A 144,179-nucleotide genomic window follows, 5' to 3' on the forward strand; every position below is an offset into this window, starting at 1 on the left:
GGCGGTGTTGGCGGACGGCAGATTAGGGGTTAATAATCTTTAAATAGTGTTTGCGATGAGGGAGGGAGGCGGTTTAGGGGTTAATAGGTTTATTATAGTGGCGACGATGTCGGGAGTGGCGGAAGAGGGATTAATACATTTTAATAGTGGCGGCGATGTCCAGAGCGGCAGATTAGGGGTTAATACATTTATTATAGTGTTTGCGATGCAGGAAGGCCTCGGTTTAGGGGTTAATAGGTAGTTTATGGGTGTTAGTGTACTTTTTAACACTTTAGTTATGAGTTTTATTGTGCAGCTTTGCAACATTAAACTCATAACTACTGACTTGAGATGGCGGTACGGATCTTGTGGTCACTTTTTGGCCTCCCAGGCAAACTCATAATACCGGCGCTATGGGAGTCCCATTGAAAAAAGTGCGGTACTGACATCGCGTGACGGCCAAAAAGGTGTGCGGTACACCTATACCTACAATAATACAATAATACCGGTGTTAGGATAAAGGAGCTTTATGGGCCATAACAATGCTTTTTCAATCATAACGCCAAACTCGTAATCTAGCTGCATGTTTGAATAACTCTCATGTTGTTTATAGATCATAGATTTATAGATCATAAACAACATTCTAGACTAGAGACTGTCTAAGTTCAATGATAAATACCTAACTAAATTCTGCAGGACCATCTCAGTACACTTTGCTTTGAGCTATGAGACTGATAGTGGAGATCCAGCCATGATAAAGTTGCTGGATGACCGGCAGATACAAGCAGTGAGGCTCAGGATGGATTTCATTTAAATCAAATTGATTTAAACCATGATTTAAATCACTAGTCAGTAAGACCGATTTAAATGATGGTTTTGATTTTTTGAATAATACATTTTCATATTATTTTATCCAGTTATTAGTGCAGAGATGGAGCAGTCTCTCAGATGTCTGCCCTATCTGGAGAAGGATAAAGATGCTTCCTTATGGCTGTGGCCTTGTGTGTCTTTACAAATACAGAGCCAGAAGACCTATTCACAGGGAGATCCAGTGAAAATATGTTGACTCTTGCTGATTAAGAGTGTGTAACCTGAAGCATTGCATACCTTGCTTTATTGATGCATGATAAAGACATGAAGATTTGAAATATTTTGAGTGCTACTGCTATCTTTTGGTCTCTGGGATATTACTATTTACTACTGGGTCAGGCTTTAGGACAATCTGGAAGTAAGGGTTTTCCTAGCTTTATATTTACGTGTAAATATAATGTTCTCTTTCTCATTATATATTCTTCTGTTAACTCTTATATCTGCTATGGGGTCCAAGAGCGGCCACCCTTAAAAAACAAGAATGTTTCTTTAGAATATGTGGCATAATCTGTTTTTTTTCTTTACTATCCTCATGTTTCTTGAATACAATTTGAAAGCATAAATATGTTTTTACATTATTTACAGGTATGTTCATTACAGACACGATTCTTTATCTAAGTTTGTTTATGATTCATATTTATCCCTAAACAAATGTATTTCATCCAACGCAACATCCAGGCACAATAAAAGTCTCTGTCATTGGTGGCATACTTCCAGCTCAGAAGGATGGCCAGTAGTCCAAGGGCATATTTACTCACTCATGCTCACCATCCAGGAAACAGATACTCCTTCTTGTTTTCTGGCTTTAGTATGTTTCCTAAGTTGAGTCAAGTTTTGTTAAGGTTTGTGTTCATTCTAATTTTTGTTTTAATTAATTAATTAATTAATTAAAGGTAAATTCCTCTATCACGTAAAAATGTAATTGAGTCTCACATAGAATTTCGTATACTGTATCTTCCTTCCTTTTATAGACAATGTATTTATAAGAAATTGTGACAATGAGGCCCATTTATCAAGCTTCGTATGGAGCTTGTGGGCCCGTGTTTCTGGCGAGTCTTCAGACTCGCCAGAAACAGCAGTTATGAAGCAGCGGTCTAAACACCACTGCTCCATAACCCTGTCCGCCAGCTCTGAGCAGACGGACAGGAATCGCCACAATTCAACCCGATCAAGTATGATCGGGTTGATTGATACCTCCCTGCTGGCGGCCCATTGGCCACGAGTCTGCAGGGGGCGGCGTTGCACCAGCAGCTCTTGTTAGCTGCTGGTGTAATGCTGAATCCGGAGAGCATATTGCTCTCCACATTCAGCAAGGTCTTGCGGAACTGATCCACTCTGTCGGATCAGGTCTGCAAGACCTTTGATACATACTGTAGGCCCCAATCTATGTATAATTGTAACATAGGTTGTTTGTCTTTTGGCCTTTTAGGATTCTGTGCTGGCACGTAAGACTGTAAATGTGTTCTTGAACCTCAATATTCCATATTGTAGAGAGATTCTGCTGACACTGCTTGCTCCTAAAGCTAAGGGTACACAATATTCAGAGGCCTCATGCTAATAATGCTCTATCAGTGTCCTATACTGACACACAACTTCAGGTTGAAACCATCAGTATCAGGCATTGTGTAGCTTTTAAATATTCTCTTTTATTTAATAGTATTACATTTACATGAACTAGTATTATGCAGATATCACCAGATGGCACTTGTAGACAAATATTAACTTTCATTAGTTGGTTATTTTTATACTATTTGGCACAAGAATTAAACTAATAAAATGAAACATCTATATGCTATAGGGATGCACTGAAATTTTGGGCGCCAAAACTTTCAGCCGAAAATGTGCATTGCGCATTTCGGCTGAAAGAGGACCGGTACCGGTACGGCCCCCCCATACAGCTTTATCAGTGGCCCCCCTGGTCACTGCTGTCCTCTCTCAGTGAAGGGAGCCCATTCTGTGAAACATGCCGGCTATTCTGCACAGGGTCTTGCAGTCGAAGCATTGCAGAGAGCTCGGGGCTCACAAGAGAGGGGAAGGACCTATTGCAAGTGAATCTGGAGTCTCCTGGGACAGACCAATGCAGAGGAATAGCCAGCATGTTTCCTACTGAGATGGGTACACTCCTGTACCTCCACGGACCACCAGGGAATGGCTAGTGTGTCCTGGGCCCCCTGCACCTAGACAGGACCAAGCTAAGGGGCAGGGAGGGGGGAATAAAAAGAAATAAAACCCCACAAAACTGCTCACTCCCCACAGCCCCTATCCCACAAATTCTCACACACACTGCATCCACTACATACACACACTGCATCCACTACATACACACATTGCATCCACTACATACACACCCACTACACACACACTGCATCCACTACACACACACACTGCATCCACTACATACACACACACACATTGCATCCACTGCACACACACACACACACATTTCCTCCACTACATACACACACACTACATACACACTGCATCCACTACACACACACACACACACACACACACACTGCATCCACTACATACACACACACTGCATCCACTACATACAAAAACACACTGCATACACTACATACACACACACACACTGCATCCACTACATACAAAAAAGACTGCATCCACTACATACACACACACACACACACACACACACTCATCCACTACACACACACACACTGCATCCCCTACACAGACACACACTCACTATATCCACCACACACTGCATCCACTACACACAAACACACACACACACACTGCATCCACTACATACACACACACTGCATCCACTACATACAAAAACACACTGCATCCACTACATACACACACACACTGCATCCCCTACACAGACACACACACTATATCCACACACACTGCATCCACTACACACACACACTGTAGTTAAAAAAGAAAAAAAGTAATTTTCGGTTTTGTTTCAGATTTTGGCCAAGGGCATCCTGAATTTTCGGTTTCAATCCAGAATTTTAATTTCAGGGCATCCCTAATATGGTAATATGTTTTACGCATGACTAAGGGCAGAATGCTAAAAAACATTGCAGTGATGTTTGGTGCATTGACATTATTGGTGCTGTAGACTTACATATGATTGGAAATGCATAGGATAAGCAGTGTTCCCTATCCTAGACATGTTTTTCTCTTGTTTGTACAATTGTGCTTGTAGTTGCCATTACAATGGTTTCTTATTTTGCAAATCTAACTAAATTTCCCTTGAACTATGATGACCACAGATCCATTTCTCAGTGTTTGTCCCTCAGACAAAAGCTCTCCTTAAATGTATTATTATTTTAATATTATTATTATTATAAGTTATTTTTAGAGCGCCAACAGATTATGCAGCGCTATAAACATTTATAGGGATCAAATGTGTAGAGGGCCCTGTCGGGAGTCACACTGTTGTAATCTGCTCTTATGAAGGTGATCTGCAAACAGTTGGGCTCTTAGGCTTATATGGGGTTCAAGGAGATAGCAATGGAGGAGAGGAACTGGGAATAAGAGAGGTTAGTGTAGGTTGTATGCATCCCTGAACAGTAGAGTCTTTAAGGAGCGCTTAAAACTTTCAAAACTAGGGGTGATTCTTGTAGAGCGAGGCAGATGGGAGCCAGTCTGGAGAAGTCCTGTAAACAGGAATGTGAGGAGGTAACAAGAGAGGAGGAGAGTAGGAAGTCATGAGCAGAGCAAATGGGAAGGTAGGGAGAGTATCTGGAGACAAGGTCTGAGGTATAGGAGAGAGCAGTACAGTTGATGGCCTTGTATGTCAGAGTCAGAATTTTGTGTTTAATCCTGGAGGCAGGAGGAAGCCAGTGAAGACACTCGGCAAGTGCTGCTGTAATAGTTTATTTTATGTGTTTCATTGGTTACCTCTTTTGAAAAAAATGCTCAATATCTTCATAATTCCTTTGCTACCCCTTGCCTCTATAACAAACTACTTTACTCAATTCCTCCTTTCTCTTCACCCCCTGCACTGTTCATTAGCCCATCTATCTTAACCTCACATTACTCTTGTATTAATGAACTTTACTAATTCCTAAACACTCTCTCCCCCCTGCACCTCATCCAGTCTATTTACTACAAATTTGCATCTCATCTCATGTCACTCCCTCTTGCTCATACTAGCTGCTGGTGACATCTCCCCTAATCCTGGTCCCCAACAACTTCATAACCGTGCACATCCATGTGTGCCTTTCCATAGACTCAGAAAAAAAACTCTGGTAACCTTACTCACATTCCGCTTGTATCTAAAGCTACTACCCCCTTCACTTGTGCACTCTGGAACTCTCGCTCTGTTAGCTACAATCTCACTTCTATCCATGGCCTCTTTATCTTCCACTCCCTCAACCTTTTGGCTCTCACAGAAACCTGACTCTCCCCTTTAGACACAGCATCCATTGTTGCACTGTCACATGGGGGTCTCCACTTCAGCCACACTTCTAGGTCTGGTAATAGACAAGGAGGTGGTGTAGGTATTATACTTTCCTCTCGTTGCACCTTTCAACAAATACAGTCCTTCTCTTCGAAACCCACATGATTTGCTTATTCTCTTACCTCTCTATACGTGTTGCAGTTATATACTGCCCCCTGGCTCCTCAACTCAATTTCTAGATCACTTTGCTGCCTGGCTACCTTATTTCCTTTCTTAGGACACTCCTGCCTCATTCTTGGCGACTTTAACATCCCTCTTGACAATCCCACTGCCCCTCTGCAAAACAACTTCTGCAATTTACTTATTTTTTTGTTCTGTCACAATGGACTGGTTCTCCCACTCACAAAGATGGTTACTCCCTTGTTCTGATCTTTAGCTATCAATGCACTTTTTCAAACTTCACAAACTCCCTTTTTCCTCTTTCAAACCATCATCTTCTCACTTGCAACATCACATCCCTACCTACAATTCTCCCTCCTTCTACCTCTCACACCAAGCTTCACAAAAGCATTATGTCATTAGATCAGCAACAGCTCGCTAGTTTTCTCAAACCTCTCCTCTCTTCCATCTCCTGCTTTTCCTGCCCTGGCTAATCTATTTGCCACTATAATTCTACCCTTACATTGGTCCTTGACAATCTGGCTCCTCCTACCATAGCTCAGAAATAACACACTCATCCTCAACCCTGGAATACTCCTCTGACATGATACTTACGCAGATGCTCCCGTACTGCTGAGCGGCATTGGAGAAAATGTCGGAGTTCCGCTGTTTTTCTTCACTACAAGTTCATCTTGAACTCTTACTATTCTGCCCTTAATCTCTCTAAGCAACATTACTTCTCTACTCTTATCTCTACTCTTTCTTCAAACCCAAAAAGTCTGTTCTCCACATTCAATACTCGTCTTCACCCACCCCCACCTCCTTATACAACTTCTCTCTCTGCTCAAGACTTTGCCAGCTACTTCAATACCAAAATCGACTCCATCAGAAACAAAATCAGCTCTCAACATACTACCAGTCTCCCACCCCCTCAAAAGCTTGCAATCATCCAAAACCCACATAGTCATATATTTAGCTCTTTCGCCCCTGTTACTGAGGAAGAAGTTTCTGCACTTATACTGTGCACTCACCTCACTACCTGTCCCCTCGACCCTATCCCCTCAGCCCTATCCCCTCACAGCTACTCCCCTCCCTCTCTTCTACCCTCAATCCTATACTCACACATAATTTCAACCTTTCCCTCAGCACCGGTATATTTACCACAACATACTGGTGAGGGAAAGAACCTCTGGATAGGCTGTACTATTAGCACTCTCAGCCTGGACTATTACACGATTAGCAGTTTAATACTCCATTACCTGTAGGGGTATATCTTACGCTGCTGTGAAAATTGTTGCAGCAACATATAGGAGCATTAGGGGAAGGTGTTCTCTCACGACATTAAGAGAGAGGGACTTAATATAATGATCTCTATATATTTAAAGACTCACACTAGATTTGCTGGCAAACTGACTTGTTAGGGACATCCTACAGCTAGTGAAAACATAAGCGAGAGTTATAATCATTACTCTCATATTGAACTGCTCCATTGAATAGTATTGCTGTGAAATTGGTTCCAGCAACTTAAGAGCCAAAATTTAGTTACAATAATTGTCACTTATACTTGAGCATTATATCGGTAGGCCACAATGATGGCCGGTAGATAGCTAGTTATATACAATATTGTCAACATAATCTACAGGGCAATTTTTAGCTACTTGGTATATAGTGATCAATAACAATTTATTTACTACATATATTTGAAGCTGAATAGATACAATGTTATAACGCGGTAAAAACAACTGACACACTGATAATTTTTGGGATTAGTTACAGTCTCCACTCACATATTAAACTTAAAGGGACATTCCAGCCAAAATTGCAAACTGCATGGATGCATTTCAGTTATGAATAGAAACATTTTTGTAATATACATGTATTAGCAAAAATGTTTCTAACAAAAGCTATAGCCGTCTCAAAAGTGTATTTAAGTATGCACCGTGCACCAGCATTTTAAACTCAGCACTTGCCCAGCCTAAGGTGCTTGTACCATCTGGTAAATGACTCAATTTGTTCATTTCTGAGATTATAAAAGCCCCACTGGTGCTCTGAGCAGCTGCAGTATTTAGAATGCTTTTGCACTGAGAATATCTAGCTATGCTTCACATGCACGTGCAGAGAAAAATGTGAACATTAAATCAGTGATAACTTTTACTAGAATAATTTTTGATAATACATGTATATTGCAAATGTGTTTCTATTCAAAGATATAATTCATCTATATGCAATTCAATTTTGACTGGAATGTCCCTTTAAGGCTCTATTAATTATTATTGCTGTGAAACTGGTTCCAGCAACTGAAGAGCAATAGTTAACATTTATAATAACTGTTATTTAACTTGAGCATTACACACGTTATGCCACAATGATGGCTGGCAGATAGCCAGTCATAAATAATATTGTCCACATTATCTTTTGTACAGTTTTAAACGGCCTGATATATGGTGGTGAATAACAACTTATTTGCTATACATATTTGAAGCTGAATAGATACAATGTTATAACATTGTGGAAATAACTGGATACACAGATTGTGTTTGTGAATACACTCATATATTTATTGTACTATAAGAATTGTTCCAACAATCTAGAAAAAATTATAATAGCTTAAAGGGACACTGAACCCAAATTTTTTCTTTCACGATTCAGATAGAGCATGACATTTTAAGCAACGTTCTAATTTACTCCTATTATCAAATTTTCTTCATTCTCTTGGTATCTTAATTTGAAATGCAAGAATGTAAGTTTAGATGCCGGCCCATTTTTGGTGAACAACCTGGGTTGTTCTTGCTGATTGGTGGATAAATTCATCTACCAATAAAAAAGTGCTGTCCAGAGATGCCTTCTTTTTCAAATAAAGATAGCAAGAGAATGAAGAAAAATTGATAAAGGAATAAATTAGAAAGTTGCTTAAAACTGCATGGTCTATCTGAATCACGAAAGAAAAAATTTGGGTTCAGTGACCCTTTAAATTTCATACAGATGATCACAATAAGGAAAGTATGTCTTATGAATGATAGAATTAAACATTTGATTAGAATGTGTGTTTAATACACCAATCATGTGTCTAAGCATTACATACAACATGAATCCTCATTAATAGTACTTTCCTATACTCCCACTATAAATAAGAGTTGTAATAATATCATACATATATATTTCCTCCCCCACACACACACACTAACCTCAACAATTTATACCTATGCTCGTATCCTCTATATTAAGTCATACAACTGGTGGCTTTATATAAGCAGCTACCGCACTGTGCAAATTCCTGTCAATATATATTATATCACAATGGCAACATTAATTTAATAACAGGAACATTGTCAACTGGTTTTTTGTTGTTTTTAATGTGTTTCTACACTGGGTCCTTATTTTAGTTTAATTCTAATAAAAGTTATATTTTAATTGTTCATTGTTCTCTCTCCACTCAATAGTCCAAGCTGAGAGTGCTAATAGTGCAGCCTATCCAGAGGGTTTTCCCTCACCAGTTTGTTGTGTTTTATGACTGCACAGCACCACTCCCCTTTTCTCTATTATATATATGAGGCCATTAAATTGAATGTCCCAACAATATTGGAATAACAGGGGAGCTAGCCGCGTTGGTGCCACTGTACATTGGTGTACATAACTGTTATATTTTCCTCATCTCTAAAACATGCACTGGTCACACCTATCCTCAAAAAACCTTCTCTCGATCTAACCTCCCCATCCAACAACCGCCCAGTTTCCCTACTCCCTCTTGCCTCAAAGCTTCTTGGAAAGCAATTATATGCACGCCTATCCAGTTCACGTACATTAAACTCCCTCCTTGACCAACTGCAATCACACACCTTCACTCCACAGCAATCATTAAGGTTGCAAATGACCTACTTACAGCGAAATCCAATCTCTCTGCTTATCTTACTTGATCTGTCTGAGGCCTTTGATACTGTTGACCACCCTCTACTGCTCCAAGCCCTCCAATACTTCTGCATTTTTTACACAGTCCTCTCGGTGTCCTCTACCTACCTGTCTAACCGTACTTTTAGTGAAGCCTTCTCTCGGGCTTTCTCTGCCCGTTACCACTTTCTGTTGGGGTACCGCAAGGCTCTGTCCTCGTTCCCCTTCTCTTCTCAATCTACACGTCATCATTAGGTTCCTCAATAAAATCCCATGGGTTTCATTATCATTTGTATGCCGATTACACCCAAATCTACCTCTCTGCATCAGACCTATCTCATTCCTTGCTAACCCATGTCACTAACTGTCTTTCTCACATCTTATCCTGGATGTCCTTTCAATACCTTAAGCTAAATCTCCTTTTTTTCCCCCCTTCTTCCAAATTCTGCACCCCATCTCTCTATAACTGTCGACAACTGCATCATGACCCCTACTCCGCATGCCTGATGTCTTGGGGTCACATTTCATCCTTTCCCACCTCGATTACTGCAACTCCGTCTTCTCTGGTCTCCCTAGCTGCTGCTTAGCTCCTTTAGAATCCTTAATGAATGCGTTTGCCAGGCTCATCTTCCTTACATGTCGCTCTTCATCTGCTGCACCTCTCTGCCAATCCCTTCACTGGCTTCCTCTTGCCTCCAGGATTAAACACAAAATTGTCACTCTGACATACAAAGCCCTTGACTGCACTACTCCACCCTATATCTCAGACCTTGTCTCCAGATACTCTCCCTTCTGTCCCTTCACTCTGCTCATGGCCTCCTACTCTCCTCCTCCTACTCTACATACCCATTTACAGGACTTCTCCAGACTGGCTCCCATCTTGTGGAACTCTCTGCCTAGCTCCACAAGACTTTCCCCTATTTTTGAAAGCTTTAAGCCCTCCCTAAAGACTCCACTGTTCAGGGATGCATACAACCTACACTAACTTTTCCTAATCCCAGTTCCTCTCCTCCATTGCAATCCATTTGAACCCCCTTAGCATGTAAGCCTAAGAGGCCAACTGTTTGCAGGTCACCTTCATAAGAGCTGACTACAACATGCAACTCTCGGCAGGGCCCTCTACCCATTTGATCCCTATAAATGTTACCTTGTATACCACCTATGTTTATAGTGCTGCAGAATCTGTTGAGGCTCTACACATAAATGATAATAATAGAATAATAACACTGTCTAATAAAAAGTATTATATATATATATATCTTTTAAAAAAGCTCAAGCATATGAGTGTTAGGGCAAAGAGGGAGCATATATACACATCTACATATGAGATACATAGAGATACATACATAAACATGTCTAAATATGTATATGTATACATCCTGACCTGTCCAGCTACCACAGTATAAGGTTCAAAAGATCACTAGATGTCATCATCATATTAGATGTAGAGTGTAGGAGGCATCTGTACATAAGGATGCACATAATATAACACACCTCCCAACATGCCGCGTCTCAGCTGCTAAAAGGACACACACAGTATAACACACCTCCCAACATGCCGCGTCTCAGCTGCTAAAAGGACACACACAGTATAACACACCTCCCAACATGCCGCGTCTCAGCTGACAAAAGGGCACACACAGTATAACACACCTCATAACATGCCGCGTCTCAGCTGACAAAAGGACACACACAGTATAACACACCTCACAACATGCTGTGTCTCAGCTGACAAAAGGACACACACAGTATAACACACCTCACAACATGCTGTGTCTCAGCTGACAAAAGGACACACACAGTATAACACACCTCACAACATGCCGCGTCTCAGCTGACAAAAGGACACACACAGTATAACACACCTCACAACATGCTGTGTCTCAGCTGACAAAAGGACACACACAGTATAACACACCTCCCAACATGCCGCATCTCAGCTGACAAAAGGGCACACACAGTATAACACACCTCACAACATGCCGCGTCTCAGCTGACAAAAGGACACACACAGTATAACACACCTCACAACATGCCGCGTCTCAGCTGACAAAAGGACACACACAGTATAACACACCTCACAACATGCCGCGTCTCAGCTGACAAAAGAACACACACAGTATAACACACCTCACAACCTGCCGCATCTCAGCTGCTAAAAGGACACACACAATATAACACACCTCCCAACATGCCGCGTCTCAGCTGACAAAAGGGCACACACAGTATAACACACCTCACAACATGCCGCGTCTCAGCTGACAAAAGGACACACACAGTATAACACACCTCACAACATGCCGCGTCTCAGCTGATAAAAGGACACACACAATATAACACACCTCACAACATGCTGTGTCTCTGCTGACAAAAGGACACACACAGTATAACACACCTCACAACATGCTGTGTCTCTGCTGACAAAAGGACACACACAGTATAACATACCTCACAACATGTTGTGTCTCAGCTGACAAAAGGACACACACAGTATAACACACATCACAACATGCTGCGTCTCAGCTGACAAAAGGAGACACACAATATAACACACCTCACAACATGCTGTGTCTCAGCTGACAAAAGGACACACACAGTATAACACACCTCACAACATGCCGCGTCTCAGCTGACAAAAGGACGCACACAGTATAACACACCTCACAACATGCCGCGTCTCAGCTGACAAAAGGACACACACAATATAACACACCTCACAACATGCTGCGTCTCAGCTGACAAAAGGACACACACAATATAACACACCTCACAACATGCCGCGTCTCAGCTGACAAAAGGGCACACACAATATAACACACCTCACAACATGCCGCGTCTCAGCTGACAAAAGGGCACACACAGTATAACACACCTCACAACATGCCGCGTCTCAGCTGACAAAAGGACACACAGTATAACACACCTCACAACATGCTGCGTCTCAGCTGATAAAAGAACACACACAGGCCTCTAGTTATCAACGTATCTACTTTACCTGCCTTCGCCGGCCCAATACGCCCGCCTAAGCTCACCTACCATCGCCGCCGCGGACCTGAAAAATCTCGCCAAAGTTATCAATAAAGCTGTCAAAAAGCTGCGCACCAAGCAGCGGACTGTGATAGTTATCACTCATCCGATCTCGCTGCTCTTCGGCTTTTTCCCAGCTTTATTGATAAGCTGTCACTAAGCACCCACACTAACTATACTGTTCAACCCCCTATACCAGCGCCCCCAGACCCTGCCGCAACTCTTATAAATGTATTAACCCCTAAACCGCCGCTCCCGGACACCGCCGCCACCTACATTATACCTAGTAACCCCTATCTGCCCCCTATACCGCCGCCACCTATAATAAAGTTATTAACCCCTATCCTGCGGATCCCGGACCCTGCCGCAACTAAATAAATAGTTTAACCCCTAAACCACCGCTCCCGGACCCCGCCGCAACCTATATTAAACTTATTAACTCCTAATCTGCCCCCCTACACCGTCGCCACCTATAATAAATTTATTAACCCCTATCCTGCCCCCCCCCTACACCGCCGCCACTGTAATAAAATTATTAACCCCTAAACCTAAGTCTAACACTAACCCTAACACCCCCCTAACTTAAATATTAATTAAATAAATCTAAATAATATTTCTCTTATTAACTAAATTATTCCTATTTAAAACTAAATACTTACCTTTAAAATAAACCATAATATAGCTACAATATAAATAATAATTATATTGTAGCTATCTTAGGATTTATTTTTATTTTACAGGCAAATTTCAATTTATTTAAACTAGGTACAATAGCTATTAAATAGTTATTAACTATTTAATAGCTACCTAGTTAAAATAAAGAGAAATTTACCTGTAAAATAAAAACTAACCTAAGTTACAATTACACCTAACACAACACTATACTTTAATAAATTAATCCTATTTAAAACTAAATACTTACCTGTAAAATAAACCCTAAGATAGCTACAATGTAATTAATTATTACATTGTAGCTATTTTAGGGTTTATATTTATTTTACAGGTAACTTTGTATTTATTTTAGCTAGCTAGAATAGTTATTAAATAGTTATTAACTATTTAATAACTACCTAGCTAAAAGAAATACAAAATTACCTGTAAAATAAATCCTAACCTAAGTTACAATTAAACCTAACACTACACTATCATTACATTAGTTTTAAATAGGATTCATTTAGTTAATAAGAGAAATATTATTTAGATTTATTTAATTAATATTTAAGTTAGGGGGGGTATTAGGGTTAGTGTTAGACTTAGGTTTAGGGGTTAATAATTTTATTACAGTGGCGGCGGTGTAGGGGGGCAGGATAGGGGTTAATAAATTTATTATAGGTGGCGACGGTGTAGGGGGGGGCAGATTAGGGGTTAATAAGTTTAATATAGGGGTCCAGGGAGCGGCGGTTTAGGGGTTAAAGTATTTATTTAGTTGCGGCGGGGTCCGGGATCGGCAGGAAAGGGGTTAATAACTTTATTATAGGTGGCGGCGGTATAGGGGGGGGCAGGATAGGGGTTAATAGGTATTATGTAGGTGGCGGCGGGGTCCGGGAGCGGCGGTTTAGGGGTTAATACATATATTATAGTTGCGGCGGGGACCGGGAGTGGCGGTTTAGGGGTTAATACATATATTATAGTTGTGGCGGGGAATGGGAGCGGCGGTTTAGGGGTTAACATATTTATTATAGTGGCGGTGGGCTCCGGGAGTGGCGGTGTAGGGGGTAATACATTTATTTAGTTGCGGCGGTGTAGGGGGGACAGATTAGGGGTGTTTAGACTCGGGTACTTGTTAGGGTGTTAGGTGTAGTCAGCTCCCATAGGAATCAATGGGATGTCTGGCAGCAGCGAACATGAACTTTCGCTATGGTCAGACTCCCATTGATTCCTATGGGATCCGCCGCCTCCAGGGCGGCGGTTAGAAAACCAGGTACGCTGGGCCGGAAAAGTGCAGAGCATACCTGCTAGTTTTTTGATAACTAGCAAAAGTAGTCAGATAGTGCCGAACTTGTGTGCGGAACATCTGGAGTGACGTAAGAATCGATCTGTGTCGGACTGAGTCCGGCGGATCGAAGCTTACGTTACTTTATTCTACTTTTGCCGGTGTAAAGGGCTTGATAATTAAGGCAAATCAGCCTTGCCACAAATACACTGCGGACTTCCAGCGGATTTGAGGTTGACGGCTTGATAACTAGGGGCCACAGTATAACACACCTCACAACATGCTGCGTCTCAGCTGACAGAAGGACACACACAGTATAAAACACCTCACAACATTCCGCGTCTCAGCTGACAAAAGGACACCCACAGTATAACACACCTCACAACATGCTGTGTCTCAGCTGACAAAAGGACACACACAGTATAACACACCTCACAACATGCTGTGTCTCAGCTGACAAAAGGGCACACACAGTATAACACACCTCACAACATGCTGCGTCTCAGCTGACAAAAGGACACACACAGTATAACACACCTCACAACATGCCGTGTCTCAGATGCTAAAAGGACACACACAATATAACACACCTTACAACATGCTGTGTCTCAGCTGACAGAAGGACACACACAGTATAAAACAACTCACAACATGCCGTGCCTCAGCTTACAAAAGGACACCCACAGTATAACACACCTCACAACATGCTGCGTCTCAGCTGACAAAAGGACACACACAGTATAACACACCTCACAACATGCCGTGCCTCAGCTTACAAAAGGACACACACAGTATAACACACCTCACAACATGCCGTGCCTTAGCTTACAAAAGGACACACACAGTATAACACACCTCACAACATGCTGCGTCTCAGCTGACAAAAGGACACACACAGTATAACACACCTCACAACATGCCGCGTCTCAGATGCTAAAAGGACACACACAATATAACACACCTTACAACATGCCGCGTCTCAGCTGACAAAAGGACACACGCAATATAACACTCCTCACAACATGCTGATTCTCAGTTGACAAAAGGACACACACAGTATAACACACCTCACAACATGCTGTGTCTCAGCTGACAAAAGGACACACACAGTATAACACCTCACAACATGGTGTTTCTCAGTTGACAAAAGGACACACACAGTATAACACACCTCACAACATGCTGTGTCTCAGCTGACAAAAGGACACACACAGTATAACACCTCACAACATGCTGTATCTCTGCTGACAAAAGGACACACACAGTATAACACACCTCACAACATGCTGTGTCTCAGCTGACAAAAGGACACACACAGTATAACACACCTCACAACATGCTGTGTCTCAGCTGACAAAAGGACACACACAGTATAACACACCTCACAACATGCTGCGTCTCAGCTGACAAAAGGACACACACAGTATAACACACCTCACAACATGCCGCGTCTCAGATGCTAAAAGGACACACACAATATAACACACCTTACAACATGCCGCGTCTCAGCTGACAAAAGGACACACACAGTATAACACACCTTACAACATGCCGCGTCTCAGCTGACAAAATGACACACACAGTATAACACACCTCACAACCTGCCGCGTCTCAGCTGACAAAAGGACACACGCAATATAACACTCCTCACAACATGCTGTTTCTCAGTTGACAAAAGGACACACACAGTATAACACACCTCACAACATGCTGTGTCTCAGCTGACAAAAGGACACACACAGTATAACACACCTCACAACATGTTGTGCCTCAGCTGACAAAAGGACACACACAGTATAACATACCTCACAACATGCTGTGTCTCAGCTGACAAAAGGACACACACAGTATAACACACCTCACAACATGCTGTGTCTCAGCTGACAAAAGGACACACACAGTATAACACACCTCACAACATGCTGTGTCACAGTTGACAAAAGGACAAACACAGTATAACACACCTCACAACATGCCGCGTCTCAGCTGATAAAAGGACACACACAGTATAACACACCTCACAACATGCCGCGTCTCAGCTGACAAAAGGACACACACAGTATAACACACCTTACAACATGCCGCGTCTCAGCTGACAAAAGGACACACACAGTATAACACACCTTACAACATGCTGTGTCTCAGCTGACAAAAGGGCACACACAGTATAACACACCTCACAACATGCCGTGCCTCAGCTGACAAAAGGACACACACAGTATAACACACCTCACAACATGCTGTGTCTCAGCTGACAAAAGGACACACACAGTATAACACACCTTACAACATGCTGTGTCTCAGCTGACAAAAGGACACACACAGTATAACACACCTTACAACATGCTGTGTCTCAGCTGACAAAAGGACACACACAGTATAACACACCTCACAACATGCTGTGTCTCAGCTGACAAAAGGACACACACAGTATAACACACCTCACAACATGCCGCGCCTCAGCTGACAAAAGAACACACACAGTATAACACACCTCACAACCTGCCGCGTCTCAGCTGCTAAAAGGACACACACAATATAACACACCTCACAACATGCTGTTTCTCAGTTGACAAAAGGACACACACAGTATAACACACCTCACAACATGCTGTGTCTCAGCTGACAAAAGGACACACACAGTATAACACACCTCACAACATGCCGCGTCTCAGCTGACAAAAGGACACACACAGTATAACACACCTCACAACATGTCGCGTCTCAGCTGCTAAAAGGACACACACAGTATAACACACCTCACAACATGCTGCGTCTCAGCTGACAAAAGGACACACACAGTATAACACACCTCACAACATGCTGTGTCACAGTTGACAAAAGGACAAACACAGTATAACACACCTCACAACATGCCGCGTCTCAGCTGACAAAAGGACACACACAGTATAACACACCTCACAACATGCTGTGTCTCAGCTGACAAAAGGACAAACACAGTATAACACACCTCACAACATGCTGTGTCTCAGCTGACAAAAGGACACACACAGTATAACACACCTCACAACATGCTGTGTCTCAGCTGACAAAAGGACACACACAGTATAACACACCTCACAACATGCTGTGTCACAGTTGACAAAAGGACAAACACAGTATAACACACCTCACAACATGCTGTGTCACAGTTGACAAAAGGACAAACACAGTATAACACACCTCACAACATGCTGTGTCACAGTTGACAAAAGGACAAACACAGTATAACACACCTCACAACATGCTGTGTCTCAGCTGACAAAAGGACACACACAGTATAACACACCTCACAACATGCTGTGTCTCAGCTGACAAAAGGACACACACAGTATAACACACCTCACAACATGCTGTGTCTCAGCTGACAAAAGGACACACACAGTATAACACACCTCACATCATGCTGTGTCACAGTTGACAAAAGGACACACACAGTATAACACACCTCACAACATGCTGTGTCACAGTTGACAAAAGGACAAACACAGTATAACACACCTCACAACATGCTGTGTCTCAGCTGACAAAAGAACACACACAGTATAACACACCTCACAACATGCTGTGTCTCAGCTGACAAAAGGACACACACAGTATAACACACCTCACAACATGCTGTGTCTCAGCTGACAAAAGGACACACACAGTATAATACACCTCACAACATGCTGCGTCCCAGCTGACAAAAGGACACACACAGTATAACACACCTCACAACATGCCGCGTCTCAGCTGATAAAAGGACACACACAGTATAACACACCTCACAACATGCCGCGTCTCAGCTGATAAAAGGACACACACAGTATAACACACCTGACAACATGCCGCGTCTCAGCTGACAAAAGGGCACACACAGTATAACACACCTCACAACATGCTGTGTCTCAGCTGATAAAAGGACACACACAGTATAACACACCTCACAACATGCCGCGTCTCAGCTGACAAAAGGGCACACACAGTATAACACACCTCACAACATGCTGTGTCTCAGCTGATAAAAGGACAAACACAGTATAACACACCTCACAACATGCTGTGTCTCAGCTGACAAAAGGACACACACAGTATAACATACCTCACAACATGCCACGTCTCAGCTGCTAAAAGGACACACACAGTACAACACACCTCACAACATGCTGTATCTCTGCTGACAAAAGGACACACACAGTATAACATACCTCACAACATGCCACGTCTCAGCTGCTAAAAGGACACACACAGTACAACACACCTCACAACATGCTGTGTCTCAGCTGACAAAAGGACACACACAGTATAACACACCTCACAACATGCCGCGTCTCAGCTGACAAAAGGACACACACAGTATAACACACCTCACAACATGCCGCGTCTCAGCTGCTAAAAGGACACACACAGTATAACACACCTCACAACATGCTGTGTCTCAGCTGACAAAAGGACACACACAGTATAACATACCTCACAACATGCTGTGTCTCAGCTGACAAAAGGACACACACAGTATAACACACCTCACAACATGCTGTGTCTCAGCTGACAAAAGGACAAACACAATATAACACACCTCACAACATGCTGTGTCTCAGCTGACAAAAGGACAAACACAGTATAACACACCTCACAACATGCTGTGTCTCAGCTGACAAAAGGACACACACAGTATAAAACACCTCACAACATGCTGTATCTCAGCTGACAAAAGGACACACACAGTATAACACACCTCACAACATGCTGTATCTCAGCTGACAAAAGGACACACACAGCATAACACACCTCACAACATGCCGCGTCTCAGCTGACAAAAGGACACACACAGTATAACACACCTCACAACATGCTGTGTCTCAGCTGACAAAAGGGCACACACAGTATAACACACCTTACAACATGCTGTGTCTCAGCTGACAAAAGGACACACACAGTATAACACACCTCACAACATGCCGCATCTCAGCTGACAAAAGGACACACACAGTATAACACACCTCACAACATGCCGCGTCTCAGCTGCTAAAAGGACACACACAATATAACACACCTCACAACATGCTGTGTCTCAGCTGACAAAAGGACACACACAGTATAACACACCTCACAACATGCCACGTCTCAGCTGCTAAAAGGACACACACAGTACAACACACCTCACAACATGCTGTATCTCTGCTGACAAAAGGACACACACAGTATAACACACCTCACAACATGCTGTATCTCTGCTGACAAAAGGACACACACAGTATAACACACCTCACAACATGCCGCGTCTCAGCTGATAAAAGGACACACACAGTATAACACACCTCACAACATGCTGTATCTCTGCTGACAAAAGGACACACACAGTATAACACACCTCACAACATGCCGCGTCTCAGCTGACAAAAGGACACACACAATATAACACACCTCACAACATGCCGCGTCTCAGCTAACAAAAGGACACACACAGTATAACACACCTCACAACATGCCGCGTCTCAGCTGACAAAAGGACACACACAGTATAACACACCTCACAACATGCCGCGTCTCAGCTAACAAAAGGACACACACAGTATAACACACCTCACAACATGCTGTGTCTCAGCTGACAAAAGGACACACACAGTATAACACACCTCACAACATGCTGTATCTCTGCTGACAAAAGGACACACACAGTATAACACACCTCACAACATGCTGTGTCTCAGCTGACAAAAGGACACACACAGTATAACACACCTCACAACATGCTGTGTCTAAGCTTACAAAAGGATACACACAGTATAACACACCTTACAACATGCTGTGTCTCAGCTGACAAAAGGACACACACAGTAAAGCACACCTTACAACATGCTGTGTCTCAGCTGACAAAAGGACACACACAGTATAACACACCTCACAACATGCTGTGTCTCAGCTTACAAAAGGATACACACAGTATAACACACCTTACAACATGCTGTGTCTCAGCTGACAAAAGGACACACACAGTATAACACACCTCACAACATGCTGTGTCTCAGCTTACAAAAGGACACACACAGTATAACACACCTCACAACATGCTGTGTCTCCGCTGACAAAAGGACACACACAGTATAACACACTTAACAACATGCTGTGTCTCAGCTGACAAAATGACACACACAGTATAACACACCTCACAACATGCCGCGTCTCAGCTGATAAAAGGACACACACAGTATAACACACCTCACAACATGCTGTGTCTCAGCTGACAAAAGGATACACACAGTATAACACACCTCACAACATGCTGTGTCTCAGCTGACAAAAGGACACACACAGTATAACACACCTCACAACATGCTGTGTCTCAGCTGACAAAAGGACACACACAGTATAACACACCTCACAACATGCTGTGTCTCAGCTGACAACAGGACAAACACAGTATAACACACCTCACAACATGCTGTGTCTCAGCTGACAACAGGACAAACACAGTATAACACACCTCACAACACACACAGAAAAAAACAAAATTTTTTCATTATATATTGATGTAGGGAATTAATGTAAAATAAATTTAGTGCTTCGTATCCTTTTCATTTCTTGTGATATGTTTTAACTTGAGTAGTAAGCATAAGGTTTTGGCAATAAAAGTTGGGATTGATTTTAACTTATTAAGAATGAAAGTTAAATTGTATTACAAAACAATTTTATTGCAATTACTGTAACAATATTGCTGTTTGTGTAATGGGCTTCCTTAAACAAGTTTATTCTTTTTAGTTTTGTATATCTAGGTATTTGTTTTGTTTCCCTATACACACTTCTGGCTTATATCATAAGCCATAGGACATATTTTATTCTTTCTCCCTTTGTAACAAAATACACTTAAATGCAACATGATCCTATTGTAATAAGCTACTCATGACGCAAAATTAATAATTATATTAATAATGAGCCTTGTGCAAACAGATTTATATACATCTTTGTATTTATTGATAAAACCCTCCAAGAACAAATGACAATACTTTCATAAATAATCAGTCACATATTTATTAAAGAAAGATAAATAAGATTAACTTATTGCTTTACAAGGTTAAGAAACAGACACCTAGATTACGAGTTTTGTGCTAAACAGGGTGCGAAACTAATGCCAAAAAAGTTGCGTTATTTCACCCCCCATAGCGCTGCCATTACGAGTTACTAAAAAGCCTCCTTGTGCGTGCGATATCATATGGTGGCGTTAAGCTCCATACCACACAAAAGCCAACGGCTGATTTAACATTCTCGTGCATGCTTTCCCCTATAACACCTGAAGTGCGGAATGAAAAATCTCTGTAACACAACCCCATTGAAATTTATCAGGGGAAAAAATGACTTTTAAACCTAACACCCTAACATAAACCCCAAGTCTAAACACCCCTAATCCGCCGCCCCGACATCGCTGTCACCTAAATAAAGCTATTAACCCCTATTCCGGGGGGCCAGCGGTTTAGGGGTTAATAGGTGTATTTAGTTGCAGAGATGTGGGAGGCCGGAGGTTTAGGGGTTAATAACTTTATTATAGTGGCGGCGATGTTGGGGAGCAGCGGAATAGAGGTTAATAACTTTCTTATATTGGCGGTGATTTTGGCGGTGATTTCGCTAGTGGCAGATAAGGGGTAATACATTTATTTAATAGTCGCAATGTGGGTGGGCGGCAGATTAGGGGTTAATAGCTTTAATATAGTGTTTGCGAATTGCGATGCGGGAGGGTTGTTTTTGGGGTTAATAGGTAGTTTATGGGTGTTAGTTTACTTTGTAACACTTTAGTTATGAGTTTTGTGAAACATTTTTGTGGCCGCAAAACTCATAACTACTGGTCTTAGATGGCGGTATGGCGTGTGTCGGTATAGATTGTAAAGCAAGCTTTTTAGCCTCACCGTACAACCTGTAAAACTGGCTCTATGAAAATCCCACGCAAAAACGTTATTTTGTTGAGTGCGGAATGGATGTTGCGTTACAGGCTAAAATGCTTGCGGTATAGCTATACAGACACAACTCGCAATAGTTGCGTTACTGCTTTTATGTTGAAATTGCCATTTTTTTCAGCGTTAAAACCCGTGACGCAAAACTTGTAATCTAGGTGAGAGAAAACAAAGTAACAAGAGAAATAGTAAATAAAATTATATTATCCCGTTTGTTCATCTGTGGGAGACCTAACGTTATGGCGTATAACCTGATGTTTCTCTTTCTCTGGAGAGGCAGCTCAAATATACCCTATGCTAATACTGAGCTATATACCCTTAAAACTGCTGAACCATCCTGGCAGCATCCCAAACAAGGTATTGTGAATTATTGTAAGCTTCTGTAACTCAGTCACCCCGAAATATCCATATATGTTCCTCACTATAATTATGCTTACTGACCACCTCAGCATTACATTATGCCTAGTGCTAAAATAGTCAGAAGGACAAACTGACCTCTCTTTAAATGTATTCACACAATTTTATTTAAAACTTACACCCTTAATTTTGCTGTTGCTATCATTATCCATGTGTAGGACAAACATTTGATTGATTACAAGAGGAAAGCATATTTGAGGGGAAGATCAAAACAGAGCAAAATGTAATGTAAATGGTTTCAAGGTAAGAGAAAATGGGTGGGCATGGAACTTTATAACAAAATAATTATGAGTAACTGTATTTTGTTAATAAAAAAATAACCATTATAGATAATATATTAACGACCAGATTACAACACTAACAGTTACAAGCAAGCAAAAAAGGGGTTTATCATGGGTGTTTGCATGTGTCGGGTTTAGCGCTCATATAACAAGTTGAAAGTAAACACAAGCGCAATTGTGATTTATGCTAGAATGATTACCGCTTTCTCAGAGCTCTGGTTAACTGTTTCATGAAACAAAAAAGTGTCACAAAATATATTCAGACCGATCAGACTGATATACTTTAGAAAAGTTTTCCTTTGTGAGAAGCAGGCTGCTTCTTCTAAAAGAGGCTGCTCCTAGGTGGTGACTCGCCATAGAACCAACTATTGAGCTGTTGTTCGTTCTTGGTAGAGCGCTTCTCTTTTTGTATAAATTTGAATAAAGACCCTGGGGAGGTCTCCCTAAGGGTGATGGGGAAACCAGACATGGACTCCTTGCCCAGTGTCTGCTTAGAGGACTATGGCTGCACCTCACTGACGAGGCCCATAGAAGGCCGAAACCATCATCTGAGGTTGTCATGTTCTCTGTTTAAAGGTGAATCGCCTGGTATTTCGGGGATGGACTGACCTTACTTGGCAGAATCAAACTGATATGCTTCAGGAAAGTTTTCCTTTGTGAAGAGCAGAACTGGGCTAAAAGAGGCTGCTCCTAGGTGGTGACTCTCCATAAAACAAGCTATTGAGCTGTTGTTCGTTCATGGAAGAGCGCTTCTCCCTTTGTATGCATTTGAATAATGACCCTGGGGAGATCTCCCTAAAGATGATGGGGGAAACCAGATGTGGACTCCTTGCCCAGTGTGTGCATAGAGGAATATTGCTGCACCTCACTTATGAAGTCCATAGGAGGCCAAAACAATCGTCTGGGGTTGTCATGTTCCTTGTTCAAAGAGGAATTGCCTGGTATTTTGGGGCTGGACAGACCTTACTTGACGGGATCAGACTGATATACTTCAGGAAAGTTTTCCTTCGTGAAAAGCAGAACTGGACTAAAAGAGGCTGCTCATAGGTGGTGATTTACCATAGAACAAGCTATTGAGCTGTTGTTCATTCCTGGTAGAGCTCTTCTCTCTTTGTATGCTTTTAACATGTAATAACACACCTTACAACATGCTGTGTCTCAGCTGACAAAAGGACACACACAGTATAACACACCTCACAACATGCCGGAACTCAGCTGACAAAAGGGCACACACAGTATAACACACCTCACAACATGCCGCGTCTCAGCTGACAAAAGGACACACACAGTATAACACACCTCACAACATGCCGCGTCTCAGCTGACAAAAGGACACACACAGTATAACACACCTCACAACATGCCGCGTCTCAGCTGCTAAAAGGACACACACAATATAACACACCTCACAACATGCTGTGTCTCAGCTGACAAAAGGACACACACAGTATAACACACCTCACAACATGCCACGTCTCAGCTGCTAAAAGGACACACACAGTACAACACACCTCACAACATGCTGTATCTCTGCTGACAAAAGGACACACACAGTATAACACACCTCACAACATGCCGCTTCTCAGCTGCTAAAAGGACACACACAGTACAACACACCTCACAACATGCTGTATCTCTGCTGACAAAAGGACACACACAGTATAACACACCTCACAACATGCCACGTCTCAGCTGCTAAAAGGACAAACACAGTACAACACACCTCACAACATGCTGTATCTCTGCTGACAAAAGGACAAACACAGTACAACACACCTCACAACATGCTGTATCTCTGCTGACAAAAGGACACACACAGTATAACACACCTCACAACATGTCGCTTCTCAGCTGATAAAAGGACACACACAGTATAACACACCTCACAACATGCTGTATCTCTGCTGACAAAAGGACACACACAGTATAACACACCTCACAACATGCCGCGTCTCAGCTAACAAAAGGACACACACAGTATAACACACCTCACAACATGCCACGTCTCAGCTTCTAAAAGGACACACACAGTACAACACACCTCACAACATGCTGTATCTCTGCTGACAAAAGGACACACACAGTACAACACACCTCACAACATGCTGTATCTCTGCTGACAAAAAGACACACACAGTATAACACACCTCACAACATGCTGTGTCTCAGCTGACAAAAGGACACACACAGTATAACACACTTAACAACATGCTGTGTCTCAGCTGACAAAAGGACACACATAGTATAACACACCTCACAACATGCCGCGTCTCAGCTGATAAAAGGACACACACAGTATAACACACCTCACAACATGCTGTGTCTCAGCTGACAAAAGGACACACACAGTATAACACACCTCACAACATGCTGTGTCTCAGCTGACAAAAGGACACACACAGTATAACACACCTCACAACATGCTGTATCTCTGCTGACAAAAGGACACACACAGTATAACACACCTCACAACATGCTGTGTCTCAGCTGACAAAAGGACACACACAGTATAACACACCTCACAACATGCTGTGTCTCAGCTGACAAAAGGACACACACAGTATAACACACCTCACAACATGCTGTGTCTCAGCTGACAAAAGGGCACACACATTATAACACACCTCACAACATGCTGTGTCTCAGCTGACAAAAGGACACACACAGTATAACACACCTCACAACATGCTGTATCTCTGCTGACAAAAGGACACACACAGTATAACACACTTTACAACATGCTGTGTCTCAGCTGACAAAAGGACACACACAGTATAACACACCTCACAACATGCTGTGTCTCAGCTGACAACAGGACAAACACAGTATAACACACCTCACAACACACACAGAAAAAACAAAAATTTTTCATTATATATTGATGTAGGGAATTAATGTAAAATAAATTTAGTGCTTCGTATCCTTTTCATTTCTTGTGATATGTTTTAACTTGAGTAGTAAGCATAAGGTTTTGGCAATAAAAGTTGGGATTGATTTTAACTTATTAAGAATGAAAGTTAAATTGTATTACAAAACAATTTTATTGCAATTACTGTAACAATATTGCTGTTTGTGTAATGGGCTTCCTTAAACAAGTTTATTCTTTGTAGTTTAGTATATCTAGGTATTTGTTTTGTTTCCCTATACACACTTCTGGCTTATATCATAAGCCATAGGACATATTTTATTCTTTCTCCCTTTGTAACAAAATACACTTAAATGCAACATGATCCTATTGTAATAAGCTACTCATGACGCAAAATTAATAATTATATTAATAATGAGCCTTGTGCAAACAGATTTATATACATCTTTGTATTTATTGATAAAACCCTCCAAGAACAAATGACAATACTTTCATAAATAATCAGTCACATATTTATTAACCCCTTAATGACCACAGCACTTTTCCATTTTCTGTCCGTTTGGGACCAAGGCTATTTTTACATTTTTGTGGTGTTTGTGTTTAGCTGTAATTTTCCTCTTACTCATTTACTGTACCCACACATATTATATACCGTTTTTCTTGCCATTAAATGGACTTTCAAAATATACCATTATTTTCATCATATCTTATAATTTACTATAAAAAATATTATAAAATATGAGGAAAAAATGGAAAAAAAACACACTTTTTCTAACTTTGACCCCCAAAATCTGTTACACATCTACAACCACCAAAAAACACCCATGCTAAATAGTTTCTAAATTTTGTCCTGAGTTTAGAAATACCCAATGTTTACATGTTCTTTACTTTTTTTGCAAGTTATAGGGCTATAAGTACAAGTAGCACTTTGCCATTTCCAAACCACTTTTTTTCAAAATTAGCGCTAGTTACATTGGGACACTAATATCTTTCAGGAATCTCTGAATATCCATTGACATGTATATATTTTTTTTTAGAAGACATCCCAAAGTATTGATCTAGGCCCATTTTGGTATATTTCATGGCACCATTTCACCGCCGAATGCGATCAAATAAAAAAATTATTTTACTTTTTCACAAATTTTTTCACAAACTTTAGGTTTCTCACTGAAATTATTTACAAACAACTCATGAAATTATGGAATAAATGGTTGTAAATGCTTCTCTGGGATCCCCTTTGTTCATAAATAGCAGACATATATGGCTTTGGCTTTGCTTTTTGGTAATTAGAAGGCTGCTAAATGCCACTGCGCACCAACCGTGTATTATGCCCAGCAGTGAATGGGTTAATTAGGGAGCATGTAGGGAGCTTCTAGGGTTAATTTTAGCTCTAGTGTAGTGTAGTAGACAACCCCAAGTATTGATCTAGGCCCATTTTGGTATATTTCATGCCACCATTTCACCGCCAAAAGCAATCAAATAAAAAAAAATTGTTCACTTTTTCAAACTTTAGGTTTTTCACTAAAATTATTTACAAACAGCTTGTGCAATTATGGCACAAATGGTTTTAAATGCTTCTCTGGGATCCCCTTTGTTCATAAATAGCAGACATATATGGCTTTGGCGTTGCTTTTTGGTAATTATAAGGCCGCTAAATGCTGCTGCGCATCACATGTGTATTATGGCCAGCAGTGAAGGGGTTAATTAGGTAGTTTGTAGGGAGCTTGCAGGGTTAATTTTAGCTTTAGTGTAGAGATCAGACTCCCACCTGACACATCCCACCCCCTGATCCCTCCCAAACAGCACTCTTCCCTCCCCCACCCCACAATTGTCCCCGCCATCTTAAGTACTGGCAGAAAGTCTGCCAGTACTAAAATAAAAGGTATAAAAAAAAAAAAAAAAAAATTTTTTTAAGCATATTTACATATGCTGCTATGTAGGGTCCCCCCTTAGCCCCCAACCTCCCTGATCCCCCCAAAATAGCTCCCTAACCCTCCCCCTCTGCCTTATTGGGGCCATCTTGGGTACTGGCAGCTGTCTGCCAGTACCCAGTTTGCAAATAAAAATGTTTTATTTTTTATGTTTTACTTTTTGTTTCTGTAGTGTAGCTTCCCCCCCACAGTCCAATACCCCACCAGCCAAACCGATCACCAAAAAAACCATATTAACCCCTTTGATCCCCACTTCTAACATAAACATTTTCTGTAGGTAGTGGTTCCCACCCGCTCCCTCCCCGTGCACGCGCCCGCCCGGCCTCCCCGTGCACGCGCGCGCGTCCGTGCGCGTCCCCCCGGTCGTCCCCGCCCCCGATCCCGCCCCCCTCCGCATCACAAAGGCCATCGATGGCCGCCACCCACCTCCCATACCGGCTCCCACCCACCAACGAACGTAGCCGTTAATGTCCGGTGCAGAGAGGGCCACAGAGTGGCTCTCTCTGCACCGGATGGCTACAAATGGTTATTGCAGGATGCCTCGATATCGAGGCATCACTGCAATAACCGGAAAGCAGCTGGAAGCGAGCAGGATCGCTTCCAGCTGCTTTCCAAACCGAGGACGTGCAGGGTACGTCCTCAGGCGTTAACTGCCTTTTTTTTGAGGACGTACCCTGCACGTCCTCGGTCATTAAGGGGTTAAAGAAAGATAAATAAGATTAACTTATTGCTTTACAAGGTTAAGAAACAGACACCTAGATTACGAGTTTTGTGCTAAACAGGGTGCGAAACTAATGCCAAAAAAGTTGCGTTATTTCACCCCCCATAGCGCTGCCATTACGAGTTACTAAAAAGCCTCCTTGTGCGTGCGATATCATATGGTGGCGTTAAGCTCCATACCACACAAAAGCCAACGGCTGATTTAACATTCTCGTGCATGCTTTCCCCTATAGACATCAATGCAGGGGAGAGAGTGTTAGAAAAAAAAATAACACCTGAAGTGCGGAATGAAAAATCTCTGTAACACAACCCCATTGAAATTTATCAGGGGAAAAAATTACTTTTAAACCTAACACCCTAACATAAACCCCAAGTCTAAACACCCCTAATCCGCCGCCCCGACATCGCTGTCACCTAAATAAAGCTATTAACCCCTATTCCGGGGGGCCAGCGGTTTAGGGGTTAATAGGTGTATTTAGTTGCAGAGATGTGGGAGGCCGGAGGTTTAGGGGTTAATAACTTTATTATAGTGGCGGCGATGTTGGGGAGCAGCGGAATAGAGGTTAATAACTTTCTTATATTGGCGGTGATTTCGCTAGTGGCAGATAAGGGGTAATACATTTATTTAATAGTCGCAATGTGGGTGGGCGGCAGATTAGGGGTTAATAGCTTTAATATAGTGTTTGCGAATTGCGATGCGGGAGGGTTGTTTTTGGGGTTAATATGTAGTTTATGGGTGTTAGTTTACTTTGCAACACTTTAGTTATGAGTTTTGTGAAACATTTTTGTGGCCGCAAAACTCATAACTACTGGTCTTAGATGGCGGTATGGCGTGTGTCGGTATAGATTGTAAAGCAAGCTTTTTAGCCTCACCGTACAACCTGTAAAACTGGCTCTATGAAAATCCCACGCAAAAACGTTATTTTGTTGAGTGCGGAATGGATGTTGCGTTACAGGCTAAAATGCTTGCGGTATAGCTATACAGACACAACTCGCAATAGTTGCGTTACTGCTTTTATGTTGAAATTGCCATTTTTTTCAGCTTTAAAACCTGTGACGCAAAACTTGTAATCTAGGTGAGAGAAAACAAAGTAACAAGAGAAATAGTAAATAAAATTATATTATCCCGTTTGTTCATCTGTGGGAGACCTAAAGTTATGGCGTATAACCTGATGTTTCTCTTTCTCTGGAGAGGCAGCTCAAATATACCCTATGCTAATACTGAGCTATATACCCTTAAAACTGCTGAACCATCCTGGCAGCATCCCAAACAAGGTATTGTGAATTATTGTAAGCTTCTGTAACTCAGTCACCCCGAAATATCCATATATGTTCCTCACTATAATTATGCTTACTGACCACCTCAGCATTACATTATGCCTAGTGCTAAAATAGTCAGAAGGACAAACTGACCTCTCTTTAAATGTATTCACACAATTTTATTTAAAACTTACACCCTTAATTTTGCTGTTGCTATCATTATCCATGTGTAGGACAAACATTTGATTGATTACAAGAGGAAAGCATATTTGAGGGGAAGATCAAAACAGAGCAAAATGTAATGTAAATGGTTTCAAGGTAAGAGAAAATGGGTGGGCATGGAACTTTATAACAAAATAATTATGAGTAACTGTATTTTGTTAATAAAAAAATAACCATTATAGATAATATATTAACGACCAGATTACAACACTAACAGTTACAAGCAAGCAAAAAAGGGGTTTATCATGGGTGTTTGCATGTGTCGGGTTTAGCGCTCATATAACAAGTTGAAAGTAAACACAAGCGCAATCGCGATTTATGCTAGAATGATTACCGCTTCCTCAGAGCTCTGGTTAACTGTTTCATGAAACAAAAAAGTGTCACAAAATATATTCAGACCGATCAGACTGATATACTTTAGAAAAGTTTTCCTTTGTGAGAAGCAGGCTGCTTCTTCTAAAAGAGGCTGCTCCTAGGTGGTGACTCGCCATAGAACCAACTATTGAGCTGTTGTTCGTTCTTGGTAGAGCGCTTCTCTTTTTGTATAAATTTGAATAAAGACCCTGGGGAGGTCTCCCTAAGGGTGATGGGGAAACCAGACATGGACTCCTTGCCCAGTGTCTGCTTAGAGGACTATGGCTGCACCTCACTGACGAGGCCCATAGAAGGCCGAAACCATCAACTGAGGTTGTCATGTTCTCTGTTTAAAGGTGAATCGCCTGGTATTTCAGGGCTGGACTGACCTTACTTGGCAGAATCAAACTGATATGCTTCAGGAAAGTTTTCCTTTGTGAAGAGCAGAACTGGGCTAAAAGAGGCTGCTCCTAGGTGGTGACTCTCCATAAAACAAGCTATTGAGCTGTTGTTCGTTCCTGGAAGAGCGCTTCTCCCTTTGTATGCATTTGAATAATGACCCTGGGGAGATCTCCCTAAAGATGATGGGGGAAACCAGATGTGGACTCCTTGCCCAGTGTGTGCATAGAGGAATATTGCTGCACCTCACTTATGAAGCCCATAGGAGGCCAAAACAATCGTCTGGGGTTGTCATGTTCCTTGTTCAAAGAGGAATTGCCTGGTATTTTGGGGCTGGACAGACCTTACTTGACGGGATCAGACTGATATACTTCAGGAAAGTTTTCCTTCGTGAAAAGCAGAACTGGACTAAAAGAGGCTGCTCATAGGTGGTGATTTACCATAGAACAAGCTATTGAGCTGTTGTTCATTCCTGGTAGAGCTCTTCTCTCTTTGTATGCTTTTAACATGTAATACGGGCGCTACCCAACATGCAAAAACCTTACTTCTAGCTGAGTTAGAGCATTAAATACCACTCCATTTGTATTCTGGCCCTAAATTGGGACTGAGATTTGAACCAAAGGGGTAGCCCAATTTGGGCTATAATTGGGCAGTCTCAGTACACCTCCACTGCAATAAACACTATCCATAACCCTCCTACTACAAATAACTGTAATGGCTGACTCACTCTAACTCTGCAAATGACCCTAATAATCTGAATGGAACAGAGGGGGTGGTGAGAAAAAGTGAGGGAGGGAAAGAATAGGAGAGTGATAAAAGGTGACAGAGTGAATGTCACACATAGAAAGGAGGTGACATTTGGATAGAAAACGTAAGTAAGAGGTACAGAGTAAAGTAGATGTAACCAGCTATGCAAATCCTTTTTTTGGACTTTTTATCCTATTTTCTAATGTTTGTTTGTGTATCTATTTTGAATATGGTGTTTTAATCAGCTGATTCAGCTCCTCTCAGGGTGACCTTATATTTTCCTCAGCTACACATTCCAACCTTCTGACTTTTCTGTTTTGATTGATTGGTTTAATAACTCTCTATGTCCCAGGCAGCTTGCTTGTGTTCCTGTCATTTCTGCCAGCTTCTGTCAAACTCTGTTTAACTATGATCAATTAATCATTGTCAGCTTCAGTTAAGTTTTGCTTCTTTCTATCTATTCCTGATATACCAGGTTTTGTGAGACTGCTCATGTGTGTTCCCGGCTGTTATCACTACTAGTTTATGTGAGACTGCTCATGTGTGTTCCCGGCTGTTATCACTACTAGTTTATGTGAGACTGCTCATGTGTGTTCCCGGCTGTTATCACTACTAGTTTATGTGAGACTGCTCATGTGTGTTCCCGTCTGTTATCTCTACTAGTTTATGTGAGACTGCTCATGTGTGTTCCCGGCTGTTATCACTACTAGTTTATGTGAGACTGCTCATGTGTGTTCCCGGCTGTTATCACTACTAGTTTATGTGAGACTGCTCATGTGTGTTCCCAGCTGTTATCACTACTAGTTTATGTGAGACTGCTCATGTGTGTTCCCGGCTGTTATCACTACTAGTTTATGTGAGACTGCTCATGTGTGTTCCCGGCTGTTATCACTACTAGTTTATGTGAGACTGCTCATGTGTGTTCCCGGCTGTTATCACTACTAGTTTATGTGAGACTGCTCATGTGTGTTCCCGGCTGTTATCACTACTAGTTTATGTGAGACTGCTCATGTGTGTTCCCGGCTGTTATCACTACTAGTTTATGTGAGACTGCTCATGTGTGTTCCCGGCTGTTATCACTACTAGTTTATGTGAGACTGCTCATGTGTGTTCCCGGCTGTTATCACTACTAGTTTATGTGAGACTGCTCATGTGTGTTCCCGGCTGTTATCACTACTAGTTTATGTGAGACTGCTTAAATGTGTCATCCAGTCACCATTACTAGATTAGTTTAGTCTGTGTACTGTTATTATAAATATAGAAAAGTACATACAAAAGAAATGGCAGAATTAAAATCATACATCAATCTTAATATACATAAATTAAAATGACGTTAACATTTTCATAACTGAATATTACATAATAATATTATACATATATACAAATCAATCTATCTATCTCTATCTATCTATATCTATCTATCTATCAAACATTTTCATAGCTTAATATTACATAATAATATTATACATACAGTACATTATCTATCTATCTATCTATCTATCTATCTATCTATCTATCGATCTATCAATCAATCTATCTATCTATCTATCTATCTATCTATTTATCTATCTATCTATATATCAAAACTTTTATTGGACTAATCCTACAGAACTCCCTCTTTCTATATATCAATGTTTATCAACTAAGCAAATGATTGTGTATTTAATTTCTAACATAACTTGTAAATGTTTTAAGTGAGATAGTATTCATTTTAAGTAGTAAATAGCCTGCATTCATTAAGTTTTGTAGCAAGGGGAGAGATATATATTACAATGTTGAATGTCTAACTACACTTTTTGTCACCCTCTCTGAATCTAATAGGGTGGGACTGAATGTTACATATACTTGCTTTTGGAATTTATGACATGCATTGAAACTCACTAAAAAAATGTAATGTCAAATGTAAAGTGTGGTTAAACCTGTATAACTTCCCAAACAATAAAAAAAAATATGTGATACATTTAAGGGCATAAGTAAACCTTGTTTATCTATCTATGCAGTATCCTGGATGTGGAGAGACACCTATATACCAATACAATGCTACCCCCCCCCCCCCACAAAAATATTATTGCTTGCTTTCCATGCCAGCAAGCTTCTCATCATTGTCCCTAACTGAGAGTCATCCTTTCCTTATAGTTAGTCTGTACCAGAGGATATGCAGCCTTTTAGTACAAATATGGTGGCAGGCTTTTCTGTATAATAACACTGCAGTAGCCATCTTGTAAACCCTGGCACCATATTACAGAGGCAAATCCATACACTATGCTTAAACTGTTAGCTCTGTTTTCAAGGTGGGCACACAGAGGGGTGTTTCTTTTTTACCCTCATTGGCTGCCAGTATCACATAGTAGTGCATGTACAGTGTTGTTTCTTTCTGGGCCATATTGATAATGCATAGAGGCATAGGAGACTTTTACATTTAACTGCTACTCAGGGACATAGAAGTGTTCAGTAACTTTGAATAGGTTTAGATTTTTGAATATTTGCATACTTGCATCTGTAAAGTGGCACAGCCTTGAGAGGGTATATCTTATGTCATTTAGGAAATATTTACACATCATAATACAGCTTATAAATGCAACCTTAAAGTGATGGTAAACCTTAACTAATCAAATGCCATATATGTATTCTTTGCAATTAAAAAAGTATATGTGTACCTTTTTTGTTTTTAATCCATCTGTGAAAGGGTTAAATTAGTTTATATAGTAATGCTTCTATTGCAATGTTATGCCGGCCCACTTGGATGAACTCTTTTTTTTTTTTATGACAATTCCAGTGAACATCCAATCAACATGTGTGTCATTTGACAATCTTGAAGTCCAGCCCCTTTAAAGCCCTTAGAAAGCCTATGTAGAGGGTAGGTGGGAGTGCTCTATACATCACAGTCCAGCCAAAAGAGGAAATGAAGGGGGGGGGGGGGCGGAGGAAGAGACAATACCAATTAGGATTATAAATCTTTTATTATAAAATATATATACACTTTAAAAAAAGAATAAGTATGTGGTTTTACTTGCAAACTAATATAATTTACATTGCAACATCCTTATACTGTGAAATTTACCATTACTTTTAATGGACATGAAACCCAAATGTATTATTTTATGATTGAGATAGAGCATGCCATTTTAAACAACTTTCTAATTGACTTCTATAGCGAATTTACTTCATTCTCTTGCTCTATACTTTATTAAAAAGAATACCTCAGTAGGCCTAGGAGCAGCAAAGCACTACTGAGAGCTAGGTGCTGATTGGTAGTTTTACATATATGCTGCTTGTCATTGGATTACCTGATGTGTTCAGCTAGCTCTCAGTTGATGCTCCTCTAAATAGGATACCAAGAGAACAAAGAAAATTTGAAAGGAAAATGCAGGGTTTAATATCCTTAAAGGTAGTTTGATATACTTTTTGTATACATAGTACCATCAGAAAGATAGTACAGTATTGAAATCAGAAAAGTTAAAGTTGTTTCAAATAAATATAGCTTAGCATTTGCATTTTGTAACCAAAAAAACAAACCAAGGATGCAGACAGGAAGATTGTGATTTACTGGTGGGGGAAATGGTCATTGTTAGTCATTTTATTTATCAAAAAAATAATTATGTAAAAATGTGCATTTCAAAATAATTTTTTGGGATTCTGGATTTGGGGATTTGTACCTGTATTGACTACTTGCCTGTTAAGAGAGGTCTGGCAGATATAGTCACATTGGTGCCGGAGAACTTTAAGGAATGAGGCCCTAGTCAAGAAACAGACAATAATATTATAGAGGAATGCATAGCTATTCATATCTACAATGGATATCTAATTAACATAATGATTGGCAAGGAGCGAGTTATAAATGGTAAGAACATTTACATTTAGTTTATAGATTTTTAGACCCGGCCACAGACTCCAACTTCACAGTCTTGGTCAAATATTGTAAATGCCACCCAGATTCACTAAATTTCCTGGATGTTGTGAAGATATATAATAACTGGCAGTTATAGTCAATGATTTATCTACTGAACTGTACTTACACAATGGGCTTGGGACAGACTGACTTAAGCTGGAAACACATATGTTTTGCAGTCAACAGAATCAGAACCAGTGACTGATACTTCATAATGTTGCATTTATGGACTGCACCTAGACCTGGTTTATTAAAGGCAATGTGGAGATAGACATTCTGCATAGACCACAGACTTACAGTTCAAATCAAATATTGAAACACACTTTTTAATGAATAGCTTTAATGAAGGGCTGTGTATTTATTTACAATTCTGTGGGCTCATTTGTTAGTCTACAATAAAGGATGTCTGTTCATAGAAAGATCTGGCTCCAGTCAGTCTCCCAGCAGAAGTTAATTATTAATATCTATTTTATTTTATTTATTTTTGTGGGGATTGCTCATTTTTGTTCCATTCCCATGGGGCATTCCCACCAATCACATTGGCAAATAGAAAAACCCAGCCTTAAAATCCAAATAATTGTATTTTCAGCTCCATTTCATTATTCCATATCACATAAAATATTAATATAAAGCATAAAAACGTATAACTTTGCGTAACTTTTTCAAGCAAATGAAACCAACGTACTAAGAGTAATTATGCATAGTAAAAAGGGGATAAGAAAAGTAGCTTTAAAAGAGCATGATCAGGGACTGAAAAACAATCGCCTAGATTATGAGTTTTGAGCGATATAGGGAAATTAACGAACACAACAAAAGTGTCGTTATTTAATCCCCTATAGCGCTGCCATTGCAAGTTTTAAAAAACCTGGCTTGTGCGGGCGATATGGGGTATTTAAGCTCCATACTGCACCAAAAGCAAGTGCTGTTTTGACGTGCTCGTGCACGCTTTCCCCATTGACATCAATGGGGAGAGTGGGTCAGAAAAAGTCTAACACCTGCAATTGCGGAAAGAAAAGCTCCATAACACAGCCCCATTGATGTCTATGGGGAAAAAGAAACTAATGTTTAAACCTAACACCCTAACATAAACCCCAAGTCTTAACACCCTTAATCTGCTGCCCCCAACATCGCCGACACCTGCCTACAGTTATTAACAACTAATCTGTTGCTCCCGATATCACCGCCACCTAAATAAAGGTATTACCCCCTAATCTGCCGCTCCCGATATCGCCGCCACTATACTAAAGTTATTAACCCCTATTCCGCCACACCCCAATAACGCTGCCACTATATTAAAGTTATTAACCCTTATTCCGCTGCTCCCCGACATCACTACAACTAAATAAAGTTATTAACCCCTAAACCTCTGGCCTCCCACATCACTACCACTAAATCAATCTATTAACCCCTAAACCAACAGCCCCCCACATTGCAACAATCGAAATTAAACAACCCCTACACCCACCCCTAAACCTAACCCTAACGTAACCCTTACCCTTACACCCCCTAACTTTAACATAATTAAAATAGAGATAAATTAAATTACAATTATTAACTAAATAATAACTATTTAAAATTAAATACATACTTACCTGTAAAATTAAACCTAAGCTAGCTACAATATAACTAATAGTTATATTGTAGCTAGCTTAGGTTTTATTTTTATTTCACAGGTAAGTTTGTATTTATTTTAACTAGGTAGACTAGTTAGTAAATAATTAACTATTTAATAACTACCTAGTTAAAATAAATACAATTTTATTACCTGTGAAATAAAACCTAAGCTACCTTACACTAAAACCTAAAATTACAAAAAATAAAAAAACCTACCATTACAAAAAAAAAACTAAATTATCCAAAAAAATAAAAATTATTCCTATTCTAATACCCTTTATAAAAAAAAACACCCCAAAATAAAAAAGCCTAATCTAGAATAAACTACCAAGGGCCCTTAAAAGGGTCTTTTGGGAGCCCTTAAAAGGGCCTTTTGTAGGGCATTGCCCTAAGTTAAATAGCTCTTTTGCTACAAAAACAAACAAACACCCCCTAACAGTATACAAACCCCCAACCCCCAAACTACCAAGGGCCCTTAAAAGGGCCTTTTGGGTGGCCCTTAAAATGGCCTTTTGTAGGGCATTGCCCTAAGTTAAACAGCTCTTTTGCTACAAAAACAAACAAACATCCCCTAACTGTATACAAACCCCCACCCCCTAAACTACCAAGGGCCCTTAAAAAGGCCTTTTTGGGGGCCCTTAAAAGGGCCTTTTGTAGTGCATTGCCCTAAGTTAAACAGCTCTTTTGCTACAAAAAAAAACACCCCTAAAAAAATACATTACACAAAATAACAAACAAATTATAAAAAATAATAAAAATGATTCCTATTCTAATACCCATTTAAAAAAAAAAAAACACCCCAAAATAAAAAACCTAATCTAGAATAAACTACCAATGGCCCTTAAAAGGGCCTTTTGTAGGGCATTGACCTAAAGATATCAGCTCTTTTTGTGAAAAAAAATTACAAATACCCACTAACATTACAAACCCCAACCCCCTAAACCCACAAAATAAAAAAAACTATCTAAAAAACCTAAGCTACTCATTGCCCTGAAAAGGGCATTTGGATGGGCATTGCCCTTAATAGGGCATTTAGCTCTTTTGCTGCCCAAAAGATTCATCAGCCAATAGAATGAAAGCTGCTTAAATCCTATTGACTGATTTGAACAGCCAATAGGATTTTAGCAGCTCTCATTCTATTGGTTGATGAATCAGCCAATAGAATGAGAGCTGCTTAAATCCTATTGGCTGATTCAAATTTTCCAGCCAATAGGAATGCAAGGGACGCCATCTTAAATCGCGTACCTTGCATTGAAGATTTAGTGTACGGCGGGACCGTATGAAGAGGATGCTCCGCGCCCGAATGACTTCAGGATGGACCCGCTCCGCGTCGCTGGGATCAAGATAGAAGATGCTGCCTGTATGAAGATTGAAGAGGCCTCCTGGATAAAGACTTCTCGCCGCTTGGATGAGGACTTTGCCGCCGGGATGAAGATTGAAGAGGCTGCCTGGATAAAGACTTCTCGCCGCCTGGATGATTGTTCAAGCGGGACTGTAAGTGGATCTTCAAAGGTTAGTGTTTTGTTTATTTAAGGGTTTTTTGGGTGGATTTTATTTTTAGTTTAGGGTTTGGGCATGTAAAAGAGCTAAATGCCCTTTTAAGGGCAATGCCCATCCAAATGCCCTTTTCAGGGCAATGGGTAGCTTAGGTTTTTTTTAGAGTTAGGTTTTATTATTTTGGGGGGTTGGTTGGGTGGTGGGTTTTACTGTTGGGTTGGGTCTTTGTGATTTTTTTTTCAGGGAAAAGAGCTAATATCTTTGGGGAAATGCCCCACAAAGGGCCCTTTTAAGGGCTATTGGTAGTTTATTGTAGGCTAGGGTTTTATTTATTTTGGGTGGGCTTTTTTATGTTGATAGGGCTATTAGGTTAGGTGTAATTCTTTTTTATTTTTGATCATTTCGTTTGTTATTTTTCGTAATTTAGTATTTGTTATTTTTTGTAATTTAGTCTTTTTTATTTTTTGGATTTAGATCGTTTGTAATTTTTAGAGTAGTGTTAGGATTTTTATAATGTGTAGTTTAGTTTTATTTAATTGGTAGTTAGTTTAATTTTAGTTTAATAATTATATTAGCTTAATTTTTAGTTTAAACTTAGTTTTTTTAATTTTACAAGTAAGTTTTCATTTAATTTAAGATAGGCAAATTGTAATTTTAATATAAAGTTAGGGGGCGTTAGGTTTAGGGGTTACTAGTTTAATTTAGTAAATCTCGTTGTGGGGGGCTTTCGGTTTAGGGGTTAATAGGTTTATTATAGTGGCGGCGGTGTAGGGCTTAATAACTTTAGTATAGTGGGTGCGATTTGGGCGGACAGCAGATTAGGGGTTAATTATATTAAAATAGTAAATTAAAAGAGAGAAGTGCTCAACCTGGGAATGAACAATAGCATAATAGCTTGTTCTATGGCTTGTTACCACCCAAGAAGCAGCCTCTTTTTGCTCAACATGTGCCTTTCACAGAGAAAAACTTTCCTGTAGCCTATCAGTCTGATCCTGACTTAACAGTACAGTCCAGTCCAGCCCCGAAATACCAGGCAATCTCTCTCTGGACAAGGGAAACCACAAAACCCCAGATGTACGTTTCGGCCTAGTGTGGGCCTCGTCAGTGAGGATTAAGTCATATCCCTCTAGGCACACTGGGCAAAGGGTCCACGTCTGGGTTCCTGCATCCCACTTAGGGAGACTTCCCTAAGAGTCATAATTTGCATAAATTAAAAGAGGCTGCTTCTTGGGTGGTAACTAGCCATAGAACAAGCTATTATGCTATTGTTCATTCTCAGGTTGAGCGCTTCTCTCTTTTTATTTATGCAAATTATGACACTTAGGGAAGTCTCCCTAAGTGAGATGCGGGAATCCAGACGTGGACCCGTTGCTCAGTTTTCCTAGAGGGATATGGCTGCACCTCACTGACGAGGCCCACAATAGGCCGAAACGTACATCTGGGGTTTTGCTGTTTCTCTTGTTCAGAGAGGGATTGCCTGGTATTTCGGGGCTGGACTGTACTGTGAAGTCAGGATCAGACTGATGTGCTTCTGGAAAGTTCTCTGTGAAAGGCACATGTTGAGCAAAAAGTGGCTGCTTCTTGGGTGGTAACTAGCCATAGAACAAGCTATTATGCTATTGTTCGTTCTCAGGTTGAGCGCTTCTCTCTTTTTATTTATATTTAAATAGTGTTTGCAATGCGGGAGGGCGGCGGTTTAGGGGTTAATACGTTTATTATAGTGGTGACGATGTCGGGAGCAGCGGAATAGGGGTTAATAAAAAATTTTAGTGGCGGCGATGTCGGGAGCGGCAGATTAGGGGTTAATAATGTTTAATATAGTGTTTGCAATGCGGGAGGGCCTCATTTTAGGTGTTAAGAGGTAGTTTATGGGTGTTTAGCGTACTTTGTAACAGTTTAGTTATGAGTTTTATGTTACAGATTTGTAGAGTAACACTCATAACTACTGATTTTAGATGGCGTTACAGATCTTGTCGTTTTAGGCTGTAACGCCGTTTTTTAAATGTTTATATAACATTCTAACATTCTATTTTTGAATTTTCGTTTTCAAATTTTTCAATAAAAATTTAAAATATTTGTTCGAATAATAGAATGTTTAGCTATGTATTCATTCAATTTCAAAATGTAATATTTGAATGTGACATTCGAATTCGAAATAGCATTTCTAGTCTACAACTGTATAATAAATGTAATATTTGAATTTGAATGCTACATTCGAATTTATATGTCACATTCAAATTCAAAATAGTATTTCTAGCCTAATACTGTGTTTTTTAAATGTAATTTTCGAATTCGAATGTAACTGTCACACCGCGCCACTCTATCCTTTGCTAGGACTGCGGCGTCTCCTTCCCTGCTCGTTGCCAGGGGTTGTGTCGGGTCCAGATGCGTGCGGCGCTGACGTCATCACTGCACGTTCCGGACTTCTGTGGTGCGAATCCTGCGCCTATGTAAGTTTGACTACAATGATCTGTCACTGCCCAAGTATAGGTGTTACTTTGTGTGCTCCTGGGTGTGACAGATCGTTGTATTTATTTGCCTATTTTGTGTATGATCCCTGCCTGTTTGACTACTCTGCTTGCTATACCCCTTAACTACTAGATTGATATACTGCTGCTGAACCATGCCTGTCTGACTACTCTACCTGCTATACCCCTAATTACTGGATTGATATACTGCTGCTGAACCCTGCCTGTCTGACTACTCTGTTTATTAACCCCTGTTGTTCTGGATTGCCTCTTTGTTGCCGAACCCTGCCTGCCTGACCATTCTAGTGGTGTGCCCTTGGACTGCTTTACTGTTACCAAATCCTGCCTGCCTGATCAATCTAGTGGTGTGCCCTTGGACTGATTTGCTGTTGCCAAACGCTGCCTGCCTGACCATTCTAGTGGTTTGTCCTTGGACTGCTCTGCCGTTGCCGCTGGGGACTGTCCTTCCTGTGGTGAGTGCCGCCTTCCTCATCTTACTAACTTTCTCTGCTCTGGGATATTCCCTATCATTCCGGCTCGACGCCGGGATAACAAGACTACTGGCCGAATTCGGTCTGATAGAGGAGTATCCCACGAGCATTACAGTTACATTCAAATTCGAAATAGTATTTCTATTCTACAACTGTGTTTAATAAATGTAATATTTGAATTTGAATGCTACATTCGAATTTGAATGTAACATTAGAATTCAAAATAGTATTTCTAGTCTACAACTGTTTAATAAATGTAACATTCGAATTCGAATGTAACATTCAAATTCAAAATAGTATTTCTAGTCTAATACTGTGTTTTATAAATGTAATATTCGAATTTGAATGTGACATTCGAATTAAAATGTTTAATAAATGTAACATTCAAATTCGAATGCTACATTCGAATTTGAATGTAACATTCAAATTCGAAATAGTATTTCTAGTCTAATACTGTGTTTTATAAATGTAATATTCGAATTTGAATGTGACATTCAAATTCTAGTGTGACATTCAAATTCGAAATAGTATTTCTAGCCTACAACTGTGTTAAACACATTCGCCCATCCCTATTCAGAAGTCATACCATACTTATAATAGCATGTACCTTAATATTACAAGTTGATTATTATAATCCCAGTTTATAATAATAAACATTTTATGGCACTATCTAAAAACTGGTGAATACTGTTAGTGTTAACAGATCCACCAACACTACAGTCTTTCTTGCTCTGACATAATAAACCCTAAACACTGGACCCCCTAATGCATTTAACCCTTAAATGAGAATGTGTCTGTAGTAAGTTAGATGGCAATTGAAGCAGGGTAGCGGTCAGTTTAGGTGGGGGAGTCTTGTGTTGCATTGCAGGGATTAAATGGATATCAGTTATATACAGGCAATAGTGCTGTAAAATGCTCTACAAATACCTGATGATGATAATTACAATAACCCTCCAACTGCTAAAACCCATTAACTGCTATTAACCTCTAAGCCACCATAACCCCAGTGCAATAGCCCCTAACAAGCATAACTTCCATTGCAATTAAGCCCCCATCACTAAAACCCCTAACTGCTATTAACTCTTAATTGCCAGACTCCCCAACTCAGTTAACTCCCCATCGCCCAACAACCCTAACCAGTAATCCCCCTAAACCAAATAAGTCCTCTAACCACTAAACCTCCAACAGTAAAAAAAGAATAAAAAGTCTCAATGATAAACTCCCTCTGCTATCACCACCCAAGGCACCATAACCTTCAAAGCAAAAACAAAAACTCCACTATTAACCCTCCCTGTTTACTGCCATATGCCATCACTAAACATCCTCCAATTAATTACTGCTAACTACCCCCACAGTGAACCCTCAACATAAACTGACACCTAACCTAAGACAACCTCACCTGAATGTACTCTAATCAACCAAAAGGATGCTTGCTATTTCTATTGGCTGATTTGAAGGTTCAAATCTACCAATAGTATGATTGACCATTCCCATTGGATGACTTCAAATAAATCAGCCAGTAGTAAAAAAAAATGAATTGAACATCTGTATACAAGCTGCAAAATCATGGAGAAGTTGAAGCAGCAAGGATCAGTAAGAAGAGGATGCTGTTCTCTGTTGGATTAAGATTTTGGACTCTTGACAAAAATCTTTGAACAGTATGTAGATGCAGGAGTTTTTTCTTGGTGGCTTTTTAATATATAACTTTAGAAGGGTCTTAGGCTAGTGGTGAGTTTAGAAGAAGGTCCACATTGAAGAGTGTTAGGAATGGTTCAGCTCAGGTAGTGGCCAGTTTAGGTTTGGGGTCATTTTTAGGTGAGTGGTCTTATAGTAGCAGTCATTTTGGGTTTGTAGATCTTGGGGTAGGATTTAGCTTAGGTTTTGGGGTACTAAGGTAGGGATTAGTGTAGTTTAAGAGGCCTTAGGATAGCGGTCAGTTTAGGTGGGGGAGTCTTGTGTTGCATTGCAGGGATTAAATGGATATCAGTTATATACAGGCAATAGTGCTGTAAAATGCTCTAACAAATTAGAACATTTCCTAATTGCACTTTGTTGTTCCTTTAATAAAGAACAGTCACGGTGTATTCAAGAAGGATTTTTTTGTTAAACTGTATAAAAACTAATTGTAAAAATAAGGAAAACAAGTTATTTTATTTTAAATACTGTAAGTATGCGATGAGGAAAGGAAGACACTGGGTCTCATGGTGAATCCATAAAAGTTTATTGAGGCTTTATTGAGGCTTCAAAAAAAGGACACAGGGTAAGCTCCCTACTGACGCGTTTCGCGCATGAGTACATGCGCTTCATCAGAGATCGTAAGTATTGGCTAGATTATGAGTGGAGCGCTATTTATCATTCTCGCGCGATTACTGTGCTAGAGTAAGCTTTTTGCTTGCGTCGGGTAGGGCTCATATTACAAGTTGAAACTAAAAAGTGTTTGTGCAAGCAATAACCCAATGCAAGCAAAAAGCCTAAGTTAGAATATCGTGACCGCATTAATGTATTCCCTTATAGAAGTCAATTGAAGAAAAGTGGAATAAAATACTAACACCCTACTCGCACGGAACCCCGATCACATATTCTTAAGTGCCCTAACCCAATATGAAAATATGAATATTTTACATTACAATGTTCTTGACATAGCAATATGTTCTATTTATTCATAAATATATATTTCAAAGATATCTGATGGTATTATAGATGATTATTTATTGGTATATATATATATATTTATATATATATATATATATTTATATATTTATATATTTATATATATATATATATATACATATATAAATATATATGAATATGTATTTATAAATACTTAGAACATATTCTGCTGTGTGCAGAACATTGGGATGTGAAATATTTACAGTAAATACAAAGTATGACACTTTATTAAATATGAATATTGCATAAATATGCTTTAATATGTTTTCATCTACTTGACTGCAAAGGGCTCCAATGCACTTATGACGTACAGGAGGGCCACCGACTTGCCGTGCCTGCCTTACGACATTGAGCCAACTTACCGGGGAGCGCTGTGGCTGATGCGGGTTACAGGGAGGTGGGTGCGCTTTGGCTGATGCAGGTTACAGGGAGGGGGGCCGACTTACCGGGGTATGCTGTGGCTGATGCGGGTTACAGGGAGGGGGGGCGACTTACCAGGGAGCGCTGTGGCTGATGCGGGTTATAGGGAGGGAGTGCGATGTGGCTGATGCGGGTTACAGGGAGGGGGGTGCGCTGGGACTTATATGGGTTGGGGCTGATGGTGGTTACAGGCGGTGCTTATGATGTTAAAGGGGTGCTTATTGGGGGGTTACAGTGGAAGCTGATGGGACTTATGTAGGTTACAGAGGGGGCTCATGGGGGTTACAAGGGGTGCGGGGTTACAGTAGGAGCTGATGGGGCTTATGTAGGTTACAGTGGGGGGATTATGGGGGATACAGGGGGTGCTTGTCAGGGAACATCACTTATTTGTGTTGCACACTTTACCTATGTACTTATTTTACATTATCTATAATGTTATGCACTGATGTATTTTTTCTGCACTCCATTCGTAATATCATTTCTTCTAAGACACTTGTAATATCAGTTACATTTGCAAATTTCAGTTGCTGATCTGTCTGTGTCTGAACAGGAAATAATGTACTTTTTTCAAAGCCAAACAAACCCAGGTGCTTCTTGTAAGCTAAAACCGCAAATGTCACAGAGCAGCACCCACCTACATTATTTCCTGTAGCTGCAAAATATACATGTTTCTGTCTGTACTTTTTTCATATATTATTTTCTATTATAATATGTTATGCTGTATGCCAAATAAGGCCATTAGGAAATATATTACTGTATTTTGCTTAGCCAATAAGATGATGTTACGCACCAGAGATGCCTACATGTATCCATGTCTATATATTGTGCTTTTGGTCCCAGAATAAACGGAACATTTGCTAATGATAACCTGCCTGTGTGTGTTATTTTGGTAATTGTTTCCCGGACGTCCGAGAAGGTCACTGCTTTCCTCCAAGACTCATCTTCCAATATTGCCCCGGGATAATTCCTAACAGTCTGGTGATCAGAAGTGGGATCGATCAATCGGGAGCCTTCAACAGGGTGAGTAATTTTGTCTATATATTGTGACTTGATTTCTGTGCCCTGTAGAAGGCCCATTAAGATCGATATCCAGTTATTTGGGGAATTTTTTTTGTCTTTGGTAGAACCCGGGTGGGTAAAAAGTGTCTAGGGAGACCTCCGCGGAATTTAAGGTTTAGGTTTAAGGTTTAATTTGGCCCTCTGTAGTCTTGGTTGAGACCAGTACCTTATTGCTGCTATTTATGTTTTGTCTTGTCATTGCAACTCTATTATAAGTACATATACGCAGGTGTAAGACGCACCGTTTACCGTGTCGAAAGTCATCGCCTAATGATACACGGATAAACGATAGCACGGTGACACCTGTATAGAATGTGCACTTTTGCTTCATATTGTAATTGTTCTGTTATTTGAGTCATATGTATCATGAAATTATTTGTCTTATATGTTGTGTACTACTCATATTGTATACTGTTTGTATTTTAATATTGCGATTCTATTATGAGGACATAGACACAACTCGTGTCCTGTGTTTACTATCGCTCACCATTTCTTATTGTATTTTCATTGTATATTTCATTGCTGCTATTTTATTATAAGGACATAAGGTTCATCTTGTGTCTACTATTGCATGAGTTAGTGGAGACAACAACTGACTTTAAGTACTAAGATACTCCGTCCTGGCTAGCAGTTTTGAAGACTACATGTAACAGTGTATGAAACAGCTGTTGTTGGTGACGGACTAGTCGGAACTTGCCTCCATTAGACGCTAAATCCTTTTGATTGTGTGTGTGTGTGTGTAAAGTTATTACTGGTCAGGGGTCATGGGGACCGGTCAAAGTAAACAAAGCCAAACTGAGGGAGAAACACTTAAACAATTTGTGGCTAGACAGGAGGATGTAGGGTGGGCAATGGTCATCCCATTTTTAGATGACGTCACTGGATGGACAGAGTATATAGACCCAAGAAATGCATTTCCTAGGGGCGGTTGTAATTGTAAATTTCATAAAGACATGTTAAGAGGTTTATGCTTGGGAAATGAAAAAGCATTTGATTTGTATACAGGAGATCCCGATTGGGACATGCAATACATGAGACAAGCTGCTGAGTATTGGTTAAAATATTGTGACGGATATAAATCCAGTGGTAATAATAGACACAGTAAAATAGATAAATCTAAACTTTCTAGAATTATTTTACGTCCTCCTCCAATAGTCTATTCGAAAAATGTCCCAGATACAATAGCCACTGCCCCTATGGCTGCGCCACCGCCATATGCGGGAATATATCCAAGTGTTACTAATTATAATAATGATGATATAATCGTGGCTTACAATACAACCAGAACACTTCCATGGCCGTTGAGATGTGCGAACCTATCACACTGGGACATTCACTTGTTTTACATACCTCCCATCAGGTTTTGCACCTCCTTAACAATCTGCAAACACAACACATGACTGCCCAGAGACTTAGTGGTTATGAAAAACTGCTTACCAGTACTTCTGAGTTAACCATTAAGTACTGTGCAACTAACTCAGGCCCTTCGTCTATTCTCAAGGCCTTGTTATCCTCTGACGTACCACAATCTGACCTCCCCCTTCACGACTGCATTGCACTCATTCACTCCAGCACAACACCACGCCCTGACCTCCGGGACACCCCTATTCCGGGGGTCCCTGACGTCTTTGTGGATGGCTCATGTCGCCGCCCAGATGACCACACGTACCTTGCAGGATATGCAGTGGTCCAGCTTCCCGACATTGTTATTGAATCTTCCTGTGTCATGCATAATTCGGCTCAGGCAGCTGAATTAATAGCTCTCACTCGAGCCTGTGAACTTTTTGCTGATGCCTCCGTAAATATCTATACCGACTCCAGATATGCCTTTGGAGTGGTACATGATTTCGGCATGATTTGGAAACAAAGAGGTTTCAAGTCTGCCGACGGTAAAAGCATCAGTCACACCACACTTATCACAGAACTCTTACAAGCCATCCTGCTCCCAAAAGAAATAGCTGTCATACACTGCCGAGCACATACTAACCTTAACAATCCTATTGCTAGGGGTAATGCATTAGCTGACACAGTAGCCAAACAAGCAGCTAAGATCTCTCCATTGCAAGACAGTGTTTATCCCATGCTTGTGGCACCCTCTCTGGTCGATGATGTACTCACATCGTCACTACAGCAGTTTGCCACTGTCACTGATATCAAATACTGGGTCTCTCAGAAGCTCGAATTAAACCCTCAAGGGTTTTATTCGAAAGAGGGGAAAGGTGGGACAATCATTGGTATCCCTGAAACTAGTGCACCCATTTTTATTTCACAAGCCCATGGTGTCAGTCACCTGAGTATCCATAACACTCTACAGTTAATCAAACCTTACTTCTGCATACAAAATCTACAGTTACATGTACAATCTTACATTAACCGTTGCATCACTTGTCTGCAAACCAAACACAACAATAAACCTGCAAAACATGACCACCTAACACCACCATCCGCACCTTTCACTCACCTGCAGATAGATTTCACACACATACCTAAAACAGGAACCAAACAGTTTTACCTGCTCGTCATAGTTGACCAATTTTCTCGCTGGCCTGAGGCCTTTCCTACCACTAGGGAAGACGCAAAAACAGTGGTGAAACACCTTTGCACTGATGTCATTCCCAGATTTGGTTGCCCCCTGCAGATTAACTCAGACAATAGCCCAGCTTTTGTTAGTAAAGTATTGCAGGAATTGGTAGCTCACTTACAGATAAAATGGAAGTTTCACATACCATATCACCCCCAGAGCTCAGGGGTGGTAGAAAGGATGAACCGGACCATTAAGGAAAAACTCCTTAAGGCCACGGGAGGGAATTGGGTGAAATGGCAGGATCATTTACCTGCAGTCTTAGCTGAGGTACGGATGTCCCCCAGCAAATCCACTCAGCTGTCTCCTTTTGAGATTTTGATGGGTAGACCGTTCCCCAGCCCTTGGGTCAGGAACCCACACATAGTCACTGGTGATTTAGATTTAATCAGGGAACGATATGTACATGAATTAATCTCTGTTTTGAATGGCAACTATGGTGATGTGGCCTCTCGTTTTCCTCTTCCCTCACAGGAACCAACCCACAGCTTCAAGGTCGGAGACACAGTGTGCATCAGACAGCTGAATAAAGCAAAGAAGGGAGGCTTCCCATACGGTCCACCTACCGAAGTTGTGGCCATCACTCGTACTGCCATCCTGACAGCCCAGGAGCCCATCTGGATCCACGCATCTAGGGTAAAGCTCTGTCCAAAGAGGGGTGAAGCTGGCTGTCTAGTCCCTTCTGAAACATCTGTACCACCAGTCCAGGACATCTCAGAAAACAGTTGTACCTAAAGAGGGGTGAAGTGTTCATAAAGTCCCTTCTGTAACACCTGTAGCATTCTCGACTGCCAATCCAAAGAGGGGCCTTATCCGAAGATAAGGGTAGTTTCCAGCTTCAAGATATGGTTAATTCCTCTGAATGGAACAAAATTGTCACTAAAATTTATCAAAACCTTGGTCAAAACCTAATTAATACCCAGTCCCCATCTCAGGGCATGATTGCTATGGCTGATCCCTCACCAAGAGACATTATGGACGCAGAAACAGGTTACTCAGATAAGAACCTTTGGTTAGAATGGATGGCCTTTTCAGCCAAACAATATAATAGATCAAATTGTTATGTTTGTGGTAATGCCCGTCCCCATTTAGGTACTGTCCCCCTTAACATCCCTAGTAACGCTGAGTCCTGCTTTCTCAGCCTGTATACTAATACCATTGTTAATCAGTCAACCTGTATTGCATGGAAGGAAAAATACCCCATTATTACTAAAACCCCACACCTCAGTGAGGGAATTACTATATATCCTGGTAACTACACTTGTTATAGGGGCACAGGAAAAGGTAGATTCTTAGGTAACTTTACATCTGGGTACTGTTATAAGTATAGTAACCTCAACACCTATAACCACATTCAGTCGTTAGGTGACATATATTGGATTTGCGGGGATATGAAAATCCGCATTAGGCTAGAGGGACAATGGTCTGGGGAATGTGCTCTAGCAAAAGTTATCATGCCTCTCCACATTTTAGGTGTAGATGACATACACATACACACTCACCGCACCTCCTCTCATCGTACACGGAGACAGACTAAGGCTATCCCAGGTAGTTTTGACCCCCATGTATACATAGACGCTATAGGGGTCCCAAGGGGGGTCCCAGATGAATTTAAGGCCCGTGACCAGGTTAAATCTGGATTTGAATCCATCTTCCCCATCATAACTGCCAATAAAAATGTAGACTGGATAAACTATATATTTTATAATCAACAACGTTTTGTTAATTATACCAGAGATACCCTTAAAGGCATTGCTGAGCAACTCGGCCCAACCTCTTCCATGACATTCCAAAACCGCATGGCCTTAGACATGCTTTTAGCAGAGAAAGGAGGGGTGTGTACAGTCATTGATGATCAAACTGGTGGGTTTTGCTGTACATTCATACCAGATAATACAGGTCCCACTGGAAAAGTAACGCTTGCTATTAAGAAATTGGAAGAATTATCCATTGAATTAAAGAAAAACTCAGGCATTGATAACCCCTGGGATAAATTCTTCACTGGCTTAGGCTTTCTAGAGTGGCTAAAAAATATTGGTACCTTTATTGTTTTCATTGCTTTGTTTATACTATTCTGTTATTGTTGTTTTAAGATAGTTGTTTTCTGCATTGCTAAACATACACGCCTGCCACCCCCAACCCCTATCTCCCAGTGTGCAGAATACCTACAGGTTCTACCACACCAACCTAATCGAAATCGACAACATCGTCGATACCATCCTGCTAATACCACATACAAAAATGTCCCATTCCACTCCAGACGTTAGTCCAGTAGTAGTCATTGTTATGACTAAAGAGGGGAATTGTCAGGGAACATCACTTATTTGTGTTGCACACTTTACCTATGTACTTATTTTACATTATCTATAATGTTATGCACTGATGCATTTTTTCTGCACTCCATTCGTAATATCATTTCTTCTAAGACACTTGTAATATCAGTTATATTTGCAAATTTCAGTTGCTGATCTGTCTGTGTCTGAACAGGAAATAAGGTACTTTTTTCAAAGCCAAACAAACCCAGGTGCTTCTTGTAAGCTAAAACCGCAAATGTCACAGAGCAGCACCCACCTACATTATTTCCTGTAGCTGCAAAATATACATGTTTCTGTCTGTACTTTTTTCATATATTATTTTCTATTATAATATGTTATGCTGTATGCCAAATAAGGCCATTAGGAAATATATTAATGTATTTTGCTTAGCCAATAAGATGATGTTACGCACCAGAGATGCCTACGTGTATCCATGTCTATATATTGTGCTTTTGGTCCCAGAATAAACGGAACATTTGCTAATGATAACCTGCCTGTGTGTGTTATTTTGGTAATTGTTTCCCGGACGTCCGAGAAGGTCACTGCTTTCCTCCAAGACTCATCTTCCAATATTGCCCCGGGATAATTCCTAACAGTGCTGACGTGAAAATCGTGATAAAAAAACCCTGCGATCCCCCCCCCCATATCGCCCAGCCCTAATACATATACATATTTAGACATGTATATGTATGAATCTCTATGTTAAAGCCCTTTGCCTGCCTTTATTTTCACCTGAGACCTCATATCTTTGAGCCCTTATAACTTTTTTGTGCAATAATTTTTTATTATATAGTGTTATTATGAGTATAACTTTGTAATGTATTTTGATGTGTTTTGTGACTTTTTTGTCTCACAGAACAGTTAACCAGAGCTCTGAGGTCACGGTAATCATTCTAGCGTAAATCGAGATTGTGGTCATGCTTTCCCATTTCCCATTTACTTTCAACCTGTACTGCGAGCGCTTTTTCCGACGCGTGTAAACAGCCCTGATAAATCTGATATCGCTTGTGCGAAGCAGAGCACTGGTCATAATCTGGCCCTATGTTGGAATATATTGAAGTAAATGATATTACACTGGGTCACAGTTTCAAAACAAGCCTAGAAAATGTAGTGACATTTACTTCCTCTTGTCTATTACCACCCCCAGAAAATAACAGAAACAACATGGAATAGTTTGAGAGAAAATTAATTAAAGATTCTAATATTTATCTTTACAAACTGCTTATTTAGACACAGGTCATGCTGAAGCAAGCTCCTTGCATTATGCAACTAAATTAGCGCATAAAAGTATAAGAAACTGAATCTATGACCACAAGAAGGAAATAATATTTCAGGAACCACAGGAAATACAAGTATTGCTATAACTGCTATAATTGGACTTAAAGGGATAGTCTATTGAAAATTGTTATTGTTAGATAGATAATCCCTTTGTTACCCATTCCCCAGTTTTGCATAACCAAAACTAAGATATTAATACACTTATTATCTCTGTTATTATCTTGTATCTAAGCCTCTGCAGACTGCCCCCCTTATCTCAGTGCTTTTGACAGAAATGCATTTTAGCCAATCAGTGCCGACACCTAAATAACTAAACGAGCACAATGTTATCTATATGGAACACATAAACTAGCACTGTCTTACTGTCAAAATGCATAGGAGGTGGCTTTCAACAGTTTAGAAATCAGTTTGAGCCTACCTACGTTTAGCTTTCAAAAAAACATATATCAAGAGAAAAAAAGCTAAATTGATAAAAGTAAATTAGAAAGTTGTTTAAAATTGCATGCCCAATCTGAATCATGCAAGTTTAATTTTGACTAGACTGTCCCTTTAAGAGTACAAACTTCATTAGAGATTGAAGACACACTCATTATTCATAGGATGCAACAGTGATCTCTCCTTGCACATTAAGGCACCCTCACCATCATAGTACAGTAGATTCTGCTATAACACAATAAAGGGACAGTAAACGTTGGGTTACATGATACATATTTCTGCACTATGTGCAGAATTATGTAACATAAGGATAGCTTTTTGTTTGAAAACCTTTTAATACATAAGTAATTTGGCCACTGATACTGTACTTACCTTGAGTGCATCACAGGCTTACTGTCTAATCTCAACAAAACCCAATTGCGCCATTCAACTTTATGAGTGGGCTTCCGCAATAGGTAAAGCTGGCGGCTCGCTATTAAATGGCGTGATTGGGCTTGCTGTGATTACAGACAGTGAGTCCGTGGTGAGCTAGTTGAAAAAAATGCCATGCAGAAGAGGACGGCTGCGCACAAGAGGCATGTATAGTATTAGTGGCAAAATTATTTATTTATTAAAAAGTTTTCAAACCAAAGGCTATCCTTAGTGCAGAATTATGTAACGTTACCCAACATTTACTATCCCTTTAAGGAGACAATCAAGCAATAAGAATAATAGCACCTATTGGATTAGAGGTCCACAATATATATTAAAAATCAAAACAAATTTAAAAGTAAGTTTACCTCAGTTTAAAATATAACATTTTAGTTTTAAAAATGTAAGTTGGTAAAGTCAAGATGAAATGTTCTTGATTTAAATAGAGCATGCAGTTTTAAACAATTTACTACAATTATCAACTTTGCTTCATTCTCTTGGTATCCTTTCTTAAAGAGTAAACCTAGCAAGACTGACAGGAACTTAGGTGCATGCATTGTTATATTGTTATAAACATTTCTGCAAAAAATGCTGCCAGGTGGCTAAAGACATATGCACGCTTATAAGATCACCTAGTATTACTCTTTAACATAGGATATCAAGTGAACTAAGCAAAATTGATAATAGAAGTTAAATGGAAGAGTGTGCCAATCATGTACATTTGCAGGAGTCAGTCAAAATTTCAGGTCTACTGTTACAGGATCATGCCATCAGCAGTATATTGGTCGCACTACACAATTTTTTAAAAATATGATTAAAACATTTGAGGGACATTGAGGATCCATTTATAAAAATTTCTGTGGGTAAACATTCTTAAAACGGTTGCATTTCTAACTTTGAATTTCAAGCAATTGAACATGTTTTAAAACATCCAAGAGGGGGAGACAGAGAGCAGAAAATAAATCAGAGAGAAGTGTTTTGGGTTTCTCTCTATAAACACGTCACCTACACTAAATGAATAAAAAATATGATGTGAGCTTATATTTTTACATTTGGATTGAGAAAATGTAACAATGCCTTTATGGATAAATTAATTTTGTACTAAAAGAATATACTAACATGTATTATTATTATCAGTTATTTGTAGAGTGCCAACAGCACTATAAACATAGGCAGTATACAAGGTAGCAATTGTAGGGATCAAATGGGTAGAGGTCCCTGCCTAGAGTAGCACGGTTTTAGTCAGCACTTGTGAAGGTGATCTACAAGCAGATGGGCTCTTAGGCTTACATTCTAAGGGGGTTCATGACGGATAGCAATGGAGGAGAGGAACTGGTATTAGGAAAGGTTAGTGTAGGTTGTATGCATCCCTGAACAGAAGAGTCTTTAGGGAGTGCTTGCAGCTTTAAAAACTGAAGGAAAGTCTTGTGGAGAAAGGCAGAGAGTTCCACAAGATGGGAGCCAGTCTGGAGAAGTCCTGGAAATGGGAATGAGGAGGTAACAAGAGAGGAGGAGAGTAGGAGGCCATAAGCAAAGTGAAGGGGACAGGAGGGAGAGTAACTGGAGACAAGGGGGCCAAATTATCAAGATTTGAATGGAGCTTGATTCCCCTGTTTCCGGGCGAGCCTTCAGGCTCCCTGGAAACAGCAGTTATGAAGCAGCAGTCTAAAGACCGCTGCTCCATAACTTGTCCGCTGCCTCTGAGGCTGCAGACATCAATCCACCTGATCCTATATGATTGGGCTGATTGACACCCCTGTTAGCGGCCGATTGGCCGCAAATCTGCAGGGGGCGGCATTACAAAAGCAGTTCACAAGAACTGCTTGTGCAATTATAAATGCTGACAGCGTATGCTGTCACCATTTATCGATGTCGCATCACATCATGTCCGCTCGCGCATTAATAATTAGGCCCCAACGTCTGAGATATAGAGAGGAGCAGTGCAGTTGAGGGCTTTGTGTGTCAGAGTCAGAAGTTTTTGTTTAATCCTAGAGGCAAGAGGAAGCCAGTGAAGGGATTGGCAGAGAGGTGCAGCAGATGAAGAGAGATGTGTAGAGGCATTCATTATGAATTGTAAGGGAGCTAGACGGCAGCTAGGGAGACAAGAGAGGATGGAGTTGCAATAGTCAAGGCGGAAAAGGATGAGAGAGTGGATTCAAATCTTAGTTGTTTCTTGTGTAAGGAAATGTCTAACTTTAGAGATGTTTTTAAGATGGAAGCGATAGGATTTAGCCAAGGACTTAATGTGAGGAGTGGAAAAAATATCTGAGTCAAGTGTGACCCCAAGACATTGGGCATGTGGGGTAGGAGTAATGATGGAGATTTTAGAAGAAGGGGGAAAATAAGGAGCTCAGTTTTGGAGAGATTTAGCTTAAGGTAGTAAGAAAGACAGTTAGTGACATGAGTTAGCAAGGAAGGAGATAGGTCTGGAGCAGTGATGTGGATTTGAGTGTTGTCTTGACTTTTTAAATTATTATTATTATTATCGGTTATTTGTAGAGCGCCAACAGATTCTGCAGAACTATAAACAAAGGGGGAGTATAACAAAACAATTATAGGGATCAAATGGGTAGAGGGCCCTGCCAAGAGAGTTGCACTGTTGTAGTCAGCTCTTAAGAAGGTGATCTACAAACAGCTGGACTCTTAGGCATACATGCTAATGGGGTTCAGGGGATAGCAATGGAGGAGTGGAACTGGTATAAAGTAAGGTTAACATAGGTTGTATGCATGCTTTCAAAACTAGGGGAGAGTCTTGTGGAGCGAGGCAGAGAGTTCCACAAGATGGGAGCCAGTCTGGAGAAGTTGTGTAAATGGGAGTGCGATGAGGTAACTAGAGAGGAGGAGAGGAGGAGGTCATGAGCAGAGCGAAGGGGACGGGAGGGAGAGTATCTGGAGACAAGGTCTGAGATATAGTGGGGAGCAGTGCAGTTGAGGGCTTTGTTTGTCAGAGCCTTTTGATTTTGCTGTAAGTAGGTCAATAGCTGTCTCTGTGGAGTGATGGGGACAAAATCCAGATTGCAGTGGGTCAAGAAGGGAGTTTAACGTACGGAAATGGTATAGGTGTGCATATACTAGTTTTTTGAGAAGCTTTGAGGCAAGAGGGAGGAGGAAAATAGGGCGGTAGTTGGATGGGGAAATTGGATCAAGGGAAGGATTTTTGAGGATAGGTGTGACCAGTGCATGTTTCAGTGATGAGGGAAATATACTGGTGCTGAGGGAGAGGTTGAATGTCGTGAGACTTTATTAGGGAACCTAATGATGACGTGTAGATTGAGAAGAGAAGGGGACTGAGTACAGAGTCTTGCTGTTCCCCAACAGAAAGTCGTAACAGGGCAGAGTAAGCCCCAGAGAAGGCTACACAAAAGTTATGGTTAGACAGGTAGGAAGAGAACCATGAAAGGCTGTTTCACAAATGCCAAAGGATTGGAAGGTTTGTAGCAAAAGAGGGTGGTCAACAGTATCAAAGGCTGCAGACAGATCAAGGAGGATAAGCAGAGAGAAGTGGCCTTTGGATTTTGCTGTAAGTAGGTTGTTGGTAACCTTAACGATTGCTGTCTCGATGGAGTGATGGGGGCGAAATCCAGATTGCAGTGGGTCAAGGAGGAAGTGTAATGTAAGGAAATGGGATAGGCGTGCATGTACTAGCTTTTCAAGAAGCGTTGAGACAAGAGGGAGTAGGGAAATAGGGTGGTAGTTGGATCAGGAGGTTGGATCAATATATGGTTTCATGTACCATGTTTAATAAGTTTATTATGAAACTATATGATAAATTACACAGTAGTAGTATGTTGACTAATTGTACAAAATGAGTACATATGACTGGTTAATCAAATAATTACAATGAGGATGTTTTACTATAAATATGTTACATTTTTTAGGTAGGATACTTCATTCATGTCATTGAGAAAAGCAGAGAGCCGAAACGCGTTTGTGTAAGCTTTACCAGAACCGTGTCATTAATGTTGATAATGTGTCTATTTGGATTCATTGCTTTCATGATGGATTAATAAAGATTGGATTTTTATTACACTTTTGATAGACATTTACTGGGGAGTTTATTGTGGATATTAAATATTATATTATGAAGAACTGTGGACGAGCAAACACTTCTGCCACATAGTGCTTAAGACATGTGCATGTTCCTAAACCTACCTCAGTATCCTTTACTTTCTTGGAAAGGAGCTACGTTTCCACAAATAAGAAAATTAATTAAATTTGATAATAGAAGTTAATGAAGTTTTTTTATTGCACACTATCTCTGTTCTGTATAATCATTCAATACTAGTTTAGCATTTTACGCCAGGTACCTATATTCTTGCTTTAAAACAAACTATTAATCTGTAAATGAATCACACAAATAGCAGCTTACATCATTTTTATATGAAGTTCTGAAGTTGTCTTTCTATGTGTTAACATGTATTGCTTAATGTGAATATCTCTTTAATTGCATGAGTGGCTCCAGACCTTTTTGTGTTTTTAACCAATTAGATGTTTGCTTCCCTTTTACATAGGGCACACATGTGTTGCTATGTATGTCTATGATTGCGGTCAACAGACCGAAACCGGTCAGACAAGTAACTAGGTCTGAATATATCTTCTGTTTTCCTGTTTACTTTTAAACTTTTGGAATAAAGTTTTGCTTTTTTATCTTAGCTCAAGTTTTGGGACTTTCTTTCTTTTTCGTTCTGCAGTTTGTAATATTTTTGTAGGACATAAATTGTTATTTTAAATTCCAGTTGTGAGAGTGATGTTTGGTTTATTTGGTGCACTTTAAAAAACTGGGTCAATATAGAGGCTTGCAGACAAGCCTCCAAAGATGTACAATATCACCATGAGAAATGTATTTACTACAAAGTATTTAGGATGAAAATACATTATTGTTATATTATTATGCTATTGACATGTAACAATAAAGAACACAGAACAGAATAAAAAGTCAAATTAGCATTAATGGTTGGCCCCTTCCATTGCCATCAACCTCAACCTTGCCTCATCACAACCCCCACTTAGTTCTAACCCCATTGCATTCCTCCTCTTTACAAAACCCTAATTGAAAGCACCTCACTAAAGCTAACCCCCCACCCATTGAAAACCCCTTCCTATTCAATCCCCCAATTAACCCCTTAAATTACCAAAAATGAAACCATAATTAAAAATAAAAAGATCCTTAATCTTACCATCATTTACTTCATTAGCCATTTAGAAGAGTCAGTTGCAATTGGGTTAGTGGGTAATTGACTGGGACATTTGGATCAGTGTCATGGTTGGTAAGGTCAGTATAGTAAGGTTTATTTATGGTGTTGCATTTAAGGTTAAAGAACAGATGGGTCATGGTTAAAGGGACAAAAAACACTGAGATTGAAGTATAAAATGCTTATTTATGTTTAGCTAAAAATTAATTGCAATAAATGTTCATTATTTATTCAGTCCCCTTTTCATGTAATGTAAATTGTGGGTTTTCCAAATCTGAGAATTGGAAGTGAACAATAAGACTTCCCAGCCTAAGCCTTCCACACATCTGTCCCTTACTGATCTCAGCAGGGAAACTTATATGAGATATTACAGTACAATGCAAATTACAGCAAAATGACAGTAACACGTCTTGTAAGGCAATTAGTGGTTGAAGTTTGACCACTGCAAAAATCAAATAAATAAATAAAAATCAGCAAATAAGGTGTTAACATATTCAGAAAGGTTTCACACTCTGCTTCTTATTGCAACATTATAATTATTATTATTAATAATGTATTTTAATATTACACAAATGTCTGGTAATTACAAGTTATTTTATGTATAATCACATTCAATGTATAAAACACTATGGGCTCTATTTAAGTAGCTGCAAATGCAGCTTTAGAGTGCATCTGGCTCAGTGAGTTCAGCCATGTGAACTCTGCACTTAATTAATTAAATTCCCTATCCTCCTGGCTTGCTGGAAAAAACTTTAATAACAAGAGCCATAAAACTGACCATAACTATGTACAAAACTGTAATAAACTTAAATAACTTTACATATAACTGTAATAACTTGAAATAAATACACAGACACAGGTGTATGGGAAAATACCCGTGGGTCACATTTATTGCAGAACCTGAGAACCGGCTGGACTCAACGGGGCCAGCTAAAACATGTGGCAGCAATCTAGTTAGGAATAAGGAACCCCCTACTAGGAAGAAGGACCGCGCCCGTGAATGCCCACACAAGCGGAGCTCAGCTGCACGCAGAAGCTTAGGGAGTTCTCGGCATCTTAGAATGGGAGGGACCCCAGGCGCGCGCCTGCAGAGATCACCCTCCCCTGGGCAGCTGTCACTCTACCTCTGATGGCAAACCGGGGCACGGACCAACCGCCTAACCAGGGTGTAAATTAAAGATCTCCAGACCAGTAGGACCAGGTGTGACTAGACGCGTATCCATGCCACTACCTGGGGAGTCAAAAAACTACCTTCCTTGGACTTAAGGAAACAAGCCGCGTAGCCCTCATCCAGCCTCGGACACCTAGTGAAACACCCTGGTGATGTAACAGCCTAAAGATTGCCGCATGAACCAAAGGCAGGGAGGGAGGGAAGCTGTGTAGACGAGCTGGAAAAGAGGGTTTGGGGCCTGGGAGCTAACTACTTAAAGGGTAAGCTAAACCCCACCCTCACTACTGCAACATTGTTGCCACTTCACAGCAGCACACTCCTAAGGGCCTTAATTATTATGTTCGTTCTGGGCTATGCTGCCCTCCACTGTCTTAATTAATTAAATGCCCTATCCTCCTGGCTTGCTGGAAAAAACTTTAATAACAAGAGCCATAAAACTGACTCAACCATAACTATGTACAAAACTGTAATAAACTTAAATAACTTTACATATAACTGTAATAACTTGAAATAAATACACAGACACAGGTGTATGGGAAAAGACCCGTGGGTCACATTTATTGCAGAACCTGAGAACCGGCTGGACTCAATGGGGCCAGATAAAACATGTGGCGGCAATCTAGTTAGGAGTAAGGAACCCCCTGCTAGGAAGAAGGACCGCGCCCGTGAATGCCCACACAAGCGGAGCTCAGCTGCACGCAGAAGCTTAGGGAGTTCTCGGCATTTTAGAATGGGAGGGACCCCAGGCGCGCGCCTGCAGAGATCACCCTCCCCTGGGCAGCCGCCACAAGAGATAGCCCAACAGGCATACCTCTTGTCGCCACACCTATAGATGTAATAATATAGCACGCCTCAAATTACAGAGGAACAGGTCAATGCCTCTCTCAGAGAGGTGCACCCCGTCCCTTCTGTAGAGGCACCTCTCAGCCATTGAAATGTTCCCATGCTCTACAACAAACCCTCCTGACTGACCTAAGAAAATCCTGAGCTCCCTGTTGATTTTCTTACAGACCTGGAAAGCTGCACGATGGGATTGCATGTGACGCCACTCTATCCTAGGAATGATATTGGACCATCCTATCCTAACCTGGGGAATCCAAGCCTGAAATGTGCGCAGGTCCGATTGAATCACTGCACTGAGCTGCTTGCACGGCAGGAGCCCCATATCATTCCCCCCGGCGTGGATGATTAGTACATGGGGTTTCTCCCACCTGCGCAAGGCCCCTTGCAGTAAATCAGGCAGAGCTTGCCACGTAAGCCCCCTGCGCCCTAACCACCTAACAGTGACCCGGGAGGAGGGAAACCCTAGCTGACGCCCATCAGGTCTTGCAATCGTCCGCAGCTCCACCCAGTGGATGTATGAATGCCCCGTAATCCATACCCTCAGTGGACCGCTCCTTGGTCCTAAGAAAAGAAACAAAGGTTAACCGTGGAACACTGAAAACATAACATCATTTAAACAGTCAAAGGCCTAACATATAACAGATACCTTTTTGACCTTCATCTCCCCAGAGCTCTAATATGGTCAGCCGACCAACCTAAACTAGCGGCAGTGGTAGCAGCACCCACTCTGAATGAATGGGGAGCAATGACCCTTGGGTCAAGACCGGCTCTGGATGCTGCCCAGGCCAATACCTTCCGAAACTGGAACCTCGTCAACGGGGATCCGTCCTCGTGAACTAGGAACTGTGAGGAGCCCTCAGGACGCACGTCCATATAGGCTTTGATCAGTCTGACCGGGCAACACACAGACCCTTCGTGGGCCGGCAAAGATAACCAAGCTCCTCTCCCCTCTTGGTCGGTTTTAGATCTGGGGATGAAAACCAGAATTGATGACTCATCGTCCCTGACATGGGGATGTAGAAGGCCTCCCATCTTATTTATAGAGGGCGGGACAATTTCCCCCACCCTGAGTGCCCCGTGAAAAGCCAGCCCAAAGGCGGCTGAAAACAGGGTAGCTTCGTAGGCGGATGAACAAACCGCCGGCAAAGCCTGGCACAATGTTACCAAACGCTCAATGGTAACTGGTTCCTTAAAATCCCTAGTTCTGGGCACCATACGCCCCCAGCCTCGAAGTACCTGCCTAACCAGGAAGGTTCTCGATGAGTCTGAGAGTCCATACAGTTTGCAGAAAAAGGACACCACCGCTAGGCGTGACCCAACTGCACTCTTTGAAACCCCATTACCTTTAAGTTCGGTAATCCATTCAAGCAAGCCCCACTGGTCACCGTCACAGGAAGGACGGCCCTTTGAGTCACAGAAAGCGATCCATTCTGTCCAGTGTTTCACGTAGGTAGTCCAGGTGGACGGGGCGAGAGAAGACCGAACCATTGTGATCAAGGGTCCCCATCCAGCGCCACCTGCCATAAGTAATTAGGACAAGGCAATCCGTTAGTGTCCACATCAGGAACCAACCCATAAAAGGCTTCCCATTGAAAACGGGAAAGCGCATCCGCAATCCTATTCTGAACGCCTAGCACGGAACACGATATTCAGGTGCAGACACCTCAGCACCAAGAGCCTCAAATATTGCACAACCGGAGGGGAACTAGACGAGAGCTTGTTAACAGCATAAACAACGCTCATGTTATCAGTCCAGAATATCACCTCACGGTCCCAAAGCTGATCACCCCAAATGTCAAGAGCGACAAGGATGGGAAACAGTTCAAGAAGGCACAGGTTCCTAACCAGGCCTCTTTCCACCCACGCGCTAGGCCACAGGCCAGCGCTCCATTGCCCGGCCAAGAAAGCCCCGTACCCGTGGGACCCGGCCGCATCAGTGAACAACTGAATCACTGCGTTAGAAGGAACAACCTCCTGCCACAGGCAAATCCCATTAAAGTGGATAAGAAATTCCTCCCAAACCTTGAGGTCATCCAACATCTCAGAAGACACCCGGAACCGCCGAGTCTGCGACCTCTCGCCGCATAACTGCCGCTCCAGACTGCGGAGGAATATCCTTCCCATAGGAATAATCCTCCCGGCAAAATTAAGCAAACCCAACAAGGTTTGAAGGTCCCTCACAGAGCGATAACGCTCCGTTCTCATGGCGCGTACTGACTCCAGCATACGCTGTATTTTATCCTGGGGCAGACGGCATTGCCCTGCTGCAGAATCAACCTCGATGCCCAAAAAAGTAAGGCACCTACAAGGGCCCTGGGACTTGTCCTCCGCCAAAGGAACTCCCATTCTGTCCATCAGCACCCTAGTGACTTTCATCAAGAAAGCGCACTCGGATGAACCCGCCCGCCCGACAAGCAGGAAATCATCCAAATAGTATGCCAGGCCATCGAATCCGGCAACCTCTGCAATGGCACAGTGTAGGAAACTACTGAAAGCCTCGAAGTAGGCACACAAAATTGAGCACCCCATGGGCAAGCATTTGTCCACGTAGTACTTTCCTTCAAAACAACACCCCATGAGCCTAAAAGAGGAGGGGTGATTTGGTAGGAGCCGGAAAGCAGATTCCACATCTAGCTTCGCCATCAGGGCTCCAGCCCCCGCCCGGCGAACCAGCCCTAACGCTTCATCAAAGGACTGATAGAAAACTGAGCTAAGCTCAGGAGGTATAGCGTCGTTAACCGAACGACCCTTTGGAAAAGATGGGTGTTGGATGAGCCGAAATTTACCCGGCTCCTTCTTTGGTACAACTCCCAAAGGAGAAACAACCAACCCGGGAAGCGGGATCTCCCCAAATGGGCCCGCCATGTGACCCAGCAGAATTTCCTTATTCAGCTTATCCCTTAACACCTCAGGGAACTGATATGCGGATTTTAGGTTCCTATGTGTTGAGGAACCTACCACATGCGATCCGACCGGAATAACAAATCCAGATCGCAGACCGTCCCTAAGTAGCAAGGCGGCCTCTTTAAACGGGTAAAGAAGCAGCCATTTTTCAATTACGGCTACCCTCAGCGGGGTGGCCGCCCTTTCCCCCAGGGAAAGGTTTTGGACCAGCTGCTGATCTCTCTTGGGGACGACTTGCATCCTGGGGCCTGGTACACTCGGACCCCGAGTGGCCGCCACCTCAGTGTTTACAGGTGTGACAAAATGCACATGCCGTTCCCATGGAGCAAAGTTTGTCCTGGAAACGCCAGCACACCCCGTGGGCCGCCGTCGAGAGCTCTGCGAGGCTTTGGCACCTCCCGACCCCCCAAAGGTCGGAACAGGCCACCTGTTTCTCAGGCCCCAATTGAGCCCACAATCGTGAGTCAACATCGCCAAAGGTAAGGAGAGGGTTCCCAACCATCTTCCTATGAAAGGCTGCGTCATAGTCCCACCAAGCTCCCTCTCTGTACTTTTGATACACGGTTTCTATGGAATCCTGATATTTCAGGATATTCAACGCTTGGTCAGGGAATTTGGAAATGTAACAGGACGCATAAACACGGAAGCACTTGCGCCATTCTTCATATGAATCAGGCCGTTTGAATTTCTTCGAGCCCGTGCCATCATCCGCCATTTCCTTTTGACGGTATGCTTCCGCGGAAAGTTCGAACATATGTACATACTTCCCGCCCTGAATGCGCCGAACCATCTTGGATTTAAGATGTTCGTGTAAACTAAATGTGGGCCACGTGTCAGTGTCCCCATGTACAGCTACCGCCACTACCGGGCTAACCAAGCCTGTTGACGCCGGAGGTGTCGGCAGAGGAACAGGGGGTTCCATGCGGGATGAACCAGGGGGGAGGGGTAAACCCATAGCCTTTCTTTCCTCGACTAACCATTTTACCATCCTATACATCCTCTTTTGCCCTTTAGCTTCCAACCCCAGGGATCTATCACTTTCTGAACCCGAATCATCCGAGGATGAACTCAAACCCCTATGTTCAAAAGTAACAGTGTGCTTACCAGCTCCCAAGAGGCGCTGCACCGGCACGGGACCTGAGGATGTGGATGACTGTTCCTGGGATGGTTCTCCCTTTCACCAACACTGGGGATGGCCAGGAGTGGCATCAAAGCATTTCTGGGCTTCATAACAATCTGTGAAGAAAAATGGGAGAGAGGAGTACCCAGGGAAGGGGATGAAGGCCCACAAACAACATCATCATGAAACCCCAATGTACTGGTGCTCCTACGCTCTATGCCACACTCAGAAATAATATTGTCAGCCATATCATCCACATGAACATTCACAACTGCATCTGCATACTGCACTTGTCTACCTTGCTCTGAAACAACCTGCGCGCCCTGACATAAACTGGGCGTGAGAACTGGTGCCTTTCTTGCAGAGGCCCTAGTATCTACGCCCGGGGGGACCCCGCTGAGGCCGGTACTGCGGCGTTTACTAGGCCGTGATGTATTCGCGGTTCGCCGCTTGCCCCCAGCCTGCCTAATTGCGGCCTGAGGCCCTGCGACCTGTTGCGCAGATGGCGTGTTCCCCGTCAGGCCTGCGGCCTGCTCATATACGCCAGATTCCCTACTCTGCGCCCTTATGGACGACGGTGCCCCTGCAACTTGCCCCTCAGTAACACAATTGCCCCCGGTCAGTGCACCCTCAAGTGCCATCGTACCCCCGGTCAGGCTTGCGGCCTGCTCATGATAGCCTTCTTGTGGCCGTCTACCTCTCTCCATGGCCGCCAAAACAGTGCCCCCACGCGAGCGCTGTGTACTTGAGGCTCGCTGCGCCCCCCCCCCGCGGGCTTCGCCCCCCCCGGGTACCCCTCTCTTACCTGTGTACCCCGGAGGTGACGACGATGCTGCCCCCTTGCTGCGACTATCCGGAATGGCGTTCCCGGACGTCACCGGAAGTGACGGGACCCGACACCGGCATGGATACCCGCGTGGGCGACGGACCCGACGAACGCGCTGGAGACGCAGTACCGACGCCTTGGGATGCCGACCCCCCACCGGAAAAGACTGCCGCGAGGGACTGAAGAAGCGCCACCGCCATGGATACCGCTTCACCGGTAAGAGTAACCGGTTCAGGTAAGGCCTCTCTCCCGACGCCACTCTCGCTAGGCCCAACTACCTGCTCACCCACAGAGACCCCCCCTGCTACCTGGGGGCAAACATCAGGCACCACTGGGGCCCCAACCGAAACCGCCAAAGGAGGGGGAATCAATGAGGGAGCGGGAGCAGGGGAGACAACAAGGACGTTAGGGTATAGATTAGAAGACCCAGGGGCACGACTCACCGGATGAGGGGGAGAAGGCTGCACCACATCCTCTTCTGAGTTGAAGTCCCCAATCAACAGCTCATCTAATTCAGACATTCTTTTCCACAGGAATCCTGACTGACAGACGATCCTGAAGCTGTGAAGACGAGCTGGAAAAGAGGGTTTGGGGCCTGGGAGCTAACTACTTAAAGGGTAAGCTAAACCCCACCCTCACTACTGCAACATTGTTGCCACTTCACAGCAGCACACTCCTAAGGGCCTTAATTATTATGTTCTTTCTGGGCTATGCTGCCCTCCACTGTCTTTAATTTCTCTCCAAGATGGAGAATCTTTGATCATCGGGGCCATAGCATCACTAGTCTTTAAAGGGACAGTCTAGTCAGAATTAAACTTTCATGATTCAGATAGGGCATGCAATTTTAAACAACTTTCAAATTAATTTTATCATCAAATATTCTTTGTTCTTTTGGTATTCTTTGTTGAAAGCTAACCATAGTTAGGCTCATATGCTAATTTCTAAGCCTTTGAAGGCCGCCTCTTATCTCAGAGTATTTTGACAGTTTTTCACAGCTATAGGGCATTAGTTAATGTGTGCCATATAGATAACATTGTGCTTATGCACCTGGAGTTACCTAGGAGTCAGCATTGATTGGCTAAAATGCATGTCTTTCAAAAGAACTAAAATTAGGAGGCAGTCTGCAGAGGCTTAGATACAAGGTTAGAGAGGTAAAAAGTATATTACTATAACAGTGTTGGTTATGCAAAACTGGGAATGGGTAATAAAGTTATAAGTTAGTGCTGCTGAATCTGTTGGCGCTCTACAAATAACCGATAATAATAATAATAATAATAATAATAATAATAATAATAATAATAATCCATCTTTTAAACAATACAAATTCTGGAGTAGACTGTCCCTTTAACAATGTTTTTTTTCCATTATATTAGGTACTTACATTGATTTGGGGACTGTGGCTTTGTAGATATGTCCCTTTCTGTTGAATGATGATCTAAAACACATGGTGATAATGAAATGTTGGTATGTGTATATACATTAGTTTTTAAACATAGTGTCATGAGATGCAGGACACAGCATAGAAGGTACAACGCTATTTTATTGCAGGGCATAGAAGTAAACAGCTTGTACAACACATCTAATTTAGTAACTGCGACATAGACTATAACGGTTATATGCCCAGCCCCCATCCAGTGACGTTAACTCCCACTCTCATCACATCTTCCCCTTTTTCAAAGGACAAAGCATACATTTATTTTTTAAGTGTACAACTAACAAGGTATACAAGAAGCATACAAACATTTTTTTGTTTAGTGTACAACAAATAACAAGTTAAAGAGAATATATATGAACAACAAGAAATACAATCCTGACTTGAACATCGTGGTAGACTACCCTAGTCCACAGTGACCATGGGATTATTCTGCCCATTCTTCAGGTCACTCCTCTAACTTCAGTGCAAATCCCGGTAGCTGGCTAGAAGTTTCACAACTCTTCTACTTGACGTCATTTTACATGAACTGTCCTCTGATACAGAAGAAGGTGATTTAGAGTCTGCTGGAAGCAAAAAGTATCCCGCTGTGGTCTTGCTGAGGGGAAGGCACCCCTCTTAAAAAAGGGGATCCCACCGGCTGTGACTCTGGGGCATCTAGTCCCAAACTCTCAGGTACTGGCTGAAGATGTCTTCTATTTCGACGTGTGACTGTCCCTTCTTCAGTAAGGACTACATAAGACCTTGGTTCTGGAGAGCGTCCTATTACCGTAGCTGGCGTCTTCCATTTCTTCTCATCATTCAGCTTAACTCTGACATTTTGGCCCACATTCAGCTCCTGCAAGGGCCTCACAGAGTGTTTTCTGTCATAGAAGAATGTGTAGCCCCTTTTCGCCTCTTCATCCCTCCTAAGGACCTCGTCCCGAGGAACAGAGCAGGCTGGATGGAAAACACCCACAGAGGGTAGTGTAGTGTGGATCTGTTGTCCTAGCATCAATTGTGCCGGGCTAAAGCCTGTGGCTTGGATGGGAGTCACCCTATAGGCCAAGAGAGCTAGGTACTACTCAGATTGCTTCAAAATGAACTTTGTTGTTTGAACTGCCCTTTCAGCCATTCCATTGGCCTGCGGGTAATGTGGACTTGACGTAGAATGGGCAAAATCATATTCACTGCTGAGAGAACTGAACTACATGGAAGCAAACTGCATTCCGTTATCACTCACTAACTCCATTGGTATGCCCCACTGGGTGAACAGCTTGACTGGTGATCTAATTCAAGGGTGCAATCTTCAAATACCTGGAATAGTAGTCAATCACAACTAGGTACTTTTTCCCATAATCTGCAGCTATTTTCTGCCATGGGCCTGCAGGCAACGGGGTAGAAATCAAGGGCTCCCTTCTCTGATGAGGCCGGGCGTTCCCGGTAAAAGGCACATTTTGACACGCAAAGTCGGAACTGATCCCAGGCCACCATACCGCCGTAGCTGCCCTTTCTCTACACTTTGTAATGCCCAAGTGGCCATCACGAACCCTGCTTAACATCTCCTGCCGCATGCTAATAGGAATGACAATGTGGTCTTGGAACAGCACTAACCTATCCAGCTTCATGAGCTGCGACCTCTCTGACTGGTAAGAACTTAAAGACATCCAGGCTGCCCGGCCCTCGGGCCATCCTTCTTTTGTGTACTTAATAACTTCTTGAAGGTCTGTGTCTAAACGTGTCTCCTTTCTTATTTACTCTAGCTTTCCTGACAAAATGGATTTGGATGCCAGAACTGAATCCACATACACCTTCACATCTGATTCCATTGAAGATTCTTCAGCAGCAGTCAGCGGGAGCCTGGAAAGTGTATCTGTCAATACCAGTTGTTTCCCTGGCACATGCACTGCCTGAACGTCGAACCTGAGCAGCCTCATCAGAATTCTCTGGCATCTTAGGGGTGTTTTGTCAATATCATAGGAGTTGATTAGCGGAACTAGAAGCTTATGGTCTCCAGACTAAATTTCTCTAAACCCACTAGGTAACACTGGAAGCGCTCACAGGCCCAAACTGCAGCCAGGCACTCTTTCTCAATTTAGGCATATTTGGACTCAGCAGCCATCAGTATACAGGAACAGTAGGCAATGGGCTGTAGTTTGTTCTCATTCAGCTGCAGGAGGGCAGCCCCTAGTCCATAATTGCTTGCATCAGCACTAACCACAGTCTTTTTAGAAGGGTCGTAGAACTATAACACTGGGGCAGACCCCAGCAAGGATTTGATCTGTACAAAAGCTTGCTCCTGTGGAGGACCCCGGATCCAGGCAACATCTTTCTTCAACAACTCTGTGATAGGGTGTTGTACTGTGGATAAATCTGGAAGAAACTTGCCCAAATAATCCACAAGGCCCAATATTTGTCTCAGCTTGTTTAAATCAGAAGGACTTTTCATCTGTTCAATAGCAAGGATTTTATCAGGGTCCGGCTTGATGCAGTCTCCATTGATAATATGCCCAAAGTAACATAACTCAGATTTTCTAAAATGGCATTTCTTTTTATTTAATTTGTGTGATGAAGGTAGTCAGTTTGCGGCACCGTGAATCTAGAGGTATCTGCCAGAAGCCCCTGGAAGCATCCAGTGTAGAGAAAAGCATCCAGTGTTGAGAAAAACTTTGCCCCAGCTTTTCGGAGCTATGTCTTCAAGCGTCGGCAGCACATATCTCTCTCTCTTCACCGCCTTATTCAGCCTTTTCAAATCTACACAGATGTGTTCCTTCCCGTTTTTCTTCGCAACAGGCACAATAGGAGCACACTAGTCAGTTGCTTCAACAACCTCTTCAATAACTCCCATATTCTTCATACGCAGAAGTTCCTTCTCAACTTGTGGCATGAGTGGGAGCGGAATTCTACAAAGAGTGGTAATGCTGAATGGGAACGCTTCACTTTTAAGTGATATTCGGAATGGGTTGCAATTCAGTAGGCCCAATTCACCAAACATGTTTCCTGAAATCTCATTCAGTCTGGTGACAAGGCCCAAACCACAGGCTGCTTTCCTGCTCAATAGGTTGTTAACACACTGACCTCTAATTATATTTACCCACATGGTGAATTTCTTCTGCTTGTACTCGCAGCTGGCAAGAAATTTTCCTGCACAATCAATGCGGCCACCAGGACTATGAACTTTCGTTGTAACTTTCGCCAGCTGAGGCTGTTGAGGCAGTTTTATGAATGCTGCAAGGGACATTGCAGCCATCAGTATATGGGAACAGTAGGCAATGGGCTGTAGTTTGTTCTCATTCAGCTGCAGGAGGGCAGCCTCTAGTCCATAATTGCTTGCATCAGCACTAACCACAGTCTTTTTAGAAGGGTTGTATAACTATAACACTGGGGCAGACCCCAGCAAGGATTTGATCTGTACAAAAGCTTGCTCCTGTGGAGGACCCCGGATCCAAGCAACATCTTTCTTCAACAACTCTGTGATAGGGTGTTGTACTGTGGATAAATCTGGAAGGAACCTGCCCAAATAATCCACAAGGCCCAATATTTGTCTCAGCTTGTTTAAATCAGAAGGACTTTTCATCTGTTCAATAGCAAGGATTTTATAAGGGTCCGACTTGATGCAATCTCCATTGATAATATGCCCAAAGTAACATAACTCAGATTTTCTAAAATGGCATTTCTTTTTATTTAATTTGTGTGATGAAGGTAGTCAGTTTGCGGCACCGTGAATCTAGAGGTATCTGCCAGAAGCCCCTAAAAGCATCCAGTGTAGAGAAAAACTTCGCCCCAGCTTTTCGGAGCTATGTCTTCAAGCGTCGGCAGCACATATCTCTCTCTCTTCACTGCCTTATTCAGCCTTTTCAAATCTACACAGATGTGTACCTTCCCGTTTTTCTTTGCAACAGGCACAATAGGAGCACACCAGTCAGTTGCTTTAACAACCTCTTCAATAACTCCCATATTCTTCATACGCAGAAGTTCCTTCTCATCTTGTGGCATGAGCGGGAACGGAATTCTACAAAGAGTGGTAATGCTGGGCCTATCTGTTGCCCTTGGTCTACCGCTCACACTGTGCCTTTCACCTGCAGCTCTCCTGAACTGCTGCACTTCATCCACAATACTCTCAGACCTCAGATCAACACTTTGCTTTTTCACCAGTTCACTCTGGCGGGCCATCCTAATAGCCCCATCTAACGTCAATTCAACCTCCAACTGTAGCTTCAGTGAGACCTCAGCATCTGCAATTCCTATGACTATTCTGTCTCTGATTTGCTCCTCTTTAGCAACACCAAACTCACAAAATTCAGCTAGTCCATACGGGCTGCACACAAATGACTCTACAGATTCTCCCACACACTGAGCAGGTTTGTGAAAACAAGCCCTCTCATGAATCACATTTCTTTTGGGCATAAAGTAAGCACTCAATTTGTTCACAACTATTTCAAAGTCAAATTATTCCACTTCTTGAAATGTAAAGGCGTTAAACACTGGCTCCACATCTTTCTCCATAGAGTATACAAGAGAATTAACTAGTACTTTATCACTCTCCTTGTCCAGCTTGGAAGCAATCCTGAAGCGTTGAAACCGCTGACGCCATGTGGCCATGCTGCAGGCTGAGTGAAATCAAAAGGCTCAGGTGGGGTAAACTTCGACATCGTCATTACTCAGGAAACAGAAGCACAGGCAAGTACTTCTGACACTATGTCATGAGATGCAGGACACAGCATAGAAGGTACAAAGCTATTTTATTGCAGAGCATAAAAGTAAACAGCTTGTACAACACAACTAATTTAGTAACTGTGACATAGACTATGACGGCTATATGCCACGCCACCCATCCGGTGACGTCACCTCCCACTCTCATCACACATAGCAACATTGGACATTTATTTTTTCTGTAGGTACAATATATTGGTGACTGTAGTCTGGGTGATCTGTACCTCTCTGAGATTTTGGAGTCTGAAACACAAGAAAGAGGAAGGAAAATGTAAATATGACATGTTGGCATGGAGACTTCTTTTAGCATTGTGAGATTTGTTGTTTAAAGGGATATTATACTACAATGGCTTTGAGTGACACATGTTGCAACTCAAACATATAACTAGTCAAGTGAAATGCCCTAATGTTTTTTATGTCTATTGTTCTGAATTTCTGCTTCTTGTGATCATTTTACCATTCTGTACTTAGGCCCCCGGAAAGAATGTACGTTATCTTCTGCACATTGTATTTCTTTACCTTTGAGGGTAAGATGTACTGTTTTGCCTATTCTTGTGTGATCTATTAGGCAGACATGTAATTTTGCTTTTAAGCTTGTTTATGTAGATAGTGGGCGCTATTGCTTACTTGCGAGCATATTATAAGTTGAAAGTAAACATGTTCACTTGAGCACAAACAAAATTAGCGTGCATCTTGTTTGCACCAGTGGAGATCTAGCGTAAAGTGTAAGAGTTAAAAAAAATGTGCACCAAACACAAAATAAAAGGTATATGGTATGTGACAAGGCATTTGAACGGAAAGGACTATAATGGATAGATATATGTCTAAATATGTATGTATATATATATATCTGCCTATTTGTTTATATACATGTGTATGTATGTATGTATGTATATGTATAATATATATATATATATATATATATATATATACATACATTTATAAACATATGAGCACATATATACGCATGTGTATATACATTTCTAGTCATCAATACCTTAAAACATACAAAAATCTTTTTTACATAATTTTAATACTTTATAATGTGTTTTATTATGTATTTAATGTAACTAAATAATTTACATTCCAATGTCCTTCACATAGTAGAAATTGTTGTTAGTATTTTTAAAATTCTAAACCTATATAAATCTGTATATATCTATACCTGTATATATTCATATAGATATTTAGGTGTATATATATATATATATATATATATATATATATATATATATATATATATATATATTATTCTATGTGAAAAACAAAAAACATTGGAGTGTAAAATCTGCATAAATTCCTTTGGGTTTAGCGCTGTGCTGGGATAACGCGCAAGCGATAAGTGTTACTTTTTATTTTTTAAAGTGTGCAACTTTAAAGTACGTAGGGAGAAGACATTAACACAGTATATTGTGTGTGTGATGCTTCGTTCATGTTTCTGTATTGCTTTGTGTGCATGGGTGAATTGTGTGTTTTAATCATGTTTGTAAGATGTTATATGTTGTGATTATAATTAACAGTTTTGTTGTGTTTTTCAAGGTCTCCTGAGTGTGCATGGATCATCCGAATCTATTCCTGTTACTGCTTTGGAAATCACTGCTTTTTGTATCATCTCCTCCCATTCATGTCATTCTCCTCTAGACTTGTTATGGATCATTCACATTTTTTTCTTGACTACACCTTTACAATTATAATATCTATGGTTGACACAGAAAATTGTTATTTTGTGCCTGCTAACACTGCACACGCTGTCCATGACTGTAGCCCTTTTTCATGTCATTGTGCTGTAAAAGAGCCTCATTGAATGCAATATTATCACTTTGTGCCATTTTTTGTAAACATTGAGGAATCATAATTAGGGCTGCCAGTTTTCTAGTATTCAACTGGACAGTCCAGTATTTTAGCAAGCTGTCAAACAAAATTTTCACAAAAATACTGGCCACTTAAAGAGACAGTCTACTCCGGAATGATATTGTTTCAAAAGATAATCTCTTTATTGCTAGACATGTGCATGGCGAAAAAATTCAGTTCGGTTCGGTTCGGATCGATTCGGAATTTTTCGATGTTCGGTTCGGATCAATTCGAATTCGGAGAATTCTGAATCGAATTGTTTCGGATTCGTTTCGGATTCATTCGGATTCGAAGAAATTCGGCTGGATTCGGTTCGATTCGGTTCGTAAATTCGGCATTTCGGTAAGTGTTAGGTGGGATTAGACTAGTATTATACTGTATATTAGGTGTTAACCTAACATACTGTACAATACTAGTGTAATCCCAATGGCCATCCGAATTTCCGAATCGATTCGGTTCGATTCGGTTCGATTCGGAAAATTCGGCAGAATTTTAATTTGGAAATTCGGTTCAATCCGAATCGCCAAATTTTCCGATTTTTCCGAATTTCCGAATCGAACCGAAACGAATCGCACATGTCTATTTATTGCCCATTCCCCAGTTTTGCATAACCAACACAGTTATACTAATACACTTTTTACCCCTGTGATTACCTTGTATCTAAGCCTCTGCAGACTCCCCCCTTTATTTCAGTTCTTTTGGCAGACTTGCATTTTACCCAATCCTAGTTAACTCCACGGGAGTGAGCGCAATGTTATCGATATGGCACACATGAACTAGCGATGTCTAGCTGTGAAAAACTGTCAAATTGCACTGAGATAAGAGGCAGCCTTCAGGGTCCTAGAAATTAGCATATGAGCCTACCTAGGTTTAGCTTTCAACAAAGAATAACAAGAGAACAAAGCAAATGTAATGCTAAAAGTATATTGGAAAGTTGTTTAAGATTGCATCCCCTATCTGAATCATGAAAGTTTAATTTTGACTAGACTGTCCCTTTAAATGTTCAGTTTTTTAGTACATAGGTTCTAGTTAAATGTAAACGACTTCCTATACCTCAATGCATTACAGATATGGAGAAGAAGGAAATAAATGACAATCAAGGGGGTCAAATCACTACTGTTTATATGTGTGGTACAGCAGCTGAAGACGTAAAATGGTTGATTTGTTTGTTACTGCAGCCATGGGGTAAAATGACTGCTCAATTGTGAAAAATATTAATGGTGGAGGGCATATTTTTCGGAGCATAGAGAATTTCTAGCATTTTTGTGGTCGATATCTGGCAACCCTGATAAAGCATTGTGACCTCTCTGACAGCCAAAACATAATAGGCCTTGTAATGTTTTATTTTCAAGTGTGGTTATTTAGTAGCATATATTCCTAAAAAACGGTGAGGCCTGGTAAAGACAAAGGAAGTGAGCTGTCTGCAGATCTTTCTGTGTCTGCAAAGTCAGAATCCTCATCATAACAACTGCACTTTATCATCCAATCAAAATGTCAGATCTTTCCAACTAACTTTACTTTTAGCGCTGGTGACAACAGCAAAGAGAAACCTTGGCTTGAATAGAGGCAGGCATTGTACAGTTTAAAAAGCACACAAAACATATAAATTAAAGGGACATGGAATAAAAAAGTAAAACATAGTAAAAGCTTTTACCTTCATGTTTCCAAATAGCATTTTGTATCAGTAATTTTTAAATTTCCTGGTAGTCTGATTTTCATAATTGTATGCTTTTTCTGTAGTGCATACTTAGGTAGGAAATGAGGGAGTGTCCCTACAGAAAATCATACAATTTTGGAATCTTTATAATGCCAAAATGCTAAATGATTAATACAGCCTGCTATTTGGTAACATAAAGGTAAAGGTTTTTCTATGTATTGCTTTAAAAAAATAATAGGTTTTTTTTGTATAATAATATTTTTTTCTTTAAATTGTTAAAGGGTGTTTGTTAGAAAGATGCAATGAATAGACCCTTTAGGCCTCTCATTAACTTTATTAAAGGGACATAAAACCCAACATTTTTATTTCATGATTCAGATAGAGAATACAATTTTAAACAATTTTCCAATTTACTTCTATTATCTAATTTGTTTAATTCTCTTGGTATCATTTGTTGAAGGTGCAGCAATGCATTACTGGTTTCTAACTGAACACATGCGTGAGCTAGTAATAACAATCGTTATATATCTGCAGCCACCAATCAGCAGGTAGAACCTAGGCTCTCTGCTGCTCCTGAGCTTCCCTAGATAAACCTTTCAGCAACGGATAACAAAAGAAGGAAGCAGATTAAATAATAGAAGTAAATTGGAAAGTTGTTTAAAATGGTATGCTCTGTCTAAATCATGAAATAAAAAATTTGGGTTTCATGTCCCTTTAAGGAAACTATAATTCACAGCATTAATTTGAGACATATTGGGAGATTCCATAACCATAATATAATAAAGGAGAGACAGGTGCAGTAAAATACCAACACCTACATATCTGGGGAATGGGGATCCTTTGATTTCACAACCTAATGACAATATAAACCTCCCCTGCCACAGTATGAATCCACGGGGCTTGCAAAAAGCACAAGAGTCTGAGGATATATTTAATTGGATTGATATGGATACCTTCAATTTCCTCCCATTTCCTCATATTACCTATTGCAGTAGTTCCCCAGCATACAATCCTCCTCCTGGCCCATCCACTGCATTATTCTCTGTCCCTAACTGCTAACACACATCAATAACCCCAGAGCCACCAAAACTAACTGCACCAATGCCTTTGACATCTTACTGCATTGTGATAACCAAATTATAGTTTTAGATGGACATAAAAATGCAAAAAAAAAAATGCTCTAATATGTTAAAAAAATGTATTATTGTTCTGTTGCTTGCATATAACTACAAGTTTAACCCCTGCAAATGAGTTAAACACATAGTTAAAGTCAGCTCCAGGGAAGCAGTTCACTACTGGGACGTAGAGGATCACATCTGGGGCGAGATTACATATGCGGCGCAAGCTTCAGCGCAACTGCTGAAACCCGCACATTTTACCTCGCACATCGGGGTATCACATAAACCCCGCCGACAGTTCATAAAGTGCCGTAAGTCTGATAAACTAGCGATGTCCAGAAATGAGCGTAAATACAAATTTCTGGAGTCGCCAGTGACTTATGGCACTTTAGAAACTACCGACGCCTAAGAAAATAATAAAAAAAAAATCAAATCTCCAGAAAAAGTCTAACCCGCCTCCCAAAAATAAACCCGACACGTAAAAACCCCTATATCCACCATCAAACCCACATCGGAACTAATAATAAAAGTATTAAACCCTAAAACGACAACCCCCCACAGCGCAATATGCCTAATTAAACTATTAACCCCTAATTCGCCATTCCCAAACATTGAGATCTACCTAATAAAAGTATAAACACCTAAATCCGCCAACCCCAACATCGCAAATTACCTAATAAATGTATCAACCCCTAATCCGCCATTGATCCACATCGCAAAGTCCCTATTAAAACTATTTACTCCTAATCTGCCATTAACCCACATCGCAAAGTACCTACTAAAATTATTAACCCCTAATCCGCCATTAACCCACATCACAACAAACCTTATAAGACTATTAACCCCTAAACCGCCAAACCCACACAACACAATAATCCTAATAAAACTATTAACCTCTAATCCGCCAAACCTCCACAATGCAAGTACCCTAATAAACCTATTAACCACTAATCCGCCAAACCCCCACAATGCAAATAACTAATTTAATTACTAAGCCCCCTAACCTAACACCCACTAAATTAACCCCAAATTACATAAAATAATAGAATACTAAATTATAATTAAAATACAAAATCCTAACAGTACTAACAGAAGGTCCTGTTCCAGGCGGTAAAGTCTTCTTCTGTCATGTTCCGGTGTACATGCGCTCAGAACACAGACCCTCGGGGCAGTGGTAGGGATTTGAAGACACCGACCCCTGACCCGGGGAAGAGTATCCTAGACGTGGATAGATGATATTCTGTGATTCATAGTTGCTAGAAGTTATTATAGAATTCATGGAGTGTGCAACATATGTATACAATATATTCTGGCTTCACTGTGACTTATAGTTAGTTAATAGGAGTAGCTGCAGGATTCAATGAGAGAAAAATATAGCAATGTGGAATGTTCAGGCTTCAGAGTAAACTGGTAGAAGATTGACTCAGAGATGCAAACTAAGGTTTGTTGCAGGTTCACAGTATATAATATTATATAGAGCTGTATGTCAGAATTAAGCAGAGCAGCACAGGTGATAGTCAAGTTGCAAGTTTTAGGCATTAATTACTGTTTGTGCATATATATGCAAACTAAGGTTTGTTGCAGGTTCACAGTACATAATATTATATAGAGCTGTATGTCAGTAATAAGCAGAGCAGCACAGGTGATAGTCAAGTTGCAAGTTTTAGTCATCAATTACTGTTTGTGCATATATTGGAGAATCACATGAAAGCTTTTAACTGAACACATAGATGCAGAGTTCTGAATATGTTAACATATTTGTAGAATGATATTTGAGCTATGACAACTTGTAGCAGAGAATAGTTATAAAGTTCTGAGTAAGATGCTATTGTAATAATTAGAGAGTGATGATAACCAAAAGTATACTTTATTTATAATAAAGTTCAGAGTTTGTTAAGTAGTAATCGGAATGCAAGGGACGACATATTTAAATGCGTACCATGAATTCACTATTCAGTGTACGGCAGCGATTGTACGAAGAGGATCCTCCACGCTCCATGGCTCCGCGGTCACCAGTCCTGCTCCACGCTCATCACTCCGCGCCGGCTTGGTCCTGAGTGAAGAAGGAAGTGGTCCCCGCTTATAAGAAGAAGATGTCGGCCGCTTGGAGGAAGACTTCACCCCCTGGAACAGGACCTTCTCCGCCGGACATCAGGAACAGTGAGTACCTATTTGGGGCTTAGCTTTAGGATTTTTTTTATTATTTGGGTTGTTTTTTTTTTTAGATTAGGGATTTATTTGGCACTCTTAAAAGAGCTGAATGCCGTTTTAAGGGCAGTAAAGGAGCTGAATGCCCTTTTAAGGCAATGCCTATACAAATGCCCCTTTAGGGGCAATGGGTAGTTTAGGATTTTTTAGTGTTAGTTTTTTTATTTTGGGTGGTTTGGTGGGTGGGGGGGTTTAACTGTTAGAGGGGGGACTTAGTATTTTTTAAGGTAAAAGAGCTGTTTAACTTAGGGTAATGCCCTACAAATGGCCCTTTTAAGGGTTATTGGCAGTTTAGTATACAATTAGGGGGTGTTTTTATTTTGGGGGATTTTTATTTTCATAGGGATTAGGTTTAATTTTTTATTTTTGATCATTTGGTTTATTATTTTATGTAATGTTAGACTTTTTTATTTTTTGTAAACTTAGATTAGTTTAATCTAAGTTTTTTTTTATTTTTAAGTAATGTTAGCTTTTTATTTTAATTGTAACTGTATTTTTTAATTTAGGTAATTGGGGTTAAATTTAGGGGGTGTTAAGTTAGGGGGCTTAGTAATTTAATTACTTATTTGCGTTGTGTGGATTTGGCAAATTAGGGGTTAATAGTTTTATTAGGTTTATTGCAATGTGGTTAATGGCGGATTAGGGGTTAATAAATTTATAAGGTTTATTGCAATTTGGGTTAATGGGGGATTAGGGGTTAATACAATTATTAGGTTTATTGTGATGTGGGTTAATGGCGGATTAGGGGTTAATACATTTATTAGGTTTATTGTGATGTGGGTTAATGACGGATTAGGGGTTAATATACTTTATTAGTTAGTGAGCCAATGACCAGAGTCATCTCTTCCTAGCAACTAATCACCAACTAGCTCCTGGTAGTGCATTTACTGCTCCTGAGCCTAACTAAGTATGCGTTTCAACAAAGGATACCAAGAGAACTAAGTAATATTGCTAATTGAAATAAGTTGAAAAGTCTCTGAAAATTACATGCTCTAGCTGAACTATGAACTATGTTTAAGTTTGATTTTCTCTTTAATTTTTATAAAAATAAGGACTTTAATGACCCTTCAGTATTGATTGATGCGATGGTCTTTACAAATAAACAAATTAAATTTATTATTTAAAAATATGGTCAAATTTGAACCCTTCAGCATGGCAAGAATGTTTCTCAGGACTTAAAGCAGGCTGACAGCATTGAACTGTACAAGTAATTGTTATTTGCTTCTGCACAGCAGATTGCCATTATAGGACTTTTTTTATCTGTGCGGTATAGGGTGAGAGCAATAGTCCCTGAGACAAGATCAAGATGGACTCGTTTTAATACTGTTTTTTTGTTCATAGTTATGCATAATGTAAGAAAATGTATGTTTGTTTTAGAAACTATTTTTTGTAAGCTATTCAGTCTCATATTACATTGCTTTATATTTATATTAAGTTTCTCTGGTTACTAACAGCGCTAATTTCAATGAAAATGCTAAGTAAGTATCTTATACACTACATCCTCATACAGTATATGATGTTCTCCTGTTAGTGTTTGCTGTTTGCAATTATATAGAGGTCTGTTTCTTACTGAATCCAAATTCACTAAGATCATTCAAAACCTATGTGTCACAAAAAGGGTTAAATAACCCTGCAGCTGTTACCAGTTTGTAACGTAGAGGGTTAACCATTCCTTCCCAGCTTAATCAGACTGACACAACCAAACAACTTCAAGCTAGCCTGTAAGTTTGACTTGGTTCATTAGGTGCAAGGAGTAACAAAACTGTACTACCTAGAACAATGCCCAAAACTCCCCCTTTATTACCACGCACACTAAAATATTTTTGCTGCCACCACTTAGGACTATTATTTGGGAAATCCTAAGGAAATTCCAGACTAATAGATTAAAACCCCAAAATACAATTTGAAAAAAAAACACAATTCTGTTATTAATAGTCTCTTCGGTAACGTGGTTCGAATATTAGAGGAAGGCCAAGCTTAAAGAATATTTATTATGAACAAAAATTTGTCACAGTGCATTTATAAAACAAAAAAGTAAAAAAAATCACACATAAAAAAGTTAGATCTCTGTTCCAAAGGAAATTGGAGGTAAAAGGTCAAAGACATTATTGCCTGTAGCTTCCCATGTGACAAAATTATTTTAGTGAATTAAAAATGAAATATGTTCTGGGGCTGAGGTCAGGGCAAGAATGTAGCCACCGCCTTTTTATGGCAGTTCTTGAATCTGGCTGAAATGATAGGATGCAGTATAATTTTATTTAGTTATACCTAGTACCCATACACATAATCAAACCCATTGCAAAACTGAGGATTATTTTAATACCAAACATAATATATCTTTCATTATTGATCACCCAGTAACATGAAAGTGATTACAACATATCCTGAGATATTCTACAGTGTCTGAAATGCTGTTAGGATGGGTAATTTTGTGAAACCTGTTGACCATCAACCACCTGACAAGTTTATAACAGGGTCTGAGTCTGGCAATAGATTCAGTCCAACAAAGAAAATAAATTGCCTCTGATCAATAAAAATGCTGAAAGTTGAATTTTGATACTCACCAGGCTATACTGAAAGAATGTATGTCTGCTTCAGTGACTCAAAGGAAATCTTTTTTTAAATGAAAAAACAAAAGAATAAAGATATGTGTAAGAAGATTTAGTAAATCGGCTGCATAGAACAACATAAGATAAGCTGATGATGGATAAGATGGAGAGATATGTGATTTTGAGCAATTAGCCCTATAAAGGCTAAGGGGTAAATTTATCATTTTGCAGACAGATATGATCCTCTATAGCAAATCATGCCCGCTGAACATCGATAAATGTCGACAGCATTCGCTGTCGGCATTTATCATTGCACCACTACAATACCATCCCCTGCAGATTCGCGGCCAATCGGCCACTAGCAGGGGGTGTCAATCAACCCGATCGTATTCGATTGGGCTGATTGCTGTCCGCCACCTCAGAGGTGGCGGACGAGTTAAGGAGCAGCGGTCTTAGGACCGCTGCTTTTTAACTTCCGCTTCAGCCGGAACTGAAGCAGAGTGGGTCAGAAGCAGCATCCACTGCTTCATAAATCAACCCTTAAATGGCTTCATACACTTAATATGGAACTCACTGTTGCTACCAACCCAAGGGCAACTGGCATCACTGTAATAAAAATGGGCATGCTAATTAAATAAAAGACCCATCAATGAAATTAATTACAATATTAGCAAATAAAATATCAAAATGTAATTGAATTAAAGAAATTGAAATAAAGTTTGAAAATAAAGGGACACGAAACCCATACTTTTCCCTTTATGATTCAGATAGAGCATACAATTTTGAACAATTTTCCAATATGATTCTATTAGCTAACCTGCTTAGTTCTCTTTGTATCCTTAATTTTAAATCATATCTAGGTAGGTTCACAAGCTGAGAACTAGCTGCTGCTTGTTATTGGCTTGTGTTCAGCTAGCTCCCATTAGTGCATTTCTGCTGCTTCAATAAAGGATAATAGAAGAATGAAGGAAAAATTGATAATAGAATTAAATTGGAAAGTTGTTTAAAACGTATTCTTCATTTGAATCATAAGGTTTCCTGTCCCTTTAAGTCTGATTTTTATTCACTTTAGAATTTGTAGTATCCCTGATTTGTTTTGAAATACTGAAGTCAAATTTAAACTTTTATATCTCAGAAAGAGCATGCACAATAAAAAAAATATAATTTATAAAATTGTTCACAGCCTTTTTGTATTAACACTTTCTGAGACATTGGCTTTTACTCAGCATGTGCAAGAGTTCTCTGTATAGGTATATACATTTTATGATTGGCTGATGGCTGCTACATGACAAAGGGCGTGGGAAATGTAAGAGAATTTTGAAATTTGTCAGAAAAAACAAATCTATTCCTCCTTTGAAATTCAGAGTAAGTGCCATTGTCTTGCTATTATACATTTGTTGATTAGGGAATTCTACTGCATTTAATAGTCCTTTAAATGGTTACAATCAAACATTCAGCCTTGGTGAAAAATACAAGTTAAAGGGACAGTAAAGTCAATATTAAACTTTTAAAATGACTCAGATAGAGCATGATATATGACTTTCCATATTACTTCTAATATCTTTGCTTTGTTCTCTTAGTATACTTTATTGAAAAACATACCTAGGCAGACTCAGAAGCAGCAATGCACTACTAGGAACTAGCTGCTGATTGGTGACTGAACATATATGCATCTTATCATTGGCTCACTCAATGTGTTCAGCTTGCTCCCAGTAGTGAATTACTGCTCCTTCAATGTAGAATACTAAGAAAATGAAGAAAATTTAATAATAGAAGTAAATTGAAAAGTTGTTTTAAAAATTGTATGATCTATCACAAAAGAAACATTTTGGGTTTCATGTCCCTTTAAAACAAAGTACTCGCACATTCTAATAAGCTGTAATCAGTTATTTTTCACTGGGATTTTGTTCTTTTGTAAACTCTTTATAAATGTTGTCAACGGAACTCACAGACCAGAGGTGCCCTGAATTAGCTGCTGATTTGTCAGATGAGCCACTTTGGTGACCTGCAAGTAAAAAAGCAAATGGAGCCATAAATGACATGTTAGAGCATGTCATTTTAAGACTATAGACCCTACACTACTGTGTGTTTATCCCCTGAAAAAGGGGTTAAACACATAGTAGAAGTACGGCTTGGGACCCCGCAAATCACTGCTGATCCTATCAACAGGTCTAGGTGCACAACTCAGATGTGTATCTACTACTACTGGATCAGCTGGGGTTTCCACTTGGGGCCAGCAGTGCTCTGTGGGTCCCAAATGATACTTCTTCAGTAGTGCAGGGTCGATAGTCTTAAAATGACATGCTCCTATGAATTAGTGCTTGTCATTTTTAAACTATTATCACCTATTAATATCATGATGATTTAAATTAGAAATGTAAAATAAGCTGAACATTCTATTTCAATTCTATCAATAATTTTCTTTGTTTTATTTATTCGTACATAGCTTTGGAGGAAGAATAATTTCACCCTTATACAAGAACATTTTTGTATATTCATTTATTAAATTGTTATTTTTCTCTTTAAAAAAAAAGAGAAAAAGTGACAATATTAATACTGATAAATAATATAAATAATGTAGCAAAAGAAAAAATACATTGGTATACCCAGCGTTCCTTGTTCTGTACAATATGAAACCAAACACAATTCTACTTTGATTTTCCTATTTTTAAAGGGGTTAAACACATAGTAGAAGTACGGCTTGGGACCCCGCAAATCACTGCTGATCCTATCAACAGGTCTAGCTGCACAACTCAGATGTGTATCTACTACTACTGGATCAGCTGGGGTTTCCACTTGGGGCCAGCAGTGCTCTGTGGGTCCCAAATGATACTTCTTCAGTAGTGCAGGGTCGATAGTCTTAAAATGACATGCTCCTATGAATTAGTGCTTGTCATTTTTAAACTATTATCACCTATTAATATCATGATGATTTAAATTAGAAATGTAAAATAAGCTGAACATTCTATTTCAATTCTATCAATAATTTTCTTTGTTTTATTTATTCGTACATAGCTTTGGAGGAAGAATAATTTCACCCTTATACAAGAACATTTTTGTATATTCATTTATTAAATTGTTATTTTTCTCTTTAAAAAAAAAGAGAAAAAGTGACAATATTAATACTGATAAATAATATAAATAATGTAGCAAAAGAAAAAATACATTGGTATACCCAGCGTTCCTTGTTCTGTACAATATGAAACCAAACACAATTCTACTTTGATTTTCCTATTTTTAAACGCAAGATTGCATGTTAAATTTGCTGATGAGGGAATGCGGAATTGCTAAAATTATACCCACTAAATAATTAAAAGCAGAAGTTAACTTCCTATAGTGAAGTCCCATAATTAGTATTTACAATGAATAGTGCTTTGTGTCTCTACAAACTGGTGCTCCATGAACGAGCGGCAGTGACTCCACCTCACACATGAGAACAATAGGACCTCTGTGCTGGGGAAATGGAGGATTGTCACATATTAGACAGATCAGCTTTTAATATGGTTACAAATACAGACGGGTTAGAATGTGTTTATGCCTCATGCTTGTAATCAGATAGTTTGTTTCCCTCACTGAAACAATGCAACTATTATGCCTTAAAATATATAGCTTAAATCATCCATACACACGGGAAGCAAAACATGCATTTTGTGAAATTACAGTTGTTTTAGTAAGAGGTATATATATATATATATATATATATATATATATATATATATATATATATATATATATATATATATATATATATATATATATATGTATATATATATATATATATATATATATATATATATATACACACAGTATCTATCTATCTATCTATCTATCTATCTATCTATCTATCTATCTATCTATCTATCTATCTATCTACTATATATATATATATATATATATATATACAGTATCTATCTATCTATCTATCTATCTATCTATCTATCTATCTATCTATCTATCTATCTATCTATCTATCTATCTATCTATCTATCTATCTATCTATCTATCTATCTATCTACTATATATATATATACAGTATCTATCTATCTATCTATCTATCTATCTATCTATCTATCTATCTACTATATATATATATATATATATATATTTATATATATATATATATATATATATATATATATATATATATATATATATATATAAAACTTGAATTTTTTATTTATTACTATTTTTATATTAAAATAGAGGTGTCCAACACTTTCAGATGACGGGCCAAACTGTATATTTTTTTTTACTTGCAGAGTCAGAGGTCAAATTTTTAGATACAATATTTATAGTAGAGTCAATGCTTCAAATATATACATTTTAAATGGGCAGTTATTCAGTAATATAAGGCAAAAACAAATATAGAGTCCAATCAAAGCACAAAGAAACAAGCATGTGCATAGAATTATAATTATTTTGATGATGATTATTGTTATTAATAATAATAATAATAATACAAATAATAATAATAATAATAATAAACAAGTGGCTCACAATACATTGGACTTCAACAATATTTGTGGATCTTTCTTTTTGTCAAAGAAACAGATAGGAACACCTTACTTCATTTCACTAGTTTCCATCGTGAGAGGGATAAAACCCAACCAGTGTCTTTAAATTCTTTGGAGAGTTCAATCATAGTATAAGCCAATTGCATTTCCAAATAATTTATCATAACAGTACTCAGGAGAGGGGGTGATGGAGAGTTAAAGGGACAGTCTACAATATAATTTTTATTGTTTTAAAAGATAGATAATCCCTTTATTACCCATTCCCCAGTTTTTCATAACCAACACAGTTATATTAATACACTTTTTATCTCTGTGATTACCTTGTATCTAAGCATGTTCTGACAGCCCCCTGAGCACATGACTTTTTATTTATTATCTTTTGACTTGCATTTAGTACCGTGTTGTGCTAAATCTTAAATAACTCCTTGGGCGTGAACACAATGATATCTATATGGACCACATGAACTAGCAATCTCCTGTTGTGAAAAGTAAATTAAAAAAAGCATGTGATAAGAGGCTAGCTTAGAAAAAGGCAGAAATTTAGAGGATTTCATGTTATAAAGCAGGGGTCAAGTCCTTCAAAAAAGTTTGGGAACTCCCCAAGACTTCCACCCCCCTACAATTAATATTGTTTTATATGCACACACTGTATTTGTATTTATATAATCTATACACTTTGTTAAATGAAAGCAAATTAAACCCTTTTGAAGGGTTGGATGGTTGCCTTTGGGCCTGAAAATCCTCCACTGTCACAGAGTCTCACCCACTTAAGGTGCAATAGTTATTGCCCATTACTAGAGAATCTCACTATACCTCTAACAAAACTGCGCTCCAGCTCCTCCCTCTAGCAGCAGTAGTGTTTACTGAAACGTTTCTGTTCTCTGTCCAGAGGGAGCTTAGTTCCTTCTGCAAATATATATCAATATATCAATATATCAATTTTAGTTGTTCAAAGCTGGGGAATGGGTAGTAAAGGCATTATCTATCTTTTTAAACAATAACAATTTTAGTGTTGACTGTCCCTTTAATCTTGAAAAGAAGAGAAGTTTGGTGGATTAAGAGACTAGGCCCACTATATCACAAAGGTCTGCATCGAGATTTTGATTTACTTTTGTTTTTATAGAATTTTTTATTTTTTTGTATTTTTTAATGTTATTGAAATTGAATAATTAGATTTTAAATGTAAATCAGCTGGCTTAATGCTGAGGAATTATAAAATATGGATTTGGTGATTATAGTAGTGCAATTATATATTAGGCCATAAAATGTTGCTATAACAGGCGAAAATGTAACTTGGTTGCACAGCTGTTAACAATTAGCACATGTAACAAAGCCTTACATTTGCATTTTTTCAGTAGTTGCGGAGCATGATTAAGGGCTTGAAGCCCAAAATGTTGCTGCCTTTTGCTATGCATTACAACCTCAATAAAAAGGACTTTGGTCTATTTTAATAAGTGATGCTGTTGAAGTGAAAGTTTTGTAACATCTGTCATTAGTTTAGATCAAAATTCACAAAAAGATAATCCAGAAGTAACAACGCCCTATGCGTTTCGTGTCACAGACTTGTTCCTTCATGAGGACTATGAATTCTCTAAAGAGTAATTGGTAAGTTTAGCGCTACGGAATATGTTGGCACTCTACAAAGACTGAAAATAATAATAAATAGTCAGTATTTTTCATCAATAGGTAAGAATGTATGCAGAAGCAAGTGAATTGAAGTTGAAACTGGTTAAATGACTTAGTTTTTTGTGACGTTAATTGAACAGTCTATTTTTGGTCATTGACTGTTTGGTGCATTTCCTCCTATACTCGTATATTATTTTTGAAGTCTGAGATCTATGTATATTCAACTCATATATGTTCTTTATATACAGTATATATTCTCTGTCTGCAAATGATATAGAAATATATGCAACTTTTGAAGCTTGTGTAGAACATCTAGATAACAGATGCAAATTGGAATATAAATATTTAGTTGTTCCCTTGCACCAACACGTTCTTGTATTTAAGTTACTTTTGCTAGAATTCTCTTACTAGCATTGGAATATATAGAGAAGTTATATTTTAAAGGAACATTAAACACTGCTTGGAAGAAGCTCTTTTTTATTCCAAGGCAATTGTTTGTGACAAGAAGTCACAATTTAAAGGAATAGTCTAGTCAAAATTAAACTTTCATGATTCAGATAGAACATGCAATTCTAAACAACTTTATAATGTCCTCCTATTGTCAATTGTTCTTCGTTCTCTTGGTATCTTTATTTGAATGTAAGCTTAGGAGCCGGCCCATTTTTGGTTCAGCACCTGGGCAGTGCTTGCTGATTGGTGGCTACATTTAGACACCAATCAGAAAGTGCTATCCAGGTGCTGAATTAAAAATGGGCCAGCTCCTATTCTTACATTCTTGCCTTGTCATATAAAGATACCAAGAGTATGAAGAAAACGTAATAGGAGTAAATGAGAAAGTTGCTTAAAATTGCTTGCTCTATCTGAATCATTAAAGTTTAATTTTGACTCCGTCTTCATCCAGGCGGCTCCATCTTCAATCAATCGAGGGACCGGCATCTTCTTCATCCCTGCGGAGGTGGAGCGGTCGATGCGTGGAGGCGGAGATCCAGATGGCTCCATCTTCATCCAATCAGCCAATAGGAATGAGAGCTGCTTAAATCCTATTGGCTGATTTGTACAGCCAATAGGATTTTAGCAGCTCTAATTCCTATTGGCTGATTTAAATTTTTCAGCAAATAGGAATGCAATGGTACCCCCAGTATAAAAATCCTCAGTGTGCGGTGGACGATCGCATGAAGAGGACCTCCGCCTGGACCTCCGCCTTGGACCTTCTCCTGGACCTCCGCGCATCGAACGCTCTGTCTCCACAGGGATGAAGAAGATGCCAGTCCCTCGATGGATGAAGATGGAGCCGTCTGGATGAAGATGGATCTCCACCTGAACCTCCGCTTCTACGCATTGACTGCTCCGCAGGGATGAAGAAGATGCCGGTCCTTCGATGAATGAAGATGGATCCGCCGGGATGAAGATGGAGCCACTGGGATGAAGATCGTTCAAGCCGGACTTCAGCAACTGTGCGTACCTAAAGAGGGGTTAGTGTTAGGTTTTTTTATTTGAAATAATTTTTTATTGATATTTAAACAATACAAAAGAATAAACAAGATCTTCACAGAAGACATAGCCACTTAATGACAGATAGATCAATGAGACCAATATTAGTAGACAGTAACTAAGATTTCCTATATAGATCTAATTAATTGGTCGATTACTCCTTGAACAACAGCCACCATGCATCTTGTCTGTCAGTTTGTCTGGGGGACCTGAGTGGGGTAAGGACACCCCCTCATTCCCATCTTAACCAAAAAATTTATGAAGATCTTGAATACAAAGGGAGTACAAAGGGGGAAGAGAAGAAGATAAGAGGGGAAGATGAAGAAGAGTAAGAAAAGAGTGCCTCCTGACCATGACACACCCAGTGGAATTTTCATCAATAAGGATAATATTATGATTAACCAACGGATGGTGTTAGGTTTTTTAAAGGTTTTTTGGGGTGTTTTTTTTTAGATTAGGATTTGGGCTTGTCTTAAAAGAGCTGAATACCCTTTTAAGGGCAAGAAAAAGAGCTGAATGCCCTTTTTTAGTAAGGTTTTTTATTTTCTTGGTTTGGGGTGGGGTGGGGGTTTGTAACATTAGGGGGTGTTTGTTTTTATTTTGTAGCAAAAGAGCTGATTTCTTTAGGGCAATGTGACAGGGTGCGTCCTTGGTCGCTAATAACCAACTATGCATAACTAAAAAGATTACTTTAAAATGTCTAAAAAGCTTACTTTAACATGTGTAAAAATACAGATTCCCTCTCAGTGCCATGGTCCATCCAGGATACACCAGAGCTGAAACATAAAACTTGCAGACTTTGCAGCTCACATTTTTCTATACTGATAAGTAATATTTATGTGGTAGATGGGTATAAAATGTAGCACCTTGATTCGAAGATATGTCACTGCAGAACTATACAGCATCTCCAATTACACTATTACTGCAAAGCTTCTGTCATTGTAATAAGGAATGTGGCGCTACACAAATAATGTCATATCCCCATAAAAAAAAAGACAAATGTAATGTGGTCATATTAGTGTGATTTCCAGGAAAATGCTGCACTTCATTCACATGCATTACACCCACAGCTTCTCTTTTTATCTCCCTCTGTCACAGCGCATCAGACGGACTGGCATTCAATGAGCATGCGGAAAAGAATGCCGTGCATGGGCATGTAAGGACTGTTGCATGAGCAATTTGAAAGGGGAAACTTCAACTGATAACTTGCATATGCAACTTTATTGGTCAGTATTTGATGCGTAGGCGTTAGCATACCGTCTGTTAGCTCTGCCCTTCTACGAAAGCAGAGCATTACGGCGACGGACAAAGGGTGAACCTGTAAGTGAAAGTTTTAAATTTACCGCAATTTAAAAATGTTTTTCATCACTATGGGACATATACACTAAATAACATTTAGTGTATATGTCCCATTAGTGCATAATGGTCCTTTAAAGAAAGTACGGGGCAAAATAAATAAGGAAATAATACTGCAAAATAATATATCAGAATGTTCATCTGTGATTGCAATAAAGTGTTTGGGCTTTACAAAATGTTAAATATGGGTACAATTCTGAGTGGCTGTCATGGCAGGCAGCAATATTGAGAGCTGACAAAGGTAGCTGCTAAATCTGCCACTTATCAGGCACATTAGGGGAAACTACACCTTTATTTCTTCATAGATCATTTCAAGTTTTGCTGCTGCACAGATAGATTCACCTCTGAACTTTATCAGTATTCACAATCTAGACCTTTGGGACCTATGGCAGCAGGTTGGTGGATGGGCCTGGAGCACCCCTTTCCAGTAAACATAAGACGGGATAAGAAACACAGTAAGGATCTGTGCTTCGGTTGAACAGTATGTTATATCATAGCTCTTGCAGTCAAGATATATTATTGTCATTGCGAAGGGGAAAGAAGTGTATGCCTCATTTCATAGCCAACAGTATCATGGCTGAAGTTGAAAGGTGGGAGGAGGCAGTGCTCCAGCAACTCCAAATACATTTTTCTGAGCTCAAAAGACAGATGTCCCTAGTCCTTCTGTCCTCAAGTGAGAGACTTGGCTATTGGGGAAGAGTAGGATATGCCAACTCTGTACAATTATCTGGGCTTGAGTGGGAATGAGACCACATGTGAGGAGATACCTGACCCCATTACAGATCTGAGTTACATTGATTTCCTGCAACGTACACAGTCCCTGGCAGAGATAACTAATATTCCTTCAGTACCTGTGCCAGCTAGTGCTCATCCTTGAGAACAGAAAAGGGATCATACGGACTTGCAGCAGTCTGGTGATGTTGGCTACTCCAACACAACAATGTTTTTTTATCAGAGACTAGTGATGGGTCAGGAGTTGTGTTGACTGAGGTTCCAGACGTGCATGTATCATATAGGCCAGGGGTTGCAGTGGCTAAAATCTGGAGAAGCACCCTTTGAGCATGATGCAGCTGTCCCTAACAGGTACATTGAGGGATTGAGAAGAATGTGCCATTGAAATTAGTCGATCATTATCGACTACTATTGGGATTGATGCCCTAACCTCAGGCTAATGAATCTCCAAAGCCAGTGTAAGCAACATAGTGACAGAGCAGCGCCAGTACTGAAGCCCGTGAGAGGCTGAGCACATGAACTATACAGACTGCAGATACCTTTAAGATTAAAGAGGGGAGTTGTCTGAATTGCACCATTTGCTAACTGATAAATGTGAATGGGCAGAGGATTTGGTGTGCTGCATTCTCATGTTTGCTTTCTACATTTACACTTATTCCCACCATTAGCTCTCTATATATTTTTACTAGTGAGTTGCATCCATGATGCTATGTGGCTGATTTACAGGTTGGCATCTCTGTATATGGCCTTACTATATTTTCTATGTTTTGGAGGAAATCTCCTATAAACGTTTTTGAGAGCGACTCTGAGACTACAAATGTACTTACTCTGGTTTTGTATTTTGTTGAAATTGTTTATTGAACAATTTGCTGTATTTATGCTCTGTGCTTATCTCTGCCACTATTTCCTCCCATGCTACAAAATAGGTGTCTAATAAACGTTAAATAAAGTTCATTCTTTTTATGGAACAATATGTATCACCACAAACCCCACAATTAGGTTTTAGATTTAGCCTTTTACATTTCTAAAGGTTGGCATAAAATCTGCAGGGGGATTTAATCAACAGATATGCTTTATTAAAAGCCAAGACAAGATGGATATATTTAATGGATAGTGTTCAATCTAAAGGTCTAAATGAGAAAAAAAACTATTATTCTATGTTCATATAAGAATGACCTATGAATAGACACTATCATGCAATGCCTCCTTTTTTTGGCAGACACACAAATACACAAAACAACTTTAGAAAAAAATTACATATATAGGACAACTGTATAGGTCAAATCCTCTCCACACCAGTAGATACTAGCACCACACCAGTAGATACTAGCACCACACCAGTAGATACTAGCACCACACCAGTAGATACTAGCACCACACCAGTAGATACTAGCACCACACCACAAGCACTTTTACAAGGCCACAGGATCACTTAAAGAAAATCCTAGATTATACAAATGACGCTGATAACTTTATGTCTCACTCACTTTTAATTTAAATTCCCACATGTTCACATATTGTTTTTTGTCAATACACATTTTTCACAAGTTTACAACAATGTTAGGATTTACAAACGTGAACACACATTCAAAATATTCACTGTTTAACAGTTTATTTAATTATTATATTTCTATTAATATTAATCTTTCAAACGCTTATACACAATTTTTTTTTATTTTGTCAGTGTTTCTATTTTTTTACCAATTTCCAATTAACTCAATATTGATCACTATGATCATCAGATGACTTCTATGCTCATATGCCCACAAACTGATGTATATATTTCTTGCCATCAAACGATAATTTCCTGTCACATACACTCTGCACAATTAGGTTCTCTCATGCACACATTCTCATACTTATACACATACATAATTTTCCTTTGAACACGCCAAATAAAACTTTTCAATCAACGAAATTCATTTGGAAGAGGACATTTGATATTTCCCATGATGATATCTCCTATGATTATGTTTCTAACTAACCATCAACATTTACCTATTCTCATATTAAAGGGACACTGAACCCAATTTTTTTCTTTAGTGATTCAGATAGAGCATAACATTTTAAGCAACTTTCTAATTTACTCCTATTATCACATTTTCTTCATTCTCTTGGTATCTTTATTTGAAATGCAAGAATTTAAGTTTAGATGCCAGCCCATTTTTCGTGAACAACCTGGGTTGTTCTTATTGAAAGGTGGATAAATTCATCCACCAATAAAAAAGTGCTGTCCAGAGGTCTGAACCAAACAAAAAGCTTAGATGCCTTCTTTTTTAAAATAAAGATAGCAAGAGAATGAAAAAAAAAATTATAATAGAAAGAATTAGAAAGTTTCTTAAAATCGCATGCTCTACCTGAACCACAAAAGAAAAAATTTGGGTTCATTGTCCCTTTAAGAATCAAAGTGATAGAAATAGATTAAAAGGGAGGCGGAGTCTGGCCGCGCAGGAAGATGGCCACGCACTAGAAGGGCTCCTGCCTCCTTAACTGACAGGAAAGCTTTTCATGTCACTAACTAACTGTTAATAAGGGCATATGGGCTTATATAGCACCCCTGAATAGAGACACTAACTTTCTGAGGCCATTGTGAGCCTGACCGCTGCAAAGCTCAACTATCACGGTGCCTAGATTCTAACAGGCCTGCCTGGGGACCGGAAACTCCCGGCCCGTGTTTGTGATCTGCACTGAGTGAGGAATCAATCAGTGGAGAAAATGGCCAGTTTACAGCCCCTGGAGCCCCTGAGATCCCAGGACATACAACATATCTCGGGCGTATTACGGCGCTCCCTATATCAAGAGAAGCCGGTGAGGCGGATACATACCCGCTCTGAGTGGGCCGACACCAGGGTTCGCTGCCGCCATCAGCAGGGTCCACTTGTTCTCTGCCACATCAGTCTGCCGGAGCAGGCGGAAGGTAATAAATAAAGCACCAGCCCGACAGGTCCGTGCAGACACCGATATAGAAGGAGACAGAGGGCCTTGTCTGAAGCAGGTAGAAGAGGCTGGATTTCAGTGTGCACTGAGGGTTAGTGGTGCAGGTGTTCTGGGGGAACTGCTGAAATAAATAATATACAGAGGCCTGGTCTTTTACTACTTCCCATATACAGGCACCCACGCCACATAAATACACTCTCAGAGTTTATTACCTACACCATAACACTCAGATAATTCACAAGCAGGTTATGCCTAATAAGAAGCAAAGCAGGGCCGATAAAGCAGCTCACACTAAGCCCCTCTCTCAATATTTAAAGCCAGTAAATACAGGCAAATCTGCGAGCAGGGAAGAAATGGAATTGATTCATACCCCCTCTCCTAATATTGACTCTCCTCATTCATCATTTCTCACTAAGGAGGACATTATGCATCTATCCTCCAAAGATGATATAAAGGGTGTCCTGCAGGAGATGAAATCTTTATTTGGAGACCTCAGAAAGGACATGGCAGTGCTTGATTCTAGAATTCTTAGAGTAGAGACAAGCATTAGCAATACGTCTGCATCTATAAAACAGAATTCAACTGAACTACAACACCACGCAGATAATCTACAATTTTTGAATGACAAAATCGAAGACCTCGATAATAGAGGCCGCAGGAACAACCTGCGAATACGTGGAGTTTCTGAAACGGTCTCTCAGCAAGGGATTGAGGGATATCTACAAGCCCTTTTCAGAATTATTAAAGGAAAGCCTTCTGCTCCAGATGTTCCTCTTGAAAGGGCGCACAGAGCCCTTAGGCCCAGACCTCCCAGCAAAGCCCCGCCAAGAGACATAATTGTCAAATTCCTTAGCTTTAAGGACAAGGAGGAGATTATCCAGGAAGCAAGGCGTAAACATCCTATAATGCACGCTGGGGAAGAGATACAGCTTTTTACTGACTTGTCGCCAGTGACCCTTCAGAAGAGGAGAGAACTGAGCCACATAACATCTGCTTTAAGGTCTCACAAGATACAATATTGCTGGGGATTTCCTGTTTCCATCATAGCCAATAATAACAATAAGACCGTTATTTTTAGGCCAGGAGCGGATGAAAAAGAGTTCTTTGATAATTTGTCTCTGCAGATACCTACTTCACGGAGCGCAAGTTCTGAAAATGAAACACCTTCCTCCCAATCTTCCTTTGGGTGAACTTTGTGGACCGGAATCTGTTGGGTAAAGTACTGTATCATTTTTCTGATAAAGCTGTGATATGAGAGAATTTCTCTCCGATCTGAGTTGTTGGACTTGAATCTGGACTCCTGATAATACAGAATTGTTTATGTATTTTCTGTTAGGTTGGTTTATATACATTGAAAGCATATATGTTAAATTATCTAGAGTGTTTTGCTGGAATTAAAAGAGATTTAAGTTATTTTCCTGGCACTAGACTAAAACCTGTTGGCGTCCTTGCGCCAGCAGCAGGGTACTTAAAAGATCTAGAACACACATTTCAAGGTGCAGGTGCCACGAGATATACCCACTTATTAACTCTGGTAGATCCTTTTGTTCCCCCTCACAACTACATTGTCTACTTAGAGAACGGTTTAAATAATATTAAGGGTAGTTGAGCTCTGAATCTATGCCCTCATAGGAGGAACATTATGGTATATTTGACCGCCCCTCCCTTGAGCCCTGCTCATAATAGAAGCCGCTTTAACTACAGATCACCTAATAATTTAAATTCATGGTTTCCATCTCAGTTGAATTATTAAAAAAAAAAAAAAGACAGGCTGCACTATTTGACATGTAGCTGTTGAGTTGGGGTATGCAGTCAATCCCAGCAAAATTTCTATTAATACTATATGCACCTTAACAGGAGATCATGGCCCCTTCACACGGCCCAACACATAAGCCCTATCACCCCATCAAGTGCCAAAAAATAAAATACATCGCACCCCAATGCTGTAATTGGGGTGCTGAGTTAAATAATAATTAACGTCAGTTACGGGGCTTTTCCCCTATTGTTGTTGATAGAGTTTTTCTTTTTTTGAAATTGTTGTGTTATAAAGGAAAACTTTTTGTTTTTTCTTCTTTCTTTGCTTATTGAATTACATATATATTTGATTGCTCATAATTATAATATATAACGGTGTACGAGTGATACGCTGTCATCGCTCGAAGAGTACTTTGTTTGTTTTGTATATCTAGGTTTCCTCCTCTCTCCTTTTTTCCCTAATCTTTAGGTTTTTTGTTTTTTTTATTTTTTTTTCCCGCCCACACAGAAAGCAAATATGCTGCCCAGGGCCAGTAAGTTTCAGGACCATTGCATCAACATCACCACAATAAACACAAAAGGCCTTAATAACCCGGGCAAGCGGTCTATTGCCTTTAGAGAATTGGCTAAACTTCAGAGTCATATTGTTCTTGTGCAAGAGACTCACTTCCAGAAGGGAAAAGAACCTAAATGGCATAACCCAACATTCCCGACTGCGGTGTTTGCCTCGGGGACGAGCAAAAAAGGGGGGTGGTCATCATCTTTCATAAGTCAGTCCCTTTCCATTTAACCCAACTCGAAAAAGACCCGGAAGGCAGATTTATAATAGCGATAGGAACATTATACGGTCACTACATTACACTGGCAACTGTGTACTCACCCAGTCACTCACAGGGATGTTTTATTAAGAGGGTTACTAACCTCCTTTTGGAACATTCCAAGGGGATTACATTTTTGGCAGGGGACTTTAATCTCGTAGCCAATCCCGTAATGGACTCTTCGAAAGGCACAACATGTTCCCCCTCATTTACAATACACCATGTTAATTCCTCCCTTAGAGAGGTTGCCCTCCATGACACTTGGAGATCCCTGCACCCGAAATCAAGGGATTATTCCTTCTATTCTATACCCCACAATAGCTACTCATAGATAGACTATATCTATACAGACTCCAACGGCCTTTCAATCACACAAAATTGCGAAATAGGTAATATCACATGATCAGACCACGCACCGGTCACTTGCCTGGTGCACTGGCCCGATATCCCGGTCACCAATTACACGTGGAAACTCGACGACACCCTTCTCGATGACCCCTTAATACTAGAAGACATACGTAAAGCGATTAAAGAGTATTTCGACATAAATACAACCCCCTCCACGTCACGTGGAGTTATCATTAGGCACAAAGCAAAACTAAATAAACAATGGCAAGTTCGATACAATGAATTAACCTCCACATTACAAACACTTGAAACATCACATAAGTCAGATCCCCTAAATGCAGAAGTGAGAGATAAACTAACCTCCACAAGACTAGAGCTAAATAAATATTTGGAAGAGCTGAGACAAAAGAAAGCACTTTCCCTGAGGTGGTTTTATTATGAAGGGGGGAACAAGCCTGGCAGAATTTTGGCTAGATCCCTTAAGAAAAAGCAGCTACAGTCCTATATCCACTCGCTCAAGTCCAAAGACGGTCGCCACTTATATAGTATTTCGCAGATTGCCTCTGAGTTTCACAAATATTACCACTCATTGTATAACATAAAGAAAGTGACGGCGCCGTCTGAGGACGAGAACCAGCAGCTTCAGAGGACCAAAACTATTGATTCATACCTCCAAGGCCTAGAGTTACCGACTCTATCTAATGAAGCATCGGAATATCTAGACTCCCCAATTACTAGGGAGGAATTGATTCAAGCCATTAAAGATTCCCCTTCGGGAAAAAGCCCAGGCCCGGACGGTTTTACGTCTTCATATTATAAAAAATTTGTAGATGAGGTATCCAACCCCCTTCTTCAGCTGTTTAACAGCCTCAGAGACAACCCGCACCTATCTAAAATCCTCTTGGAAGCCCATGTAACTGTCATCCCTAAGCCTGGTAAAGCGCCAGAGGTTCCAGAAAACTTTAGACCCATATCCCTAATCAATACGGACATGAAACTCTTGGCAAAAATCCTGGCAAATCGCCTCAACAAATATCTCCTAGAATTAGTTTCTAATGACCAGGTGGGCTTTGTCCCAGGTAGGGAAGCCAAAAACAACACCGCCAGGGTTTTGCAGCTTATCTGCCCAGAGATAGAGGGGGGCTGGGCCTTCCTGACTTAAAAACATATAGAAATGCTGTTATTTTGCAGAGGGTAGTCGAATGGTCTCACAATGTAGAACAGAAGGCATGGGTGCAGTTAGACAGAAATATACTCAAACTAAATAACATGGGCATACTGGCTTGGATTTCCCCTCAAAAGAGACCGAAGAACATTTGGAATTACCACTTATTGACAGAGACTCTTCGAGTGTGGGACTGTATGGTAGCTACTACTACTCACATATCTACAAGATGCTCTCCTCTTCTCCCGATTGTTGAGAATCCTGATCTCCCCTTTCACAAACTAGGCTTCCACAAGTCCAGGCCATACAGTCTTAGAGAGGGGTCACAGGGCATAGTAGAAAACGGAAACATTTTGCCCCAGGATAGGCTGAGAGAAATACACACAGGCATATTTAATTTGTGGTTACACTACAATCAGCTAATCCACTTTATAAAAACCCATAAAAATAGACAGGACTTGTGAAGGAATCTAACACCCTTTGAGGCCCTCTGTACTGCTGCACAAGTTCCAAAGCATTTGATTTCAATGATCTATAAAATTTTGCTCGTTCCCGAGGCGGACACCCTCCCCACATATGTCGGTCAGTGGCACAGAGAACTGGTATCAGAATTCGATTATAAGGTATGGTTGAAAGCTATTAGCTTGATTAAGAAATACTCTGTGTCAGCATATATTCAAGAGCCCCATATAAAGCTTCTAAGTAGGTGGTATCTTACCCCGAAGAGGTTGCATAAACTGTTCCCTACTCTCAACCCCACTTGTTGGAGGGGATGTGGAGAAGACGGGTCACTACTCCATATTTGGTGGCACTGTCAGAATCTCGGGAGCTTCTGGCCAAAAGTCATAGGGGAAATGTCTGGAATCCTCAATATTAACGTCCCTAATTCCCCAGAGATACTCTTATTTCTGGAACTACCCAAAGCACAAAGTGAAGCACATCTGGCACTCCTGCTGATTATGATCACAGGCGCCAAGATATTAATACTCAGAAAATGGAAAACGCAGGTTTCTCCTACCATGGAGGAATGGCGTGCTCAGATTGATGAAACCCTCCTTATGGAAAGATTCCACTTCCTGAAAACTCACAGGCTGGCGGTTTATGAGATGATGCTGGCCCTATAGCGCAAAACAATATAGTTTCCCCCCCTCCCTTCTTGATACCTCCCTCACCATTCATTTTTTTTTTCTCCCCCTCCTTCCCTCCCTTGCTCCTCTCTACTCTTCCTCTCTAACACCCCCACTCTCTTCTACTAGATTTAAATCAAAGTTTTACCCTAAGCCCATAACATAGAACGTTGAAGATTAAGTTAAAATCAAATTTGGACACTTAGTTTCCGCCCAAAGGAGTGACCTGATGGACGGAACCTTTTTTATCTTTCATATAGATGTGAATTGCAACTTGATTATGATGTATAAAACTTTGACTATACAGTGCAATGTATGTAACCTTGCTTTATTTTTCTTTGTTCTTTCACTGTGCACTGTTTATTCACATCAATAAAGCTTTTTAAAAAAAAAAAAAAAAAAGAAATAGATGAAAAGACACAATCAGGGGTATATATTTTATTTAATTAAATATTCTCTTAGTTGTCCTTACATATCAGAATAATACAATTACCATATATATATGTATACATGTTTATTTGCCAAAAAATCAGATACTCAACCAAGTGAATATATGCTGTTATCACAAGCTCTATTAAATCCACCTAAGATCTCGATGCTGAAACTTAAACACTAAATAAAGATCCTTGATTGGTCCTCTAGTTACCCAAATGACATCACCATACCTCCTGTATCAATCGGACCAAGGATGCTTCTGATGCGCTTAGGATTGTAGAAGGGGCGGGGCCTATGCTATATACACCTGCAGATGCCGGCCACGTCACCTTTTGAGAAAGCCATAACCTACACGGCAAAACATGTCAAGGGAGGGTTGTTAGATGGACAACACTCTTTAACTTTTTAATTAATGCAATGAGATTCGATGCTAACTGTGATTTAGATAAACTTCTTTTTTAAGATATGCACTCTGTGCATCAATATGCAAATATACCTCACGATATATCCTAACGGAGCTATTTAAGCCTAGGTGTATGTAACTAGTTAACTGTGGAACAATCTGCTGCATAGGGCAGACATATATAGAACGGAGCCATTTGAGCCAAGGTGTATGTAACCAGTTAATTGTAGAACAATCTGCTGCATAGGGCAGATATACTGTATATATATATATAAAGTTATACTATAACCCTATTCTTAATAGCTGAATATAAAACAATTCGAACAACCACTAGATCTGTGTTAGCTTATACCGAGGCACCCAGTATTGGATAACAATAGTGTGGAAAGTATATAACAGTAACACTAAACTAACCTATGATAGATCTATTTACTCATTCATTAGCTCCTATTGTCATTAGTTTGTGGGTCTGCACATCGTTGCTTACTAATCATCACTGATAAAACACTCGCTCTGTTTGTTGCAATTTACAGTGCAACAATATTACAATAATATCTAAGACATATTAAAAAAATATAGATAATTGAGTGACTGAAGTTGCAGTTGCACAACCACAAACCAAAGTCTAATACATATTTAACTGGAATTGCGATCATCCTGCTGCAGGCAGTCATAGTATTATTAACCCTATCAGAAGCGTATAGAACCTATAATGGATCAATAAAACGTTGATTTTTGTATATTTCAGCTTCTAATTTCATTGGAAACTATCTATAACATAATATACCCAGAGATCTACTGGGGCAATAGGTGAATAATAAAAGGCTGATCTATATATTCACCAGCCGCCAATTTCTGCAGGATTTTTTCAATATTATAAACTCACTCTATGAGAACACTTATCTGCCTACTGCAATTTACTCTGTAATAACTGCACAATATTGTCAAACAATCATATCCATTTATTAACCCTTTATTGGATCAGACATAGTTTACTGACATAATACAGGAATTTGATTGGCCTAGTGTTGACGGTCATTTCACTCATAGTACAAATATGTACATACACCTGTTTTACCCTAAGCCCATAACATAGAACGTTGAAGATTAAGTTAAAATCAAATTTGGACACTTAGTTTCCGCCCAAAGGAGTGACCTGATGGACGGAACCTTTTTTATTTTTCATATAGATGTGAATTGCAACTTGATTATGATGTATAAAACTTTGACTATACAGTGCAATGTATGTAACCTTGCTTTATTTTTCTTTGTTCTTTCACTGTGCACTGTTTATTCACATCAATAAAGCTTTTTTTAAAAAAAAAAAAAAAGAAATAGATGAAAAGACACAATCAGGGGTATATATTTTATTTAATTAAATATTCTCTTAGTTGTCCTTACATATCAGAATAATACAATTACCATATATATATGTATACATGTTTATCTGCCAAAAAATCAGATACTCAACCAAGTGAATATATGCTGTTATCACAAGCTCTATTAAATCCACCTAAGATCTCGATGCTGAAACTTAAACACTAAATAAAGATCCTTGATTGGTCCTCTAGTTACCCAAATGACATCACCATACCTCCTGTATCAATCGGACCAAGGATGCTTCTGATGCGCTTAGGATTGTAGAAGGGGCGGGGCCTATGCTATATACACCTGCAGATGCCGGCCACGTCACCTTTTGAGAAAGCCATAACCTACACGGCAAAACATGTCAAGGGAGGGTTGTTAGATGGACAACACTCTTTAACTTTTTAATTAATGCAATGAGATTCGATGCTAACTGTGATTTAGATAAACTTCTTTTTTAAGATATGCACTCTGTGCATCAATATGCAAATATACCTCACGATATATCCTAACGGAGCTATTTAAGCCTAGGTGTATGTAACTAGTTAACTGTGGAACAATCTGCTGCATAGGGCAGACATATATAGAACGGAGCCATTTGAGCCAAGGTGTATGTAACCAGTTAATTGTAGAACAATCTGCTGCATAGGGCAGATATACTGTATATATATATATATAAAGTTATACTATAACCCTATTCTTAATAGCTGAATATAAAACAATTCGAACAACCACTAGATCTGTGTTAGCTTATACCGAGGCACCCAGTATTGGATAACAATAGTGTGGAAAGTATATAACAGTAACACTAAACTAACCTATGATAGATCTATTTACTCATTCATTAGCTCCTATTGTCATTAGTTTGTGGGTCTGCACATCGTTGCTTACTAATCATCACTGATAAAACACTCGCTCTGTTTGTTGCAATTTACAGTGCAACAATATTACAATAATATCTAAGACATATTAAAAAAATATAGATAATTGAGTGACTGAAGTTGCAGTTGCACAACCACAAACCAAAGTCTAATACATATTTAACTGGAATTGCGATCATCCTGCTGCAGGCAGTCATAGTATTATTAACCCTATCAGAAGCGTATAGAACCTATAATGGATCAATAAAACGTTGATTTTTGTATATTTCAGCTTCTAATTTCATTGGAAACTATCTATAACATAATATACCCAGAGATCTACTGGGGCAATAGGTGAATAATAAAAGGCTGATCTATATATTCACCAGCCGCCAATTTCTGCAGGATTTTTTCAATATTATAAACTCACTCTATGAGAACACTTATCTGCCTACTGCAATTTACTCTGTAATAACTGCACAATATTGTCAAACAATCATATCCATTTATTAACCCTTTATTGGATCAGACATAGTTTACTGACATAATACAGGAATTTGATTGGCCTAGTGTTGACGGTCATTTCACTCATAGTACAAATATGTACATACACCTTTAAATATACTACTTGGTAATCCGCTATAGGTATTATTTGATCACCAATGATGCGAAAACAATATCTTAATAACGCATATTAGAATCTCATTTGTGTTTTTAACTTCACACATCTATTTTAATTTAAGCAATAAAAGCTAAGTTTTAATTATAGACTAGGTTTTCCCTTGCACAATGATGTATTCAACATAAGGGGAGACAGAAGTGCTACATATGTGCATACTTTTTGGTCAAACTTTTTTGACTTAACTCTGTAAACCAACAGATTGTTTGGGACCAATATATACTGCAATGTGAGTCAGGATTATTCTTATTTTTCATTTAGGGCGCTGCCTCCCTCTTACCCCATATATTTATGTATTTTTACTGGATATACCTGTAGAACAGTAAATTCTTGCCCCTGTAAGATTTTGATATTAATAGGAATGACTAAGCTTAATCCTTTTTAATATTATCAGTGACACTTGGATATATGTATTTTGGTTTGTCTTTTGAGTTTCCATACAGCTGATTATAGTTATATAATGTAAGGTCCAAAAGTGTCACTTCTTTCCTTGTATTAATATCCTTTAGAATGAGTTCATGGGGTTGATTTATTAAATGTCGGACGGACATGATCCGCTGCAATGATCATGTCCGCCCGACATTGCTAAATGTCGACAGCATATGCTGTCAGCATTTATCATTGCACAAGCATTTCTGGTGAAATGCGTGTGCAATGCCGCCCCCTGCACATTCGCCGGCAATCGGCCGCTAGCAGGGGGTGTCAATCATCCCGATAGTATCTGATCTGGATGATTGCTGTCCACCACCTCAGAGGTGGCGGACGAGTTAAAGAGACATAATACTCATATGCTAAATCACTTGAAACTGATGCAGTATAACTGTAAAAAGCTGAAAGGAAAATATCACCTGAGAATTTCTATGTAAAAAAGGAAGATATTTTACCTCACAATCTCCTCAGCTCAGCAGAGTAAGTTCTGTGTAAAAAGTTATACTCAGCTGCAGCCCAACTGCACGTAAAAAAAAAATAAATAATAATTCAGAAATGAACAGCAGCCAATCAGCATCAACAGTGCTGAGGTCATGAACTCTTTTACTGTGATCTCATGAGATTTGACTTAACTCTCATAAGATTTCATAGTAAACTACCTTAAACTGAATAGGGAAATAATATGAGTGTGCACAAAGCTCACTCCCTTCGCCTTTCCCGGGACAGACATACTGATTTGCTGCTTAGAAGTCCTTTGCAATGGGGTTTGAATACTTAGGACATTTTGAGGTAAAATATCTTTCTTTTTTACATAGAGATGCTCAGGTGATATTTCCTAGTCAGATTTTTACAGCTATGTTGCATCACTTTCAAATGTTTAAACATTTGGGCATAATGGCCCTTTAAAGAGACATGAAACCCACATTTTTTATTTCATGATTCAGAAAAAGCATATAATTTTAAACAACTGTCTAATTTACTTCTGTTATCTAATTTGCTTCATTCTCTTGATATCCTTTGCTTAAAAACATATCTAGATAGCATCAGTAGCTGCTGATTGGTGGCTGCACATAAATGCTTTGTGTGATTGGCTCACCCATGTGCATTGCTTTATCTTCAACAATGGATATCTAAAGAATGAAGCAAATTAGCCAATAGAAGTAAATTGGAATGTTGTTTAAAATTGTATTCTCTACATGAATCACAACAGAAACATTTTGGGTTTAGTGTCCCTTTAAGTCATTTTTAAGTCATTTTTTTATCTATCCATCAGAAATGAATCACTATAATTCACAAAATATGGGCTAGATTACAAGTGGCGTGGAGTTATTAATATTTCACATATAAATATATATTTTATTAAAAAAATTATTTTTTTCTATGTGAAGAACATAGGAATGTAAAATAAGCGTATTAATTCCCAATGTAGCTCTCATGTTGGATTAGCACATATGAAAACGTACTTATCTTAAGGCGCGATATTGACATATTAAATATAAAAACATATATAATAACAATTGAAAATGAATAAAGATACTGTAAAATATGAATATTCTATGGATGATTGAGAATTTTTACAGTATCTATAATAATGTTGACCTACGTTGCGAAACACGAAGCACATTACATATATTTTACATTCCTATGTTCTTCACATAGAATTTTTTTAATGTTTATTATATTTCTAAATATCTGATACTATTAATGTAAAATATATATATCTATACCTATATATCTATAGGAATAGATATACAGGTATAGGTATATACAGATATATATCTATAATATGTATTTACAATAAAAATAATGTAATCTTGTATGTGAAGAACATTAGAATGTGAAATATTTACAGTAAACTCACATTTAAACACATTAAATATTATTATGGAATTATTATTTAGACACACACACACACACACATATACAGTATATATATATATATATATATATATATATATATATATATATATATATATATATATATATATATATATATATATATATATATATATATATACATTAATGCCCTTTGTAGTCAAATACATGGCCATATACCATATACCTTTTAACCCTTATAAATATTGTTTATGAATATTTATATTATTATTTTTAATCAAATAGTGTTTATATGAGTGTAACAATATAGTTTAATATATTTATGTTGTATTTAGTGAAACTTTTATTTTATTCGTACCCCTATACCACTGTTTTTCAAATTTGTCCTCAAGCCTCCCCAACAGGCCAGGTTTTCTGGATTACCTCAGATGAGAGCAGGTAAAGTAACCAGGTTTACTAATCAGCTGATTATTTCACCTGTGCTCTAGTTCAGATATACTCAAAATCTGTCCTGTTAAGGAGGAATTAGGACAGGTTTGAAAAACAGTGCCCTATACGCAAGGCCTTCAGCCGCGGTAATCCAACGCACGTTAAATTCAATTGTGCTCAAGTGAACACGTTTACTTTCAACTAATAATACATACGCAAATTAACACGCCCGCGATATTCTTATATCGTGCATGCTAACAGCTCCTGCACTAATCACCCAATCACTTTGCAGCATGCAGGATTATTAGGTTTCAGATAGAGCATGCAATTTTAAACAACTACCAGTTTACTTCTTTTATCTAGTTCACTCCGTTCTCTTAGCATCATTTGTTGAAAAGCATACCTAGCTAGACTGGGTCGCAGCAATGCACTACTGGGAGCTAGCTGGTGATTGGTGGCTACACACATATGTTGCTCACCCAATATGCTCAGCTCTCAGTAGTGCATTGCAGCTCCTTTGAAAAAGGATATCAAGAGAATGAAGCAAATCTGATACCAGAAGTAAATTGTACATTTGCAAAAAAAAATAATATTCTGTTCTATCTGAATCATGAACATTTTGGAGTTTTATGTTCCTTTAAATTAATTAATCCACATATGTTGTGCCTTCATGAGAGTTTGTGAAAATGTAATTGATCAAAATGGCTTAGAAAAAGAAGCTAAATATATGAATCCACATATGTTGTATTTGCATGGGAATTATGATGTATTTAGATAGAGGTCACTGTGTTCTACAAAACCTATGAAAGTAAACAGTGATTTAACATGGCGATTGCTGTCTATTGCTTCAATGCTATAATTAATTCTAAATGTAAATGAATAACAGCTTCTTATATTTCTCACCTGCTGACATTCTAATGGCATTCATCGCACACACTTACCCAAACAGTATCTACAAAGCAGTTTTTGGGTCCTTTTGTGTAAAATTTTACACAAATATAAGCACTAAAGCTATATAACATATAAGTTTAATATAATCTGTATTTCTGATGATTAAATATAATGCATATGCTATAGTATATATAGTAATTATAGCAATGCAAGTGTTAATAGATTTGACTAGTTGCACCAGTTCTGGCTGCATCTTTTTTAGTTATTTGACTTGTTGTTTGTTAATGCATTTGTAGGTGAAAACGTTTCTAACTTTTGTTTTGGTGCATATGGGCATAGTTTGGCACTGAAACTTATGTGAGACTGTCAGGACTCCCCCCTCAGTGACTGAGGTTTTGTAACATTGGATATCATGCCATAAAAACACAATCTCTATTATACTATAGAGCAGATCGATATCAGCAGAATTTCTGCCTCCAAACTGCCCACATTTTAAAAGGGTTAACATTTTTAAATCCTTATAACTGCTTGTCTTTTTGCACTACAACATACAGTTGCAAGAAAAAGTATTTGAACCCTTTGGAATGATATGGATTTCTGCACAAATTGGTCATAAAATGTGATCTGATCATCATCTAAGTCACAACAATAGACAATCACAGTCTGCTTAAACTAATAACACACAAAGAATGAAATGTTGCCATGTTTTTAATGAACACACCATGTAAACATTCATAGTGCAGGTGGAAAAAGTATGTGAACCCTTGGATTTAATAACTGGTTGAACGTCCTTTGGCAGCAATAACTTCAACCAAACGTTTCCTGTAGTTGCAGATCAGACGTGCACAACGGTCAGGAGTAATTCTTGACCATTCCTCTTTACAGAACTGTTTCAGTTCAGCAATATTCTTGGGATGTCTGGTGTGAATCGCTTTCTTGAGGTCATGCCACAGCATCTCAATCGGGTTGAGGTCAGGACTCTGACTGGGACACTTCAGAAAGCGTATTTTCTTATGTTTAAGCCATTCTGTTGTTGATTTACTTCTATGCTTTGGGTCATTGTCCTGTTGCAACATCTATCTTCTGTTGAGATTCAGCTCATAGACAGATGGCCTTAAGTTCTCCTGCAAAATGTCTTGATAAACTTGGGAATTTATTTTTCCTTCGATGATAGCAATCCGTCCAGTCCCTGACGCAGCAAAGCAGCCCCAAACCATGATGCTCTCCCCACCATACTTCACAGTTGGGATGAGGTTTTGATGTTGGTGTGCTGTGCCTCTTTTTCACCACACAAAGTGTTGTGTGTTTCTTCCAAACAACTCATCTTTGGTTTCATCTGTCCACAGAATATTTTGCCAGTACTGTTGTGGAACATCCAGGTGCTCTTGTGCAAACTGTAAACGTGCAGCAATGTTTTGTTTGGACAGCAGTGGCTTCCTCTGTGGTATCCTCCCATGAAATCCATTCTTGCTTAGTGTTTTACGTATTGTAGATTGGGCTTTGTCCCAGGTAGGGAAGCCAAAGACAACACCGCCAGGGTTTTGCAGCTTATCTGCCCAGAGATAGAGGGGGGCTGGGCCTTCCCTACTTAAAAACATATAGAAATGCTGTTATTTTGCAGAGGGTAGTCGAATGGTCTCACAATGTAGAACAGAAGGCATGGGTGCAGTTAGACAGAAATATACTCAAACTAAATAACATGGGCATACTGGCTTGGATTTCCCCTCAAAAGAGACAGAAGAACATTTGGAATTACCACTTATTGACAGAGACTCTTCGAGTGTGGGACTGTATGGTAGCTACTACTACTCACATATCTACAAGATGCTCTCCTCTTCTCCCGATTGTTGAGAATCCTGATCTCCCCTTTCACAAACTAGGCTTCCACAAGTCCAGGCCATACAGTCTTAGAGAGGGGTCACTGCAGGGCATAGTAGAAAACGGAAACATTTTGCCCCAGGATAGGCTGAGAGAAATACACACAGGCATATTTAATTTGTGGTTACACTACAATCAGCTAATCCACTTTATAAAAACCCATAAAAATAGACAGGACTTGTGAAGGAATCTAACACCCTTTGAGCCCCTCTGTACTGCTGCACAAGTTCCAAAGCATTTGATTTCAATGATCTATAAAATTTTGCTGGTTCCCGAGGCGGACACCCTCCCCACATATGTCGGTCAGTGGCACAGAGAACTGGTATCAGAATTCGATTATAAGGTATGGTTCAAAGCTATTAGCTTGATTAAGAAATACTCTGTGTCAGCATATATTCAAGAGCCCCATATAAAGCTTCTAAGTAGGTGGTATCTTACCCCGAAGAGGTTGCATAAACTGTTCCCTACTCTCAACCCCACTTGTTGGAGGGGATGTGGAGAAGACGGGTCACTACTCCATATTTGGTGGCACTGTCAGAATCTCGGGAGCTTCTGGCCAAAAGTCATAGGGGAAATGTCTGGAATCCTCAATATTAACGTCCCTAATTCCCCAGAGATACTCTTATTTCTGGAACTACCCAAAGCACAAAGTGAAGCACATCTGGCACTCCTGCTGATTATGATCACAGGCGCCAAGATATTAATACTCAGAAAATGGAAAACGCAGGTTTCTCCTACCATGGAGGAATGGCGTGCTCAGATTGATGAAACCCTCCTTATGGAAAGATTCCACTTCCTGAAAACTCACAGGCTGGCGGTTTATGAGATGATGCTGGCCCTATAGCGCAAAACAATATAGTTTCCCCCCCTCCCTTCTTGATACCTCCCTCACCATTCATTTTTTTTTTCTCCCCCTCCTTCCCTCCCTTGCTCCTCTCTACTCTTCCTCTCTAACACCCCCACTCTCTTCTACTAGATTTAAATCAATGTTTTACCCTAAGCCCATAACATAGAACGTTGAAGATTAAGTTAAAATCAAATTTGGACACTTAGTTTCCGCCCAAAGGAGTGACCTGATGGACGGAACCTTTTTTATTTTTCATATAGATGTGAATTGCAACTTGATTATGATGTATAAAACTTTGACTATACAGTGCAATGTATGTAACCTTGCTTTATTTTTCTTTGTTCTTTCACTGTGCACTGTTTATTCACATCAATAAAGCTTTTTTAAAAAAAAAAAAAAAAGAAATAGATGAAAAGACACAATCAGGGGTATATATTTTATTTAATTAAATATTCTCTTAGTTGTCCTTACATATCAGAATAATACAATTACCATATATATATGTATACATGTTTATCTGCCAAAAAATCAGATACTCAACCAAGTGAATATATGCTGTTATCACAAGCTCTATTAAATCCACCTAAGATCTCGATGCTGAAACTTAAACACTAAATAAAGATCCTTGATTGGTCCTCTAGTTACCCAAATGACATCACCATACCTCCTGTATCAATCGGACCAAGGATGCTTCTGATGCGCTTAGGATTGTAGAAGGGGCGGGGCCTATGCTATATACACCTGCAGATGCCGGCCACGTCACCTTTTGAGAAAGCCATAACCTACACGGCAAAACATGTCAAGGGAGGGTTGTTAGATGGACAACACTCTTTAACTTTTTAATTAATGCAATGAGATTCGATGCTAACTGTGATTTAGATAAACTTCTTTTTTAAGATATGCACTCTGTGCATCAATATGCAAATATACCTCACGATATATCCTAACGGAGCTATTTAAGCCTAGGTGTATGTAACTAGTTAACTGTGGAACAATCTGCTGCATAGGGCAGACATATATAGAACGGAGCCATTTGAGCCAAGGTGTATGTAACCAGTTAATTGTGGAACAATCTGCTGCATAGGGCAGATATACTGTATATATATATATAAAGTTATACTATAACCCTATTCTTAATAGCTGAATATAAAACAATTCGAACAACCACTAGATCTGTGTTAGCTTATACCGAGGCACCCAGTATTGGATAACAATAGTGTGGAAAGTATATAACAGTAACACTAAACTAACCTATGATAGATCTATTTACTCATTCATTAGCTCCTATTATCATTAGTTTGTGGGTCTGCACATCGTTGCTTACTAATCATCACTGATAAAACACTCGCTCTGTTTGTTGCAATTTACAGTGCAACAATATTACAATAATATCTAAGACATATTAAAAAATATAGATAATTGAGTGACTGAAGTTGCAGTTGCACAACCACAAACCAAAGTCTAATACATATTTAACTGGAATTGCGATCATCCTGCTGCAGGCAGTCATAGTATAATTAACCCTATCAGAAGCGTATAGAACCTATAATGGATCAATAAAACGTTGATTTTTGTATATTTCAGCTTCTAATTTCATTGGAAACTATCTATAACATAATATACCCAGAGATCTACTGGGGCAATAGGTGAATAATAAAAGGCTGATCTATATATTCACCAGCCGCCAATTTCTGCAGGCTTTTTTCAATATTATAAACTCACTCTATGAGAATACTTATCTGCCTACTGCAATTTACTCTGTAATAACTGCACAATATTGTCAAACAATCATATCCATTTATTAACCCTTTATTGGATCAGACATAGTTTACTGACATAATACAGGAATTTGATTGGCCTAGTGTTGACGGTCATTTCACTCATAGTACAAATATGTACATACACCTTTAAATATACTACTTGGTAATCCGCTATAGGTATTATTTGATCACCAATGATGCGAAAACAATATCTTAATAACGCATATTAGAATCTCATTTGTGTTTTTAACTTCACACATCTATTTTAATTTAAGCAATAAAAGCTAAGTTTTAATTATAGACTAGGTTTTCCCTTGCACAATGATGTATTCAACATAAGGGGAGACAGAAGTGCTACATATGTGCATACTTTTTGGTCAAACTTTTTTGACTTAACTCTGTAAACCAACAGATTGTTTGGGACCAATATATACTGCAATGTGAGTCAGGATTATTCTTATTTTTCATTTAGGGCTCTGCCTCCCTCTTACCCAATATATTTATGTATTTTTACTGGATATACCTGTAGAACAGTAAATTCTTGCCCCTGTAAGATTTTGATATTAATAGGAATGACTAAGCTTAATCCTTTTTAATATTATCAGTGACACTTGGATATATGTATTTTGGTTTGTCTTTTGAGTTTCCATACAGCTGATTATAGTTATATAATGTAAGGTCCAAAAGTGTCACTTCTTTCCTTGTATTAATATCCTTTAGAATGAGTTCATGGGGTTGATTTATTAAATGTCGGACGGACATGATCCGCTGCAATGATCATGTCCGCCCGACATTGCTAAATGTCGACAGCATATGCTGTCAGCATTTATCATTGCACAAGCATTTCTGGTGAAATGCGTGTGCAATGCCGCCCCTGCACATTCGCCGGCAATCGGCCGCTAGCAGGGGGTGTCAATCATCCCGATCGTATCTGATCTGGATGATTGCTGTCCACCACCTCAGAGGTGGCGGACGAGTTAAAGAGACATAATACTCATATGCTAAATCACTTGAAACTGATGCAGTGTAACTGTAAAAAGCTGAAAGGAAAATATCACCTGAGAATTTCTATGTAAAAAAGGAAGATATTTTACCTCACAATCTCCTCAGCTCAGCAGAGTAAGTTCTGTGTAAAAAGTTATACTCAGCTGCAGCCCAACTGCACGTAAAAAAAAAAAATAATAATTCAGAAATGAACAGCAGCCAATCAGCATCAACAGTGCTGAGGTCATGAACTCTTTTACTGTGATCTCATGAGATTTGACTTAACTCTCATAAGATTTCATAGTAAACTTCCTTAAACTGAATAGGGAAATAATATGAGTGTGCACAAAGCTCACTCCCTTGCCTTTTTCCCGGGACAGACATACTGATTTGCTGCTTAGAAGTCCTTTGCAATGGGGTTTGAATACTTAGGACATTTTGAGGTAAAATATCTTTCTTTTTTACATAGAGATGCTCAGGTGATATTTCCTAGTCAGATTTTTACAGCTATGTTGCATCACTTTCAAATGTTTAAACATTTGGGCATAATGGCCCTTTAAAGAGACATGAAACCCACATTTTTTATTTCATGATTCAGAAAAAGCATATAATTTTAAACAACTTTCTAATTTAATTCTGTTATCTAATTTGCTTCATTCTCTTGATATCCTTTGCTTAAAAACATATCTAGATAGCATCAGTAGCTGCTGATTGGTGGCTGCACATAAATGCTTTGTGTGATTGGCTCACCCATGTGCATTGCTTTATCTTCAACAATGGATATCTAAAGAATGAAGCAAATTAGCCAATAGAAGTAAATTGGAATGTTGTTTAAAATTGTATTCTCTACATGAATCACAACAGAAACATTTTGGGTTTAGTGTCCCTTTAAGGAGCAGCGGTCTTACGACCGCTGCTTCTTAACTCCTGATTCCAGCGAGCCTGAAGGCTCACGTGGAATAAGCAGCATTGACTGCTTAATAAATCGGCCCCCATATCTTAAGACAATAGTTGAAGTCCAAAAGCGGCTCCCTTCTTATTATTGAAGTAGTATTAATCATTGTGAGATTTATGTTTCATTTACATTGTTTTTATGTGCAGTTACTTCAAAAAAATAAATAAAAATTAATGGAAAATTTTTAAATATAAAGTTACTCATAATTATATAAAATTGTTAATTACACCCATTATAAATACATTAAAGTCATTTTTTTATCTATCCATCAGAAATGAATCACTATAATTCACAAAATATGGACTAGATTACAAGTGGCGTGGAGTTATTAATATTTCACATTTAAATATATATTTTATTAAAAAATTTATTTTTTTCTATGTGAAGAACATAGGAATGTAAAATAAGAGTATTAATTCCCAATGTAGCTCTCATGTTGGATTAGCACATATGAAAACGTACTTATCTTAAGGCGCGATATTGACATATTAAATATAAAAACGTATATAATAACAATTGAAAATGAATAAAGATACTGTAAAATATGAATATTCTATGGATGATTGAGAATTTTTACAGTATCTATAATAATGTAGACCTACGTTGCGAAACACGAAGCACATTACATATATTTTACATTCCTATGTTCTTCACATAGAATTTTTTTAATGTTTATTATATTTCTATATATATCTGATACTATTAATGTAAAATATATATATCTATACCTATATATCTATAGGAATAGATATACAGGTATAGGTATATACAGATATATATCTATAATATGTATTTACAATAAAAATAATGTAATCTTGTATGTGAAGAACATTAGAATGTGAAATATTTACAGTAAACTCACAGTTAAACACATTAAATATTATTATGGAATTATTATTTAGACACACACACATATACAGTATATATATATATATATATATATATATATATATATATATATATATATATATATATATATATATATATATACATTAATGCCCTTTGTAGTCAAATACATGGCCATATACCATATACCTTTTAACCCTTATAAATATTGTTTATGAATATTTATATTATTATTTTTAATCAAATAGTGTTTATATGAGTGTAACAATATAGTTTAATATATTTATGTTGTATTTAGTGAAACTTTTATTTTATTCGTACCCCTATACCACTGTTTTTCAATTTTGTCCTCAAGCCTCCCCAACAGGCCAGGTTTTCTGGATTACCTCAGATGAGAGCAGGTAAAGTAACCAGGTTTACTAATCAGCTGATTATTTCACCTGTGCTCTAGTTCAGATATACTCAAAATCTGTCCTGTTAAGGAGGAATTAGGACAGGTTTGAAAAACAGTGCCCTATACGCAAGGCCTTCAGCCGCGGTAACCCAACGCACGTTAAATTCAATTGTGCTCAAGTGAACGCGTTTACTTTCAACTTATAATACATACGCAAATTAACACGCCCGCGATATTCTTATATCGTGCATGCTAACAGCTCCTGCACTAATCACCCAATCACTTTGCAGCATGCAGGATTATTAGGTTTCAGATAGAGCATGCATACCAGTTTACTTCTTTTATCTAGTTCACTCCGTTCTCTTAGCATCATTTGTTGAAAAGCATACCTAGCTAGACTGGGTCGCAGCAATGCACTACTGGGAGCTAGCTGGTGATTGGTGGCTACACACACACACACACACACACACACATATGTTGCTCACCCAATATGCTCAGCTCTCAGTAGTGCATTGCAGCTCCTTTGAAAAAGGATATCAAGAGAATGAAGCAAATCTGATACCAGAAGTAAATTGTAAATTTGTAAAAAAAATAATATTCTGTTCTATCTGAATCATGAACATTTTGGAGTTTTATGTTCCTTTAAATTAATTAATCCACATATGTTGTGCCTTCATGAGAGTTTGTGAAAATGTAATTGATCAAAATGGTTTAGAAAAAGAAGCTAAATATATGAATCCACATATGTTGTATTTGCATGAGAATTATGATGTATTTAGATAGAGGTCACTGTGCTCTACAAAACAGTGATTTAACATGGCGATTGCTGTCTATTGCTTCAATGTTATAATTAATTCTAAATGTAAATGAATAACAGCTTCTTATATTTCTCACCTGCTGACATTCTAATGGCATTCATCGCACACACTTACCCAAACAGTATCTACAAAGCAGTTTTTTGGGTCCTTTTGTGTAAAATTTTACACCAATTTATAAGCACTAAAACTATATAAAATAGTATAGCAAAGTATGTATCCAACATATAAGTTTAATATAATCTGTATTTCTGATGATTAAATATAATGAATATGCTATAGTATATATATTAATTATAGCAATGCAAGTGTTAATAGATTTGCTAGTTGCACCAGTTCTGGCTGCATCTTTTTTTAGTTATTTGACTTGTTGTTTGTTAATGCATTTGTAGGTGAAAATGTTTCTAACTTTTGTTTTGGTGCATATGGGCATGGTTTGGCACTGAAACTTATGTGAGACTGTCAGGACTCCCCCTTCAGTGACTGAGGTTTTGTAACGGATATCATGCCATAAAAACACAATCTCTATTATACTATAGAGCAGATCGATATCAGCAGAATTTCTGCCTCCAAACTGCCCACATTTTAAAAGGGTTAACATTTTTAAAAGGGTTAACATTTTTAAATCCTTATAACTGCTTGTCTTTTTGCACTACAACATAGAGTCTGGATTGCAATCTGTGGAACACAGAACCATGCCACTTGTACATATTGCCCTGGTTGATAATGTGCAGACGTTTATTTATAGCTATTCCTAATTGGCCAAAACAAACCAAATAGGATATTAGACATGTGCAACGCTATAAATTGCATTTGGTTTAGTTTTAATTAGTTAAATAAATTATTTCTTTTCAGCAAATTACTTTAGTTAAGTTAAAAAAAAAATTAGTTTCTGCAAATTAGTTATGTTAAGTTAAATCGTTTTTTCTGAACCGTTCGTTTTTTCGGATCCATTCTTTATTTATATTCATTATTCTATTCTAAACTTCAGATTGGAATAATGCATATGAATAAAGAATGGATCTGAAAAAATGAAAGGATCCAAAAAAAACTAATTTGCTGCTGATTGCTGAAACAAAATGATCTAAAACTGCTGTCACCCACATCAGGCTGCCGTACTATTAACCCCTAGACTGCCGTACCCCAACATCGCCAACACTAACTAAACCTATTAAACTCTTAACCGCCGTACCCCTACATCGCTAACACTAACTAAACCTATTAACCTCTAAACCGACGTTCCCCAACATTGCCGAACTAAATAAAGCTATAAACCGCTAAACCACAGCCCCCCACATCGCAAACACTAACTAAACCTATACTGCCGTACCCCCACATCGCCAACATTAACTAAACCTACTAACCTCTAAAGTGACATACCCCCACATCGCCAACACTAACTAAACATATTAACCTCTAAAGCGCTGTTCCCCGACATCACGACACTTAATAAAACACAAAATAAAGCTATAAACCCCTAAACTGCCATATCCTCACATCGCCTACACTAACTAAACCTATTAACCTCTTAGGTGCCGTACCCCCACATCGCCAACACTAACTAAACCTATTAACATCTAAATCGCCGCCCCCCACATCACAACTAGCTAAATTTAAATATATTAACCCCCTAAACCTAACACCCCCTAACTTTAACGTAATTAAAATAGACCTAAATTAAAGTTACATTTATTAACTAACTACCTATTTAAAAATAAATACAAACTTACCTGTGAAATAAAAATAAAACCTAAGCTTAAACTAATAAAACCTAGCATTACTAAAAAATAAAAAACCTAACATTACTAAAAATAAAAAAACCTTTAATTAAAAAAAAAATGAAAACTACAATTACAAAAAATAATAAACACTAAAATTAAATCCTATTGGCTGATTAGTTTTTTTTAGTTAGTTTTTATTTTATTGTGGGGTGTTTGTTTTAATTTTTTGCAAAAGAGCTGTTAACTTTAGGGCAATGCCCTACAAAAGGTCCTTTTAAGGGCTATTGGTAGTTTATTATAGATTCTTTTTTTTTTATTTTGGGGTGTTTTTTTTTTTTTTGAACAGGGTATTAGAATAGGAATACCTGTAATTTTTTTGGATAATTTCGTTCGTTATTTTTTTGTAATGGTATTTTTTTATTTTTTGTAATTTTAGAGTTTATTATTTTTTTGTAATTGTAGTTTTAATTTGTTTGTAATTGTAATGTTAGTTTTTTTATTTTTAGTGATCTTATTTTTTTATTTTTTTTTGTAATGTTAGGTTTTATTTTTATTTCACAGGTACATTTGTATTTATTTTTATTAGGTAGCTAGTAAATAGTTATATTGTGGCTAGCTTAGGTTTCATTTTTGTTTCACAGGTAAGTTTGTATTTATTTGTAAATAGGTAGTTAGTTAATAATTGTAACTTTAATTTAGGTCTATTTTAATTATGTTAAAGTTAGGGGATGTTAAGTTTAAGGGTTAATATAGTTGAAATTAGGTAGTTGCGATGTGGGGGGCAGAAGTTTAGTGGGTTAATAGGTTTAGTTAGTGTTGGTGATGTGGGTGTACGGTATTTTAGGGGTTAATAGGTTTAGTTAGTGTCGGCTATGTGGGGGGGGGTGATTTAGGGGTTAATAGGTTTAGTTAGTGAGGGCGATGCCGGAGAACAGCGGTTTATGGGTTAATAACTTTATTTAGTGTTTTAGTTAGTGTTGGCGATGTCGGGAAACGGTGGTTTAGAGGTTTATAGGTATAGTTTGTGTTGGCGATGTTTGGGAACTGCGGTTTAGGGGTTAAAAGGTTTAGTTAGTCCTTTCCAAAAACACAAAGAGGCGAGGCAGAGGGACAGGTAAAAATGAAGAACATCATAGACCTATGAGGAAGGCGTAAGCTGAAACGCGTAAGACCTCTGCTACACCGGCTTTTTTACTTGTTTATGATATTGATTGATGTATTTTACCCATTTACAATTAATAAATTTGATGTTCTTAATTTTTACCTGTCCCTCTGCCTCACCTCTTTGTGCATTTGGAAAGGATTCATACAGGAATCACAGGGGATTCCATTGGCGGTTTGCAGGGGACAGGAGTGAGAGGAGGAGGAGCAGGTAATCTGTGCACAGTGAAGCGCCGGGACTATTACTATAGGCATGCTGCAGATGCTAACATTCAGCTCTTTGAGGAGACTACACACGGAAGGAGCAGTTATTAAAGAAGAGACTGAGTAAGTTTTTTTATTCTCTCTCTAACTCTGTACTGTATACCAGTGTGGGGCTTGTTCTTAATGGATCTGGCACGCCACTGGAGCGCATGGCCAGCTACAAGCAGCTGTACTAAGATAATATGTCTAACAACGTGTTTTAGCCAGTCTAAAGTATTAAAAAAAAACAACTAACCGCCAACATCAAGTATTAAAAAAAACAACTTACCGGCCGCATCAAGTATTAAAAAAAAAAAACACGCCCGCACAAATATAACAAAAAAAACCCCAACCTCCCACACAAAGTATTAACACCTACACCGCAAACCCCCACATCACAAAATAATAAAGTAATTAACCCCTTAAACCCTTAGCCGTCAACCACCCACATCAAAATAAACCTAATTACCCTATTAACCCCAAAACCGCAAAAGCCCCACATCGCAATAAACCAATTTACCCTATTAACCCCTAAACCGCAAAACCCTTACATCACAATAAACCTATTTACCCTATTAACCCCATAAACTGCAAAACTCCTACATCGCAATAAACCTAATTAACTTATTAACCACTTAAACCGGCAAAACCTACAACGCAAATAACTATTTAAATAACTAACACTAAAAAACCTAAACTACCCATTGCCCTGAAAAGGGCATTTGTTTGGGCATTGCCCTTAAAAGGTAATTTAGCTTTTCTTACTGCCCATCCCTAATCTAAATAAAGCAACCCACCCCAAAAACCTTAAAAAAACCTAAGTCTAACCCCCAGGTTGCTACTCACCATTCCTGATGTCTGGCGGAGAAGATCTTCCAGATGGGTCCATCATCTTCATCCACAGCGAAGGTGGCGCGGAGCGGAGATGTGGAGCAGTGTTTCCATATGTGGCGATCCTTGGAGGGGGCGATGGTCCTTGGCGGCGATGGTCCTTGGCAGCGGCTCCCGGCGATGGCATGGAGGTTCCTCTTCATGCAATCGTCCACCCCACACTGAAGAATTAATGCAAGGTACCCCATATTTATTAGGGTACCTTGCATTCCTATTGGCTGACATTTTTAAATCAGCCAATAGGATGAGAGCAAGTGAAATCTTATTGGTTGGTGAACAGTCAATAGGATGAGAGCAAGGGAAATTCTATTGGCTGTTCACCAACCAATAAGATTTCACTTGCTCTCATCCTATTGGCTGATTTAAAAATGTCAGCCAATAGGAATGCAAGGTACTGTTAGGGGGGACTTTGTGTATTTTTTGTAAAATAGCTGATTATCTTGGGGCAATGCCCTGCAAAAAGACCTTTTAAGGACTACTGGAAGTTTATTCTTAGAGTAGGGAGTGTTTTTATTTTGGTGGAGGAGTTTATTTTCATAGGGATTAGGTTTAATTTTGTAAAATTTGGTAATTTGATTTTTTATTTTATGTAATGTTAGCCTTTTTTATTTTTTGTAACTTTAGAATGTATTAGTTTAGGTAATTTGGGTTAATTTAAGGGGGTGTTAGGTTAGGGGGTGTTAGGTTAGGGGGCTTAGTTATTTAAATAGTTATTTGCCTTGTGGGTTTTGGCGGGTTAAGGGGTTAATAAGTTAATTAGGTTTATTGCGATGTGGGAGTTTTGCAGTTTAGGGGTTAATAGGGTAAATAGGTTTATTGCGATGTAGGGGTTTTGCAGTTTAGGGGTTAATAGGAGTAGACATTTTGTATTTATTTAGGACTGTAGTTTGTACAAATAGAGTGTGGCTATATCTGTAGTTTATTATATAGAAAATATTTTTTGATATATTTAACACAGTAGTCCATTAAAATTATAGTATTGCTACACCTGTAGCTTAAATCCTATAATATAAAAGGTCAAGTGTGTTTGTCCGAAGCTGTCATGCGCAGTAGAGACTGCATGAGGACAAACACACCTTGCCTTCAACAGAGTTTAGACTGACCTGGCATCGACTGGGTGTAAGGGGGCGTGACAGGGGGCAGGGCTGGGCGTGACACGGGCGGGGCTGAACGGGACCGGCCGGGCGAACGTGAGAGAGCTCAAAAGAGGGGGGATAGAGAGAGAGCAAAATAGGGGGATAGTAAGAGCAAAAGAAGGGGGATAGAGAGAGCAAAAGAGAGGGAGAGAGACAGCAAAAAAGAGGGGGAGGGAGAGCAAAAGAAAGGGGGGAGAGAGAGTAAAAGAATGGAGATAGAGAGAGCAAAAGAGAGGGAGAGAGACAGCAAAAGAGAGGGGGAAAGGGGAGAGAGGTTAAAAGAGAGGGGAGAGAAAGCAAAAGAGGGGAGTGAGAGACAGAAAGAGAAAGCACAAAAGAGAGGGGGGAAAAAGAGGGGGGAGAGAGAGAGAGCAAAAGAGCGGGGGAGAGAGAGCAAAAGAGAGGGGAGAGAGCACAAAAGAGAGGGGGGAGAGAGAGCACAAAAGGGAGGGGGGTGAAGAGAGTTGGGAGCAAGAGAGAGAGCAAAAGAGAGGGGAGAGAGAGAGCAAAAGAGAGGGGGAGAGAGAGAGCATAAGAGGGAGAGAGAGAGCAAAAGAGAGGGGGAGAGACAGCAAAAGAGAGGGGGAAAGAGAGCAAAAGAAAGGGGAGAGAGATAGCAAAAGAGGGGGGTAGAGAGAGCAAAAGAGAGGGGGAGAGAGAGAGTAAAAGAGAGGGGGGAGAGAGAGAGCAAAATAGAGGGGGAGAGAGAGAGAGCAAAAGAGAGGGAGAGAGAGAGAGCAAAAGAGAGGGAGAGAGACAGCAAAAGAGAGGGGGAGGGAGAGCAAAAGAAAGGGGGGAGAGAGAGTAAAAGAATGGAGATAGAGAGAGCAAAAGAGAGGGAGAGAGACAGCAAAAGAGAGGGGGGAAAGGGGAGAGAGGTTAAAAGAGAGGGGAGAGAGAGCAAAAGAGGGGAGTGAGAGACAGAAAGAGAAAGCACAAAAGAGAGGGGGGAAAAAGAGGGGGGAGAGAGAGAGAGAGCAAAAGAGTGGGGGAGAGAGAGCAAAAGAGAGGGGGGAGAGCACAAAAGAGAGGGGAGAGAGAGCACAAAAGAGAGGGGGTGAAGAGAATTGGGAGCAAGAGAGAGAGCAAAAGAGAGGGGAGAGAGAGAGCAAAAGAGAGGGGGAGAGAGAGCATAAGAGGGAGAGAGAGAGCAAAAGAGAGGGGGAGAGACAGCAAAAGAGAGGGGGAAAGAGAGCAAAAGAAAGGGGAGAGAGATAGCAAAAGAGGGGGGTAGAGAGAGCAAAAGAGAGGGGGAGAGAGAGAGTAAAAGAGAGGGGGGAGAGAGAGCAAAATAGAGGGGGAGAGAGAGAGCAAAAGAGAGGGAGAGAGAGAGAGCAAAAGAGAGGGGGAAAGAGAGCAAAAGAGGGGGGATAGAGAGAGCAAAAGAGGGGGGGAGACAGCAAAAGAGAGGGGGAAAGAGAGCAATAGAGGGGGGAGTGAGAGAGCAAAAGAGGGGGGAGAGAGACAGAAAAAGAGAGGGAGAGAGACAGCAAAAGAGAGGGAGAGAGACAGCAAAAGAGAGGGGGAGAGAGAGCAAAAGAGAGGGGGAAAGCACAAAAGAGAGGGGGGAGAGTTCAAAAGAGAGGGGAAGAGAGAGCGCAAAAGAGAGGGAGGAAAAGAGAGGGGGAGAGAGCAAAAGAGAGGGGAGAGAGAGCAAAAGAGAGGATGAGAAAGGGGAGAGAGAGAGCAAAAGAGAAGGTGAGAAAGGGGAGAGAGAGAGCAAAAGAGAGGAGGAAAAGAGAGGGGAGAGAGAGAGAACAAAAGAGAGGGTGAGAGAGGGGAGAGAGAGAGCAAAAGAGAGGGTGAGAAAGGTGAGAGAGCAAAAGAGAGGGGGAGAGAGCAAAAGAGAGGGTGAGAGAGGGGAGAGAGAGAGCAAAAGAGAGGGTGAGAAAGGGGAGAGAGCAAAAGAGAGGGTGAGAAAGGGGAGAGAGCAAAAGAGAGGGGAGAGCGCAAAAGAGTGGAGAGATAGAGCGTGCAAAAGAGAGGGGGGAACAGAGAGGGGGTAGAGAGAGAGAGCAAAAGAGAGGGGAGAGAGAGCAAAAGAGAGGGGGAGAGAGAGCAAAAGAGAGGGGAGAGAGAGCAAAAGAGAGGGGAGAGAGAGCAAAAGAGAGGGGGAAAATGGGGGGGCAAGAGGGCATAAGAAATGGGGATACAGAGAGCAAAAGAGAGGGGGAGAGAGAGAGGAAACAAGAGGAGGGAGAGCGAGAGAGCAAAAGAGAGGGGGAGAGAGAGAGCATAAGAAAGGAGGGAGAGAGAGAGCAAAAGAGAGGGGGAGAGAAAGAGCAAAAGATAGGGGAAGAGAGAGAGCAAAAGAGAGGGAGCCAGGAAAAGAGAGGGGGAGAGAGAGGAAAAGAGAGGGGGAGAGAGAGCACAAAAGAGAGGGGGAGAGAGAGCGCAAAAGAGAGGAAGAAAAAGAGAGGGGGAGAGAGAGAGAGCAAAAGAGAGGGGGAGAGAGAGCGAAAGAGAGGGGAGAGAGAGAGCAAAATAGAGAGAGGGGGAGAGAGAGCAGAAGAGAGGGGAGGAGAGAGAGCAGAAGAGAGGGGGAGAGAGCAAAAGAGAGGGGGAGATAGCAAAAGAGAGGGGGGATAGAGAGAGAGAGCAAGGGGTGGAACTGCTGTATTGCAAAAAATGGCCCGTGTACACGGGCTTTAGGACTAGTATTTATATAAAAGAAGAGTTACAAAATAGGTTGTTTCTACATCTGTAGTTTAAAAATAATTAGACTGCCCTCTGGGCAGGCTTATCGACTAGTGTGTGTGTATATATATATATATATATATATATATATATATATATATATATATATATATATATATATATATATACATACATATGTGTATTTTTAGTTAGGTGAGTTTGCATATGAACACTGTTTGCCTATTTGCTAACCATGCAGGGGTTAAAAAAAAAAAAAAAGAATATAGCACAAGAAAAAAAAAAAGGATGAGCAGTTCATGAGACTGACATGGGGACTGATTTATGACATGCATTTCATGGAGAATAGTTTGAGGGCAGTTAAAACAACTAAATTAAAACGCTCTGAAAATAAAAAAAAACAAACACTGTAACTGTCACTGATGTTTTCAGGGATGAAACTACAGGGGGTGCAGGGTCACAACTGCGACTGGGCCCCTGAGGGTGGGGGCCCAGCTTAAAAAAAAAAAAAAATGTCAATAAAAAATGTTGACCTGCCACTGCTTGCACTGATATCATGTGAGTGTGACACTAGTGTCTCTGACTACAGGGGTTAGTGTTTCTGTTTTACCCATTGGTGTTTATGTGTGTATGTATGTATGTGACTGTGTGTGTATTTATGCATGTATGTGTGTGTGTGTGTATGTTTGTTGAACCAGCAAATTACAGACCTTGTTACTACAGCATGGGGGGAAAGGGGGTAAACAGTGTCACTATACAGTACCACTATATACAGTTAGGGTTGCCACCTCAGCCATGTTTTCCTGGACACTTATGAGTTACACATGCTGCAGGGTGTGCAGGGAGGAACATGTATTGTGTTTCTGGACAGCACTATTCATTTCCCCCCCTGCACACCCTGCAGCATGTGTAACTTATAAGTGTTCTGTATTTTAAGGGACGGGTGGCAACCCTAATATACAGTACGGGGGGGGGGCTGGACCATGTCACAGACTACTGTGGTCACTTTATAAATTACTGGAGCGGGTAGAATCTGGCCAGCCATCTCACCGGCAGATTACAGACTGTGTCACTAACTCACTTTATACAGTACTGGTGGGTTAAACAGTGTCACTATACAGTATACAGTAATAAGGGTCCGTCCATCTCACAGACTGTAAGCACAGGGTACCTCCTTTTGCAGACATGAAATCTGATTCACATTTTTCCCCCTGTGTTAAATGTAAAAAAAAGGATATGTATCAAATTCACCTTTTTTTTTGGGTGGGGGGCTTCTAAGATTCTTGCACCTGGACCCTATGGTTTCTAGTTACGCCTCTGTATTTTTTACATACTGTGCAGTTTTGAACATCCATTTGCTGAAGAGTTTGAAATGCCTCTGCAACTGTTGAACTCTGCAGCATCACAACATTTAATTCTCAAACTTGGAAGAAGGAAAATAGCAGTGGCTTGTCAGAAGGATTTGTAAGGTCTCTGAAAAAAAGCTACACACACGGCAGGAGGAGGCGGGGCATAAGATTATCAGCCAAAAGCAAAGCAGGAAGAATGAAAATACAGAAGGATTTGTGAGGTCTCTGAACAGAACACAGGGCAGGAGGAGGAGGGGCATAAGATCCTCAGCCGAAAGCAAACTTTTCACACTAATGCTGAGTTCAGTGCTGAAAGTCCAATGCCGCTGCAGTTTACAGTCAGGCAGTGAATTTCTTTTGCACTTAGCTGAATGGCCGGACTGGAACCAAAAAAAGTCCCAGGCATTTTAGGGCAAAGAGGCCCACTAACCCCCCCCTCCCCCGTTTGCTCACCATTTCATATTTAACCGTATATCAAACATGGCAAGTATAATACTTGTTTAAGTGACAAAACATTTTACATTTCTAACACCCTATAATCACTGTATTTTATCAATTAGTTGGTATGAAAAAATAAAGTAAAATCTAAATAAAACACAACAAAACCAAAATAAAGTGCTTGTTTTTAATCTTAAATGATTCCTTCAGAATCAGCAAAACTGTAATCTAGATTTTGAGAATGAAAGCCAAAAGCCAAAAGTAAACTTTCACGATTCAGATAGAGCATGTCTTTTCACAACACTTTTTAAAATCACTTCTTTTATCAAGTTAACTTTGTTCTTTTGATATCCTTTGTTAAAAATATGTACATATCCTCAGCAGCAATGCAGAAGCTAGCTGGGGATTGGTTGGGACACTCAAAAGTATTTTATCATTGGCTCACCAGATGCGTCCAGCTAGCTTCCATAAGTGCATTGCTGCTCTGGAGTTGACTTTAGCTATAGCTTTATTACATTTTTCAGTTAGTTATATACAACTAACATTTAACTAACTGAAAAATGCAATAAACACATAGCTAAGGTATGTAGTAAATATATATATATATATATATATATATATATATAAAAATTAATTAATTAATTAATTTATAAATAATCTGCCTAAGGTATGGACACTGGAGGACTGGGCCAGGTGGGACTTACTAGCTTTCTATGATGCAGCCTGTAACATGTCAGCTTTTATCATTCAAAGCTTCATGCAAATGAATATTAGGGGAACTGAAATATTCATAAATAAATAACATCAATAAGGAATATATGAACTGCAAATACAGCAGTGCTCTCGCCACTAGGGGCCGCCATCCTGACAGTTCCAGAGCTGCTTGTGCTTCACAGAAGAGAAATCCCAGTACTTGCCGATTCCAGCACCAGCCTCCCACATTCACCAACATACCCAGATAGTGGTTGGGAGAGTTGGAGGATCTGTTGTAGCTGTGCCCCTGCAGCATGTGGGATGGGGAAGTGATCTTGGGACAGATGAAGGGGCCTGAAATGACATACCTGCCCACAGCACACCATGATGCTCCAGTCTTAAATCAGGAGCAAAAGGCACTGAAAGGGGGTGGGTGCAGGAACCCAGGCCAGACAGCATAAAGGGAAAGGAAGGGCAGCACACAATGGTTAGCTTTAGGCTTAGTTTAGGGCCCCGGACTCCAGTCACCCTTTCACCCACTGATGGCGGCCCTGCCACTGATGGCGGCCCTGGCTACTGGCCTTGCGGTAATGGTGAGCGAAGCTATGGGAACTGGCGGCCCAACAGCCACACTGATCATGTCAAAATAAAGAGCCAGGGAATAGTGAAGCACTCTGTGTGTGTGTGTGTGTGTGTGTGTGTAATGGTGGGCGGGGCTAAGGATACCGGCAGCCCACCAGGCATATGCCCGGTATGCCCTATGGTCAGTCCGGGCCTAGCTGAAGAGTCCTGCTGCTGCAGTTAAGTAAAGTGCATGGGTACACTGGATAAAATGGGCTGTGATACTTGCACCTCTCCAAGTGAAAATGTGAACCTTATTTTCCCTCAAAAAGTGCCGCCCTCTCCCAATCTGCCGCCCTAGGCCCATTCCTTGTTTACTTAGGCTATAATACACCCCTGAGGTTTAGTTAGTGTTGGTGATGTTTGGGAACTGCGGTTTAGAGGTTAATTGATTTAGTTAGTGTCGGCGATGACGGGAAACGGCGGTTTATGGGTTAATAGCTTTATTTAGTGTTTTAGTTAATGTCGGCGATGTTGGGGAACTGCGGTTTAGATTAGAACAATGACAAATTCTGAATATGAATAAAGAATGGATCCAAGTATTTGGAAACTGATTTATTCATTTTCGGAATTTTAGTTATGGTGCTGATTCAGAAATTCGGATTCATTCTAATCTCCGAAATCGGCCAAAATTCATCCAAAAACTAAATTCAGCTGAAACGAATTGCACAAGTCTATAGGATATACAAAACGTAACAGATTTTTCAAGGTGTATCCCTGGACTACAAAATAATGCAAATTTTGCACACAAAAAAAGATTACAATTTTTAATTATTTTAAGACAGGTATTCTGGAATGCAGTGATAACCTTATAAAACATAACTTAAAAATTACAATGTCTCTTTAATTTTAAAAATGCAGAATTTTAAAAGGAAGACCACACAGAGAAAAACCATTCAGAGAAGCAGAATATAAAGGCTGCAGGCTGATTATATATACAGTGGGGCAAAAAAGTATTTAGTCAGCCACCAATTGTGCAAGTTCTCCCACTTAAGAAGATGAGAGAGGCCTGTAATTTTCATCATAGGTATACCTCAACTATGCGAGACAAAATGTGGAAACAAATCCAGACAATCACATTGTCTGATTTGGAAAGAATTTATTTGCATATTATGGTGGAAAATAAGTATTTGGTCACCTACAAACAAGCAAGATTTCTTGCTCTCACAGACCTGTATCTTCTTCTTTAAGAGGCTCCTCTGTCCTCCACTCATTACCTGTATTAATGGCACCTGTTTGAACTTGTTATCAGTATAAAAGACACCTGTCCACAACCTCAAACAGTCACACTCTAAACTCCACTATGGTGAAGACAAAAGAGCTGTCGAAGGACACCAGAAACAAAATTGTAGACCTGCACCAAGCTAGGAAGACTGAATCTGCAAAAGGCAAGAAGCTTGGTGTGAAGAAATAAACTGTTGAAACAATAATTAGAAAATGGAAGACATACAAGACTACTGATAATCTCCCTCGATCTGGGGCTCCACGCAAGATCTCACCCTGTGGGGTCAAAATGATCACAAGAACGGTAAGCAAACATCCCAGAACCACATGGGGGGACCTAGTGAATGACCTGCAGAGAGCTGGGACCAACGTAACAAAGGCTACCATCAGTAACACACTACGCCGCCAGGTACTCAGATCCTGTAGTGCCAGATGTGTCCCCCTGCTTAAGCCAGTACATGTCCGGGCCTGTCTGAAGTATGCTAGAGAGCATTTGGATGATCCAGAAGTGGATTGGGAGAATGTCATATGGTCAGATGAAACCAAAGTAGAACTGTTTGGTAGAAACACAACTCGTCGTGTTTGGAGGAGAGAGAATGCTGAGTTGCAACCAAAGAACACCATACCTACTGTGAAGCATGGGGGTGGCAACATCATGCTTTGGGGGTGTTTCTCTGCAAAGGGAACCAGACGACAATGATCCCAAATACACTGCCCGGGCAACAAAGTAGTGGCTTCGTAAGAAGCATTTCAAGGTCCTGGAGTGGCCTAGCCAGTCTCCAGATCTCAACCCCATAGAAAACCTTTGGAGGGAGTTGAAAGTCCATGTTGCCCAGCGACAGCCCCAAAACATCACTGCTCTAGAGGAGATCTGCATGCAGGAATTGGCCAACACACCAGCAACAGTGTGTGACAACCTTGAGAAGACTTACAGAAAACGTTTGACCTCTGTCATTGCCAACAAAGGATAGATAACAAAGTATTGAGATGAACTTTTGATATTGACCAAATACTTATTTTCCACCATCATTTGCAAATACATTTTTTCCAAATCAGACAATGTGATTGCCTGGATTTGTTTCCACATTTTGTCTCTCATAGTTGAGGTATACCTATGATGAAAATTACAGGCCTCTCTCATCTTCTTAAGTGGGAAAACTTGCCCAATTGGTGGCTTACTAAATACTTTTTTGCCCCACTGTATATATTTTGTTTTTTTTTGCCAAGTTAAAAGCAGCTGATAATTATTTACTGAATTGTGAAGTAGTTTCTGGAACATGGCAGAATCATATTCATGCTCCTGTGAAGAGTTATAGATAAAGAGACATATCATATCCATATTATGATAAAGAGGTTTTTCCCGTCCCACTTGTAGCATATTGTAGTGATCTACCATACACAGAGCTATTATTTGCATTGAACGTGTTCATTTATCTCTGAGATATAAACTGCTAACAGTTAACTGGTCTTTGCCCTTACATTATGAGCTGGGGAAGAGTACATAAATGTAGAATATTTTAATGTTTCATGTCAACCTTTCCAATTGGAAAGGTATACAGTTTAACTGTATTCTTTTAGTAGCAATATTTATGGTGTTTATTCACTGACGTCAGCTTTTTACTTTGTTTAAAAAACAGGGCAATTCAAAGTGTATTAGTTTTTTTAAAACATCACATTCTTTTCCTTAAAGGGACAGTTTACTCAAAAATGTTCTCCCCTTTAATTTGTTCCCAGTGATCCACTTTACCTGCTCAAGTGTATTAAATTGTTTACAAGTATTTCCTTTACCCTTATATTGGCATTTTAAATAGTTTATTTAGCCTGTGGTATCCCCACCCATCCTGAAAGTTTTTTGGCCTCAAGGCCAAGCTGTGTTAACACAGCAAGTAGAAGGAATTACACTTCCAGTGGGGTATAGAAGAGATAAGGTAATAAAATGTTAATTTTTCAATGACTATGTCACAAACAACGAACTAGAAAATAATATATGTTATCCATTTTTGCCTGTAGCTCTAATACATTGTAAGCTTAAATCAATACTCCAAGAATTAAAAACATTTAAACTATATACAACCCTATTCAGAGCTGGTGGAAAATGGGTAAGCTTTTGGCTATGGATTGTAATGTATCAAAGTTTGTTCCATTCCTGGGCAACCCCAAATTCTTAGCAGGTATACACTCAGCACCGTTTCAAAGGTGGCATAGTCTACGCTTGGACAGGGCTATCCACCATATTGATAACGAGAATCAGTGTGTCAAAACTTTTGAATCACTTAAGCAAGAATTTAATCTTTAAAATAAGGAATTATTTGCGTATCTGCAAGCTAGACACTTTGTAGTAGAATTAATCAATAAGTCAAATAGGTGTTGGTCCTGGGGGAACTTAGAGGGCTGGCTAACCATGGTGAAAAATGGATACATGTCTATCTCTCCATGCTACCATCTTATTTCCCTCAAGGGTAGATCGAATCTTGAAAAAATCTCTGCAGAATGGAATATCTTGATACCTGACAACAACATTGACGCATGGTTTGTTCAGCGTTCTATTGCAAGAATAGCACAGGTCACACTATCCTCAACCTGGAGGGAATCACATATTAAACTCTTCCACAGGTAATATTTCACTCCGGAAAAAGATTTTAGATGTGGCAACATAGAATTTAATAAGTGTCCAAAATGCTCAAAACCTGCAGCTGATCTTGTCCATTTGATATGGAGTTGTCCCAGAATTAGACAATTCTGGATGAAAGTAGAATACTGGCTTAAAAATTCTCTTAAGATCTTCCCTCTGAAATTGTCACTGATTTACAATGTGTTTCTAAGGAACGGTAGGGAAAAACAACACCCACAATAAAAATTAATTAAAATGACTGTTCTTGCAGCTAGATATTTAATTTTCAAGAAATGAAAAATGAATGCAATCCCAACTGTTACGGAAGTTAAAAATTGTTTGAAAAAGCAATGTACAGTATAAGAGCAGATCGATACCAATATGAATGACGAAGCAGATATCAGAAAGTTCTTCACAAAGTGGCCAGTATTCATTAAAACTTTTTCTTCAGCTAAACTAGACTATATGATCTTCCCATTTAGAAATGCAGAACTAGTATTGTTGGGAGTATGGTAAAATCCTATGCTATGTTACCCTGCCCATCAGTTTAATTTTTTTTTTTGTTTCTCCATCTCTTACCTCTCTTATATTCATAGATTATGATCATTGTTAAGCGGATTAGTGGAATTTATTTTGTTTTTTAATAATTAAATAGGAATGTGGGTGATTGAAGGGTGGCTGAGCGAGGGGAAGGGGGGGGGGGGGGCGCGGGGAAAACGGAAACGGAAATGGTAACCATTCGGGGTGGTAGGGGTAGTATGAAGTCTTGCAATTTATTGGTATAAGGTTTTAAGATCTTGGTTGTGTTATTCCACAAGGTAAATTTCTATGTGTTTTGATTGTATACTTTTCATCTGCTGTATGGATTATAATGTAAAGACCAGATAGTGGTATAATTACAGGTTGAACACTGATCTGTATGATCTGCACTTATTTGTTTTGTTTTTGTAAACAATGTGTTATACCATGGTTCCTACCTTCTTTTTTTCTGTACCTTGAAATGGATTATCAACTCAAAATAAAGATATATATATATATATATATATATATATATATATATATATATATATATATATATATATATAAAAATTTAATTTTCCATTGTTCTCTCCAAGTATTGGTGATTGGTTTATGGACAGATATAAGATAAAGAAGCAGGTATATTTACACAATGTGATAAAGTAATGAGAACTGATTATACCTACAAACTCAACCCATTTTATTAGGTTGTGGCTTCAAAACACAAAATCATCTAACTCATATACACAAATAAGCCTTAAAAAAGCAAATCTCATACATTTTATACTCTGCAGCTGGTAAACAAAGTAATGGGAAACACATTAAAGGGACAGTCTAGGCCAAAATAAACTTTTATGATTCAGATAGAGCATGTAATTTTAAACAATTTTCCAGTTTACTTTTATCACCAATTTTGCTTTGTTCTCTTGGTTAGTTGAAAGCTTAACCTAGGAGGTTCATATGCTAATTTCTTAGACCTTGAAGGCCACCTCTTTTCAGAATGCATTTTAACAGTTTTTCACCACTAGAGGGTGTTAGTTCACGTATTTCATATAGATAACACTGTGCTCGTGCACGTGAAGTTATCTGGGAGCAGGCACTGATTGGCTAGATTGCAAGTCTGTCAACACTGTGCTCGTGCACGTGAAGTTATCTGGGAGCAGGCACTGATTGGCTAGATTGCAAGTCTGTCAAAAGAACTGAAATTAAGGGGCAGTTTGCAGAGGCTTAGATACAAGATAATCACAGAGGTTAAAAGTATATTATTATAACTGTATTGGTTATGTAAAACTGGGGAATGGATAATAAAGGGATTATCTATATTTTAAAACAATAAAAATTCTGGTGTAGACTGTCCCTTTAAGGGAAAACAATTGTATAGTATACTGTCCTTTCAATGTAAGGCTTTCTTGCCATATTTGTATAGACATGTCCCTTTCTACCAGTAAAGCAAAGTCAGTTGCCCTTATAAGTCAATGAGGATTAGTAGGAAGTACAAGGCCAAAACTATAGAGTATAAACAGCTTTTATGCAACATTTTTTCGACAAAAACAAAAAACGAAAAACCTTTTTAGATGAACTGCTGCTGCCTCATATGCATGGTGGAAAAAGGTTTAATTACTATACCCATTTCATCAGTAATAGATAAATACAAGCAGAAGTTTTATTTTTTTGTATTAGCCAAACTTTACATATAATTGATGTGTATTGGATAAGATTTTGACTGAAATTTCATCTGAACCTGTTCTAATCAAGATCTAATTAGAGGCTAATAACTACAAACAAGTACAAAGAATACGTAACTTATTTTAATCAGTATATTAAAGGGACATGAAACCCCAGTTTTTTTCATTCATGATTTAGAAAGTGCATGCAATTTTAAACAACTTTCTAATTTTCTTGCATCGTTCTCTTGATATCCTTTGCTGAATAGCATATCTAGATAGACTCAGTAGTAATATGAGTAAATTGGAATGTTGTTTAAAAATTGTATTCTCTACCTGAATCATGAAAGAAAAAGTTTGGGTTTTGTGTCCCTTTAATCTAGTGACACAGTAACAATTTACTTCCCTGGCTTAAAATATGACACAGTGTCTGTCCCCAATGATCATTCCAAAATAGAGATTCATTATGTCAGTAACCAAATTTACCTTTACTGTAATGTATTAAGCCATGACAGGATTAGTCAGTTACCTCACCCTGTAGAAAACCAGGGTGAAATATGCTTCAGAATAGAACAGCTGAATATTGTCATAGTTATGAATCAGTACAGCTGTCCTAGGCTTCCCAGCAAACCTCATGTTTCCTGCCTGTCCACATCTTATGTAAATCAACCGATTACTGTTAACAGAATAGTGCAACAGTATATTTTTGGGGCATGTCATTGACCAAATATTTCTGAAGATAATACGTCAAAGTAGAAATAAATGTGTCTGTAGCAACATCCTCAATTTCTTATTAAAGAATACTGAGATTTTGTCACAAACATGCAAATATTCTGTAGTACTTCCCAGTATTATTTTACAGAAGCCTTGGTCTTGGATCTAGGTCATTACATTTTGTGGTACACCTATTAAACGTGATTAGGATATAGGTGGGGGTTATATTTTCTACTACATTTCCTGCCTTTATTTTTTTTTTTCTATAGTTCACTTCTTTCTCTTTTTCTCACCTTACCCCACACAGCAAATTTAATGCTGCTGGCATCTTTGAAGTTTAGGGGTGCTACAGTACTGAATGTGGGTTCATAGCACACCTTACCTCATTGGACTGTCACTAGTGTTGAGAATTTATGCTAAAATGTATCAGTTATTAGAATTTAAGTAACTAATCTATAGGTATTTTACCACCTACAACATTATCTGTGGAAGCTTGTGGCTAACTGGAGATGTGTTATTGATTTATTTGCCAATAGGCAATTATGTGACAAGCTCTTTAATAGCTTTCTTTTCAACCGCTGCACTGCTGTATTCTCTACTTTGAGTTGGACTGGTAAAGTTGCTGTATTTCTCTATAAAGTCAGAATTCTCATTTCCCAGGCTCTGGGACTCTCATTTTACTTGCTGATATATATTTACATTGCACTTTTTTTTTTCTCTTTTGTGTAAAAACCCACAGTGTCAGAAAGTGGGATTGACAGGGGAATTCCCTGTGTATGTCTGAAGCTCTATCATGTCTTGTAAAATATTGTAAGCATTTTAAACAAGATATTCTCACTGATTTTTCTCACCAGCTGAATGCAAGTGGAGTTTGCTCAGAACTTATTTATCGGACAGAACATTATTATATACTAAACTACAGGCAAAAACAAGTTAAATTGTAGTGAAAACATTTCAGTTTAATTTGTAAATGAGGCAAACTGAGCCTTTATATCAGCCCAGGTGTTCTTCAGTTACCTTCTCTCTCCGCAGTGAAATTCTTTTTTTTAAATATATTTTTATTCAAATTTCACACATAAATACAGAAAAACAAATCTGAATGAAATAAATACATAATAAATATTTGAATGCATGACCATGTGATAAGTTTCCAAATTATAAAATGTCCAATGAAAAAGGAATATTGACAGAAAACATAAAAGAAAATAAGACTGATATATGGGTATTCCCCATTCATAGTATGAAGGCCCTGTCAACTACCTATCTATCAATAAACATTGTATGTTATTTACACTATTCAAGAAATAGTTATAAAACATATGTATACTACTACCAAATCAAATCAGTACAGGTTATTAGGTGAAATCCTATCACATAAAAAAACTAAAAGGAAACAGCAAGTCATCAGGGAACTCTAAAAAAAAAAAAAATAATAAAAATCCCCTTCCTCCTCAGTCCATCCAGAGTGTAATCATATCCAGGATAGATGAATTATTGAACTCATTATCCTGCCCAGGTATGCGGTAGATTACCAACCAAAATATTTTGTTGGACATAAACTGAATAAATGGTTTCACTAATTGAGTTTGAATATTATCTGGGAGAGTTTTAATAACTGATAGCTATTTAGAAAAAAAACAATTTAACTTAAAGTAATTGTGAATTCTAGCATTTGTGAAATGCTAGGATTTACAATTGGAACAAATAAAGGGGACTTTCATTCATGAAGTATAAAATACTTTATGCTAAAAGCTCCTTTATTTTTTGGAAGCATTCACCGCACTGAGCTGCTCAGGTAGCCCACGGCAGAATGCTAATTGCTGTTAAGTGACATTTCCACCTCTTAGCAAATAGCCATGCGTTCCAACTGGCGCCAAGTCGAATAGTCTGCACTGCTATTGGCTAAGAGGTGGAAACATCACCTCTCAGCAAAATAGCGTTCTGCCGTATGCTGCCTGAGCAGCTCAGTGTGGCGTACGCTTCCAACAAATAAAGAAGCTTTCAGCATGAAGTATTTTATACTTCATGACTGAAAGTCCACTTTATTGGCGAAGGAGTAATATGGGAACTAGGATCACTGTATGCATATATTGGTTTTCTATTAGAGAATGAAGAATTTGACATTTCAATTTTATTCCGTTGGTTGTAAGGGTAAGACTGAAGAGTATTGGATCTATACCAGTACATAGCTACAAACAAAAATTGCTAGGCTAGTATCTGTCAGGTGTTAGTTATAAAAAATGGGAAACATCTATATATCACATGAAGCAGGAGACTTATTTCTCTGTTATGCAATAGGTGACAAATAATTCCCTATAAAAGAGGCAGCTGAGCAACCAATATATAAGCAATGTAGAGCCTTTTCCTTTTAATAAGAGTACATAGGTGGGATATAAGACTGTGATCTGTACAGACACATCAGGTAGGTAGCTAGAGATAAAACAGTAATTAGAGGCTACGGTAGGTGTTGTATTGTCGTGGCATCCTAGGACTATGAACCTTACACAAGACTGTTACATATCACAAGGATTAAACCCCAATGGTTAGAGAACATATACATAAAACACACACAAAACTGTAGCCCAGTAGGTACTTTCAACACTTATGAACTTAATTGTAAAAACAAACTAAAATTATCCTACTATAGTAAAACAGCGGTTTGCTTTGCTTTTAAGTTACTGACTCCTAATTAGCTATTTTCTAGCACATTGCATATTGTTTACTGGCTTGGTGTACAGTAACAAGCAAATATTCTGTCAAGGTAGAGTAGCAAGCCCTCATGGAGAGTATCACAAGCAATTTCACATGGGTGGGCTCCATACAAGAGGCCAGGATATCAGTTATTACCCAATTCCCATTTTGTCTATTTTGGTTGATTCTGCAATCAGTCGCAGACTATTAAGAGTAAGACTATCTCTCTCAAGCCCAGGTAACTTTTGTTTCCAGCGGATTTATCCCAAGCGTCCTCTCAAAAGCCACACTGTAGATTTAAGATTTAAGGGTTCGGCCGCATCCCCCAGGGAGCAGTCAATCGGGAGTTATTGAGAGGACTCTAAACAGTGAGGGGTTGATGTCAAATTCGTTGTGCCATCCGGTATATGGGGATAATTTGGTCCCCTGTCATTGCCTCCGGCACCATGATATGTTCTAGGCTGATGCACTTCAATACGGAATCGATCTCCTGTAACGTTTCCTCAAAGTCTACCAGGAGGGTGTATAATATTGTAGGGATCTCTTCCATGTGCAAGTTTAGCATCTTCCATTAGAATAGGTGAGGGGATCAGCCGCTTAGGTTCCAAAGTTAGCTGAGTGACATCAGGGAGAGTGCCGTGGCTGCAGTAATGGCGTAGCATATTAGTCTCCTCGTGTCCACATTGGATAGCGTAGGTCAGAAACAAAATTACAGCTAGGGTTTATAAACTTAGTAAATATATCCCTGGACATTGGTAGTCTCAGGGAATAGCTTTTTTCTTGCAGAAACATGTGATTATATATCGTTAAGCTAGGAAAATTGGAGGAGCTTCTGCAACTCACATCCTGCCGATCCAGCGGTAAGCCCGCCCCCCTAATAATATATATTTAATAATAAAAATGATTTATTTTCTATGTGAAGAACATAGGAATGTAAAATATGCGTAAAGTGATTCATGTTTTGCAATTTTGGTCTAATTTGGTGTCAGGTTAGTGCACATGAAAACTTATTTTAAGGCACGTTTAAATATCACATTTAAAATGATTCAAAATATTAATTAATAATAACTAAAAAAATTCTAATAGAAATATATACATATATATATATATATATATTGTTTGTTTGTCTTGTTTTATAATTTATTTATTCTTACAGTATCTATAATATCTAAAATATTTCAATAACATGCTTTAAGATGACTAAGTTCTCATGTGCACTAACCCAAGAGTGCGTTAGACCTATATCGCAAAACACAAATCGCGTTACGCATATTTTACATTCCTATGTTCTTCACATAGAATTTTTTTAATTTTTATTATTAAATATATATATATATGTGTGTGTGTGTGTGTGATAATGTTAATGTAAAATAAATATATATACTTATTTATATCTATAGGAATATATAGGTATAGATGTGTCTATATATGTATATATATGTATATATATATATATATATATATATATATATATATATATATATATATATATATATATATATATATATACACTTACCGGCCACTTTATTAGGTACACCTGTTCAATTGCATGGTAACACAAATTGCTAATCAACCAATCACATGGCAGCAACTCAATCCATTTAGGCATCTAGACATGGTGAAGACGACTTGCTGTAGTTCAAACCGAGCATTAGAATGCTGAAGAAAGGGGATTTAAGTGACTTTGAAAGTGGCATGGTTGTTGGTGCCAGACAGGCTGGTCTACTGGGATTTATACGCACAACTATCTCTAGGGCTTACAGAGAATTGGCAAAAAAATAGAAAATATCCAGTGAGCAGCAGTTGTGTGGACGAAAATGCCTTTTTAAAGTCAGAGGTCAGAGGAGAATGGGCAGACTGGTTTGAGATGATAAAACAGCAACAGTAACTCAAATAACCACTCCTTACAACCCAGGTATGCAGAATACCATCTCTGAATGCACAATATGTCGAACCTTGAAGCAGATGGGCTACAGCGGCAGAAGACCACACCGGGTGCCACTCCTGTCAGCTAAGAACAGGAAACAGAGGCTACAATTTGTACAGGCTCACCAAAATTGGACAATAGAAGATTGGAAAAGGTTGCCTGGTCTGATGAGTCTTGCTTTCAGCTGTGACATTCAGATGGTAGGGTCAGAATTTGGCATACAAAACAGGAAAGCATGGATCCATCCTGCCTTGTATCAACAGTTCAGTCTGGTGGTGGTGTAATGGTGAAGGTTATATTTTTTTGGCACACTTTGGGCCCCTTAGTACCAATTGAGCATCGTTTTAACACCATGGCCTATTGTTGCTGACCATGTCAATCCCTTTATGACTACAGTGTACCCATCTTCTGATTTCCAGCAGGATAATGCACAATGTCACAAAGCTCAAATCATCTCAAACTGGTTTCTTGAACATGACAATGAGTTCACAGTACTTGAATGGCCTCCACAGTCACCAGATCTCAAACCAATAGAGCATCTTTGGGATGTGGTGGAATGAAAGATTTGCATCATAGATGATTGTGCAGCCGACTAATCTGCAGCAACTGGGTGATGCTATCATGTCACCATGGACCAAAATGTCTGAGGAATGTCTCCAACACCTTGTTGAATCTATGCCACGAAGAATTAAGGCAGTTCTGAAGGCAAAAATGGGTCCAACCCGGGTCTAGCAAGGTGTACCTAATAAAGTGGCCGGTGAGTGTATATAGAAATATGTATTTAAAATAAAAATAACATTGTCTTGTATTTGAATAACATTGAAATGTGAAATATTAATAACACCTGTCAGGTTAGCACTCCAGCGATAAGTGAAGTCTATGGGGCGACTACTCATTCACTACCGGTATTTCAGAGAAAAATGCCCAAAATACCAGAGAATTTTTAGCATTTTGCTATCGCTCAATTTAAACAGAAATAGAGCATTGTTTTTGTTTTTTCTTACCTAGCAGGTATTGATCTAGGCCCATTTTGGTATATTTCATGCCACCATGTAACAAAAAAATTAGATCATATAAAAAAATAAATCGTTAACTTTTCCCCAAACTTTGGGTTTCTCACTAAAAGTAGTTATATACAAGTAACTTGCACAAACATAACACAAATGGTTGTAAATGCTTCTCTGGGATCCCCTCTGTTCAGAAATAACAGATATGTAGGACTTTGCAATTGGTTTTTGATAAATAAAATGCCCTAATTGCAGTTGTGCAGCACACTTTTGAAATTCCCTGCAGTGAAGGGGTTAATTAGTTAGCTAGCAAGGGTAATATTATTGTAGTGTAGGTTGTAATGTAGGTATGACCCTCCTATCTGACACCTCCCACCTCAATGATCCCTCCAAAAAAGCTTTCTTACCCCATAGCTTACTACCATCTTAGATACTGGCATATAGTATGCCAGTATGAATTTTAGGGTTATTTGATTAAAGGGACAGTCTACACCAGAATTTTTATTGTTTAAAAATATAGATATTCTCTTTATTACCCATTCCCCATAACCAACACAGTTATAATAATTTATGTTTTACCTCTGTGATTACTTTGTATCTAAGCTTCTGCAGACTACCCTCTTATCTCAGTGCTTTGACAGACATGCAGTTTAGCCAATCAGTGCAGACTCCTAAATAACTCCACTGGAGTGAGCACAATGTTATCTATATGACACACATGAACTAGTACTGTCTAACTGTGAAAAACTTTTAAAATGCTCTGTGCTAAGAGGTGGTTTTCAACGGTTTAGAAATCAGTTTTAACCTAACTAGGTTTAGCTTTTCAAAAACACCAAGGGAACAAATCCAATTTAATGATAAAAGTCAATAGGAAAGTTGTTTAAAATGTCATGCCCTATCTGAATCATGAAAGTTTAATTTTGACTAGACTGTCCCTTTAACTATTTTCTCCCCTGCAGTATAGGGATCACCTTATCCTCCCACCTCCCTGATCCCTCCCAAACTGCTATTTAACCCTCCCCCTAACAATGATCATCACCACATTAGTTTACCTTTATCTCTTTAATGTTTTTATTAATAAAAAAGTAGTGTAGTGTAGTGGTCCCTTTCCCCATTTTCCCCTCCAATCAATCGTGTGTGGGCCTCTCTTCCCCCTCTCATGAGCCCATTTGATGCCTCCCTCCCTCCCTCTCCCTTATTTTCTGTAGTGCTGGCGATGGGCTATACACCCGCCTCTCTTCATAACTCCTACACCACCCACAGCACCACTGCAGCAGATACAGACAGTGTCACTGTCTGTGCCACAGTTTGTATCTGCGATCTGTCTTCATATTGTAATGGGAGCATGATCAGTGCTCCCTAACCATCGGAAGGCAGATGTGCTCTGCCCCCGGCTGCAGTCTCTGCTGTCAAAGCTGACAGAGGGGACTGCAGCATGTACCTCTGTGTTGGATGTAGGTACTATGTGAACACAATACACTGAACAAAGTACTATATGATGTAGTACCCGTGTCCATTTGGCGCAAGGGGTTAAAAGATGAGGATAGCGGCCTTTAAATAATGGCAACATGAGCTACTTTGCATGTTCATATGGTTGTATCAGGATACCTCCTTTAGTCATGATCAGCTGATAGCCAACTATGCATGTGAATCCTTATTTGAAAAAGAGGAACCTCTTCTTGTACCCCATTTTAGTACTTTGATGGGGTGCTATTGTGCATTTTAGGACTCAGAACCCCTGAAAAGTCACTTAGCAAAGACAGAGGTGGTTGCAAGTCCTTTGGCAATCACCTCTTACCTGGAGGGACATGAGACTTATTATTAAAAAGAAGGTAATTGTGTGTATGTGGAGATGTGTTGCTTAAAGGACCAGTAAATACAGTAGTTTTGCATAATCAACAAATGCATGATAAATAGCCCTTAGTCTAAACTTCAAACGAGTAGCAGATTTTTATATGACAATTTTTAAAGTTATATTTATTTCCACTCCTCCTGTATCATTTGACAGCCATCAGCCAATCACAAATGCGTATACATATATTCTGGGATTTCTTGCACATGCTCAGTAGGAGCTGGTGACTCAAAAAGTGTAAACATTAAAAGACTGTGCACATTTTGTTAATGGAAGTTAACTGAAAAGTTGCCTATTAAAATTGCATGTTCTATCTAAATCATGAACGTTTAATTTTGACTTGAGTGTCCCTTTTAGGAGATATGGGCTCTTCTGCATGTTTTTTAATATAAACGCCAAAAATAAAAGGGCATGAGACCTCTCATTGTAAAAAATGGTTCTCATGTCTATCTTTTTTTCTTGTGGGTGTCTAAGGGTTAATAGGGACTATAAAAGATGTCCCTTTGCCTTATCACACTTTTCCCTAGTGCCTAATTCAGGCAGGAGGTGGCTATTATTATCTTGCTTGCCAGCAAATTAGAGGAGGCACGTGACTATTCAAAAGAGTCTTTTTAACATACAATTAAATTAAATGGCGAGAAAGGGACTCTAAAAGAACCACTTCAACCTAGTGTCCAGAGCAGGTAATAACATGTTTCATTGTGATCACCTACATTCTAGGGGAGTAACTGACCCTACATTAAAAATATAGTCTTCTTTCCTTTCAAGTGAAGAGCATTGGGGTCTGCAGAAATGTTTCTTGGGAGATGCAAATCTCCTGTGCATTTTAATATCAGTGGAAACCTGAAGGAGACACTTGTACTACGTAAGCCCACAGCAAATACTTCCTCCACTACTTAACCTCTAAACTGCCAATACCCTCTAACCTATTAACCCCTTTACCGCCACAAGCCTCCAATGCAAACTAGCCCTACACTTCTTAACTACCTAACCCCCCACCCAACTCTAAGCTAAAACCTTTAAGTCACATAAAATAACAAACACTACATTTTTTGTTTTGGACAGCTCTGTTCTACCAAATGAGCTTCAAGGGCAATGCCAAAACAAATGCCCTTTTCAGGGCAATCTTTTTTTAGGATAGGGGCTTTTTTTAGTTTAGGATTTTATTAGATTAGGCTTTTTGGGGTGTTATTTATTGGAAAAGAGCTTTACCCTACAAAAAGCCCCTCTAAGGTCTATTGTTATAGTAACTTTTAGTGTAAGTTTAGGGTTTTTGTTTTGTGGCTTGGTTAGGAGTCTGAAAATCAGAGCAATGTTATTTAAGAATAAGCAAAACTATACATTTAAAAAAAACAAAAAAAAACTTTATGGCCGATATAAATAGATCACCTACAAAACATTTATGCAAAGAAAAAATGAGTGTATAATGTCCCTTTATTACCTGCTAACCCTCAGAAAAAAACACTCAATGTACAGAAAAAATAGCAGCTTTAATTTGTTAGGTATATTCCTTCTCCTGTCAGAACTTTTGTTTCAAGCAAGGTCTGCACTCATTACTAGTTCCAGACTGTTCTACTAATGTGTATATTTTCTTTAAAAGTTTAAAATGTTATTTCTTTAAAATGGCACCAAACTTTAAGGGTGCAGCTTATAATCAGGTGCGGCCTATACTCGAAAAAATACTGTATTTATGTTTAAAATAATAAAATGAACATTCAAAAATAACATTTTAAATTAGATACAATACTTAAAATAATATGCATTACACATGTCAATCCATATCATTTTAACATTGGATATAAATGTAGCGACATAGCTACTATAGTTATAATAGGGAGGGTTTTTTGTTGTATATTTCATTAGTCAGGTAGATTGCAGACATTACATAGGTGGGAGTTAGCCGGGCATTCCATAGGGATTATAGGGAAACATGACGTGGGTGTAGGCGGTCTGTTGGAGTTAGCTGGGCATTTCAGGGGAGTGTAGCTAACACATGACGTAGGTGGTATTAGGGAGTTAGATGGGTGTTCTAGGGGGAGTATAGCTAGAGTATGACATAGATAAAGGCATTCTGTGGGAGTTAGCTGGGTGTTCCAGTGGCTTTAACCTGTACTTTTTTTTTGGGGTATATCACCAGCTGTGCAATATATTCCAATCTCTGAAGTACAGGTTAAGAGTAGTGTTTCAGCCATATTTGTCTTGTCACCTTTTCAGTGGCGAGACTTCACAGCGTGAGGCAGGTAGTGTAGATTTAAGGAAAGTAACGTCACACAGGCATTATTTGAAGTATTTTGATACAGGTTTCATTGAGCTCACTGTTTGCGATGTGTAGTGCCGACAAGTGGTGATGTTGGCGATGTTTAGCTGACTTAGTGCTCCCCATTATGTCCTATATGAGACACATTGCCACTTGCTGGCACTTTGCAGGTCCGCTCCCTTTTTTAGAAAATTTTGACAGACCAATGGACTGCAAGGCTGGTGAGTCAAAAAAGGGAGTTTCTCGTTGATCTGCCGATGCTTCAAATAATGGGGCACATGTAAGGACTGCAGGTGGCCAATCCCAAATTAAGTTTATCATTACTATTTGTCTTATAAAACTAGTCTGTCTATTATTACATATTAACTAAGGATAGAAAGAGAGAAAAAAAAATTAAAACAACAAAATGTTTTATGAGAATAATGCAAAATGTTTTACCCATTCAATTATGTCAGAAATTTAGAGAGAGTGGAGAGCGCACATAGGGGAAAGGAGAGAAAAAGGGGGGTCTGGGGGAAGGGGTTCCATAAGGGGGAAGTTAGGAGTCAACTCTGACTTCAGATTCCAACTGTGCAATATAGCCAAGCTGTGCTGTGCTGTCTGTACGTGGCATGAAATAGCCATTACCAGCTACATATGGTGCCTACACAAGTTTTTCACCACCATCTCAAACACCTCTATTTTGTGCACCTGTAGATAGCGGTTGGACTTTAGTTGGATCAGCTCTAAAACTTGAGAAAACCAATTATTTTTAGTGGGGACATTTGTTTAGGGATACGTTTTTTTCTCACCGTTCAACATAATTTAGAGTAGGGTAAATTTTGCTGTGTCTTTAAATTTCGGGAGATAATGGTACAAGTGGATTTCAGGATCATTTGAGATTGACACTCCTAGTATGTCAGACATGGCTCAACATAGTGTCTTCTTGTCCGCAGCTGCTCCAACATTTGTTGCTAAGGAAAGGGTAAATTCTATGTGGTCTAATAGGTGTTAAAGAGATAGTAAAGTCCAAATTAAACTTTCATAATTTAGATAGGGCATGTAATTTCAAACAATGTTATAATTTACTTTTAACATCAAATTTGCTGTGTTCTTTTGGTATTCTTAGTTAAAAGCTAAACCTAGGTAGGCTCATATGCTAATTTCTAAGCCCTTGAAGGCCACCTCTTATCTGAATGCATTTGACAGTTTTTCATAGCTAGAGGGCATTAGTTCATGTTTTTCATATAGAGAACATTGTGCTCACGCATGTGAAGTTATTTAAGAGTCAACACTAATTGCCTGAAATGCAAGTCTGTCAAAAGATCTGAGATAAGGAGGCAGTAAGCAGAAGCTTAGATACAAGGTAATTACAGAGGTAAAAACTGTATTTCTAAAACAGTTAGTTATGCAAAACTGGGGAATGGTAAATAAAGAGATTATCTTTTTAAACAATAACATTTTTGGTGTTTATTATCCCTTTAAGTACCATCTGATTGCAAATTTTAATTGCATTTCTTGTATCATAGCTGAGACTGAGGCCTTTTTTTTGGCTACTTTAAGGTTTTAAGCCATAAAGCGTGAATAAAGTCTACACCCAAATTGGTGCTCTAAGCATTTGTGTATGTGGTGACCACAGAATCATATGAATCAATAATAACATATATTATCGAAATAGCATGACTGGGGTGATGCCCCCAGACACCCATAGGGCTAGATTACGAGTGGAGCACTATTTATAGCTCTCGCTCAGGAGCTAACTCCAACATAAGTAAGATTTTTGCATATAATGAGATGAGAGTAAAATGTTTTTGCATGAGTACTAACCCGACGCGCGCAAAAAGCCGGACTTCGAATAACGTGACCAGAATAACGTATTCTCCCATAGACTTTAATGGAGCGTGAAAAGTGGAAAAAAAACAACCTTACTTGAGCACAAACTCGATCGCATTTTCTCAACTGTGCTAATCTGACATGAAATATTAAAATTAAATGTAGCCACCAATCAGCAAGAGCTACTCAGGGCCAGCTCCTAAGCTTGATTTTCTGCTTTTTCAAATAAAGATAACAAGAGAACAAATAAAAAATTATAATAAGAGTAAATAAGAAAGTTGATTAAAATTGCATGCTCTATCTGAATCATATTATTGAAATAGAGAGAAAAGGGGAAGCATAAACTGACACACTTATAGGGAGAAAGTCCACTAAGTAAGTGATGTGTGTGGATTAGTGTTTTATAACATAACCTTTAATTAGTGTTTACACATAAAAAGAAGATGGACTAAGCCACCACTAAAATTATATTTATAAGGTGTCAAAGAAAAGACTCACCAACTCCTCTCAAGGACGATACAGTAATCAATCTGTATCGATTGTAACTAACACTAGTGTATAATACAATTAACTGTCACACTATATAGTATTACATAGACCTTATAAAGGTATACTTAGCCATGACTGAGTAAACTAGACTGAGTGGAAGCAAATAGTAAAAAGTAGCCACATAGGAGTTTGTAATCAAACATAACTCAGTGACTCCAATAATCAAATAATAACCGATCGACCAGAAGCTAACATTACCTATTAACCATATATAAGTCTATGAGAGAACAATGCCTTAAAGGCAATTTAAACTAGTGTAAGAACAAATGAGAGGAGCAGTGCGAACGCCTGACGCACATTTTGCAACTGCTTTTACAACTCCTATGTGGCTACTTTTTACTATTTGCTTTCACTCAGTCTAGTTTACTCAGTCATGGCTAAGTATACCTTTATAAGGTCTATGTAATACTATATAGTGTGACAGTTAATTGTATTATACACTAGTGTTAGTTACAGATTGATTACTGTATCGTCCTTGAGAGGAACTGGTGTGTCTTTGACACCTTTTAAATATAATTTTAGTGGTGGCTTATTCCATCTTCTTTTTATGTGTAAACACTAATTAAAGGTTATGTTTTAAAACACTAATCCACACACATCACTTACTTAAAGGGACACTGTACCCAATTTTTTTATTTTGTAATTCAGAAAGAGCATGCAATTTTAAGCAACTTTTTAATTTACTCCTATTATCAATTTTTCTTCGTTCTCTTGCT

Source organism: Bombina bombina, chromosome 2 (genome assembly GCF_027579735.1).
Source record: "Bombina bombina isolate aBomBom1 chromosome 2, aBomBom1.pri, whole genome shotgun sequence".
NCBI classification, from domain to species: Eukaryota; Metazoa; Chordata; class Amphibia; order Anura; family Bombinatoridae; genus Bombina; species Bombina bombina.